Source organism: Rhodamnia argentea, chromosome 1 (genome assembly GCF_020921035.1).
Source record: "Rhodamnia argentea isolate NSW1041297 chromosome 1, ASM2092103v1, whole genome shotgun sequence".
Taxonomy (NCBI): Eukaryota; Viridiplantae; Streptophyta; class Magnoliopsida; order Myrtales; family Myrtaceae; genus Rhodamnia; species Rhodamnia argentea.
Window position 1 is genome coordinate 3,603,658 of NC_063150.1, and position 107,986 is coordinate 3,711,643.

At 43.3% G+C, this 107,986-nt stretch overlaps 4 protein-coding genes and 6 pseudogenes across 4 annotated transcripts; all 10 read left to right on the top strand.

The window, feature by feature from the left end:
* The first annotated feature begins 1,228 nt into the window (after positions 1–1,228).
* On the top strand, positions 1,229–5,082 carry LOC125316366 (annotated as a pseudogene).
* Positions 5,083–15,254: 10,172 nt separating this feature from the next.
* Positions 15,255–18,746, top strand: LOC125316371 (annotated as a pseudogene).
* Positions 18,747–25,083: 6,337 nt separating this feature from the next.
* On the top strand, positions 25,084–26,102 carry LOC125313836 (calglandulin-like). Its single transcript, XM_048274606.1, has 3 exons — positions 25,084–25,203; positions 25,585–25,641; positions 25,965–26,102. The coding sequence occupies exons 1-3, from the start codon at positions 25,084–25,086 to the stop codon at positions 26,100–26,102; spliced, it is 315 nt and encodes a 104-aa protein (XP_048130563.1).
* A 16,656-nt stretch (positions 26,103–42,758) lies between these two features.
* LOC115734036 (putative calcium-transporting ATPase 13, plasma membrane-type) lies at positions 42,759–77,116 on the top strand. The gene is made up of 3 exons (XM_048284567.1): positions 42,759–43,578; positions 44,044–46,375; positions 77,033–77,116. Exons 1-2 carry the CDS (start codon positions 42,781–42,783, stop codon positions 46,345–46,347), a joined length of 3,102 nt encoding a protein of 1,033 aa, XP_048140524.1. The 5' UTR covers positions 42,759–42,780; the 3' UTR covers positions 46,348–46,375; positions 77,033–77,116.
* Positions 56,908–77,104, top strand: LOC125316370 (annotated as a pseudogene).
* On the top strand, positions 64,739–68,154 carry LOC115733398 (putative calcium-transporting ATPase 13, plasma membrane-type). The gene is made up of 2 exons (XM_030664051.2): positions 64,739–65,636; positions 65,781–68,154. Exons 1-2 carry the CDS (start codon positions 64,842–64,844, stop codon positions 68,082–68,084), a joined length of 3,099 nt encoding a protein of 1,032 aa, XP_030519911.2. The 5' UTR covers positions 64,739–64,841; the 3' UTR covers positions 68,085–68,154.
* On the top strand, positions 72,685–77,016 carry LOC115728559 (annotated as a pseudogene).
* A 518-nt stretch (positions 77,117–77,634) lies between the features above and the next one.
* On the top strand, positions 77,635–79,504 carry LOC115728560 (annotated as a pseudogene).
* Positions 79,505–87,880: 8,376 nt separating this feature from the next.
* On the top strand, positions 87,881–91,305 carry LOC125316369 (putative calcium-transporting ATPase 13, plasma membrane-type). The gene is made up of 2 exons (XM_048284557.1): positions 87,881–88,474; positions 88,921–91,305. The coding sequence occupies exons 1-2, from the start codon at positions 87,881–87,883 to the stop codon at positions 91,204–91,206; spliced, it is 2,880 nt and encodes a 959-aa protein (XP_048140514.1). The 3' UTR covers positions 91,207–91,305.
* Positions 91,306–94,983: 3,678 nt separating this feature from the next.
* On the top strand, positions 94,984–103,390 carry LOC115731541 (annotated as a pseudogene).
* The last annotated feature ends 4,596 nt before the right edge of the window (positions 103,391–107,986 follow it).

Here is a 107,986-nt window from a genome sequence, read left to right on the forward strand (position 1 = left end):
CTAGCACGCTACAATGCTTTGAGGCCCCATTTTATAAGGATGTGCCCTCTCTTTCTCTATTTGCCGACCGATGTGGTACTACCATCGGTGCCAACTTGGCGTTCTTCCTCGACAAGTTGAGGTACGCTTGATGCACGCCGCATATTTAGAAGAGGTGGGGTCGAACAGCGGCCACATTTTGACATTGTGGTTGCGGCTCTGACAATGGACCGCAGCATTTTTCTGCCCGGGAGCTGCTCAATCGACTAGGGGTGCAGGGTTCGGGGTTTAGCGTGGAGAAGGACACCCGATGAGATGAATCCCACTCTATTCTTTCTCTCTTGTGTTGCATTTTGGTGGCCGAAACAAGAGGGTGTCAGAATTATTATGTAAATTCATTTTAGGACTTATTATTATTATTTATTTATTTGTGCAATCATAAAAATAAATAATTTAATATGTATATATAAAAATAAAATTTAATATACAAAGTGTCCCAATGTGCAATGTCATCCTTGACTTTTAATTTATTCAATGCGATCTCTAAATTTTTGATACGTGTTCGATTTGCTCTGGATTAAGGACAATATTAAGTATTTTTATATAATTATTAAATTAAATTAAATACGTTTTAAAATTCAGGAACACATTAAATAAATTAATAATTTAGAATAGATAAGATAGAGACAGGTATATAGCGCCACGTGTGGTGTTGACCCTGGGGGAAAACCATTAAATACGGGCCAGTACGTGATTACCTGACCTAGACACACCTTCGAGGAAATTCACGGGGAACTACTAGAAGCCCTCCAACGTGATTACCTGACCTCGACACAAAAGGATTGTCAGTCGTCAACACTACTAGCGATTTGTTGACGACACTTCTAGCGATCAATGGAGCGTGAAATATTCTTTAATATAATCCATTTGTGTCGTCGTCAACACTACTAGCGATCGACCACCATCAATGATGGCCCTTGGACAAGTCTGGGCGAGGGCCGTAGTCACCGGCCATCCCCCACCCTCGCCTGCCCTTCTCAATGATGGTTGAGGGCGGCGGCGGCGACGAGAGCTTTTCTCTCTTTCTCTATCGCTCTCTCTTTTTAATTGATTTATCTATCGTAATTTATCTTATTTTTTTTAAATATAATTCGTATTAAAAATAAATTTAAGTCAAAACGGAGGCAAAGTCGGTTGATCTCACGTTATAAAATGCATGCAGTTTGTCTCCCGACATATATTGCAAAACCAAGCATCAGAGCTTTTCTCCCTGTCTTTTGCTATTTGCATTGTGCCACCCTTACCTCGTTCGAGGATCACGAGCCCCCTGCGTCTCTCTTTCGAGCGATGACGAGCATTCTCCGTGGCGACTTCGTTCGCTACGAGGTCTCTCTCGACTTGCCTGCTGTGCGCAAGTTCGCCAAGCAATGGCGCTTGGCCTTCGCCACCATCTATTCCTACCGAGCCATCACTACGTCCGCAAAGAAAACAAGGAAATTCCCTAGAAAATCCCCTTCCTACACTTCGATTTCGATCCCCGATCTGGCTCGAGCGCTCGCTCTGATCATCCAGGCTCCCTCTTCCACATTGATCAGTCACGGCTCACCAAGCTAGTCAACGACAAGGACCTTGGCCACCTCCGGGAATTCGACGGGGTCGGGAAAGTCGCCTCCACACTCGAAACTGATGTCTCGGCCGGGATAAGGGGCGACCCCGACGACGTCTCTCGCAGGCAAGATGCTTTTGGCGTCAACTCATACAAGAAGCTGCCCACCAAGGGCTTCTTCCACTCGTGTTCGAGGCTTTCAAGGACCTCATGATCATGATTCATCTTGTTTGCGCCGGGCTTTCGCTCGGTTTTGGGATCAAGGAGAATGGGGTCAAGGAAGGCTAGTATGATGGCGGGAGCATATTCGCCGCGGTGTTCCTCGTGATCACCGTGTCGGCCGTGAACAATTACCGCCGTAACCGGCAGTTCGAAAAATTGTCTAGGGTGAGCGCTAACATTCTCATCGATGTGATAAGGAAGGGTCAGTCGGCAGCGGGTTTCCATGTTCGAGATCGTCGTCGGAGATGTCGTTTGTTTGAAGATCGGCGATCAAGTTCCGGCAGACGGACTGTTCTCGGACGGGCATTCCTTGGGGTATGGATGACAATTTGTACTGGTTCGACGCATTAGATTTTTTTTTTTTTTATCAGAACGCATTAGATTAGATATGCATATTAACTCACGTTGGTTCCCTCCAGAAATATGTGTATAAATATGAGCAAAGTTTGAATAATTAGCCCAAAAACTCGTAGAAGAGCATCATATTCTGCCTGATGCCCGGCAATTTTTCATTTGGATAGTCTTGATTCTATGACAAAAGGGGAAAAGTAATGGTGTTGATATTCTAGTCATAGTAGAACAAACTCTGTCGAAAAAAAAAAAAATCTACTGGAAAAGGTTAGGTAAAAACATAATCCATTTGTTCTTGTTTCGTGATTGTTCATGTTTCGTTTTTCTTTGCTTCAAGTTAAGACCAGAATGCTTCGTATTGTGTAATCCTAGCGTCCCTAAACCATGTGCGACGTTTGTGTTGTCAATTTAGGTTGATGAATCGAGCATGACCGGGGGGGAGTGATCACGTAGAAGTGAACCGCAATGAGAATCCATTCCTGTTCTCTGGAACAAAGGTCGCTGATGGGTATGCTCAGATGCTGGTTACCTCTGTCGGCATGAACACGACGTGGGGCGAGATGATGAGCACTATCAGCCGCGACAACAGCGAGCAGACCCCTTTACAGGCTCGGCTCAACAAGCTCACCTCGTCCATTGGCAAAGTCGGCTTGGCAGTCGCTTTCCTTGTTCTCGTGGTCCTGCTGATTCGCTATTCACGGGAAACACACAGGACGAGAACGGGAACCGGGAATATGTTGCAGGCCAAACCACGGGTGGTGATATCATGAATTCCGTGGTGGGCATCATCATGGTGGTCGAAATTCCTTTAGGCTTGCCGCTCGCGGTAATCCTCACTCTTGCATATTCGATGAAGAGGATGATAGCGGATCAGGCCATGGTGAGGAAGCTTTCGGCCTGCGAGACAATGGGGTCGGCCACCACTATTTGCACCGACAAGACTGGCAGTCTCACAATGAACCAGATGAAGGTGACGAAGTTCTGGGTCGGCCAAGACTCCCAGGCAGAAAACGCCTACTCCTCTGCCTCCAAGTATGTCCTGGATTTGATTCAGGATGGGGTCGCTTTGAACACCACGGGCAGCGTCTATAGGCCGTCTTGGGGATGTGAGTATGAGTTCTCGGGTAGTCCGACCGAGAAAGCAATTCTATCCTGGGCGGTTTCACAACTGACCGTGGACATGGAGGAGACCAAGAAGGGCTGTGAAGTCATCCGAGTCGAAGCCTTCAACTCGCAGAAGAAGAGAAGCGGTGTCCTAACAAAGAAGAGCGTGGACGACACATTCCATGTGCACTGGAAAGGAGCGGCAGAGATGGTCTTGGCCATGTGTTCAAGCTTTTATGACGGGTCGGGGATAGAGAAAGATTTGGATGGAGATGAAAGGATGAGATTCGAGCAGATTATCCAGGGGATGGCGGCGAGCAGCCTCAGGTGCATCGCTTTTGCTCATAAACAAGTCTCCGAGGAAGCAATCAAAGAAAGAAAAGACGGGAAGAAGATCCAAGACGACAGCCTGACATTACTGGGACTGGTCGGCATTAAGGACCCGTGCCGTCCCGGCGTGAAGAGTGCCGTCCAAGCTTGTCAGGACGCGGGAGTGAACATCAAGATGATAACGGGAGACAACATCTTCACCGCTAAGGCCATTGCTGCAGAATGCGGGCTTCTCAGGCCCGGGGATGATGCCTTCAATAGAGCCGTCGTGGAAGGAGCTGAGTTCCGCAATTACACGCCCGAGGAGAGGCTTCGAAGAGTCGAGAAAATCCAGGTCATGGCGAGATCCTCGCCTTTCGATAAGCTTCTCATGGTTCAATGCCTGAAGCAGAAAGGTCATATGGTTGCCGTCACTGGGGACGGCACGAACGACGCACCGGTCCTCAAGGAAGCCGACATTGGGCTCTCGATGGGCATCCAAGGCACTGAGGTTGCCAAGGAGAGCTCCGACATTGTCATCCTCGACGACAACTTCGCCTCTGTGGTGACGATGCTGCGGTGGGGTCGATGCATCTACAATAACATCCAGAAGTTCATCCAATTCCAGCTCACTGTGAATGTTGCGGCCCTTGTCATCAACTTCGTGGTGGCAGTCTCCTCCGGCGATGTCCCCCTGACAGCAGTCCAGCTCTTATGGGTGAACCTGATCATGGACACGCTCGGCGCCCTCGCCTTGGCCACGGAGCGACCCACCAGGGAGCTCATGGAGAAGCCCCCCCGTGGGCTGGACCGAACCACTCATTACCAACATCATGTGGAGGAACCTTGTGGCCCAAGCAACATACCAAATGGCCGTCCTCCCTCACTCTACAGTTCAAGGGCGAATCGATCTTCGGCGTGGACGAGGCGGTGAACAGGATGCTGATATTCAATGCGTTCGTCCTGTGCCAGGTCTTCAACGAGTTCAACGCAAGGAAGCTGGAGAAGAAGAACGTGTTTGAGGGCGTACACAAGAACAAGCTGTTCCTCGGGATCATCTTCGCGACGGTGGTCCTCCAGGTGGTGATGGTCGAGTTCCTGAAGCGGTTCGCCAACACGGAGCGGCTGAGCTGGGGACAATGGGGGCGTGCGTCGGGATCGCGGCCATGTCTTGGCCTATCGGTTGGGTGGTCAAGTGCATTCCGGTCCCTGATACACCAATCTTCAGCTACTTGGGATTGAAAAGCAAGAAGCTCTGGAGGAAAATTGTGCGCGGAGAACATTAGCAACACTAATTAGTTCTAACTCGATTCTTTTCATCCTGTGAGGAATGTGTAATCTATCGATTGGTCTTTTGAGTTTTGGCACGGGTCAAAAGATCGAGCTCGGCTTATCTGGGCTCGGCAAATTGAATGGCTCGACGCCAAAGCCCGAAACTATTATTTTAGAAATTTTCATTTGTACATTTCATACTTTAGATTTTTTTTGTAAAATAAACGTTTCACCTAATATATTGTTGAATCCTTAGCCCCGCCAATGTCCAAGTAAAGCATGCAAGTTCAGACATGAGCATGAAGAAACCGACGAATTCCATAGCACGAGTGGCCTTCATAGAGCCAAGGATGCGAAGGACAAAATCATGAGAAAAATTGCGTGAAGAACAAAGTGACTGAATCGAAATTAATCGCGTGCGTAGACTATGTCAAGGCAAGGAATAAATTCATAACACCGTCAATCATAAATTTCTAATTAACTCAATTCAAGTCGGGCATTATTCTCACGAATTTGGAACGCAAACATCGACAGCATCGAACATCTAGTTTACTAACAGAGCGGTCGAATGACACGAAAAGTGAGTTTAGGTGACCTAAATTTTTGGTCTAAACTTTGTTTTTTTTTTTTTTCGGTCATCGTGGACTACCATTGTATTGCAAAACTTAGGTAATCCGAGTGTATTTCTTTGTATGCATTTTGAGGACATCGGAACTTTTCTAGGGATTGTTTGCCACCCCGGACTTAAATAACACGAGTTACATGTCAAAAAGAGGTTTAGAAAGGGATTGATTGAGACTGAAATCTAGGACGTAGATTTTAAATGGTGTTGGAAACCTCAAAAAGACTTTTCGGTCTCAAAGAGACTCTTCGTAACCCAAGTTCATCTTGATACTTGAAATCTAGGGGGTTGTTACCTAAGAAATTATGTCTATTTATTGTTGCTAGTCTTTCAAGATAGCTTTGAATGTTATGAATCTAGACGTGTCTATTCGTATGTCTAGAGTAGACGTAGAGTCATATCTTAAGCTTATAAATAGATGTGCATTGTAATCATTTTGAGTATGAGTGAATAAACTTTATTTCCAAATTTCCTTCTTTAAACCTTTCGGTATCGGAGTGTTGCGCCTCGAGATCCAACATTTGGTATCGAGCTAGTTTGGCCAGCTTTAGCTGAGTTTGGCTAAGTTTTGTAAAATCTATCTCGAGTGAGATGGCTTCCGTGAGTGGTGCCGGGATGGTCCAACCTCAAATCCCAAGGTTCGATGGGAAGAATTTTGAGCATTGGAAAATTCAGATGGAGGTGCTATTCGGGTTTCGAGAGCCGACCGAGATTATAGAAGAAGGATTCGTGGAGCCGAAGCGCCACAGATTTGAGAGCGGAGGAGCAAGAGGACGCTAAAAGAAAATTGTAAGAAAGATCGTAAGGCTCTCTTTTACATCTTTCAAGCAATAGATTCGTCAATCTTTGAAAAAGTGGAGAATTCGAAGATGGCAAAAGAAGCTTGGGACACTCTCACCAACATATACAAAGGCGTTGAGAAGGTCCGAAGGTTCGACTTCAAACTCTTCGTCGACAATTCGAGCTCCTTCGATGGAAAAGTCGGAGTCCATTTCGACTATTTCTCACGGACATTGGCTCTTGTCAATCAAATGAAGGCCAATGGTGAGACTATTGTTGATCAACAGATTGTTGAAAAGATACTTCGAACTCTAACTTTGCAGTTCGAATATATTGTGACTTCCATCGAAGAGTCACGTGATCTCTCCATCTTGTCTCGTCGATGAGTTGGTGGGCTCTCTACAAATGCACGAGCAGCAACTCAAGGAGAAATCCAAGACGGTGGAGGAAGCTTTGCAAAGCCAGGCTTGGTGTTGCCCGGTGAAAAGAAGAATCTTTCTAATCAAAGGAGAGATTCAAAGCGCACGAGAAGTATGCTGGACAACGAAAAGATAAGTCCCTTATTCAGTGTTTTAATTGTAAAAATATGGGCACTATAAATCTGAATGTCGAAGTAGGAAGATTGGTGGTCAAAAAGTTTCATGCAAATGTAGCAAGATCTGTCGATAGACATGTTGATGTTGATGGTGATGGTGAGCAAGATAATGCTCTTTTATTCACGTGTAATTCTACGGTGGAGAACCGGAAGAATGTTTGGTACTTAGACACCGGATGCAGCAATCACATGTGTGGCGCGAAGGAATTGTTCTCGAAATTCGATGACACCTTTCGTTCGGAGGTGAGGTTCGGAAATAATACCAGGAGTTCCTATCATGGGAAAGGGGACAATTAAAATCAAGGCAAAAGATGAGTCGGTTCAAAGCATTTCCGACGTCCATTATGGTCCCAGTCTTCGAGAAAATCTCCTAAGCATGGGACGGTTGTTCGAGCGAGGGTATCACATGACCATTAATGATGAACTTTGCACGGTTCATAATGGCAAAGGAGGGCTGATTGCAAAGGTAAAAATGGCTCGAAATCGACTTTTTACTTTGTATATTAATTATGCTACGTCATGCTTTAGTGCCTCAAAGTGCAAGATTCGACATGGCTTTGGCACAAGCGGTTCGGACATGTGAATTTTGACAGCTTGAAGTCGTTGTCTCAAAAGAAGATGGTACGTGGACTACCCGAAATTTCTTCTCCGAAGAAGATATGTGAACCATGTGTTATTGGGAAGAAGTGCAGAGAAAGCTTCCCTTCGGGAAAATCATGGAGAGCTTCAAGGCCGTTGGAGCTAGTGCACTCCGACCTCGTGGACCGCTCGGTGAGTCGTCGAATTAGGGGTACAGGTATTTTGTTACCTTCATCGATGACTTTAGTCGAAAAACATGGGTTTATTTCTTGAAGCAAAAATCAGATACCATCGATGCTTTTAAGGAGTTCAAAACCTATGTAGAAAAACAAAGTGGGCACAAAATTCAAATTCTTCGAACCGATCGTGGCTGAGAATACTTGATTGGAGATGGTTTCTTCAAGCAATGCGGCATTAAGCATCAATTAACAGCACGGTATACTCCTCAACGTAACGGAGTAGCGGAAAGAAAAAACCGCATTATTGTCGATATGGTACGTACCATGCTCCATTCCAAAAATTTGCCTAAACATTTTTGGGTGGAGGCGGTTGCCTGTGGTATTTATTTGTTGAATCGATGTCCTACTAAAGGTCTTGAGTTCAAGACTCCGGAGGAGGTGTGGAGTGGTCGAATCCCTTGAGTTCAACATCTTCAAGTGTTTGGGTGTATTGCTTATGCCCATGTTCCAAATGAGCTTCGCAAGAAGCTTGATGAGAAGAGTGAGAAGTACATCTTTCTCGGTTACGATAATGAGATAAAGGGTTATCGGTTGTATAATCCTATAACGAAGAATGTGGTTATCGATCGAGATGTCACTTTCGATGAGGAAGCTGAATGGACGTGGAACACGGAAGAAAAGAGGCAGTTTCACTTTGTCGTCGATGAGGAGGAGTCGGTTCAACCCAATTCAGATAGTCAATCGAACCAACGAATGGGTTTGATGCAGCCTAATTCGACAGCCAGAGACTCAATCGAATTCCGCTCGAAAATTCTGTTGACAATCTTGTCGAAAATATTGTCGAAACATCCTCACGTCCACGGTGAGAACGAGTATTACCCGCTCGTTTGAGGGATTGCACTTTGTCGAAAGATGATGATCCCCCTCGATGAAGAAATTATCAATTTTGCTCTCTTTGCAGATTGTGATCCGACACACTTTAAGGAGGCTTCCCAAGATGATGGTTGGGTTATTGCTATGGATGATGAGATACATGCGATCGAGAAGAATGATACGTGGGAACTCACGTCTCTTCCAAAAGGCAAGAAGTCCATCGGCGTGAAATGGGTCTATAAGACCAAGTATAAGCCTAATGGTGATGTTGATCGGTTGAAGGCTCGCCTTGTTGTCAAGGGTTATAAATAGAAACCCGGGATTGACTATTTTGAGGTATTTGCTCCGGTTGCAAGAATGGATACTATTAACATGATTTTTGCCTTGGCTGCTCAAAGGCGTTGGAAAATCCACCAAATGGATGTCAAGTCCGCGTTTCTCAATAGCGTACTTGAAGAAGAGGTGTATGTGGATCAACCAGAGGGCTATGTCAAGAAAGGACAAGAGGGCTTAGTCTATAAATTGAAGAAAGCTCTTTACGGCCTCAAACAAGCACCACGAGCCTGGTATACCGAATTGATTCTTATTTCATGCATCATGGCTTTATTCTGTCCATATGAGCATACCTTATATGTCAAGGTTGGCTTGACTAGTAAGTTGCTCATTGTTTGCTTATATGTCGATGATCTCATATTTACTGGAGATTGTCAAGAGATGATTTGTAACTCCGGAAGGCCATGACTCGTGAGTTCGAGATGGCGATACATGGGTCTCATGTATTATTTTCTTGGCCTTGAAGTCACACAATCGGAGGATGGTATCTTTGTTTGTTAACAAAAGTATGCCAAGGATATTCTTGAGCGTTTCAAGATGGCTACTTGTAAACCAATTAGCACTCCAATGGAGGAAAGATTGAAGTTGACAAAGACGGAAGTGGTTCCGAAGTTGATCCCACTTATTTCAAGAGGTTAGTTGGGAGTCTACGATATTTGACTTCTACTCGGCCGATCTTGTTTATAGTGTTGGGATGGTAAGCAGATTTATGGAGACTCCTAGACAATCACACTTGCAAGCGGCAAAAAGGATTCTTCGATACATTAAAGGTACTATGGATGATGGTATATTCTACAATTCTTCTAATGATTTTCAGCTTGTGGGATATACGCACGGTGATTGGGGAGGCGATATTGGAGAAAGGAAAAGTACTTCCGGTTATGTTTTCTCTTTAGGAAATGGAATTTTTTCTTGGTCCTCAAAGAAGCAACAGGTGGTTGCTTTGTCCAAAGGCAGAAGCAGAATACATAGCAGCGGGTTATTATGTAACTCAAGCAGTCCGGCTACGTTCGATGCTCGCTGAGCTACGTCATAGCAGGAGCATGCGACGGTGATTAATTGTGATAATAAGTCAGTCATAGCCCTTGCAAAGAATCCGGTCTTTCATGGAAGAAGCAAGCACATCGATATAAAGTATCACTTCATTTGAGATCTAGTGAAATCCGAGGAGATTGTGCTACGTATTGCAAGTCGGAAGACCAAGTGGCTGACATGTTCACGAAGCCGTTGAAGACAGACTCCTTCCTTAAATTCAAGAGGATGATAGGCATGGTCAAGATGAGCTTGGTTTAAGGGAGGTTGTTGGAAACCTCAAAAGACTTTTCGGATCTCAAGGAGACTCTTCGTAACCCAAGTTCATCTTGATACTTGAAATCTAGGGAGTTGTTACCTAGGAAATTATGTCTATTTATTATTACTAGTCTTTCAAGATAGCTTTGAATGTTATGAATCTAGACGTGTCTGTTCGTGTGTCTAGAGTAGACGTAGAGTCATATCTTAAGCTTATAAATAGATGTGCATTGTAATCATTTTGAGTATGAGTGAATAAACTTTATTTTCAAATTTCCTTTTTTTAAACCTTTCGATATCGTAGTGCTACGCCTCCGAGATCCAACAAATGGAATGAAGTTTCAACAAGGAAAGAATCGTATCCTACAATTCCAAAGCAAAGAGTTGCGATTTTAAATGGGATGAAGTTTCCTAAGAAGTCTCTTCATTAAAATAAAATAAAAAAAATGCCCATAGGGCATGTTCTTTTCATTTAAGCTCTATTTTGTTTGTATTATTTAAATCACTCATTTTCGCGAAACAAACGGAGCTTTAGGTGCCTCCTTATATGTCGCATCAACAGCCATACTAGACTTCCCTCGACTAGCTTCCCTCGACTAGCAGGTCCCCCAATCAATCTTCTTTGAAGCCATATATTCTCGATTATCTTGATGATCTCTCCATTATCCACGACCCAAATAATTGAGGGCTGTATTGCTTCAAGCCTCGTAAGCAAAGCTCTACGGCCCTCAAGATGGGCAAGTGCCTTTTCCTGCATGCCAGAAGTCGTAACGACGATTATCTGCCAAGCTTGCTTTCCCAGAATGACTTTATCAAAGTCACCAAACCTCTAAACACCAACCCGCAAATGTGCCTTTTTTTTTTTTTTTTTTGGTTCTGTATTTCAACACATTGGATTTCAGAACATCTATGTTCATTAGTGTAAAGAGGATATTAGGCTTATGTTGCTCTTCCGTACTAATTCGGTTACCGTGATGAGATATTTAGATGGGAATTAGTTAGTACAGGAGGTCGATTTGCCATCGACTCATGTCTAAATGAAATACGATCGAGTACGAGTCATTCATCTCTTTAACCCAAGCTAACGTAGAATTTTGAACAGCTTGCATTTCTAGTGGAAAGAATACGTTATGTGTTTAGCAACATAAAAAAAATTTGAATCTGAGTAATACACAAATCACTCGATTCAAACTGAACATCTCACCCAACATTTCTTGTGCTCCAAAATCGGGGAAAATTGATTAAAAAGTGTTAAATCTATTATATCGCGGTCGATTCAGCTTCTAAATTGTTTAATTTGGTCGATTTAGTCCAAAATTTTTTACGATTTATCAATATAGTTCTTCAAACTAATTTTGACAGTCTTGATGATTTTTACAATTTTTTTTCAAATTTTCTGAAATTTATATTGTTTTCCTTTTCTTGTCTTTTTCTTTTTTCCTATTTTCCTCCATGACTTGCCAAGCCTAGGTGATGGCCGACGGCGGTAGCCTCCGACTAGGGGGTGAGCATGGGCCGGGTGGGCCGGGTCCAAACCTAGACCCCGAAACCGACCTCGTTATAACCGGTTCCCGGTTTTTAGAACCGAGAACCGACCCCGTTTGTCTTGGAACCTATTTTGGAACCGACCGTTTTGCGGTCCGGTTTGTGGTCTACCCGAGAACCTGTTTTCCTTTTTTTTTTCATCAAAATAATATGAGCATTGATGAAATGAGCAAAAAAAATTATAATACACCAAAAGCAACAATCCAAAAAATAATAATAAATAATAGTATGATTCACAAAAAGCAACAAACCTTGATATAAAAAATAAAAGTTGCAATCCATCAAAAGCAACAATGATCCTCCGTAACGCTGAATTAACATAATGCAAATCTTTCTATCACACTTCAATTTTCGTTATACCCATTAAAAAAGAACTGAAATTGTAAGATTCAAATAACATGCTAAAAGACACAACATTTAACGCACATGAACCAACACTAGAAAAACTCAAACACCACGAGCATAAAACCAAAATCATAGTTATTTGGATACTACATTATGGTGTCTTTTTTTTTTTAAGTAACTAAAAACCGTTTCTAAAACCGGTCCGGGTGGGTCTTCACCTAGAACCGGAAACCGAACCGGTTTCAACCGGTTCCCAAAAATTGGAACGTAAAACCCGGACCGGTTTGGGCAAAAACCGATTCCCGACCTTTTTTTTGGTGGGCCGATCCGGTTCCGGTAAACCCGGTCCGGTTGCTCACCCCTACTCGACCTCGCCCATGGCCAATGACCTCCAAGAACCAAAGTCGAGGTCCCGGTGATTGGCAAGGGAAATATAAAAATAGAAAAAAAAAAAAAAAAAAAAGGAAGGAAAGAAAATAAATGGAAGAAACTAAAAGAAAAAAAAAAATCAGCAAATTTAAAAAAAATGCAAAAATCGCCCACATCCAACTTAGGTTGTGCCATGTACGACGAGTAGCAAAGGGAAATAGAAAAAATAAATAAAATAAAAAATAAATGAAAGAAAAAATAGAAAAAGGAAAAAGAAAGGAAAGAATATAAATGAAAAAACTAAAAAAGGAAAAAACCAGAAAATTTAAAAGAATTGCAGAAATCTAGGTCCTGCAATGTACAATGACTGAGGGAAATAGAAAAAGGATAGAAAATAACTGGAAAAAACTAAATAAATCAAAAAATTTGAAAGAATTACAAAAATTGCCCACGTCAACATAGATCATACCACGTAAGATGACCAACAGAGTAAAATAAAAATAAAATAAAAAATAAAAGAGAGAAAGAAAATAAATGGAAATGAAGAAAAAAAGAAAAAGAATCGCAAAATTTACAAAAATTGCAAAATTCACCTATGTCGCCTTGAGCCGTGCCACGTTGGACAACAAGATCCAAATCAGTAATTTCCGACCGCAATGGATCGGAAGAACTACATTGGTATACCGTCAAACGGTTTATAACTAAATTAGTCAAATTGAGAATTTATGGTTGAACTGACGACGTACAATAGGTCTAGGATTTTTTTGATAATTAACTTCTCCAAAATGTGACAGAAAAAGTACAGATATATGGAGCATTTTTGTACGAAATTCTCTTGGACCCTGACTCCCAATGCAAGTGAGCTCAACTCAGACTAGATAGCATGCAGTACGCCGGCTCCGTTTGTGCTTCTGATCAACTTCCAAGGAGATCGACGAACATGTAATAGTCGAGGTGCACTTGACATGGTGAGCTCGATTTTGTTGGGAAATTAGTTGCCTCGAAGCCTATTCAAACGGCCATGAGCAGGTATAGTGTTGAGATTTGAGCGTACGAAACAGAAAGATGTCAATAGACAAGCGGCTCTGCTGGTGAATAGACTGGGGATGTGGACGCAAGTATATGCAGGATTCGACTTCCGCGCTCTGCAAAGAAGCATAGCAAAGTTAGAGATACGAAAAAAAAGCACACACAAAAAAGAAAAAGATAGAAAAAAAACCAAAAAGACAACAAAAAAAGAAGGAATTTTCTTTGGAACAAAAAGAAGAAGAAGAAGATTTGCCAGAACAAAATCACGGCGATGGAATTCGAAAGATAAAAACAATTAAAGCAAGTTTTCGCATAAAACAATAAATTAAGATGATAGTTAAATCCTGTTTATGCTGGATTGACAAAAGGTGTCTCAAGGCATGTAACTTTTTTCAAATTGTCGTTTTCGATGTAACTTTAGACATGTCTATAAATTCTTACATGCACTATATAAACGTGTCTCGGAAGCAAAAGCAAAAGGGCAAAAATCACCAGCTATTTTGTATATAAATAGGCATTACTAATTAATGCTCCGTTTATTAGAAAATACTTTCATAAACATGATTACTTTGGGGGTGTGGGCGTGGGCGTGGGCGTGTGGTTTCTTCTACACGGTTTGCGGCAATTACCCCGACAATCATCGAGGCATCCGAAGCCGGACATTGTCTTGTCACCAAAACAAATACTTTGTCTATGGAGTCTGATAATGAGTGTGTAATATGGAACTATTAGTCCAAGCTTCCATTTCTAGTGGTATCCATAACTCGAGACTTTTATTTTTCGTTAATGTTTTATAATCTTTGTGTGCATAAATATGAGATATGATCGGTGAATTGTAGCAAGAAATGATGGTCATTAGAAGTGATAATTCATTGCATGGTTCAATTAAGAATACATGTATAACCTAGGTATGCATGGAAAGTTCTAAGTTCTAAAAAATGAGTAGCCGCTTTCAACGAATATGTTTTAGAAATTTGTATAGACCTTAGAATCGCTCACTCCTATGACGTATCTCTAAGTGAGCACGTCAATTCAAGTGCTGGACCGCTGGTTATAAAAGCAAGCATTTCATAATCTAATTAGGGAATAGGGGGATTTACTTTCGCATCTTTAGTAATTACAAAACGAATTTCAACTGTTGGCATGAAGTGTTCATACTAGAAGCTATCAAAAAAGTATTGTCCCCTATTTTAAAGATTCCTTTTGGTACCACCATTTTGCATGGATAGGTTGAATCGACGTAAAGAGAGCGTGTGCGTTGGGAATGGAGAAAAGAATTCCAGGAGGGAATGTCCGAAGTTTTTTTTTTCCCCCGTAATGTCCAAAGTTGAATGGGAGTTAATTAGGTACAACAACAAACTTGAGATGTCGCGAATCATTTCGGCAAAGATGGGTCCCTCCAGCGTGCCGTTGGTTGAAAAAGTGGGAGTAGAATCTCTGAGCGCTTCCCATAAGAAACTATTCTTCGGACCTCAATCCCAGTCATTTTAAAGCTTGGTCTCGTATCGAATAAGTATATACTTGTGTATGTACGTCTCTGCTCTTCTCTATAATGGTTGTATAATCGTGCTCAGTTTGCATTGGAAGTAAGTTAATGGATGCACAAGGAAAAGGACCGACGGAAGAAAGTTATAAGACAAAACATCGTGTTGGAGACGTCTAATCTCGGGTAAACTTCTAGGAAATGTCGCGCCTGAGTCCACTCGGATAAGGGGTTCGGTTGATCTCACGTTATAAAATGCATGCAGTTTGACTCCCGACATATATTGCAAAACCAAGCATCAGAGCTTTTCTCCTCGTCTTTTGCTATTTGCATTGTGCCACCCTTACCTCGTTCGAGGATCACGAGCCCCTGCGTCTCTCTTTCGAGCGATGACGAGCATTCTCCGTGGCGGCTTCATTCGCCACGAGGTCGCCCTCGACTTGCCCGCTGAGCGCAAGTTCGCCAAGCAATGGCGCTTGGCTCGGAGCGCTCGCTCTGATCATCCGGGCTCCCTCTTCCACATTGATCAGTCACGGCTCACCAAGCTGGTCAACGACAAGGACCTCGGCCACCTCCGGGAATTCGGCGGGGTCGGGAAAGTCGCCTCCACACTCGAAACCGATGTCTCGGCGGGGATAAGGGGCGACCCCGACGATGTCTCTCGCAGCAAGATGCTTTTTTGGCGTCAACTCATACAAGAAGCCGCCCGCCAAGGGCTTCTTCCATTTCGTGTTCGAGGCTTTCAAGGACCTCATGATCATGATTCATCTTGTTTGCGCCGGGCTTTCGCTCGGTTTCGGGATCAAGGAGAACGGGGTCAAGGAAGGCTGGTATGATGGCGGGAGCATATTCGCCGCGGTGTTCCTCGTGATCGCCGTGTCGGCCGTGAGCAATTACCGCCATAACCGGCAGTTCGAAAAATTGTCTCGGGTGTGCGCTAACATTCTCATCGATGTGATAAGGAAGGGTCGTCGGCAGCGGGTTTCCATGTTCGATATCGTCGTCGGAGATGTCGTTTGTTTGAAGATCGGCGATCAAGTTCCGGCAGACGGACTGTTCCTGGGCGGGCATTCCTTGCGAGTATGGACGACAATTTGTACTGGTTCGACGCATTAGATTTTTTTTTCTTTTGTCAGAACGCATTAGATTAGATATGCATATTAACTCACGTTGGTTCCCTCCAGAAATATGTGTATAAATATGAGCAAAGTTTGAATAATTAGCCCAAAAACTCGTAGAAGAGCATCATATTCTGCCTGATGCCCGGCAATTTTTCATTTGGATAGTCTTGATTCTATGACAAAAGGGGAAAAGTAATGGTGTTGATATTCTAGTCATAGTAGAACAAACTCTGTCGAAAAAAAAAAAAAATTTCTACTGGAAAAGGTTAGGTTAAAACATAATCCATTTGTTCTTGTTTCGTGTTTGTTCATGTTTCGTTTTTCTTTGCTTCAAGTTAAGGCCAGAATGCTTCGTATTGTGTAATCCTAGCGTCCCTAAACCATGTGCGACGTTTGTGTTGTCAATTTAGGTAGATGAATCGAGCATGACCGGGGAGAGTGATCACGTAGAAGTGAACCGCAATGAGAATCCATTCCTGTTCTCTGGAACAAAGGTCGCTGATGGGTATGCTCAGATGCTGGTTACCTCTGTCGGCATGAACACGACGTGGGGCGAGATGATGAGCACTATCAGCCGCGACAACAGCGAGCAGACCCCTTTACAGGCTCGGCTCAACAAGCTCACCTCGTCCATTGGCAAAGTCGGCTTGGCGGTCGCTTTCCTTGTCCTCGTGGTCCTGCTGATTCGCTATTTCACGGGAAACACACAGGACGAGAACGGGAACCGGGAATATGTTGCAGGCCAAACCACTGGCGATGATATCATGAATTCCGTGGTGGGCATCATCATGGTGGTGGAAACTCCTGTAGGCTTGCCGCTCGCGGTAATCCTCACTCTTGCATATTCGATGAAGAGGATGATGGCGGATCAGGCCATGGTGAGGAAGCTTTCGGCCTGCGAGACAATGGGGTCGGCCACTACTATTTGCACCGACAAGACTGGCAGTCTCACAATGAACCAGATGAAGGTGACGAAGTTCTGGGTCGGCCAAGACACCCTGGCAGAAAACGCCTACTCCTCTGCCTCCAAGTATGTCCTGGATTTGATTCAGGATGGGGTTGCTTTGAACACCACGGGCAGCGTCTATAGGCCATCTTCGAGATCTGAGTATGAGTTCTCGGGTAGTCCCACCGAGAAAGCAATTCTATCCTGGGCAGTCTCGCAATTGACCATGGACATGGAGGAGACCAAGAAGGGCTGTGAAGTCATCCGAGTCGAACCCTTCAACTCGCAGAAGAAGAGAAGCGGTGTCCTAACAAAGAAGAGCGTGGACGACACGGTCCACGTGCACTGGAAAGGAGCGGCAGAGATGGTCTTGGCCATGTGTTCAAGCTTCTATGACGGGTCGGGGATAGAGAAAGATTTGGACGGAGATGAAAGGATGAGGTTCGAGCAGATTATTGAGGGGGATGGCAGCGAGCAGCCTTAGGTGCATCGCTTTTGCTCATAAACAAGTCTCCGAGGAATCAACCAAAGAAAGAGAAGGGAAGAAGATCCAAGAGGACAGCCTGACATTACTAGGACTTGTTGGTATTAAGGACCCGTGCCGCCCTGGTGTGAAGAGCGCAGTCCAGGCCTGTCAGGATGCGGGAGTGAACATCAAGATGATAACGGGAGACAACATCTTCACCGCTAAGGCCATTGCCGCAGAATGCGGGATTCTCAGGCCCGGGGACGATGCCTCCAATGGAGCCATCGTGGAAGGAGCTGAGTTCCGCAGCTACACGCCTGAGGAGAGGCTTGAGAGAGTCGAGACAATCCAGGTCATGGCGAGATCCTCGCCTTTCGATAAGCTTCTCATGGTTCAGTGCCTGAAGCAAAAAGGCCATGCGGTCGCCGTCACTGGGGATGGCAGCAACGATGCACCGGCCCTCAAGGAAGCCGACATCGGGCTCTCGATGGGCATCCAAGGCACTGAGGTCGCCAAAGAGAGCTCCGACATTGTCATCCTCGACGACAACTTCGCCTCTGTGGTGACGGTGCTGCGGTGGGGTCGATGTGTCTACACTAACATCCAGAAGTTCATCCAGTTTCAACTCACGGTGAACATCGCAGCCCTTGTGATCAACTTCGTGGCTGCAGTCTCCTCCGGTGACGTCCCCCTAACGGCGGTCCAGCTCTTATGGGTGAACCTGATCATGGACACGCTCGGCGCCCTCGCCCTAGCCACTGAGAGGCCGACCAGGGAGCTCATGGAGAAGTCCCCCGTGGGCCGGACCGAGCCACTCATAACTAACGTCATGTGGCGGAATGTTGCAGCGCAAGCAACGTATCAAATGGCGGTCCTCCTCACTCTACAATTCAAGGGCGAATCGATCTTCGGGGTCGACGAGGCAGTGAAGCAGACACTGATATTCAACGCGTTCGTCCTGTGCCAGGTCTTCAATGAGTTCAACGCGAGGAAGCTCGAGAAGAAGAACGTGTTCGAGGGCATTCACAAGAACAAGCTGTTCCTCGGGATCATCTTAGTGACGGTGGTCCTCCAGGTGGTGATGGTGGAGTTCCTGAAGCGGTTTGCCGACGCTGAGCGGTTGAGCTGGGGCCAGTGGGGCGCGTGCATCGGGATCGCCGCCGCGTATTGGCCTATCGCTTGGGTCGTCAAGTGCCTTCCGGTCCCCGATACACCAATCTTTAGCTACGTCGGATTCAAAAGCAAGAAGCTCGTGGGGAAAATCGTGCGCAGAGAACAGTAGCAACAGTAATTGGCCCTAACTCAATGCTTTTCATTGTAAAGGTGTATTGAATTCGAAACTGATGTTTTTCTTTACCCAGAATCTCCTTATCTTGTAATCGATCGATGTAATTGGTTCAATTCAAAGAAAGCATTCATTGAGAAGAGAGAACCGATCCACTCACAACCAACATTATGAGGAGAAAATCTGGTAACTCAGGCATCGTACCAGGTAACAGTCATTTTGATAGCGCAGTTCAAGAATGAACAACATCCCCGCTCGAATCGACAGGTCGAGGACGCATCAATCTTCTCCACTCGCATCTTGTGTTGAGTTCTACAACCTAATACGAGGAAGGTTGAAGGGATCAATGTAGTGAAAGGAAATGATTACATGTAGACCAATAGGGTCGGATCATACATGGTCCAACCCAAATTGATTGATTAAACCGTTTACGACTCGTTTATGCAAAGTGTAATTTTTTTAACCCATACCTAATCCGACTCATATTACTAAAACACTTTTATATTTGATCCAATCTAAAAATACTTATAAAAATATTACTAAATCATTCCGGACAAGTTTTATCATTTATATAATTTAAAAAAAAATCCGTTTTATTTTTTTTCACAATTTGGAAAAAATAATATGACTTTTCTATTTTTATTTTTTCGATTATTTCTTCTAAGACCGGCGAGAGCGGCCCTCGCCGGCTTCATAGGGAAAAAAAGTAAAAGAAAATGTACATACCTCTTAAATGGGTTGTCAACTATGAAGCACCGACGCGCCAAACCCCCCGGCGTGTCGGTGTCGGACACGTGTCGGACACCGACACGCGGTCAACGCGTGTCGAAGATCCGACATCCGGTCAACGCCAGCGACATGCCGGGGACACGCGAGTCGGCGAGGAGAGAGGGCGGGGAAAAGCAGATCCGAAGGGCAGAGAACGGTAGGGGAGGGGGAAGAAGAGCGTCTCGGGCCATGAGAGAGATGAGGGAGGAAGCCGGCGACGCGCGGCCAGTGCCTGAGCAGGGAACGGCCTTCGTGTGCGCCGGAGCAGAGAGAGCGAACGAGCCGTAGGACAGAGGGAGAGAGCGCCGGAGGAGAGACGAGCAGCAAAAATCATAGTGGTCGACGTCGGGCTTGGTTTAGCGGGACAGAGAGGAGTGACACAGAGGAAGGGCTGTGAGATTTTTTAAGGAAGTAAAGAGACAGAGGGGTGGGGGGATATTTTCTCGCAGAGAGGAGAGAGAGGAAAAGTGTGAGATGTTTTCGGTGATGTTTTCAAAAAGTAAAGAGAGAGAAGAGGGGGAGACAGAGAAGAGAGGGAGAGAGAGAGAGGGAGAGAGGGAGGAGGAGAGAGGGGAGGCGCGTGTCAGAGGTTTTTTCAAAAGTAAAGAGAGGAGGGGAGAAAACGTGAGAGAGGAGGGAAAGCGGGTAGACCGCATATTACAGGATTTTTTTATTGTTTATTTATTTTCTAGGCTGATTGAGATCAAATGACGAGAGTGTTCATGGCATAAGCTTTGTTTTTATTATAAGAACTATTTTTGTAAATTTTTCATTTTATAAAAAATTATAGAAATAATAATATATCATACATATATAAAAATATATTTAATATACAACGTATCTCCAACGTGTCGAAAATCTCTATTTTTTAGAAATGACGTGTCGTATCGTGTCGTGTCACGTGTCCCGTATCGGTGTCGGTGCTACTTAGCCTATAACTTCTTACATGATTTATATAAACGCGTCTCGGAAGCAAAAGCAAAAGGAAAAAAATCACCAGCTATTTTTATATAAATAGTCATTACTAATTAATGCTCCGTTTGTTTCGCTAAAAAAAATATTATTTAGAAAATACTTTCATAAACACGATTGCTTGTATCGCCTCAAATAATTAGTAAATTAAGAATGTTCTAATCATCGACGACGATTTGTGTCCAACAACTGTCATGGACGATGAAAATATTTCTCGGCCATTCCTTTGATAGGCGATTGTAAACTAATGATTTTAGGAAAACATTAATTTTTCGCGAAACAAATAGAGCCGAAAAAATCCCTAAGTGTTAGGATGATAGCAGAATGCCGGTACTTGAAGATCACCAAAAGGGAGCCTGAGGCTGTCGAAATATATCAAATCGGATGCATTTTTGCTCGAAAGTTTAAGCCGACGTGTCACGAGCCAAATACAATGTATCATTAGTGGCACACCCGGGGGAGGGGGCGCGTCGTGTCGGTGTCCATGCTGTGGAATTTAAGAAAACGCGTCCGACAGCCAATGCGAGTCACGCTCACGCATGACCCACCGACCTTTGCCTCGTTTATTTCCTTTGCGCGTATGGCCTCCCACAAAATGTTGGTTCCTTCCTCCTACTTACATGAACAGTAAAAGCCTGAGAGGGATACCAAAAAAAAAAAAAAAAAAATGGGAATTTCGTCTCGAAAATAAGGCTCCACTTTTTTCGCGAAAAATAAATTGTTCGAAAAATATTATCGGGAAAATGCTCGTTTGTATCGCTTGAAATAATTAGTCAATTTAATTTTTTTTATTATCAATAACAATTCATTTCTAAGCATCTTCTTGGAGTGATGAAATAATTTCCGTTAATTAATTTTCGTAAGCGATGCGAGCGATCGATTTTAAGAAAATATTTTTCGAATCATTTATTTTTTGCGAAACAAACGGAGCCTAAATACCTTGCGAGGATGAATTCTGCTTTTCTAATGTCAGAAAATTAGAAGTTCAAATATTTGGAAGCTTATAAAAAAAAATCTCATTTAGATTCATAATGAATTACAAATTCATTAAATTTTGAAAGCTAGAATGATTTTTTTTTTTTTTGTTGGGAAATTTAAAGGGGCTTATTTTCATTTTTTTTTTTTTCGGGTCTCTCGTGGTCAAGAGCCACTTGCCACCAAACCAATGTCCTTGCCAAGTTGCCGATGGGTAAATGCCATTGGGGTCACTTTCTTTTTTCTCTCTCTTTTTTATGTTTTAGTCATTTTTGCTTCATCTCTTTTTTTTTTTTTAGGCCCCCACAGCCCCACTTGTGTTTTTTGCTCAAATCTTAATGTGATTTTGGTCAATTCCATGGGCAAGGCAAATTTTTTAATGTACATATTAAGGGTGCGCAGTGGGGCCGATTCAACAGTTCGGTCCAAGTTCGGTTCTAAGGAGAACCGTTCTGCAAACATGGAACCAACCTAGGACCGCTTCAATTCCGAGTTCCATGTCTACAACTGCCGGTTCCATAAGGGAGCCGACTCAAACTGGTTCAACCTCATATCATAGTCGGAGGCGATTTCGACATTACTTGGTATGAAATCAAATCTGAAACCCTGTTCCATGTTTTCTCATGATAAAGAGATGATCCCCATGACAATGCGAAAAGGGAAAAATGACAAAGTAGAAGAGAGAGAGAAAAAAAGGCCTTTTGTTTTCGACTGGTTGCCCACTCTCCTTGGTGGGGATGTGAACGCTGTTAGGTTTTCCCAGCACGACGAATTCCATCACCACATTCAAGTCAGACACAAGTCATAGCTTTTGAAGATTGTTACTCCACTACGTGCGAAAGGCCCAAACCTCTTTTACACGCATTGTCGAGGTTCCGCTTTTTTACTCCATGTGTTCATAATTATGCCCACCATATCTTTGCTGATATCTTTCCAAGAAGATAAATATTTCTCATAGATTTTCTCTTTCCCTTTTCGACTCAGCCCACCTAGATTGAAAAATTCTCAAATTCGCAAAGTACCCCACAAATATGATTTTTGTCAATCAAAGGAAGATGCAGAATATTTTAGAGGGACGATATCTTGAGCATTCATAGATGCGTGCACCATCATAGAGCTCGTTATGACAAGCAAACTCTTTTTCCTTTCGTGAATGACAACCTAAAGTAATCCGAGATTATTGAAGTCAACAAATCTCTGTGGTAGTATTTGTGAATTCCTTTGTGAGATTAGGAGAGTATTTCATGAGGAATTGTAAAAGCTAAAAACACTGTGTTTGTTATTATGCATAATTGAGGATTTAAAAATACTAAGAGTTTTTAAGTGACTTGAGTGTGGTGCTAATCTCGGTTGTATTGCTTAATTTATAACGAAATTATATGCTGCTCTCCATGTGGACGTATGTTACACCGATCGAAATATGCAAACTGTGTGCTCGATTTATCTCTTTGTTCTGTTTGTTTTATTATTCGATCTTTAGTTTTCCTCAACAATTAGTATCGAGCTAGGCTTGCTCGAATTGAAGCAAATCGGCAATGAAGACCACTATAGGTAAATACGTTCTCTCGTAATGTCACGTTTAACTTCTTGAAAAAGAAGACCACTATAGGACTAATGTATGCCTCGTCGAACGAGAAGTCCTCTACGATCAACAAAGTCTATTTGACGCGATGTCTATTTCACTTAAAGATAAATGAAGGTGCGTTGTCCCGAGCATATCAATGAATTTAATGTGATAGTTAGTCAATTGAGTTCGTTGGGATCAACTTTGATGATGAGGTCTATGTTTTGATTTTGTTATCCCCATTACCTAATAGTTGGAGTAATAGTGTTATCCTCTTTGTGAGTAATTCTTCTTGGTCAAGAAGCTTGACATTTGATGAGATTAGTGATTTGATTTTAAGTAAATATATTAATTGGAAAGAATCCGGTGAACCCGTCACTCGCTAATTTAATAGGTGAAGGTAGAGAATAGCACTCGTGTCGTAAGAATAGTGCCAACTTGAATAAGTCAATCTAGGACTAATGATGTGGTCTGTTTGAGCAAGAGGGCAATGATTTCCCTAAGCTGAAGAACGAGAATGATAAGGGAATCACTAGCAAGACTACTAGTGATATTGTTGCAATTGTTGATGTTGTCCCGAATGATAGTGATTATATCGTGTCCGTCACTAAGGATTCATCGTTTGATGGATGTCTTATGGATTTTTGTTGTTCATTGCACGCTATACCAAATAGAAACCGATTTACTACCTATCTATGCATGGATAGTGGCAAAGTGCGGTTGGAAAAAACAATGATTCCCATGGTGTGAGTGTTTACAATGTTAGAATGAAAATATATGATGGGATTATGAGGACATTGACTAGAGTGAGGCATGTCCCATAATTGAAGAAGAACTTAATTTCCTTGAATGCCTTATATTCAACTAGGTGTCAATATATTTTAGAAGGTGGAGTTTTGAAGGTCATTTGAGGTGCTATAGTAATAATGAGAGGAATCAAGCATAATGGCCTATATGAGCTTCCAAGAAAGACAATGACAGATTTTGCTATGGAGACGTCAAATGCATATGTTTGATAGTCTGAATTGTGGCATATGCGTTTGGAGGTACATTGGTGAGGGAATCTTGAAGATTCTAAGTGAAAGGAAGCTGTCATAGGCTTATGTGGATGAGAAATTGAATATATGCATGTGTTGTGACTTAGAACAACGATAGAAATTACAGTTTGGTACGACTATCAAAGAAACTACAAAGATTGCAAAGTTGATTCACTCGAATGCGCATGCCGTCGTGATATCCCCGTAGGAAGAATGTCGAATTTATGCTAATAGTTCTTGACGATTATTCGAGGAAAACTTGGGTGTTTTTATCAAGGCACAAATTTGATGTTGTTGTCGGGATCATGTAGTTGAAAGCTTTGATCAAAACGGAAACTGGTAAGACAATTAAGCATATGCGGACTTACAGCATCATGGAATTCTTTTCGGAGCTAATAGATGGTTTATGCACGAAGGAAGGCATAGTGAGAAGTTGTACTAGTGTCAATGAATCACAATATATTGTAGAGTTGAGAAGAGAACACTATTAGAGATTACCCATAAAATGCTCTTTAGTACCGGTACAATTAGTAAATTCTGCTGAATAGATCTCCATCGATTGCAATGAGATGTTAAACTCCCGAAGAAGTGTGGTCAAGTAAGTTGTCGCTTATTCGGTTCTTAAAATATTTTTGTTGTCTATGTTATGTTTGAGTGAGCAATGGCAAGCTCCATGGAAGGACAAAAAGTGCATATTCCTAAATTATACGCTATGCACAAGGTGAACATGACTATCAATTGTGGTACATGGTATTAGATTTGCATGATATTAGTAAAGAAGTTGCATTTGACAAGTCTCGAGTACTTTTGGATAAGCATGATTATGCCAGTTTTTTTATGAATCTGCACCATTACACATGAGCTTCTGATTTTTGGACAGTCCTAAACTCCGTGAGATGAACTTCGAGGCAATGTCTTGAGAAGGTGAACATTGGTCAGAGTCATTCAACGGCAAATCCCAAAAACCCTTTTGGCTAAAGAACATGTAGACACACCTTCATGTCCAAGGACTAATACGCATGGACTTCGTCTTCATCCTTAGAGCTTTAAGGACATTGTCCAACTTCGATCCATAGTGAATGCGATGGATCTTGCAAAAGTTTTGCTTAAAGAAAAGAAACCCTCGTGCAAGCAACGCAGCGTGCTCACTGGGGGTCGGGTCGGGTCGAAGTTGAGAGCAGAAAAGTCATACCGTGGAAACAAAGTACACGACTCCGAATACCCTCTCTCGCTCGTTTTGAATGCTCTCAAGCCTCAACTTCCTGTTTTGTCCCTGAACATCTGACCCTAACAGCTGTCATTTTGCTTAGTCTAATCGTGCTTTCTTTTCACACCAGCAAGCCAGAAGACAGTAAAGCGAAACGACAGGAAAAGGGGAGACTTGGTTTTATGTTTCTGCATCTTCCACGAAAGTCCATGTCTATCTAGAGAAGCATGACTGGTCATGGTCTGAGACGGCTACAGAGAGAGACAGAGACAGAGACAGAGCATTTGATTTGATTCTTCTCTGCAAAGGCCATGACCATAAGAACCCAAAAGTTTAGTCATAACTTTAATTTGACTGTCTTTAGGTTATTTTATGCAGAAACTTAATGCCCCCCAACCCCCAACTTCACAATCTTGGAAGTCTACATTGAGGAGGGTATGGGAAGCAAAACCGAAAACGGGTTCGGGAATTATCTCGAAAACGAAAGACCGAAAATAATGGAAGAAAAAGGAAGTAAAGTTGATCAAAAAGTTTGGGAACCTTGTATGCGGACATGTTAATTGCAAGCAGCTTCCATTTCTCCTTTTTGTTAACTTTAGGGAGAGGTCCATGCACAAACCCCACATCAATTTCCTTTCCCCTTTGTCCCAGTGCAATGAACATACATCGTACGGAAAAAATTATACCAAATAAAGTAGTGCTCTGACTTTAGTTGACATTGGAATTGTTAAATTATGAGCTTGGGTTTTGTTGTGCAGCTTCGGCATGTAATGATAAATCTTGGGGAGAAGCTGACGGAGGAGGAGGTGCAGCAGATGATAAGAGAGGCCGACTTGGACGGTGATGGTCAAGTCAACTACGATGAATTTGTCAAGATGATGATGACCATTGGATGAACAGGAAAAGCTGCTTCTTCTGGTCAACGTGGTTGAGCGAGAGAAGATTGGGAAAAGCTCAGATCTCATTCATATTCATTCGTTTGATTATTCCTTTGCCCTATCGCAATGCCTCCAAGAAAAAAGAACTTGTCCTTACCGTTTCCTGTACTTTGATTTAGCTAATTCATCATTTGGATTTGCAGCTTCTTCCTTTTTCTTCTCTCTTTTTCCTTAGGCCATTGAATTGTTGACTTTTCCTTGCCCCAAAAATTGGACCCCAGTTCGTGTCCTTAGATCTTCTTGTCCCTAGGAGATTGGATACTTTGTGACTCGGGATAATTAGTGCGCCTTGAGACTAGCATCATGTCCCTGCTTTGCGTTTTGTGCGATTTTTCGTAAGTAGAACATGCCGCTATTCGTGAAATTTCGTGTGGAAATTTCATAACTCACATCTCCGATGCTATTACAATTACAAGATACGTTGCCTTTTTTTTTTTCCTTATCTCGTTCATTTTAATATAGGTTTCTAATCCTGCATGTTGAGACACCTTATCGACGCTTACGGATGCTTTCTGTGATGCTATTTTAACCTCGTTGACATAATCAAATTACACAGATAGAAAACGCTCGACTAAAATAGTAGAGAACTTGTAGTAACATGTATTCTTTTTTTAGGTTTCAATTTCGTTCCATTCCCTGAAATTTTTTTTGATCGAGGCTGATCTAAAAAAATGACATATTAAGTAACGTGACGCATCACAATCACATCATTTAACACTCTAGACAGCAGTTAAAAAATCTTGGCATTCCTAATACGATTTTTTATACCTAACGCCCTATACACCAGATAAAGTACATAGAAGAGGCTTGATGGGCCTCTTCGAACTTCATAAACAGTCCAAAATGGTTCCTTGAATGAGCTCATAAGTCTTACGAAATGAGGCCCAACGTACTAGTTTCACTGGGCAAGCCTTGTCCGCTGCTCCTATCTGATTTTGATCACCAATGATCCAAGCTTGTCCTAGTCCAGTTGACACAGAATCCTACCATGTTGGAGTGAGCAAGACGGACTGATCGGATTAGATCGAATCTGCCGACTGATCCGGTTCCCGGTTCCATAAAATTGAAATAAGTGATTTCAGTTGGGATCTTTGTTTCAGGGGAAATCGGACTGCTTGGATCGAATCGATTATTTTTTTTATCTCTTAAATGCTCACCTAATTTTAATTAATATATTAAAATCGTTACTTACCCTTATTAATAATTCATCGGTTTTATTAAACAGGCCGTGAACCGGTTCTTTTGGTCCAGTTCTCGGTTCTTGGGTGGGATCGGACCTAACCGGAAACCGATCACCCCTACTATCATGTGACCAGTTGGGGTCCCAAGAGAAGGTGGTTTGCAGATCATGGATATTGAGGACATTCAGCAACCTTGGATTGGAAAGCAACAAGCTCATGAGCAAAATTGTGCAGCAGAGGACAGCAGGAACGCTAATGGGGTTGTCACTCATTTCATTTCTTTTTGAATTGGTGTTTGATGCTGTCAATTGTTTGAACTCGAAGAACAAGGTAATGAAAAGGAAACGTTCATTGAAACAGCAACACTTTGAATGACAATTTTTTCTAATTTTGTTTCTCCCTTCTTCTTTATGGTGCATATGGTGTTATTCACACTGTTGGGATACATGGGACATGTAAGCTATCCCAACCCCTTATCCAATTTGATAACTGCCTTATTTTCAAACGTGAAAATGGATTACTTCTTTTTGTCTATTTTTAGTTTTGTCGTTCATTCATTCTACAGAAAACTTGAGAACAATAAACCACAAAGAAAAAAAGACGACGATGCGAAGTTCTGCCATTCTCCCGAATGACGAATCATTAGATGTACTTTCTCGCTGCATCGGCGACTCTTAATTTGTGAAACAAAATGTACGCTCCATTAGTTGCGTGACGTCCACTTCTGATGAGTGTTACAAGTTGATTTTGGGCAAATTATTTCGCAATTCATGCTAGTACAAATTTAGGGAATGGTTCCATTCACACACTTTCTATCATTTCCATAATTTTTTTGGGTTGAAAGAAAAATTTTCATTCCACTTGAAAGAAAATACATAACTTTCAAGATAAAGATGAAAATTAAACAAAGCATGTAAATCTGAAAGATAATTCAACTTGGTAGACTCTGTAGAGACTCACTTGTCACAACCCTTTTCTCCAGGTTCCGTTGTGGGGGAACACTCTTCGGAGGCTAATGGATTATCGATCGGGCCTTCAACCTCGGGATGAGGAGTCTTTGGGCTTTTCTCAGCGTGGGCCCTCACAGGCTCATACCAAATCGCAGCAAGAGTAAAGTTCTTTTTGGGTTCTTTGACGATAAGAGTCGATCGAGTTCGACCTTGGTGTGATCGGGGTGACATGTGCAATGTGTGCATGCATTTAGAGTCGCCACCAGTCTTTCTTGAAAGGTAGATCGGGAACCTCACTAAGCGATTGGGAGAGATCGCTCGGTTCTACGGAACTAGAGATTTTTGGTTCGGAGACTTGGTTACGTCGGTGTCATTATCAACGCCCTTTCGGTACCTAACGCGAGTAATTATCGTAACTAAGATTTCATGCGGGCGCAATTTCGGGTGAGGTAAGTTCGGATAGGGGTTTTCATGCAAATCGAAAGACTAATCTTATCAATCACAATCAATGTATTAAATGCGCAATTAAGTACACAAATAAATCACATTAATGAAAATTAAGGCTTCCCTAATATAGCCCTACCTAAAGGCTTAGAGAATGGGTAATTAGGGTCCATAGGTGATTTGGGAGAGATTTGTGAACGATTTGCCAAAAGGGAAAAATCATCATTTTTGAAAAGATTGGGAATCAAAACACCCAAATTAGGTCTTGGCCAGTTGATTGTGGCCATTTCTTATTTTTTGGGATTTCCTTGAATTTTTTTCAGTTTTTTGGATTTTTTATGAATTTTTTTTATATTTTTAATGATTTTTCTGACATTTTTTTAATTAATTATTCGAATTTTTTAATTATTAAAATAATTTTCCAGACTGGATCAACCTGGTCTACGCCTCTCGGGTGCCCGACCCTGACCATAAGGATCCAAACCGGCCTGAAACAGCGAAGTTTTGATTTTTTAGAGCATTTTTCTAATTATCAGAAAAACCCCCCATCGGATGCTCCAGGATGTGCCACGTGACTTCCCCTAGTGCGTCCGATCTTGACTTGATAATTTGGTTAAAAAGACCAATCCGATGGTCCTCGGCGTGCCACTGGGCACAACCTTGACCGTCGAATCCCCCTTTTGTTAAAAATCAATTTTTATTTTGAAAATCTACTTTTATTATTTTTTTTTTTAAAGAGAGACGGGCCCACCTGCCGTCGTGGCTGCCTACGTGTCACGCCATGTGGCGCCGCGTCGGCGCTGATCGGTCAACCCCTCACAAGGGAGATGACTGGCGCCGGCATTCCTTGCCGGAATTTTGACTCCATTCGAACCCACAGATCCGCCACATCAACACACAATCAATTTCTAGTGAAAAAGAGGCCTGGAACCTGACCAAAGAGCCGACCATAGAACCGGTTCCGGCGAGGGTTTTTTGTGAAATTTTTTTCGATCAAACATCGTTCCAATCATTCAAATAGGATTCAAGGATGGTAAGGGGACTTAACTGGGCTTGTTTAGAGCTCGACGACCGCTGGTGACGCCAGCACAAGCTCTCGGTCTCGGCCGAGACTGATGGTGGTCGTTCCACCATTGTCAAAAGGGTTCAATGCAAAAATGAATACCACAGGATACTTAGAGTTGGTTCTGAGAAGGACATAGGACTAAAGCAATGCGAACAGGAGCCAAGAACGACACGGCCGAGAGTTAAAATAGGTGAAGTGATCCGGTAAGCATTTAATCGAACAGTCGGCATATGTTCATAAAGATGGTGTTCAAGCTGAGAATCGAGGCTTTACGAGCCGCGCCAGTGCGAACAGACACTCAAACATGCATATAGGGACTGGAACTAAGGTTGACACACATTTGGCTTGGCTCCGTTTGATAAGAAAATCAAACAGAGCCAAGCTCAACGTGGTGCTGGTGTGACAAAAACAGGGGATGTAGTGTGGGGGGCGAGAACCGACCTGTTCGGCGATGTCAGCGGCGAAGGGGGCTCGGATGGCGGTGTGTCGAACACCCAGCAGCTTCAGGATATTCGTCTGGACGTCGACTTTGCTTGAATCACTCCTCTCGCAGCTCACCCTCTCCCTCGGCCGTGGATGCTCTGTTTTTGCCAAGCGGAGCTCCGGCCAAGTCCTCCTCTCTCTCGGCTCAGTGTGTGTTTTTCTCTGCGTCTGCGAGTGAAAAAGTTCTCCCTGAGTATCTCTCTCTCTCTGAAGAATGACCACCCCCTCTCCAGCGAGCACGCTCCCTCTCGTGCTACCTTCGGCCACCCCTCTCTCTCTCTCTCTCTCTCTCTCTCCTGTCGTACCAGCCCGACATTCTCCCCAATGGCCGTCCTTTTTTCACAAAATCGAGGTGCCAGCTGCCCCATACGATCAACAGTTGTACAAAACGACGAAAGGGAGATTCATCGGAATGGTGTCGTAGAGTGTGAGCTGAGGAAACCGCTGAGGAAACGTGCGACAATGCAGCCTCGGTGCTGCTAGTGCAGACCCGGATCGTTCGGGGTCGGGTTGGGTCCGACCCGGCTAATCCGGCTTCGAGAAATTAGCCAAATCGGGACCCAATTTGACCACTTTTCATGACATTGGGGTCAAAATTGGGTTTCCCAGTATGTTTTTCATATAAAATGGGTATTTTCGTGAATTTATAGCTGGGAATTTGATGAAAACCCCGAATTTGATGTAAGATCCGGAAATGAATTTTCGATAATTCGAAGCTCAAATGACCAAATCAATTCAAATTGAGGCCACCATTGGATTCAAAATGATGAAAAATATAGTATGGAGGTGTTTGATATTCATGGGTGTGCCCGTATAAAATTTAATTTCAAGATTTGTGAAACCGGGGACTAAATTGTAAAGAATTTGTGCAATTAAGACCTTTTGATTAAAATTGAAGAAATTGGAGGGAAAATTGACCCAATTGCACTTTAAGGCTCTAGATACCAATGTCATAGCCTATGAAAAGTGAAAATTAGAAATTAAAAGACTCAGAAAGGAATTTTTATGCTCAATTCGGGTTTACGTTTGTGAAGGAACATAGTGACCCAAGTCGAATTTTTGAAATTTAAGGTGACCAAAGCGAAGAGGAAATTAAAAAGAATATTTAATATTTTTCCATATTTTCTGACCACGAATGGTATTTTTTATGATTTTTTGGGTATTTTTATAATTAAATAAATTTGAGAAACTATTAAAAATTACAAATTTTTATTTTTGTTCAAAATTGGTTCCTAAAGCTAGGCCAAGGCTTCCAAGGTTGATTTTGCAAATTTTACAAATTTTTAGCTATTTTTAAACAATTTTTTAAAATAAAAGATAAACTAAAAATCAGATGTCAATATCACTCAATCCGCTCAATTCACAAAAACGGATCTATCATAACATAAAAGCACATGCGGCAGCCGATCACCGAATCTCGCCTCAAGCTCCTGCCAAAATTTCTTTCTCCAATAACTACGGCTTTGCCAAAAGGTGGTGCGTGCCTAGGTTCGATTTTCCTAGCATCATCAACGGATAGAGACAATAACAACACCAACATGTTGAAAAAGTATAGAAAACGCCTTGTAAATTCCAAATCTATTTCTAGATTGGAATAAAAGAGCACCTAAATCTAAAAGTAACTCTAGATCAAGAGAGAATACCCGAAAAAAAGATACCAATTGATAACAAAATTACTTTTAGATAAGCCGATCACTGAAACAATAAATGAGCCGTACATGACTATAAGAAGCAAGCACCGAAGCCAGAGCAAGCGAGTAGAACCGGAGTAGCAGTTTGTTTTTTTAGGGTCTCGCGTTTCAAACTTTTGAGCTTACCGGACAAAACCTTCCATGTGGAGAAAGTCGACGTGGTCGTCTGTCCGCAAAATTAACGAAGGAGACTTAAAAACAGAAATGATATAGTATAGGGTGAATGGAAAATAGAGACGGAGAGGGGAGGCAGGGAAAAATGTCCGTGCAGGAGGAGGCCCCGGCCGGCGCTCTTTGGGCGGAGAGAAACCCTGGGGGGGGAGAGAGGAGTTATGGTTACCGGCCTAAAGCTCAAAGGAGATAAATTATTTAAAGTGTGAGGTAACTAAATCTTGAAAGGGCGCATTTAGATTAATTCGAGAGTTAATTCCAATCTTCATGGTCAGAGGTTCGAATCTTCACGAATACCTCTAGGCTACTAGACCCATGCTAGGTACAAGTAGAACCCCCCGGTTCAAAGCTTAGAAACGATACCCTACCAAGACTAGAGTAGTTATCAAGTTAAAAGAAAATGAGTATCGAGCCGATTTACTCCGGAACCGAACCAACCGGGCTGCATCTAATTGTTTTCCGGATTGAACTTGCCCCAAGACTCACCCTTAGATTCGAGTCCCAATCGCGATAAGCCAATGCTAAGCACATGATGGAGTTGTGAAGTTTGATAGAGGAAAGTATTGCCAAGCCTGAAGTCCAAATAGGTCATGGATCCAACTCCACGGTAAGTAGTGGAGGGCACGGAGGGCGGCACCCCGGCCTGTAAAATGGAGGTTCGGGGGCTACACTTTCGAGGTGGCTAATTTTTGTCATTAGTTTCAATTCTTTGGACTTCTGTTATATATTTGGGCAATCTCTCTTATAATTGTAACTCGATTCTTATATATATAGGAGTGTAGGAGACACACAATTATCAACTTTAACAATGGGAAAAAGAGTCCTGTCATTGCTGCATCTTTTGTCAAATTCTTAAAGGATCAAGATCAGATGCGTTGCCCAAGCAATTTTATAGAAACATCTTTGATATGGTGTCTTAACCGTCATCCATAATTAGTTTCAACGTGATTTGTGGTCGGCTAGCAAAGAGTCTAGGGAGGGTTGTGACTAATAGGATTTGTTGCCTGACCTTAAAAATCAATCTTGGTTTGTACATTTTCAAATAAAACGATTAATATCACAACAAATGTCAAGTCGATACACCGATGTCACGTTTTTGTTAAATTAATGTCTGGAGTTTGACCCGAGTATGAGATTCGACCCGATTGAAAGACGTAAACTGACCCGTATTAAACGAAGCGTAGAAGAAAGAATCCTAATTGGACTTTGACTTGGCTGCCTTTTCTTTTCCCGCACTTGGACAAAAGCGTTGGACGGCGCTTCTTGGTTCAACCGTACGAATAGCTCTTACTTTTGGCTTGAACAACACGTGATTTATGCCATGAGTTTTGCATTTTTTTTTCATTATCGAGAGTGACTTTTCCATTCAATAAATAAAGTTGACGAATTTCTAAATATAAAACATTCCAGAGAGGTTGGGAAGGTTTACGTTCAATTGAGTTGTTTGTTTCTACACTTTGGGCTTAAGTGTAATCTAGATGTAGGAAACATTCAAACGTATGAGTGATTGTAACTCTATGATTCTTTGATTACAAGTAAATCATTGGTCTTTTTTTTACCATATGGATCATTGGTCTTTTATTATTATTATTATTTCTCGTTTATTTCTCTAGTGATTTCGCATTAACTTAATTATAAAAAGAGTTATGTCTTGTTTCTTTATTGTGGGAATTTCAATAGAAATTGATCTCCTAAAGCAACGTGGTTTTGAGAAAACCGGACACGAAGAAAATGAACAAAAATTGAGAATTTTTCTAATTTTGCCCAAATAATACTCTCGCATTTCAGACATATGCTGAAATCCCTTATTTTGCCTCACTTTTGTAGTAAGATTTCGGTAGATGTGTCAAGGGTGTGTCAACTTGAAATTTTTTATGATAGAAAATTAATTCGAAATAAAAGCGGCACAAACATGTCAACGTAAAATTCTTTAGGATATTAACCTAAATACAAAAGGTTACCTTGTGATATGTCCCCGAAAGGAGCATAACAATGCAAGAAGGAGAATTACGTTAATGTAGACTCATGAAAATTTGAGATAGCTTTTGGAAAGAGAGACGAACATTCGAGCTTAGCTAAAGGTGGGCACGCGTGCACGTCGGCCTAAAGTTATTCTTGTTCTCTCCGTTTCGATTTTCTCCCAAAACTTTTTATTCCTTTCTTTTTATGCAAATTCCTGAACTTTTTATTCGCAATGCTAAAAGTTTTACCTTACTCATTAAGAGATAATGACAATTGATTCCACTCATCATAAAAAAAGAAATTACCACAAAAATCCGAAATCTATTGCAGAGAAAAGTACCAAAAAAGTCATAAATATTTTGCATTAATATCAATTCAGTCTTAAACCATTTTGCATTTGTACCACTTGAGTTCGTTCGGTCAATTATGACTGGAAATGGCTGACATGGATGCTAGCCGTGCCATGTTGGACGGGTGGTGTCGACGTGAACTCTTTATATATATATATTATAATAACATTTTGAATTTTTTATAATTTCTGTTGTCATGCCCCGATCCTCGGGTACGCAATATCCCTATCAAAACGCCTCAAGTGATTAAGGACGACGTCCTAGGTATGTCACAACCCACTCATTTTATCTTTTTAATAAGCGCATGCGGAACATACAACTTCCAAACGATAATTCAAATAACAAGGATATGAAAGCGGGACAGTCAACAACAATAGTCAACTTAGCAAAAGACTATTTCATTTCCATTAGCAAATAATCTTTAACCCTACAGAGCTAAACATATATAACCCCATACTTCGAGGCAGCTCCCCAAGACTAGCAAAAAAATAGGTGGGTCGGGTCATATATACTACAAAAGTGGGGTCATGTCACCCTCGTCCACACATCTCCCAAAAAAGGTCTCCACGACCGTAGTAGCTCATAAAAATACTCGGGCGTAGGCGCGAATAGTCTCGACACTTCAATTCGACGGCTCGATTGTCCTAACTTGATTTCTCTGACCAACACTAACGGATTTCCAAATCCCTTCTCAAATCCAATAAAATCGCGTCCAATGATTGTCCCTTAAACCTCAAAAATCCAATTTTATTCACCAAATCGAAATTCGTGGCTAAAATCCATAGAATTTATTTTTCTTACAGACTTCGAAATTTCGGAATGTCACATTTGTGGTTTTCTTCTTTTTTTTCCTTTCTTTTCTTTTGTTTTTTTGAAGGCTGCAGACCAACCCTCGTCAACCCCGGGCAAGGGTGTCGCGGCCCTCGCCAAGTCCGGACGTCGGCGTCAAGCCAACATTGGCCGGTCAAATGAATTGAATCGGCATAAACGTAAAAAGTTTAGGATTAAACTGGCATCATTGTAATAAGTTTAGGATTTTTTTTGGTAAGTTTTTCCAAATATTTTCATGCTCTCCTCAATGTCGTACCATTTTGAAAGATAGTAATAGTATGCATATCTTTCAACTCTTAATGTTCTCATTGAACAATAAATATGTTTCTGTATGAAAGGGGAAAAACGTCGAAAGTACGTGTGGAAAGAAAAATTAAAAGAAAATGTGCGTTGGCCTCTATCCAAATCCAGATCAGATTAGTCAACCACGCAACTCCTGTGTGAAGTATATAATGCTCTTTATGCGAAAAGCAATTGTTGTGATATATAAAGCGCGAAAACTAATCAGGATTTTATAAATTAAGTCAATGTGAAAGACCCGGAAAATTTTACGAGAAATGATAAAGGACATAAAAAATTACGTGATTCGGTTCGAATATTGGTACCTATGTTCACGGAGAGAGTCAAGAAGAACATTCCACTATAATTAGAGAATTAGAGTTATAATCGCTCAATACACTCGTGTTTTTCGCATGTAAATTATACCCAAACTTAAAATAATTACAAATAAAATAACTCAATTGGATATAATAAAACTCACTGTACAAATCTCCGCGTTCAAGCCAAAACAAATCGCAGACGTACAGCCGAAAGTCAGAACGTCATGTACGTTCTTTTCTCGTTTCCTTCGTGCGGCTGTTCTCCGCAAGTTTTCGGCATTTTCTGGTGCGGCTTGCGGTCTTGTTCGGCGTGTCGGGGAAGAAGACCAGCAGCACAAAAGGCTTCTTTATTTTATTTCCCATATCTTCATCATGGGCCCCACAAACTTCCTTGTTTACACAAAAAAAAAAAAACAAAACAAAAGATTTGCACGATCAGCTCCAAATTTGACCGGGCATATGGAGATATAATAAAGGATAAGCGTGCCCCTTTTTCGTCCTATAGCGCCATTATCAGAGCAGAAGAAATTGTTACCCGATGCACGCCGCACGTGGATTTTGAACAAATCGATATACATCCATAAATGATTTAAACTCGAGGCATAATTTAACAGCACTTATCAATACTATTGGTGCAGTCTTCGATGCCTATCTTCTTCGAAATGACTTGATCTATCCCTTTTTAATTGTTTTTGATGATCTTAATGTCAATATGTGTTCTAATGATTCATGATAATCCATGTTTCACCTCATGTTCTTGTGATACGTGGCATCTATACCATTAGCCAATATCCTCTTGATATACGATAACTGGACCCGTCAAACGGATGGATTGGGTCGGATCGAAAATGATCTGACCCAAATAGATCCATTTAATATATTTTGACCTATTTTCATGCAATACAAATCTAGTGAGCTATACATGATTCAACTTGTACCTAATCCATATCTAACCCGATCCATATTCAAAAAATACTTTCATATTTAACTCAATCTTGGAAAACTCATGCCCAAACCGAGGTGAGAGTGCGGAGTGACTGAGCAAGAGATTGAATGAGGGTAAGAAAGAATAAAAAGAGATTCATACGGGTGGATTTGATCTAAGTAAGTTGTAAACTCGTTTATGATCCATTTACAATTCATTTTACATTATTATTATATTTAAACTTATTTATCACATATTATTAATCCATCCGATAACTCAACCCATTATATATAAATTTATGAAACGGGTCATAAACCCGTTTAGATACGTCTAATGACGGCCTACAAATTCTTCCGTGGCAATATACTATTCGTTAACCGTCTTAATAATCTCATCATGCGTGCCATCTTAGTTCATTGATTCCTTGACCTTTGGGGGATAGATCTTGCCCCCGAGAGCTCCGATAGCTTAGGGTGCACATGATAACACTTCTAGAAACGGATTTCTGCTTCAAAAGTGCTTTTGGAGTATAAATCTGTTTGGAAATGTAACTTCTGAAGTAGAAATCCGTTTGGTAAAAAATTTTACTTTTGAAAGAAATTTCCACATTTGAAGTGAATTTCTACTTTTGAAGTTGTTTTTCTTCCAATTTGAAAAGTTAAAAAAAATAACTTCTCCAACTTAATAAGTACTTCTCGCCTTACTCTCTTTTTATTACGCCATCACCCCCTTTTCAATTATACCCACATCTGTCAACCTTCGCCACCGGGGATTGTTGCCGACCGCCGCCTATCGCCGACCTCCACCCCCCACCGCCGCCCACGACCAACTCCAACCATCACCTGCCCTGCCCATTGTAGACCTTCGCCGACGGCAACCCGTCGACCATCCTCGGTAGCTAACCACTGCCGACCTCCGCAACCGTCGTCCATTGCCACCACCAACCGCCGACCACCGCCCACCGCCAACCTTCGCTAGCCACGATTGCCGCCAACGGCCGATCTTTCTTGACCGTGACCGTCGCCAACCATTGACCATTGTGCTAGCCGCCGCAACCGAGTCGTCGTCTCTAGCCTCGCGGAGTAAAAATTATTTTAATAATACAAATTATTTTTAAAGAAATTTAAAAAGTTAAAAAATGAAGTAAAAATTTTTCGACCACCGATAATAATTTTTCATAGAATATTTTGTGTTAATAATATTTCAGAAGTATAAATTTTCAACCTTTATTAAACGAATTTCTTTAATCAAACATAACTTTTGGAGTAGAAGAAGAAACATCGCCTTCTAGCCAAAAGTTGATTTCTGAAGCAGAAGTGTTACCATGCGCGCCCTTAGTTACTACCAGCATATACGGCTTATCCTCCCGCAATTTAATGAAATCCAAAACGGGTCATGTGTCATTTGTGCATTCAAATTTGCTACAATCTCGGCCTCTTCCTCTAAGTACTATCTAATTTTATATTGTTTCATAAAACTTGATAATTTGTGCTAAATGTGGCGAAATAGGTCAAGAACACATATCTCAACCCACATTTAAGAGTGTGGATTATAAATAGATTGCTTAATAACTTAATGGATCTTAAATGAGTTTTTAAATGGGTTACCTTACTATCTTAAGTTAGTCATAAAAAGCTTTTCCGATTTTTTGATTTCTTTAAATCCGAAATATTTTAGCAATATATGGAAGTGTTTTGGTAATATGGGTCGAGTATGAATCGAAAAATTTGCATTACGATAACCGGGACATAAATGGGTTAATGAGTCGATATGGATCGGATCATTTATGACCCGACCCAATTCACCCATTTAACAAGTCTAGTTTGTGCGAAATTACGTAGAAACTGTTTTATTAATAAAATCGCGGTAGGCATCGGAACATCTGTGAAACCCGATCGCAGAAGCCCGTTAGCAGCTGCCACCTCAACTTTGCTGCAAATCCTATGACGACAAAGATAAGCAAGAACTCAATTCGCGTATCGCCGCATCAGGAAACGCAAAGAATCAAAAGCGAAACAACGGTGCGGGCCGCGTTAAGGCAAAAGGAAGTCAGCTTAATCCCTTTGCGGAAATGGCGTCAACCTTGTAGTTCAGCTCGGCGTGTTACAAAAAGAGATGCTTGGGGTATTGTCTCCCAACAATCAGGAGCTTTTCGTTTACTCTTGCTCTTTGCATTGCGCGAGAACCTGTCCCGTAATCGGATCACAAGCCCGTGCGTCACTTTCAAGCGATGACGAGCATCCTCCGCGGCGACTACGTCCGGCGACTTGCCCGCCAAGTATGATCACATTCAAAGTTACTTTCCACATTAAGCCAAAGACCCCTACACGCGTTAGGAATGTTGATTTGCGTGTATTTCCAGTGTTTCTGCTCTGCATGGCGACAACGCTTGCACAAACGGGAAATCCTTCTCCAAATTCGGACTATGACACCAAAAAGAAATCTGAATTTCCATGACATATATTTTGGCGTCCACAAATGATAATTTATCTCGCATAGAATTTTGTTCGCGAGCTTAAACTTGAGACATAATCTCAACATTTATTTATCCATTGGAGAACAAAATTAAAAACTAAGGCTCCGTTTATTTCTCGAAAAATGTAACATTACTGAAAAATGTTGTCCATGAAATTATTTTTCAAGAAAATGAAAATATTTTTCATTGTCTTGATGTAACCTGAAAATGAACTGATTTTTTTTTTCCCATCATTTGGTAGCGAAAATCTAGTTATCGTAAATAGACATACATTATTCGGGTGTTAGTAACTTGCATATAGGTAGTCAAGGAACCAGGTATAGGCGCCAAGGTCCCGGGTCCTGGCCTTGATGGACCCCGACCCAAGAGCCAAGGATCCGGGCCTAACCTCAATGGGCCCGAGCACTGGAGATTGGGGCACGGGCTCCGAGATCTCAAATGATCCGGACACAAGTGTCGGGGACCAGGCTCAAGCATCGAGGTCCTGGTCCCAACCTCGAGGAGCCGGGTGAGAGCGCTAGGGTCTCGAGCCCGGCCTTGATTGCCCTAGGCGGGTGCCGACGTCCCGGACCCAGCCTTGATGGATCATTCAAGCCCAAGCACTAGGGATGAGGACACGGGCTTGGGCACCGGGGTCATGGTCCTAGCCTTGATGAACCCCGTCCAAGGTGCGGGCTCTCGGACTTGGACACTGTGGATCCGATCCCCACCTCAATGGGACTCGAGTCTGCGTATTAGAAATCTTGGCACGAGCACTAGGGTCTCGAGCCAGGCCTTTGTGGACCCATGCTCCAGAGCAGGGGAGTTGGGCAGCATTATCATAGTCCTAGGCTTAGCCAAGGGCGCTAGTGTCCCGAACCCAACCTCCTATGTACCCAGGCCCAAAGCACCGAGGTTCCGAGCTTAGGCTTGGCCTGAATGGATCCCGACGGACCCAGCCCTTGCTCAAGGCTGCTATCAAGGGCCCATGAATAAATGTTTGGGGTTCTTGTGCCCAAAGTAAAGTTTCCGGTCCAAGCGCCAATATCTAGTACAATATAATTGGTGCAACACAATCCTCAATCTGCGATACCTGTCTGATTAAAATGACTTGATCTATCCCTTTAAATTCTTTTTAATGATCTTAGACACCGCTTATTTCGCAAAAAAATGAGATTTTTGAAAAATATTTTTCGAAGAGTCATTTCAGTGTTTGACTAAGACTTGAAAATGAATTGAATTTTTTTTGTTGTCGTCATTTAGTAAGGAGAATCTCATTTGATTTTCTACGTTGTCGTTTGGTTAGAAATTGTTGACTGAATTCTACATGGCATAGCCGGTGTCAATGTGGACAATTTTTGAAAATTTAAATAAATTTCGAATTTTAAAATATTTTTTAATCTTTTTTCTTTATTTTCTTCTTTTGCCGATTGCTGGTCGACGACCGACCATAGATGGGGGATGAGACTGAGCTCGATTGGGCTTGCTTGTAGCCTTTGTCGTGTCTGTTGACTAGTTGAGAAAGAAAGAAAAAGAAAAATAATTTAAAAAAAGGGAGATCACAGAGTGCATGGAAGAAACAGAGGGGAAAATGATTTCCTCTTTTTAAAAAGATGAAATAATTTTCTCCATGTTTGAAAGTATTTTTTCAATTGGTGAAACAAATTTTCATCAACTAATTTATTTTGTGTGAACCAAAGGCCGAAAAATTCAATTTTTTTTTCCTAAAACAAACGAACCCTGCGTTTGGTTGGGGGAAAATTTCATGAAAAAGGAAAATGTTTTCCAGATAAATTGTTAGTTTTCCTATGTTTGGTGATATGTGACCGAAATTATTTTCTAGTATTTGGATCTCATTTAAAAATCGATTTCAATCTCATGACTTTATCTCATATAAAAAGAAATTTAAAAAATGTTAAATTATTTTTTATTCTTATTTTTTCATTTTGTTTCTTTCTTTTTCCTTTTTCTTTCTTTTCTTTTTCTCTTTCTTTCTCCCTCCACCGTGAACCGCCAGCAGAGGCTACGGGCGAGCTCGGGCCAGCCCACATCTGTGGCCGGTCGCCAGCCTTCGCTGGCTCAGTGATCGACAGAGGAATAAAATATAGAGAATTTAGAAAATAAGATATAAAACACAAAATGCAAAAAAAAAAAAAAGGATATTTAAAAAATCCGTAAGAACAAGTGGGTCCGTAACGTTCATACGCGGCGCTGAGCCTCTCGCGTCTCCATTCTCTTTATCTTTTTGACTTTTCTTGGGCTCCACGTCAAAAGCTTGGAAGTTGGAACGAACTCAAAACGCGTAGAAAATATTACAAACAGACCTGGTATAGCTGACGTGGTCCCCATCTCCACTCACCGTGCGACATGTGTCAAATGGGGCCCACCAAAAAAAGGAAAAATCTCTCTCCTCACGACCTTCCCTTTCTCTCTCTCTCTGTAGCTCAACCAGATTGATGAAGATGGTGGTGGCCGCCCAACCATGGACGACAGGCGCACCGCTCGGGACGAGCGATTCACGGCTCATAGATGACCATCGTCGGCGTCGTTTAGCCAGATCCGATCGGCCCGGGCAGAGTCCCTTCTTCACTGCTCAAGTGCTCGATAAAGTTGAGGGTGACAATGAGGGGAAGGGACGAGGGGTCTCAAGCTTGCAGGTGCCATGCCTCTCAAACTCGAGCTTTGGGTTCGCCGGCCAAGGGCGAGGCAGCTGCGAGCTCAACATCTGGCAGCCATGGCCGCGAAACGGCAAGGCTGCCTCGGCCATGGATGCTCAAGCTTGACTCGCGGCCATGATCATTCGAGCTCGAACTCTGAGTTCACGGCCGGGGACAGAGAAGATGTCGGTGATGCCGATTTGACGAGCTCAAGTCCACAGCTCGCTGCCGCTATGGCCACGGAGCTCGAGCTTTTGAGCTCCACCGGCCGCGAGCCTCAGGCTCGAGCTCTGCAGCCAGGGACAGAGAAGACGTCGGCAAACGAAGGGATAGGATCCGGCGGCGAGCCCGTTGCCGAAGACTCCGACTATGCTCTTCGCCAGGGCCCGTAATGGCAGTGATTGGGCTCGAGGTCGGAGAAGGGAAAAGGAAGCAGGCGGAGGAGGGAGAGGGTGGGAGGTCAGAGAGGTCAGGCGAAGGAGAGAGATGGAGCAAAGACACAGAGGAGAGAGAGTCTCTTTTTTCTAAAAGGTGGGCCCACGTGACACGTGTCGCATGATGAATGGAGCTGGGTACGCGGGCTTTTCCCACTTTCGCGGCAACCCGTCAGCACCAGCCGCGCGCCCGCCGACTTTCGTTTTTCGTCGTGATCAAGAAAGGAACCGGATAGAACCGGATCCCCTGACATTGCCAAGCAATGTTATGGCAAAGGAAAAGTCGGTTGATCCCACGTTATAAAATGCATGGGGTTTGTCTCCGAACATATATTGCAAAACCAAGCATCAGAGCTTTTCTCTGTCTTTTGCTATTTGCATTGTGCCACCCTTACCCCGTTGGAGGATCACGAGCCCCTGCATCTCTCTTTCGAGCGATGACAAGCATTCTCCGTGGCGACTTCGTTCGCTATGAGGTCTCCCTCGACTTGCCCGCTGTGCGCAAGTTCGCCAAGCAATGGCGCTTAGCCTTCGCCACCATCTATTCCTACCGAGCCATCACTATGTCCGCAAAGAAAACCAGGAAATTCCCTAGGAAATGCCCTTCCTACACTTCGATTTCGATTCCCGATCGGGCTTGGAGAGCTCGCTCTGATCATCCAGGCTCCTTCTTCCATATTGATCAGTCACAGCTCACCAAACTGGTCAAGGACAAGGACCTCGGCCACCTCCGTGAATTCGGCGGGGTCGGGAAAGTCGCCTCCACACTCGAAACTGATGTCTTAGCCCGGATAAGGGGCGACCCGGACGACGTCTCTCGCAGGCAAGATGCTTTCGGCGTCAACTCATACAAGAAGCCGCCCGCCAAGGGCTTCTTCCACTTCGTGTTCGAGGCTTTCAAGGACCTCACGATCATGATTCTTCTTGTTTGCGCCGGGCTTTCGCTCGGTTTTGGGATTAAGGAGAACGGGGTCAAGGAAGGCTGGTACGATGGCGGGAGCATATTCGTCGCGGTGTTCCTCGTGATCGCCGTGTCGGCCGTGAACAATTACCGCGAGAACCGGCAGTTCGAAAAATTGTCTCGGGTGAGCGGTAACATTCTCATCGATGTGATAAGGATGGGTCGTCGGCAGCGGGTTTCCATGTTCGAGGTCGTCGTCGGAGATGTCATTTGTTTGAAGATCGGCGATCAAGTTCCGGCAGACGGACTGTTCTCGAACGGGCATTCCTTGCGGGCATGGACGACAATTTGTACTGGTTTGACGCATTAGATTTTTTTTTGTTTTTTATCGGAACGCATTAGATTAGATATGCATATTATTATATTAACTCATGTTGGTTCCCTCCAGAAATGTGTGTATAAACATGAGCACAGTTTGAATAATTAGTCCAAAAACTTGTAGATGAGCATCATATTCTGCTTCATGCCTGGCAATTTGCCATTTTGATAGTCTCGATTCTATGACAAAAGAGGAAAAGTAATGTTGTTGATATTCTAGTCATAGTAGAACAAACTCTGTTGAAAAAAAAAAAAAATTTCTACTGGAAAAAGTTAGGTTAAAACATAATCCATTTGTTCTTGTTTCGTATTAATTTGTTCATGTTTCGTTTTTCTTTGCTTCAAGTTAAGACCAGAATGCTTCGTATTGTGTAATCCTAGCGTCACTAAACCATGTGCGACGTTTGTGTTGTCAATTTAGGTTGATGAATCGAGCATGACCGGGGAGAGTGATCACGTAGAAGTGAACGGAGATGAGAATCCATTCCTGTTCTCTGGAACGAAGGTCGCTGATGGGTATGCTCAGATGCTGGTTACCTCTGTCGGCATGAACACGACGTGGGGCGAGATGATGAGCACTATCAGCCGCGACAACAGCGAGCAGACCCCTTTACAGGCTCGGCTCAACAAGCTCACCTCATCCATTGGCAAAGTCGGCTTGGCGGTTGCTTTCCTGGTTCTCGTGGTCCTGCTGATTCGCTATTTCACGGGAAACACACAGGATGAGAACGGGAATCGGGAATATGTTGCAGGCCAAACCACGGGTGATGATATCATGAATTCCGTGGTGGGCATCATTGCAGCTGCAGTGACAATCGTGGTGGTCGCAATTCCTGAAGGCTTGCCGCTCGCGGTAACCCTCACTCTTGCATATTCGATGAAGAGGATGATGGCGGATCAGGCCATGGTGAGGAAGCTTTCGGCCTGCGAGACAATGGGGTCGGCCACCACTATTTGCACCGACAAGACTGGCACTCTCACAATGAACCAGATGAAGGTGACGAAGTTCTGGGTCGGCCAAGACTCCCTGGCAGAAAAAGCCTACTCCTCTGCCTCCAAGTACGTCCTGGATTTGATTCAGGATGGGGTCGCTTTGAACACCACGGGCAGTGTCTATAGGCCGTCTTCGGGATCTGAGTATGAGTTCTCAGGTAGTCCCACCGAGAAAGCAATTCTATCCTGGGCGGTTTCGCAATTGACCATGGACATGGAGGAGATCAAGAAGGGCTGCGAAGTCATCCGAGTCGAAGCCTTCAACTCGCAGAAGAAGAGAAGCGGTGTCCTAACAAAGAAGAGCGTGGACGACACATTCCATGTGCACAGGAAAGGAGCGGCAGAGATGGTCTTGGCCATGTGTTCAAGCTTCTATGACGGGTCAGGGATAGAGAAAGATTTGGACGGAGATGAAAGGATGAGATTCGAGCAGATTATCCAGGGGATGGCGGCCAGCAGCCTCAGGTGCATCGCTTTTGCTCATAAACAAGTCTCCGAGGAAGCAATCAAAGAAAGAGAAGATGGGAAGAAGATCCAAGAGGACAGCCTGACATTACTGGGACTTGTCGGCATTAAGGACCCGTGCCGTCCCGGCGTGAAGAGTGCTGTCCAAGCTTGTCAGGATGCGGGAGTGAACATCAAGATGATAACGGGAGACAACATCTTCACTGCTAAGGCCATTGCTGCAGAATGCGGGATTCTCAGGCCCGGGGACGATGCTTTCAATGGAGCCGTCGTGGAAGGAGCTGAGTTCCGCAATTACACGCCTGAGGAGAGGCTTCGAAGAGTTGAGAAAATCCAGGTCATGGCGAGATCCTCGCCTTTCGATAAGCTCCTCATGGTTCAATGCCTGAAGCAGAAAGGTCACGTGGTTGCCGTCACAGGGGATGGCACGAACGATGCACCGGCCCTCAAGGAAGCCGATATTGGGCTGTCGATGGGCATCCAAGGCACTGAGGTCGCCAAAGAGAGCTCCGACATTGTCATCCTCGACGACAACTTCACCTCTGTGGTGACGGTGCTGCGGTGGGGTCGATGCGTCTACAATAACATCCAGAAGTTCATCCAATTCCAGCTCACTGTGAATGTTGCGGCCCTTGTCATCAACTTCGTGGCGGCAGTCTCCTCCGGCGATGTCCCCCTGACAGCAGTCCAGCTCTTATGGGTGAACCTGATCATGGACACGCTAGGCGCCCTTGCCCTGGCCACGGAGCGGCCCACGCGGGAGCTCATGGAGAAGCCCCCCGTGGGCCGGACCAAGCCGCTCATAACCAACATCATGTGGAGGAACCTTGTGGCCCAAGCAACATACCAAATGGCCGTCCTCCTCACTCTACAGTTCAAGGGGGAATCGATCTTCGGCGTGGACGAGGCGGTGAAGAGGACGCTGATATTCAACGCGTTTGTCCTGTGCCAGGTCTTCAACGAGTTCAACGCAAGGAAGCTGGAGAAGAAGAACGTGTTTGAGGGCGTACACAAGAACAAGCTGTTCCTCGGGATCATCTTCGCGACGGTGGTCCTCCAGGTGGTGATGGTCGAGTTCCTGAAGCGGTTCGCCAACACGGAGCGGCTGAGCTGGGGACAATGGGGGGCGTGCGTGGGGATCGCGGCCATGGCTTGGCCTATCGGTTGGGTGGTCAAGTGCATTCCGGTCCCTGATACTCCAATCCTCAGCTACTTGGGATTGAAAAGCAGGAAGCTCTGGAGGAAAATTGTGCGCGGAGAACAGTAGCAACACTAATTAGTTCTAACTCGATTCTTTTCATCCTGTAAGTAATGTGTAATCTATCGATTGGTCTTTTGAGTTTTGGCACGGGTCAAAAGATCGAGCTCGGCTTATCTGGGCTCGGCAAATTGAATGGCTCGACGCCAAAGCCCGAAACTATTATTTTAGAAATTTTCATTTGTACATTTCATGCTTCAGATTTTTTTTGTAAAATAAACGTTTAACCTAATATATTGTTGAATCCTTAGCCCCGCCAATGTCCAAGTAAAGCATGCAAGTTCAGACATGAGCATGAAGACACCGAAGAATTCCATAGCACGATTGGCCTTCATATAGCCAAGAATGCGAAGTACAAAATCATGAGAAAAATTGCCTGAAGAACAAAGTGACTGGATCGAAATGAATCGCGTCCGTAGACTATGTCAAGGCAAGGAACAAATTCATAACGCCCGTCAATCACATGTCTAATTAACTCAATTCAAGTGGGGCATTATTCTCTGAATTTGGAACGCAGACATCGACAACATCGAACATCTAGTTTACTAACAGAGCGGTCGAATGACACGAAAAGTGAGTTTAGGTGACCTAAATTTTTTGGTCTAAACCTTTTTGTTTTTTTTTAGTCATCATGGACTACCATTTTTCTGCAAAACTTAAGTAATCCGAGTGTATTTCTTTGTATGCATTTTGAGGACATCTGGAACTTTGCTGGGAACTGTTTGCCACCCGGACTTAAATAACACGAGTTGCATGTCAAAAAAGAGGTTTAGAAAGGGATTGACCGAGACTTAAATCTAGGACGTATGATTTTAAATGGGATGAAGTTTCATCAAGGAAAGAATTGTATCCTACAATTCCAAAGCAAAGGGTTGCGATTTTCGATCAATCCTCAACTTTGTTGAGGAGAAAGATTTACGGGGATATACACAGGCTTTCTAAAAATTCTACTTCGAAATAGGAAACCTCCAAACGAGAAGCATAATTGAAACTCTCTGAGATTACCTTCCTCCGTAGAATGACGGAGTCACTGCCCTTTGTTAGCTACACATTTTCATTGGAAGAGAGATGGACCAGTGTTTTGCTCTGCGTAGGTCCCGGCAACACTCTTAGACTAATATTAAAGAGAGCAAATTTGTGGCTGGCCTCCGGCCGTCAGTCAGGCTAGTGACACCCTTCTTATAAGGTTCACTTAGTGAAGCCACAAATAGGCTACGTGTATGAATTTGATTTAATTCCTTAAACACAAAAAAAAAAAAAATGACGTATATTACAAAGTGTTTTATTTTGACACATTTTGTTAAATCAGTTTTCGCGTGTATATATATATTAGAAATCCTTAAATTTGTTCGTTTTGTTATGTGAGTCGACATTTATCGTAAAACAATAGTGAATTTTCGTTATTGCAAACTCTTTTAGTAGTTATTGTAATGGTTATACATAAGTTACTTTATTGAATATGTGAGTTTCCATTAGTCGATTAATATATTATAATTTTACTTTTTGGATACCTTTGGTTCAATAGATGTCCGGGGTTATTTTCGCATTTTAACCATTTACTACAGTTTTTTACTTTGATTCAGTTCTTTTGATTGCCTTTTACTACATCTCGCTTCACTCGCCCACTCCTCTTTTTGTGATTCCATCTCTTTAGGAGGAAAAATATGTTCTCCTAGCCTAGGGCATTCATTTCTCCGCGCCTCTTTCCATTGCATTTTCTAGTAAGTCCCTGGAATTTCCGGAACACTTTCTTGATACTGAAACCCAAACGAAGAACACTACCCTTGTCTGTTCCATCGTAGCTGCAATAGCTCCTACACGGCTATGTTAATACGGCCGTGCTTACCTCCTCCGTTATCTCCGTCAGATTCTTTGATTGGCACATTATGAATATGAACGTCACTAACAAATAAACCTAACAAGAGATATATGCGAATTTTCTATGTATATAATCTACCAATCAAATACTTGAAAATAAGAATCGAGGAAAATACGGCACTAACGCCTGTCGGGACCGAGGTATAAATACAGGATTCCTTTTTGTTAAAAAGAATGACGATGACGAGACAATGTCCGGCTTCGGATGCCTCGATGATGTCGGGGTAATTGCCGCAAACCGTGTAGAAGAAACCACACGCCCACGCCGACGGATAATATTATCTTTTTGACTTCTCGTTGATTCCGCGTCACAAGCCCCCACCGTGGGATCTCGAATCCGGGTTTCCCACTTTCGGGTCTTCGTTTCGGGGAAACCCGTTAGCAGCTACCGCCCCACCTGCCCTCGTCCCTCCATGTCACGGTAACCGTCGTAGCAACTCACGACGTAGGAAACCTCCAAACTTTCCCATGACGTTCCCTTAATGAAGCCACAAAAATAGGCAAATCAGATATAAATTTGATCTGATTCCTTGAGGGGAAAATCCTCCTCTCCCGAGTAGCACTAACATGACACGTCATTTCTCAAAAATAGAGAATTTCGACACCTTATATATTATGTGTATATTTTTATATATACATGATAAAATCATCATATATATATAAAAATATCAGCGATGAATTTCTTCTTCTTTTTATTATTATTATTTTTCTTCTTCTGTTAATGATTCACGATTAGGTTTTTGTTGGATTGGCTGGGTATATTAATCTTATGGTGGCTGAGTATATGACTTAAATGTATAATTTTTTTATAAGTTTACATTTTGACACCTAAATTATTAAAAATGCTTTAAATTGATCACGTAAGTGTCAAAATGGTGTGTCGGGATGCTGAACTCACATATCGCTGAAATGTCGGGAGCACCGACCACGTGTTCATCGCATGTACGAGAACATCGGACATGACACGCTGGCCCCCGGAGAATGTCGGTGTTTCCTAGCTCCTGTGTATAGGAGCTTCAGCTTTGGAGAATTTAGATGACAGGTCCATGAAGATGTACGAACAGTGGGTCATAAGGTCGGGCATCCCAGATTTCTCGTGTAAAAGCTGATAACCAAAGGGCCCGTAATTTCTCTTTAGTTTCCATCAGAATCAACTCTTTTTGACACCTCCTGATCGATATAAATATGAAAATCGCTAGCAGATAAACTTAGCAAGAAATAGACGATGGGAGCTGTATGATCGAACAATCAAGGAAGGAGCGAGGAAAAGTGTCCTCACCGTCTGTCCAGGACCAAAGAATAAACATAGGATTCCTTCAATCGAAAGAACATTAATGACGATTTCCGATTTAGAAGATGTCGGAGCAACAACTGCAAACCGTCTGTGAAACAACACACGGCCACGGCTTTTGACTTCCTCTTCGCTCCATATGAACTTAAATCGGGGCTTTTCCACTTGCGGGGCAACCCCGTTCGTTGGCCGCATTTTCTTTTCCCGCACTTGGACAAAAGCGTTGGAGGGCGCTCCTTGGTTCAACCGTACGAATAGCCCTTACTTTTGGCTTGAACACCCCTGATTTATGCCATGAGTTTTACATTTTTTTCCATTATCGATAGTAACTTTTCCATTCAACAAATAAAGTCGGAGAATTTCTAAATATAAAACATTGCAGAGAGGTGGGGAAGGTTTACGTTCAATTGAGTTGTTTGTTTCTACACTTTGGGCTTAAGTGTAATCTAAATGTAGGAAACACTCAAACGTATGAGTGATTGTAACTCTATGATTCTTTGATTACAAGTAAATCATCGGTCTTTTTCTTTTTTTATTGTTTCTCGTTTATTTCTCTAGTGATTTCGCATTAACTTAATTGTAAAAAAGAGTTATGCATTCTTTCTTTATTGTGGGAATTTCAATAGAAATTGATCTCCTAAAACAACGTCGTTTTGAGAAAACTAGACAATAAGAAAACGAACAGAAATTGAGAATTTTCCTAATTTTGCCCAAGTAACACTCGCATTTCAGACATATGCTGAAATCCCTTATTTTGCCCCAATTTTGCAGTAAGATTTTGGTAGATGTGTCAAGGGTGTGTCAAATTAAAATTTTTTATGATAGAAAATTAATTCGAAATAAAAGTGGCACAAACATATCAACGTAAAATTCTTTAGGACATTAACCTAAATACAAAAGGGTACCTTGTGATATGTCCCGAAAGGAGCATAACAATGCAAGAAGGAGAATTACGTTAATGTAGACTCACGAAAATTCGAGATAGCTTTTGGAAAGAGAGACGAACATTCGAGCTTAGCTAAAGGTGGGCACGAGTGCACGCCAACCTAAAGTTATTCTTGTTCTCTCCGTTTTGGTTTTCCCTGAAAACTTTTTATTCCTTTCTTTTTATGCAAATTCCTGAAATTTTTATTCACAATGCTAAAAGTTTTACTTTACTCATTAAGAGATAACGGCAATTGATTCCGCTCATCATAAAAAAAAAATTACCACAAAAATCCTAAATCTATTGCAAGGAAAAGTACCAAAAAAGTCATAAATATTTTCCATTAATATCAATTCAGTCCTAAACCTTTTTGCATTTGTACCACTTGAGTTCATTCGGTCAATTATGACCGGAAATGGCTGACATGGATGTTGGCCGTGCCATGTTGGACGGGTGGTGCCAACGTGAACTTTTTTTTTATATATTTTTTAATAACATTTTGAATTTTTTATAATTTATGTTGTCACGCCCCGATCCTCGAGTACGCAATATCCCTACCAAAACCCCTCAATTAATTAAGGACAACGTCCTAGGCATATCATCCACCTACTCATTTTATCTTTTTAATAAGCGTGTGCGGAACATACAACTTCCAAACGATAATTCAAATAACAGGGATATGAAAGCGGGATAGTCAACAACAATAGTCAACTTAGCAAAAGACTATTTTATTTCCATTAGCAGATAATCTTTAATCCTACGGAGCTAAACATATATAACCCCATACTTCGAGGCGGCTCTCCAAAACTAGCAAAAAGATAGGTGGGTCGGGTCATATATACTACAAAAGTGGGGTCACGTCACCCTCGTCCACACATCTCCCAAAAAAGGTCTCCACAACTGTAGTAGCTCATAAAAAATACTCGGGTGTAGGTGCGAATGGTCTCGACACTTTAGTTCAACGGCTCGACTATCCCGACTTAATTTCTCTAACCGACACTAACGGATTTCCAAATCCCTTCTCAAATCCAATAAAATCGCGTCCAATGATTGTCCCTTAAATCTCAAAAATCCAATTTTATTCACCAAATCGAAATTCGTGGCTAAAATCCATAGAATTTATTTTTCTTACGGACTTCGAAATTTCGGGATGTCACATATGTGGTTTTCTTCCTTTTTTTTTCTTTTTTTTTTTTGAAGTCCACAAGCCAACCCTCGTCGACCTTGGGCAAGGGTGTTGTGGCCCTCACCGGGTCTGGACATTAGCACCAAGCCAACATCGGCCGGTCAAATAAACTGAATCGGCATTAATGTAAAAAGTTTAAAGTTTAAAGCGGCATAATTATAATAAGTTTATGATTTTTTTTATAATTTTTTTAAATATTTTCAGGCTCTCCTCAATGTCGTACCATTTTGAAAGATAGTAATAGTATGCATATATTTCAACTCTTAATGTTCTCATTGAACGATAAATATGTTTCTGTATGAAAGGGGAAAAACGTCGAAAGTACGTGTGGAAAGAAAAATTCAAGAAAATGTGCGTTGGCCTCTATCCAAATCCAGAGCAGATTAGTCAACCACGCAACTCCTGTGTGAAGTATATAATGCTCTTTATGCAAAAAAACAGTCATTGTGATATATAACGCGCGGAAACTAATCAGGATTTTATAAATTTAATCGATGCAAAAGGCCTAGAAAATTTATGAGAAACGATAAAAGATATCGGAGATTACGTGATTTGGTTCGAATATCGATACCTACATTCACAAAAGAGCCAGAAAGAACAAATCATTATAATTGGAGAATCAAAATTATAATCGTTCAATACGTTCGTGTTTTTTACATCTAGATTATACTCAAATTCAAAATATTTATAAATAAAATAACTCAATTGGATATAATAAAACTTACTGTACAAATCGCGTTGTTCAAGCCCAAACAAATCGCAGACGTACAGCTGAAAGTCAGAACGTCATGTACGTTCTTTTCTCGTTTCCTTCGTGCGGCTGTTCTCCGCAGAGTTTTCGGCTTTTTCTCGTGCGGCTTGCGGTCTTGTTCGGCGTGTCGGGGAAGAAGACCAGCAGCGCAAAACGCTTCTTTATTTTCTTTCCCATATCTACATCGTGGGCCCCACAAACTTCCTATTTTCACAACAAAAAGCCCGTGCATATGGAGATATAATAAAAGATAAGTGTGTCCCCTTTTCCGTCCTATAGTGCCATTATCAGAGCAGGAGAAATTGTTCCCCAGTGCACGCCGTACGTGGATTTTGAACAAATCCATATACATCCACAAGTGATTTAAACTCGAGCCATCATTTAACGGCAGTTATCAATACTATTGGTGTAGTCTTCCATGCCTATCTTCTTCGAAATGACTTGATCTGTCCCTTTTTAATTGTTTTTAATGATCTTAATGTCAATATGTGTTCTTGTGATTCATGATAATCCATATTTCACCTCATGTTCTCGTGATACGTGGCATCTATACCATTAGCCAATATCCTCTTGATATATGATAACCGGACCCCTCAAACGGATGGATTGGGTCGGATCGAAAATGACCCGACCCAAATAGATCCATTTAATATATTTTGATCTATTTTCATGCAATACAAATCTAGTGAGCCATACATGATCCAACTTGTACCTAATCCATATCAAACCCGATCCATATTAAAAAAATGCTTGCATATTTAACTCAATCTTGGAAAACTCATGTCCAAATTGAGGTGAGAGTGCGGAATGACCGAGCAAGAGATCGAATGAGGGCAAGAAAGAATAAAAAGAGAGTCATACGGGTGGATTTGATCTAAGTAAGTTGTAAACTCGTTTATGACGCATTTACCATTCATTTTACATTATTATTATAGTTAAACTTATTTATCGCATATTATTAATCCATCTGATAACTCAACCCATTATATATAAATTTATGAAATGGGTCATAAACCCGTTTAGATACATCTAACGACGGCCTACAAATTCTTCCGTGGCAATATACTATTCGTTAACCGTCTTAATAATCTCGTCATGTGTACCATCTTAGTTCATTGATTCCTTGACCTTTAGGGGATAGATCTTGCCCCCAAGAGCTCTGATAGCTTAGCGTGTGCATGATAACACTTCTAAAAATGGATTTCTGCTTCGGAAGTGCTTTTGGAGCAGAAATCTGTTTGGAAATGTAACTTCTGAAGTAGAAATCCATTTGGTAAAAAATTTTACTTTTGAAAGAAATTTCCACATTTGAAGTGAATTTCCACTTTTGAAGTTGTTTTTCTCCCAATTTGAAAAGTTAAAAAAAATAACTTATCCAACTTAATAAGTACTTCTCGCCTCACTCTCTTTTTATTACGCCCTTACCCTCTTTTCAATTATACCCACATTCGTCAACTTCCGCCACCGTGAACTGTCGCCGACCGCCGCCCATCGCCGACCTCCACCCGTCGCCGCCGCCCATGACCAACGCCAACCATCGCTTGCCCCGCCCACTGTAAACCTTCGCCGGCCGCAACTCATCGACCATCCTCGGTAGCCAACCACCGCCGTCCATTGCCACCACCAACCGCCGACCATTGCCCATTGCCAACCTTCGCTAGCCGCGATTGCCGCTAACGGCCGATCTTTGCCGATCGCGACCATCGCCAACCATTGACCACTGCGCCGGCCGCCGCAGCTGAGTCGTCGTCTCTAGCCTCACGAAGTAAAAATTATTTTAATAATACAAATTATTTTTAAAGAAATTTAAAAAGTTAAAAAATGAAGTAAAAATTTTTCGGCCACCGATAATAATTTTTCATAGAATGTTTTGTGTTAATAATATTTCAGAAGTATAAATTTTCAACCTTTATTAAATGAATTTCTCTAATCAAAAATAACTTTTGGAGTAGAAGTAGAAACATCAGCTTTCGGCCAAAAGTTGATTTCTGAAGTAGAAGTGTTACCATGCGCGCCCTTAGTTACTACCAGCATATACGGCTCATCCTCCTTCAATTTAATGAAATCCAAAACGGGTCATGTGTCATTTGCGCATTCAAATTTGCTACAATCTCGGCCTCTCCCTCTAAGTACTATCTAATTTTATATTGTTTCATAAAACTTGATAATTTGTGCTAAATGTGGCAAAATAGGTCAAGAACACAGATCTCAACCCACATTTAAGAGTGTGGATTATAAATAGATTGCTTAGCAACTTAATGGATCTTAAATGAGTTTTAAATGGGTTACCTTACTATCTTAAGTTAGTCATAAAAAGCTTTTCTGATTTTTTGATTTCTTTAAATCCGAAATATTTCAGGAATATATGGAAGTGTTTTGGTAATATGGGTCGAGTATGAATCGAAAAATTTGCATTACGATAACCGGGACATAAATGGGTTAATGAGTCGATATGGATCGGATCATTTATGACCCGATCCAATTCATCCGTTTAACAAGTCTAATTTGTGTGAAATTACGCAGAAACTGTTTTATTAATAAATGCCATAGGATCGAAACATTTGTGCAAAATTGCCGACATCTTGGACCCAACCTTGATGGATCGTTGAAGCCCAAGCACCGGGGATGAGGACACGAGCTCGGGCACCGAGGTCATGGTCCTAGCCTTGATGAAACCCGTCCAAGGCGCAGGCTCTCAGGCTTGGACATTGTAGACCCGATCCCCACCTCAATGGGACTCGAGTATGGGTGTTAGAAATCTCAGCACGAGCACTAGGGTCTCGAGCCCAACCTCTGTGGACCCATGCTCGAGCGCGTGGGAGTCGGGCAGCATTATTGGAGTCCTAGGCTTAGCCAAGGGTGCTAGTGTCCCGAGCCCAACCTCCTATGTGCCCAGGCCCAAAGCACCGAAGTTCCGAGCCTAGGCTTGGCCCGAATGGATCCCGACGGACCCGACCCTTGCTCAAGGCTGCTATCAAGGGCTCATGAATAAATGTTTGGGTTCTTGTGCCAAAGTAGATTTTCTGGTCCAAGCGCCAATATTTAGTACAATATAATTGGTGCAGCAAGATCCTCAATCTTCGATACCTGTCTGATTAAAATGACTTGATCTATCCCTTTAAATTCTTTTTAATGATCTTACACACCGCTTATTTCGCAAAAAATATGAAATTTTTGAAAAATATTTTTCCAAAAGTCATTTCAATGTTTGACTTAAACCTGAAAATGAATTGAATTTTTTTTTTTGTCGTCGCCTGGTAAGGAAAATCTCACCTGATTTTCTGCGTTGTCGTTTGGTTAGAAATTGTTGATTGAATTCTACGTGGCATAGATAGTGCAAATGTGGACAATTTTTGAAAATTTAAATAAATTTCAAATTTTAAAATAATTTTTTTATCTTTTTTCTTTATTTTCTTCCTCTCGCGGTTGCTGGTCGACGACCGGCCAGAGACGGGGGACGAGACCAAGCTCGACCGGGCTTCCCCGTAGCCTTCGTCGTGTCTCGTTGACTAGTTGAGGAAGAAAGAAAAAGAAAAATAATTTAAAAAAAACGGAGATCAAAGAGTGCATGGAAAAAATAGAGGGGAAAATGATTTCCTCTTTTTAAAAAGATTAAATAATTTTCTCCATGTTTGAAAGTATTTTTTCAATTGGCGAAACAAATTTTCATTGACTAATTTATTTTGCATGAACCAAACGCCGAAAAATTCAAAATTTTTTCCTAAAAATCGTTTTCTAGGAAACAAACGACCCCGCGTTTGGTTGGGCGAAAATTTCATGAAAAAGGAAAATGTTTTCTAGGAAAATTTTTAGTTTTCCTATGTTTGGTGATATGTGGCCGAAATCGTTTTCTAGTGTTTGGATCTCATTTAAAAACTGATTTCAATCTTATGACTTTATCTCATAAAAAAAGAAAATTCAAAATGTTAATTTATTGTTTATTCTTATTTTTTTCATTTTATTTCTTTCTTTTTCCTTTTTCTTTCTTTTCTTTTTCTCTTTCTTTCTCCTTCCACCGGGAAGTGCCAGCATCGGCTACGGGCGAGCTCTGGCCAGCCCACATTCGTGGCCGGTCGCCAGCCTTCACCGGCTCAGTGACCCATACAGGAATAAAATATAGAGAATTTAGAAAATAAGAAATAAAACACAAAATAGAAAAAAAATAGGATATTAAAAAAAATCCATAAGAGCAAGTGACTTCGTTCCGATTGTGGGTCCAAAGGAGAAGAAACAACGCGGCACTGAGCCCCTCGCGTCTCCGTTCTCTTTATCCGTTTGACTTTCCGTGGGCTCCACGTCGCAAGCTTGGAAGGAACCCAAAACGCGGGGCTTTTCCCACTTTCGTGGAAGCCCGTCAGCAGCTGCCACGTGCCCGCCCACTTTGGGGTCTCGTTGTGATGAAGAAAACGCGAAGGTAAATAAAAAAGCAATAAAACGGCGCGGGCCGCGTTACGGCAAGGGAAAAGTCCGTTGATCCCACGTTATAAAAAGCATGCGGCTTGTCTCCCGACATATATTGCAAAACCAACTTAACCAAGCATCAGAGCTTTTCTCTCTGTCTTTTGCTATTTGCATTGTGCCACCCTTACCTCGTTGGAGGATCACGAGCCCCTGCGTCTCTCTTTCGAGCGATGACGAGCATTCTCCGTGGCGACTTCGTTCGCTACGAGGTCTCTCTCGACTTGCCCGCTGTGCGAAAGTTCGCCAAGCAATGGCACTTGGCCTTCGCCACCATCTATTCCTACCGAGCCATCACTACGTCCGCAAAGAAAACCAAGAAATTCCCTAAGAAATGCCCTTCCTACACTTTGATTTCGATCCCTGATCAGGCTCGGAGCGCTTGCTTTGATCATCCAGGCTTCTTCTTCCAGATTGATCAGTCACAGCTCACCAAGCTGGTCAAGGACAAGGACGTCGGCCACCTCCAGGAATTCGGCGGGGTCGGGAAAGTTGCCTCCACACTCGAAACTGATGTCTCGACCGGGATAAGGGGCGACCCGGACGACGTCTCTCGCAGGCAAGATGCTTTCGGCGTCAACTCATACAAGAGGCCGCCCGCCAAGGGCTTCTTCCACTTCGTGTTCGAGGCTTTCAAGGACCTCACGATCATGATTCTTCTTGTTTGCGCCGGGCTTTCGCTTGGTTTTGGGATTAAGGAGAACGGGGTTAAGGAAGGCTAGTATGATGGCGGGAGCATATTCGTCGCGGTGTTCCTCGTGATCGCCGTGTCGGCCGTGAGCAATTACCGACGGAACCGGCAGTTCGAAAAATTGTCACGGGTGAGCGGTAACATTCTCATCGATGTGATAAGGAAGGGTCGTCGGCAGCGGGTTTCCATGTTCGAGATCGTCGTCGGAGATGTCGTTTGTTTGAAGATCGGCGATCAAGTTCCGGCAGACGGACTGTTCTCGGACGGGCATTCCTTGCGTGTATGGACGACAATTTGTACTGATTTGACGCATTAGATTTTTTTTTTTTATCAGAACGCATTAGATAGATATGCATATTATTATATTAACTCATGTTGGTTCCCTCCAGAAATATGTGTACAAACATGAGCTCAGTTTGAATAATTAGTCCAAAAACTTGTAGAAGAGCATCATATTCTGCTTCATGCCTGGCAATTTGTCATTTTGATAGTCTTGATTCTATGACAAAAGAGGAAAAGTAATGGTGTCGATATTCTAGTCATAGTAGAACAAATTCTGTTGAAAAAAAAAAAAATTCTACTGGAAAAAGTTAGGTTAAAACATAATCCATTTGCTCTTGTTTCGTATTTGTTCATGTTTCGTTTTCCTTTGCTTCAAGTTAAGACCAGAACACTTCGTATTGTGTAATCCTAGCGTCACGAAACCATGTGCGACGTTTGTGTTGTCAATTTAGGTTGATGAATCGAGCATGACCGGGGAGAGTGATCACGTAGAAGTGAACCGCAATGAGAATCCATTCCTGTTCTCTGGAACGAAGGTCGCCGATGGGTATGCTCAGATGCTGGTTACCTCTGTCGGCATGAACACGACGTGGGGCGAGATGATGAGCACGATCAGCCGCGACAACAGCGAGCAGACCCCTTTACAGGCTCGGCTCAACAAGCTCACCTCGTCCATTGGCAAAGTCGGCTTGGCGGTTGCTTTCCTTGTTCTCGTGGTCCTGCTGATTCGCTATTTCACGGGAAACACACAGGACGAGAACGGGAACCGGGAATATGTCACAGGCCAAACCACGGGTGATGATATCATGAATTCCGTGGTGGGCATCATTGCAGCTGCAGTGACAATCGTGGTGGTCGCAATTCCTGAAGGCTTGCCGCTTGCGGTAACCCTCACTCTTGCATATTCAATGAAGAGGATGATGGCGGATCACGCCACGGTGAGGAAGCTTTCGGCCTGCGAGACGATGGGGTCGGCCACCACTATTTGCACCGACAAGACTGGCACTCTCACAATGAACCAGATGAAGGTGACGAAGTTCTGGGTCGGCCAAGACTCCCTGGCAGAAAACGCCTACTCCTCTGCCTCCAAGTATGTTCTGGATTTGATTCAGGATGGGGTCGCTTTGAACACCACGGGCAGCGTTTACAGGCCATCTTCGGGATCTGAGTATGAGTTCTCGGGTAGTCCCACTGAGAAAGCAATTCTATCCTGGGCGGTTTCGCAATTGACCATGGACATGGAGGAGATCAAGAAGGGCTGCGAAGTCATCCGAGTCGAAGCCTTCAACTCGCAGAAGAAGAGAAGCGGTATCCTAACAAAAAAGAGCGTGGACAACACATTCCATGTGCACTGGAAAGGAGCGGCAGAGATGGTCTTGGCCATGTGTTCAAGCTTCTATGACGGGTCGGGGATAGAGAAAGATTTGGACGGAGATGAAAGGATGAGATTCGAGCAGATTATCCAGGGGATGGCGGCCAGCAGCCTCAGGTGCATCGCTTTTGCTCATAAACAAGTCTCCGAGGAAGCAATCAAAGAAAGTGAAGATGGGAAGAAGATCCAAGAGGACAGGCTGACATTACTGGGACTTGTCGGCATTAAGGACCCGTGCCGTCCCGGCGTGAAGAGTGCTGTCCAAGCTTGTCAGGACGCGGGAGTGAACATCAAGATGATAACGGGAGACAACATCTTCACCGCTAAGGCCATTGCTGCAGAATGCGGGATTCTCAGGCCCGGGGGCGATGCTTTCAATGGAGCCGTCGTGGAAGGAGCTGAGTTCCGCAATTACACGCCTGAGGAGAGGCTTCGAAGAGTTGAGAAAATCCAGGTCATGGCGAGATCCTCGCCTTTCGATAAGCTCCTCATGGTTCAATGCCTGAAGCAGAAAGGTCACGTGGTTGCCGTCACTGGGGATGGCACGAACGATGCACCGGCCCTCAAGGAAGCCGACATCGGGCTCTCGATGGGCATCCAAGGCACTGAGGTCGCCAAAGAGAGCTCCGACATTGTCATCCTCGACGACAACTTTGCCTCTGTGGTGACGGTGCTGCGGTGGGGTCGATGCGTCTACAATAACATCCAGAAGTTCATCCAATTCCAGCTCACTGTGAATGTTGCGGCCCTTGTCATCAACTTCGTGGCAGCAGTCTCCTCCGGCGATGTCCCCCTGACAGCAGTCCAGCTCTTATGGGTGAACCTGATCATGGACACGCTCGGCGCCCTCGCCCTGGCCACGGAGAAGCCTACCAAAGAGCTCATGGAGAAACCCCCCGTGGGCCGGACCGAGCCGCTCATAACCAACATCATGTGGAGGAACCTTGTGGCCCAAGCAACATACCAAATGGCCATCCTCCTAACTCTACAGTTCAAGGGCGAATCAATCTTCGGTGTGGACGAGGCGGTGAAGAGGACACTGATATTCAACGCGTTCGTCCTGTGCCAGGTCTTCAACGAGTTCAACGCAAGGAAGCTGGAGAAGAAGAACGTGTTTGAGGGCGTACACAAGAACAAGCTGTTCCTCGGGATCATCTTCGCAACGGTGGTCCTCCAGGTGGTGATGGTCGAGTTCCTGAAGCGGTTCGCCAACACGGAGAGGCTGAGCTGGGGACAATGGGGGGCGTGCGTCGGGATCGCGGCCATGTCTTGGCCTATCGGTTGGGTGGTCAAGTGCATTCCGGTCCCTGATACTCCAATCTTCAGCTACTTGGGATTGAAAAGCAGGAAGCTCTGGAGGAAAATTGTGCGCGGAGAACAGTAGCAACACTAATTAGTTCTAACCCGATTCTTTTCATCCTGTAAGGAATGTGTAATCTATCGATTGGTCTTTTGAGTTTTGGCACGGGTCAAAAGATCGAGCTCGGCTTGTCTGGGCTCGGCAAATTGAATGGCTCGACGCCACAGCCCGAAACTATTATTTTTGAAATTTTCATTTGTACATTTCATACTTCAGATTTTTTTTGTAAAATAAACGTTTAACCTAATATATTGTTGAATCCTTAGCCCCGCCATTGTCCAAGTAAAGCATTCAAGTTCAGACATGAGCATGAAGACACCGACGAATTCCATAGCACGAGTGGCCTTCATATAGCCAAGGATATTGTGAAGTACAAAATCATGACAAAAATTGCGTGAAGAACAAAGTGACTGAATCGAAATGAATCGCGTGCGTAGACTATGTCAAGGTCAAGGCAAGGAACAAATTCATAACACCCGTCAATCACATGTCTAATTAACTCAATTCAAGTCGGGCATTATTCTCTGAATTTGGAATGCAAACATCGACAACATCGAACATCTAGTTTACTAACGGAGCGGTCGAATGACACGAAAAGTGAGTTTAGGTGACCTAAATTTTTTGGTTTAAACCTTTTTTTTTTTTTTTTTGGGTCATCGTGGACTACCATTTTACTGCAAAACTTAAGTAATCCGTGTGTATATCTTTGTACGCATTTTGAGGACATCTGGAACTTTGCTGGGGAATTTTTGCCACCCGGACTTAAATAACACGAGTTGCATGTCAAAAAAGAGGTTTAGAAAGGGATTGACCGAGACTTAAATCTAGGACGTAGATTTTAAATGGGATGAAGTTTCAACAAGGAAAGAATTGTATCCTACAATTCCAAAGCAAAGAGTTGCGATTTTCGATCAATCGTCAACTCTGTTGAGGAGAAAGATTTACGGGGATATACACAGGCTTTCTAAAAATTCTACTTCGAAATAGGAAACCTCCAAACGAGAAGCACAATTGAAACTCTCTGAGATTACCTTCCTCCGTAGAATGACGGAGTCACTGCCCTTTGTCAGCTACACATTTTCATTGGAAGAGAGATGGACCTGTGTTTTGCTCTGTGTAGGTCCCGGCAACACTCTTAGACTTATATTAAAGAGAGAGCAAATTTGTGGCTGGCCTCCGGCCGTCAGTCAGGCTAGTGACACCCTTCTTATAAGGTTCGCTTAGTGAAGCGACAAATAGGCTACATGTATGAATTTGATTTAATTCCTTGAGGGAAAAGAAAGCATTTACTTTATGAAAATTGGTTTCATAAACACACAAAAAGAGGACATATATTAGAAAGTGTTCTACTTTGATACATTTTGTTAAATCAGTTTCCATAAATATACATATTAAGAATCCTTAAATTTGTTCGTTTTGTTATGTCAGTCAACATTTATCGTAAAACAATAGCGAATTTTCATTATTGCAAACTTTTTTAGTAGTTATTGCAATGGTTATACATAAGTTACTTTATTGAATATGTGAGTTTCCGTTAGTCGATCAATATATTAAAGTTTAACTTTTTGGATATCTTTGTTTCAATAGATGTCCGGGCTTATTTTCGCATTTTAACCATTTACTACACTTTTTTACTTTGATTCAGTTCTTTTGATTGCCTCTTACTACATCTCGCATCGCTCGCCCACTCCTCTTTTATGATCCCACCTCTTTAGTAGCAAAAAAATATGTTCCCCTAGCCTAGGCCATTCATGTCTTCGCGCCTCTTTCCATTGCATTTTCTAGTAAGTCCCTGGAATTTCCGGAACACTTTCTCGATGCCGAAACCCAAACGAACAACACCACCCTCATCTGTTCCATCGTAGCTGCAACAGCTCCTACACGGCTATTTTAATACGGCCGTGCTTACCTCCTCTGTTATCTCCGTCGAATTCTTTGATTGGCGCATTACGAATATGAACGTCACAAACAAATAAACTTAACAAGAGATATATGCGAGTTTTCTATGTATATAATCTACCAATCAAATACGTGAAAATAAGAATCGAGGAAAAAAATACGACACTAACGCCTATCGGGACCGAAGTATAAATACAGGATTCCTTTTTGTTAAAAAGAATGACGATGACGAGACAATGTCCGGCTTCGGATGCCTCGACTAGAAAATATTGGGTACAGAAGTGGGAAATCCGACGCGGTCCAGATCACTATTCAGTTGGTGACAAGTGGTGCAAAAGGGTCCCACCATAAACAAGAAAAAGAAAAAGAAAAAGTAAAGTTCTCTCCTCTCTCTCCACTGTCTCTCTCTCCCGTTGCATCTCGACCGGAAAATCAAGAAGACAGTCGGCTCTCATGGCTACGGAGCTCGAGCTCCACAGCCATGGCGGATGCGACTTTTGCGGCCGGGACGCCGACTGACGAGCTCATGCCACCATGGGCGAGGAGCTCGAGCGCACAGTTCGTGGCCGCCATGGGCACGGAGCTCGAGCTCGAGCTCCACAGCCATGGCGGCCGGGAGCCTTAGGCTCGAGCTTCGCGGTAAGACTTCGGCGAACGAAGGGACAGAATCCATCATCGTCAAGTCAGTTGCCGAAGACTTCGAGGGCGCTCTTCGACGCGGTCCGTAGCGGCTGTGGCTCGGCTCGATGTCGTAAAAGGGCAAAGAGATTAGCCGGAGGAAAGAGTGGGTAGGAGGTCGGAGAGGTCAGGCGAAAGACAGAGACAGAGAGAGCAGAGAGAAAATTTTCCCTTTTTCCTGAGTGGTGGACCCCTATTCGACATGTGTCGTAAATTGAATGGTGAGTGGAGCCACGTAAGCTTTACAAGGTCTGTATCTGTATCTATTATTTTCTTCGCCTCGATGATGTCGGGGTAATTGCCGCAAACCGTGTCGAAGAAACCACACGCCCCCGCCGACGGACAATATTATCTTTTTGACTTCTCGTTGACTCCGCGTCTCAAGCACCCCCCGTGGGATCTCGAATCCGGGTTTCCCACTTTCGGGTCTTCGTTTCGGGGAAACCCGTTAGCAGCTACCGCCCCCACCTGCCCTCGTCCCTCCATGTCGCCGTAACCGTCGTAGCAACTCACGACGTAGGAAACCTCCAAACTTTCCCATGACGTTCCCTTAATGAAGCCACAAAAATAGGCAAATCAGATATAAATTTGATTTGATTCCTTGAGGGGAAAATCCTCCTCTCCTGAGTAGCACTGACATGATACGTTATTTCAAAAAAATAGAGAATTTCAACCCTTTATATATTATATGTATATTTTTATATGTACATGATAAAATCGTCATGTGTATATAAAAATATCAACGGTGAATTTCTTCTTCTTTTTATTATTATTATTTTTCTTCTTCCGTTAAGGATTCACGATTAGGTTTTTGTTGAATTGGTGGGTATATTAATCTTATGGTGGATGAGTATATGACTTAAATGTATAATTTTTTTATAAGTTTACATTCTAACACCTAAATTATTAAAAATGCTTTCAATTGATCGCGTAAGTGTCAAAATGATGTGTCGGGATGCTGGACTCACGTATCGCTGGAATGTCCGGAGCACCGATCACGTGTTTATCGCATGTGCGAGAACATCGGACATGACACGCTGGCCCCCGGAGAATGTCGGTGTTTTCTAGCTCCTGTGTATAGGAGCTTCAGCTTTGGAGAATTTAGATGACAGGTCCATGAAGATGTACGAACAGTGGGTCATAAGGTCGGGCATCCCAGATTTCTCGTGTAAAAGCTGATAACCAAAGGGCCCGTAATTTCTCTTTAGTTTCCATCAGAATCAACTCTTTTTGACACCTCCTGATCGATATAAATATGAAAATCGCTAGCAGATAAACTTAGCAAGAAATAGACGATGGGAGCTGTATGATCGAACAATCAAGGAAGGATCGAGGAAAAGTGTCCTCACCGTCCGTCCAGACCAAAGTATAAACATAGGATTCCTTCAATCAAAAGAACGATTAATGACGATTTCCGATTTAGAAGATGTCGGAGCAACAACTGCAAACCGTCTGTGAAACAACACACGGCCACGGCTTTTGACTTTCTCTTCGCTCCATATGAACTCAAACCGCGCCTTTTCCACTTGCGGGGCAACCCCGTTCGTTTCTTAATGCCTTAAACAAATGGAGATCAGTATCACCCTCTTGTTATTATTTAAGTACATGCAAATCCGCTCCATGATCACCATTCCACAAATTCGAACGTTTGCACCTTTCGCGGCTAACGCCATTCGCATTGTGCTGCCCTGTCTCGTCACAGGATCACGACCCTGCGTGTCTCTTCCGAGCGATGACGAGCATTCTCAGCGGCCGCTACGTCTGCCATGAGGTCTCTCTCGGCTTGCTTGCTGTGCGAAAGTTCGCCAAGCAATGGCGTATGGCCTTCGCCACCATCTATTGCTCCCGAGCCATCAGTACCTCCGCAAAGAAAACCAAGAAACTCCCTAGGAGATTTCCTTCCTTCGCTTTGATTTCGATCCCTGATCTGGCTCAGAGCGCTCACTCTGATCAACCCAGCTCCTTCAGGATTGATCAGTCACAGCTTACTAAGCTGGTCAAGGACAAGGACCTCGGCCACCTCCAGGAATTCGGCGGGGTCGACCAAGTAGCCTCAGCCCTTGAGACTGATGCCTCGGCAGGGATAAGCGGTGACCCGGACGACGTCTCTCGCAGGCGAAATGCATTTGGCGTCAACTCATACAAGAAGCCGCCTGCCAAGGGCTTCTTCCACTTCATGTTCGAGGCTTTCAGGGACCTCACAATCATGATCCTCCTTGTCTGCGCTGGGCTTTCGCTTGGGTTCGGGATCAAGGAGAATGGGGTCAAGGAAGGCTGGTACGACGGCGGGAGCATATTCGTTGCTGTGTTCCTCGTGATCGCAGTGTCGGCCGGGAGCAATTACCGGCAGAACCGGCAATTTGAAAAATTGTCTCAGGTGAGCAGTAACATTCTCATCGATGTGATAAGGAAGGGTCGACCGCAGCAGGTTTGCATTTTCGACATCGTCGTTGGAGATGTCGTTTGTTTGAAGATTGGTGATCAAGTTCCAGCGGACGGGCTGTTCCTCCAGGGGCACTCCCTGCAGGTATGGACTGCAATTTTTACTGGTTTGACCGCATTTGTTCTTGTTTTACTATTTACTCAGATTTCAGTTTCTTGACGGGTACGCATGGTATCGTGACATCCTAGCGTCACTAAATCAATAGCAACTTTTGTATTGTCAATTTAGGTAGATGAATCAAGCATGACCGGGGAGAGTGATCACGTAGAGGTGAACAGCACTCCGAATCCATTCCTGTTCTCTGGAACAAAGGTTGCTGATGGGTATGCTCAGATGCTCGTTACATCGGTTGGTATGAACACGACATGGGGCGAGATGATGAGCTCCATCAGCCGTGACAACGGCGAACAAACCCCTTTGCAGGCTCGGCTCAACAAGCTCACCTCGTCGATTGGCAAAGTCGGCTTGGCGGTCGCTTTCCTGGTTCTCGTGGTCCTGCTGACTCGCTATTTCACAGGAAACACACAGGACGAGAACGGGAACCGGGAGTTCGTTGGGGGCCAAACCACGGGTGACGATATTATGAACTCTGTGGTGGGCATCATCGCAGCTGCCGTGACAATTGTGGTGGTCGCGATTCCTGAAGGATTGCCGCTCGCAGTAACCCTCACCCTTGCTTACTCGATGAAGAGGATGATGGCGGATCAAGCGATGGTGAGGAAGCTGTCAGCCTGCGAGACGATGGGGTCGGCCACCACTATTTGCACTGACAAGACCGGCACTCTGACAATGAACCAGATGAAGGTGACGAAATTCTGGTTCGGCAAAGACTCCGTGGCAGAAAACGCATACTCCTCTGCCTCCAAGCATGTCCTGGATTTTATTCAGGACGGGGTCGCTTTGAACACCATGGGCAGCGTCTATAAGCCGTCTTTGGGATCGGAATACGAGTTCTCCGGTAGTCCCACCGAGAAAGCGATTCTTTCATGGGCCGTTTCACAATTAAGCATGGACATGGACGGGATAAAGAAGAGCTGTGAAGTCATCCAAGTTGAAGCCTTCAACTCGCAGAAGAAGAGAAGCGGTGTCCTAATAAAGAAGACCGCGGACAACACGGTCCACGTGCACTGGAAAGGAGCGGCGGAGATGGTCTTGGCGATGTGCTCGAGCTTCTACGATGGGTTGGGCACAGAGAAAGATTTGGACAAAGATGAAAGGACGAGATTTGAGCAGATTATTGAGGGGATGGCGGCGAGCAGCCTCAGGTGCATCGCTTTTGCTCATAAACAAGTCTCCGAGGAATCAACCAAAGAAAGAGAAGATGGGAAGAAGATCCAAGAGGACAGCCTGACATTACTAGGACTTGTCGGTATTAAGGACCCGTGCCGCCCTGGTGTGAAGAGCGCAGTCCAAGCTTGTCAGGACGCGGGAGTGAACATCAAGATGATAACGGGAGACAACATCTTCACCGCTAAGGCCATTGCCGCAGAATGCGGGATTCTCCGGCCCGGGGACGATGCCTTCAATGGAGCCATCGTGGAAGGAGCTGAGTTCCGCAGCTACACGCCTGAGGAGAGGCTTCAGAGAGTCGAGAAAATCCAGGTCATGGCGAGATCCTCGCCTTTCGATAAGCTTCTCATGGTTCAGTGCCTGAAGCAAAAAGGCCATGTGGTCGCCGTCACTGGGGATGGCACCAACGATGCACCGGCCCTCAAGGAAGCCGACATCGGGCTCTCGATGGGCATCCAAGGCACTGAGGTCGCCAAAGAGAGCTCCGACATTGTCATCCTCGACGACAACTTCGCCTCTGTGGTGACGGTGCTGCGGTGGGGTCGATGTGTCTACACTAACATCCAGAAGTTCATCCAGTTTCAACTCACGGTGAACATCGCGGCCCTTGTGATCAACTTCGTGGCTGCAGTCTCCTCCGGTGACGTCCCCCTAACGGCGGTCCAGCTCTTATGGGTGAACCTGATCATGGACACGCTCGGCGCCCTCGCCCTGGCCACTGAGCGGCCGACCAGGGAGCTCATGGAGAAGTCCCCCGTGGGCCGGACCGAGCCACTCATAACTAACGTCATGTGGCGGAACCTTGCAGCACAAGCAACGTATCAAATGGTCGTCCTCCTCACTCTACAATTCGAGGGTGAATCGATCTTCGGGGTTGACGAGGCGGTGAAGCAGACACTGATGTTCAACGCGTTCGTCCTGTGCCAGGTCTTCAATGAGTTCAACGCGAGGAAGCTCGAGAAGAAGAACGTGTTCGAGGGCATTCACAAGAACAAGCTGTTCCTCGGGATCATCTTAGTGACAGTGGTCCTCCAGGTGGTGATGGTGGAGTTCCTGAAGCGGTTTGCCAACACTGAGCGGTTGAGCTGGGGCCAGTGGGGCGCGTGCATCGGGATCGCCGCCGCGTCTTGGCCTATCGCTTGGGTCGTCAAGTGCCTCCCGGTCCCTGATACACCAATCTTTAGCTACGTTGGATTCCAAAGCAAGAAGCTCGTGAGGAAAATCGTGCGCAGAGAACAGTAGCAACACTAATTGGCCCTAACTCAATGCTTTTCATTGTAAAGGTATATTGAATTCGTAATTGATGTTTTTCTTTACCCAGAATCTCCTTACCTTGTAATCGATCGATGTAATTTGTTCAATTAAAAGAAAGCATTCATTGAAAAGAGAGAGCTGATCCACTCATAACCAACATTATGAGGAGAAAATCTGGTAGCTCGGGCATCGTACCAGATAACAGTCATTTTGATAGTGCAGTTCAAGGATGAACAACATTCCCGCACGAATCGACAGGTCGAGAACGCATCAATCTTCTCCACTCACATCTTGTGTCGAGTTCTACAACCTAATACGAGGAAGCTTGAACGGGTCAATGTAGTGAAAGGGAATGATTACATGTAGACCTGTAGGGTCGGATCATACATGATCCAATCCAAATTGATTGATTAAACCGTTTACGACTCGTTTATGCAAAGTGCAATTTTTTTTACCAATACCCGATCTGACTTATATTACTAAAACACTTTTATACTTGATCCAATTTAAAATACTTATAAAAATATTACTAAATCATTGTGGACAAGTTTTATAATTTATATAATTTTAAAAAAAATCCATTTTTTTTTTCACAATTTGGAAAAAAAATATGATTTTTTTATTTTTATTTCTTTTAAAAAATCTTTTAAAAGAAGGCGGCCCTCGCCGAATTCATAGGGAAAAAAAAAGTAAAAGAAAATGTACGGACCTCTTAAACGGGTTGTCAAAGGTAGATGTGGCTAAATGGACCCCGGGGCCCTGAATCGGCCTCGTTGACCGGACCCACGGTTCGCCCGGCCTGAACCGGCCCGATTATCGACGGGTTGCGGCGAGCAGTTCCAACCCTTTTTTAAAAAAAGAAAAGAAGGGGGGGAAGAGCCCAACGGCTCTTTCCCCCCAAGGGCCCCAACGGCTCTTGTGCCATTGCTTGCTTCGACAAAAAAAAAAATAATTTTTTTTAAAGTTAAATAACCCTCCCTTTCTCTATAAATACCTATCCTTCCCCTTTCATTTTTCTCACAAATTCTCTCAATAATTCTCTTAAATTCTCTCAATCCCGCCTCAATTATCTCAAAAAGGGCAAATGAAAGCAGAAATCCTGGAAAGGACAAGATGGCGATGGGAGATTCCGAATATCCTATTCCCGAATATGATCCTTATGAGTATACATATTGAGAAACGACGACGATAATATCAACGTTGTTCCCATTCCGAATGTCGAGCACGTCCCAACACAAGAAAGTTTTCATCCTCCTACCGGTGTCGAAGAAACGTTGATGTCAAATGAGTCGGAATGGAAGGGCCGAGAGAGTACATCCGACTTGTGGCTGCACTTCGACAAGGTATATGATGAAAGCGAAAGTAAGTATAATATAAATTGTAAATATTGTTTGCAAACATACAAATTTACCAAAGGAGACAGCTACGGAACATTCCGTTGGCATCGGACGAAAAAACATCCGACGCAAGCGGGGATCGACACTAGGCAACAACAAATTTTCAGGTACGCCAATCCTAATACTCATCCTTTATTCCGTTATACTAATGCACTTTATAAACAAACATTAGCTGAATATGTTGCCCTTAATCATGATCCATTTACTACTGGTGAAAATTTTAATTTGAAATATTTGATAAATATTGTATTGGTTCCGCAAGCACCAACTATTCCGAAAAATACTCTTAAACCCGAACTTTTGCATCTTTATAAAAAATAAAAAAAAAATCTTTAGCAAATTTTTTTGTGGAATTTAATGGACGTGTGCATTTAGGTAGCGATATTTGGAATGATCCTTGGCAAATTCATTCTTATATGGGTGTCACGTGTCATTGGATAGATGACGATTGGACCATTCAAAAAAGACTTATTGCATTTCGAGTTTTTGATGAAAATCATTCGGCTCATAATATTTATAGAATAATTAAGCAAGTTTTAGAAGAATATAATTTGATAAATAAAGTATTTTCAATTGGTTTTGATAATGCCGGCATAAATACCTCTTCTATTCCCGAGTTAGAAAATATTTGCAAACCCTCTTTTGGCGAACAATTTTTTCACATTAGATGTGATTGCCATGTTTTAAATTTATGTGTACAAGATGGTTTATGAACTCTTGAAACTTCTCTCACCCCAATAAAGGGTGCAATTAAATTTTTATGGAGTTGTGCCCATTTTATGAAAGCATGAGGAAAATTTTCTAAACAACATGGGAGAAGGGAAAAAATGTTTCCAAAAAATATTCCGACTAGTTGGAATTCTACCTACGAATTGCTTCGTCAAACTTTTGATTACAAAGATTTATTATGTATGTTTATTTCGCAAAATATTCCCGAAATTACTTTACTTCCGCAACATTGAGACGCTTGCAAAATTTTTTTAGATTTTTTGAAAATTTTTAATGATGCCACTAATACTTTATCTGGTATTTGTTATCCTACTACGTATTTATTTTTAATAGAGTGTATTAATATTGGTGGTGTTTTTAGTGAATATGAAAAAGATACTGAATTAGCTCGGACTATTTTAGTAATGCGAGAAAAATGGTTGCATTATTATTTCAAAATTCCTCTTGTCTATTTAGTTGGTATTATTTTTTATCCACGTATTAAATTAGATGGTTTACTAGATTATCCGAACGTGTATTATTATGATTGTTTACATTTGGAAGATGCAATAGATATTTCAAATATACAAGGAGAGGTTAAAGAATATATAGTAGTATTATATGGAGAATTTTGTAGTAGATATGATTTAAGTGATTGTGGATCTTTACATTCTATTGTCTCACGAAGCGAAGCTGGTAGTTCACTTAGTAAAGGGTACAATATGCTCAAAAGTAGACAAAAAAATAAAAATAAAAAGGGGCAACATGTAGTATTTCTGAATTAGAAAAATATTTAACCACTCAATTTGAGTTTCGTGATATCGAACACAAGACTGATTTCCAAATCCTGGAGTGGTGGAAGAGTCACTCAATCGATTACCCAATTCTCGCCCTCATCGCTCGCCGGATATTAGCAACCTATTCTTCAACAGTTGCAATTGAACAAGCATTTAGTGCTGGAGGATTAGTTTTGGACTCTCGCCGTTCAAAATTAAGTCAGGAGTCCGTGGAAGCTCAAACTTATGTCGACGATTGGACGAAGGCTAGATTTCGACATCAAGAGATGGATTAAGAATACGAATTTTTTAGTGAGGATTGTGGAGATACCACCGGCACGGGTACCACAATGGGTAGCGACGATTGACGACAAGGTAAGTTGGGATTATCAAAGATAAAAGAACTACATGGGCTTTGATTCTTCTATCCCCAAGAAGATATGTAGACGCTTAATGATAATTCATTAAGTTTAAGGCCATGTCCCCCCTTTCTTTTTTTTCCCCAAATTTTATTACAATATACAATTTGATTATAATTTATAATTTATTATGTTTATTTTATTATTTATTATTTTAAAAATTAAATTTAAAAAACGGAATGGGAACCAATCTAGGAACCGGCTTGGAACCGAAACCGCCGGTTCATGAACCAGAGGCGGCGGTTCCTTAGAACCGGCCACGTCTAGTCAAAGGAGATGCCCAGACGAGTACTGAGTAGTACCCTCTGGTTGTTCTTTCCCTTTAGATCTTGTGCAGATACTGCTATTGATCAGATCTCAAACAACTGAAACTTTCCATGACTTGAGTTGAGTTCCGTACTGCAGGAAACTAGTCGAGGTTACACTGCATAATCCGCTGTAATAGCAACCGAATTAGAGCTCATTTCAAATGATGGGATCACCGTTGCAACTCAGTTTCGCCGTGATTGAACTAAAGCATCACAAAATTCCGTAGACCCTTCTTGATATCCGGTTAATTTTAGAAAAAGAATGTCCTAATTATTGCACTAACATATCTACTTAAGTAGGCTGATATTGCAATATATGAACAGGCGAATCAAAGAAGATGATACGTGACTTGATTTATTAATTAACGAAATCATAAGAAATTCTATCAGACCTTCACATAGAAGTCGTATATAAAGAATATATAGTATTCCCATCAATTAATAAGATGAGAGTCGCGTAAAATAAATAATTTTGAAAAATATTTTCTTAAAATCAATCGCATGTATCTCTTGAAAAGAAAATTAACCGATGGAAAATAATTTCACTAACATCAACAATTTATGTATAAATATTTTCATGGACGGCGAAATATTTTTCAGTTATTCATTTTATTAAGCGATATAAGCGATCATATTTAGAAAAATAATTTTTCGCGAAACAAATTGCGACTAAATTTTCTATTGGTGTCTTGTTTGAGATGACTTTTTAGTTCACATCCCTCGCCCCTCGCGTCGGGGACTTCATTTTCGAGGAAACAAACGAAACCGCGTACACAAAGTCAGCCCGAGCTCGCCCATGTCTATCTATAAATAAGCGGTTGGGGGATGCGTCCGTGTGTATATACGTCTCAAACATCTTCCGACCAATTCGAAAACTGCTATTTTCGCTGCTTCCGGCCAAACATCAGAGCTTTTTTCTCGTCCTTGCTGCAACCGCTACATCGTTGGAGGATCACGAGCCCGTGTGTCTCTTCCCAGGGATGACGACCGTTCTCGGTGCCGGTGGCGACTCCGTCAGTTACGAGGTCTCTCTCGACTTGCCTCCTATGCCCAGGTTCGCCAAGCAATGGCGCTTGGCCTTCACCACCATATATTCCTCCTGAGCCATCACTACCTTCCCAAAGAAAACCAAGAAAATCCCTAGAAAATCCCTTTCCTGCACTTCGATCTCAATCCCCAATCAGGCTCAAGAGCGCTCGCTCCTATCGATCCGGCTCTTTTAGCATTGATCTGTCGCCACTCACCAGGCTGGTCAAGGACAAGGACCTCGGCCACCTCGGAGAACTCTACAGCGTTGACGGAGTGGCCTCAGCCCTTGAAACTGATGTGTCTGCCGGGATTAGCGGCGATCCGGACAACATCCATCGCAGGCAAAACGCGTTTGGCACCAACACATACTAGCCGACTGCCAAGGGCTTCTTCCGCTTTGTGCTCAAGGCTTTCAAGGACCTCACACTCATGATTCTGCTTGTTTGTGCCGGGCTTTCGTCCGGGTTGGTCAAGGATAATGGGTTCAAGGAAGGCTAATGCGATGGCGGGAGCCCATTCGTTGTTGTGCTTCTCGTGATCACGGTGGCGTCGGTAAGCAATTACCGGTAGAACCGAGAGTTTGATAAATTGTCTCGGGCGTGCGCAAATATTCTCATCAATGTGACAAGGAAGAATTGTCGGCAGCAAGTTTCCATATTTGGGATCGTCATCGGAGAGGTTGTTTGTTTGAAGATCAACGATTAATGACGCAGCATTCAATAAAGATCGCAAGTAAATCCTTGCTAAAAGGAGAGAAATCTCGAAAATTCTGTGAATATTATTGATGATGATTTTCAAAAAACGTGATAAACACCTCTTATAGGGCGTTATCCTAACCCTAGTCGAATTAGGAATCGAAATATCAAAAAACGGAAAATTACAAAAGTATCATTGATATAAAATTAAGCCCGAAAAATACTAAAAAAAATAGGAAAACCCATCTAGACATTCCCGAACCGCCAAAATTTATTGTTAGTCACAGCCAAAGGTGGTGAATATTGATCGGGATGTCATTTCGCTTCAGCCTACCGAATTTGAGCTCAATCCTACGTCGTCGACCCAATCCGCCGATTCTAGCCGCAACACCGTTTCGCCTTCCGATTAGATTTTTATTGATTCAATCGATCCAGGAACACGCTACTAATGACATCCGCATCAATTAAGTTATGGCAGACATGCTGTTTCTTGAAGGGCATAGCTTGCATGTATGGACGACGATTTGTACCGGTTTGACCGCATTAGGTTTGTATATTAACTCACTCATGTTGGTTTCCTCCCGAAGTATATAGTATTAGCATTACCAAGCTCGAACCCAGGTTGATTAGTCAAGTAATTAGTTCAAGGAAAGGTATAAAACATGCGATATTCTACTATTAGATGTGTCAAACATGTAGGTCGGGTCAAATATGATTCGGCTCATATCAACCTATTTAATCCGTTTTAATTTATTTTCATGCAATACAAAACTAACGACCCATATTCGACCCGACCTCTACCCAATTTATACCCATCATCTACCACATTCTATATTTAACTAAATCATGAAATATTTACGTCTTATAATTTTTAAATTTTATTTTTTAAAAAATATATTTTTCAAAAAATAATTTTTCATTATTAAAAATATATTATTTATTTTTTAAAATTTTTAATTTTTAATTTTTAAATTTTCTATTTTCTTTTCCCTTTTCTCTGCGGCGGTTTGTCAATTTCAAAATCTTAATTCTACAACAAGGTAAAAGTACTGGTTTTGATTCGCAGCCCTAGTCATAGAAGAACTAACTTTGTTAAATTTTTGCTGGAATAGTATGGTTAAAACAATAAAACCTAATCCATTAGTTCTCGTGTCGTGTTAACATTTATTCAGGTTTCTTTTTCTTTGCTTCAAGTTAAGACCAGAACGCATCGCATCGTCTCATCCTAGTGTCCCCAAATCATGTGCGACGTTGCATTGTCAATTTAGGTTGACGAATCGAGCATGACCGGGGAGAGTGATCGCCTTGAAGTGAAGAGCAATCAGAATCCATTCCTGTTCTCCGGCACAAAGGTTGCCTGATGGGTATGCTCAGATGCTGGTTACATCGGTCGTGATGAACAGGACTTGGGGCGAGATGACGAGCTCGATCGGCCACAACAGCAATGAGCAGATCCCTTTGCAGGCTCGGCTCAACAAGCTCACCTTGTCAATTGGCAAAGTCGGCTTGGCGGTAAATTTCCTGGTTCTTGTGGTCGTGCTGATTTGCTACTTCACCGGAAACACCTAGGACATGAACGGGGAACCGGGGATCCGTTCCAGGCCAAATGATGGGCGACAATATCGTAAACTCTGCGCTGGACATCATCGCAGCTGCAGTGACAATCATGGTGGTCGCGATTCCCGAAGGCTTGCCGCTGGCGGTGACACTCACTCTCGCTTATTCGAGGAATAGGATGATGGCGGGTTAGGCGATGGTGAGGAAGCTGTCGGCCTGCAAGACAGTGGGGTCGGCCACCACTATTTGCACTGACAGGACCGGCACTCTCACAATGAACCAGGAGAAGGTGACAAAATTCTGGGTCGGCAAAGACTCCGTGGCAGAAAACGCATACTCCTCTGCCTCCAAGTATGTCTGGGATTTTAATCAGGAGGGGTTCACTTTGAACAACACGGGCAGCGTCTATGAGCCGTCTTCAGGATCGAAGTACGAATTCTCCAGTAGTCCCACCGAGAAAGCGATTCATTCCTGGGTGGTTTCAAGCTCACCTGTGCACATGGAGGAGATAAAGAAGAGCTGTGAAGTCATCCAAGTCAAAGCCTTCAACTCACAGAAGAAGAGAGGCGGTGTCCTAACAAAGAAGAGCGCTGACAACGCGGTCCATTTGCACTGGAAAGGAGCGGCAGAGATGGTCTTGGCGATGTGCTCGAGGTTCTACGATGGGTCAGGGATAGTGAAAGATTTGGACAAATATGAAAGGATGAAGTTAGAGCAGATTATCCAGGGGATGGCTGAAAGCAGCCTCAGGTGCATTACTTTCGCTCATAAACAAGTCCCCGAGGAAGCAATCAAAGAAAAAGAAGACGGGAAGAAGATCCAAGAGGACGGCCTGACATTACTAGGACTCATCGGTATCAAGGACCTGTGCCGTTCTGGCGTGAAGAGTGCGGTCCAAACTTGTCAGGACGCTGGAGCGAACGTCAAGATGATAACTGGAGACAACATCTTCACCGCTAAGGCCATCACCATGGAGTGCGGGATTCTCAGGCCTGGTGACTATGCCTTAAACGGAGCCATCGCGGAAGGAGCGAAGTTCCGCAGCTACACATCTGAGGAGAGGCTTAATCCAGGTCATGGCGAGATCCTCGCCTTCTGATAAGCTCCTCATGGTTCAGTGCCTGAAGCAGAATGGCCACGTGGTTGCCATCACAGGAGATGGCACAAACGATGCACCAGCCCTCAAGGAAGCAGACATAGGCCTTTCGATGGGCATCCACGGCACCGAGGTAGCCAAAGAGAGCTCGTATATCTTAATCCTCGACGACAACTTCGACTCCGTGGTGACCGTGCTGCGATGGGGTTGATGCGTCTACAATAACATCTAGAAGTTCATCCAGTTCCATCTCACGCTGAACATCGCGGCCTTCATGATCAACTTTGCGGCTGCAGTCTCCTCCGGCGACATCCACTTGACGGCCGTCCAGCTTTTATGGGTGAACCTGATCCTGGACACGCTTGGTGCCCTCGCCATGGCCACGGAGTGGCCCACCAGGGAACTCATGGAGAAGCCCCCCACGGGCCGGACCGAGCCGCTCATAACCAACGTCATGTGGAGGAACCTTGTGGCACAAGCAACATACCAAATGGCCATCCTCCTCACTCTACAATTCAAAGGAGAATCGATCTTCAGCATGGACAAGGCAGCGAAGCAGACACTATATTCAATGCGTTCATCCTGTGCCAGGTCTTCAACCAGTTCAACACGAGGAAGCTCGAGAAGAAGAACGTGTTTGAAGGCATACACAAGAACAAGACCTTCATGGGGATCATCTTGGTGACGATGGTCCTCCAGTGATGATGGTCGAGTTCCTGAAGCGGTAGACCGTCACGGAACGGTTGAGCTGGGGACAATGGGGTGCATGTGCCAGGATCGCGGCCGCATCTTGGCCTCTCGATTGGGTCGTCAAGTGCATTCCGCCCCCTAACACACCAATCTTCAGCTCTTTGGGATTGAATAGAAAGAAGCTCGAGAGAAAAATTTTGCACAGAGAACAGTCAAATTGGTTTAGGGACACTAATTGGGTTTAACCCAAATTCTTCTCATTTTCATTGTACAGGTATATTGAATTTGTTCTTGATGCAGTGTGATTTTTTTTTTTTTTTTTTGCTTTCTTTTACCCAGAAAAATGTAAATAATTGTGTATCAATCCATCTAAATATTTCAATTCAAAGATAGCATTCCTTAATACAGGAACACCATGATTGGATAGATTTTTGTTATCTTATAATGGGGCAGGGTAGGCTCTAATTGGCATCATTGCATGTGGATTTCAAATTTGAGCTCCCGCAATTGGTCGACTCAACTTGACAATTCGAATCAAGATTACAATCTTCAGTAGGAAAGTCCAACAGGAGGTAGGAAATTTATACTACATTCTGACACATCTGCTGTTTGTTCGCAGACGATTCAGTATTTTTCCTAGAGGGGACCATCAAAGAGTGTCAAAATGTAGCAGAGATTCTGAATAGATATTGCTTCCCTTCAGGCCAGGCCATTAACTTAAACAAATCCGGGCTGTACTTCAGTAAAAATTGTGCCCACAGACTCCGCCAGAATATGCTAGCTGAATTGCTTGTTCCAGAAATAGAAAAAAACTGAGAAGTAGTTCGGAATTCCTTCGGATTGGGGAGAATGGTAAAAAGCAGATGCTTGCTTGGATATCAGCTAGAGTGAACACGAAGCTAGAAGGATGGAAGGAAAAACTGATCTCAAGAGCAGGAAAAGAGAATCTCATTAAAGCAGGTCGTGCAGGCTCTCCCATAATACCTCATGTCAGTTCTTAAAATTCCAGTTTCTATCGGTCGGAGTATTGAAAAGAGAATTGCAAAGTTCTGGTGGAATACTAGTGAACAGAAATCTGGAGTACACTGATAAAAGTGGGAGCTGCTCAAGACTAGAAAAGAAAACGGAGGATTGGGCTTTCGTGACCTTATCGCCTTTAACAAAGCGATGTTGGGAAAAAAAGCGTGGCGTCTAGCGCAAAATCCTTCCTCATTGCTGTTAAAAGGTCTTTACTTTCCACATTCGTCGGTGGGAAAGGGGAATCGTCCATCGCGGGGTTGGCAAGGCATCCTCATGGGAGGGATGCAATTCTTCCATCAGTAAGGTGGGCAGTCGGGAATGGGGAAAAGATTAGCATTCGAGAGACGAGACCAAGTGGCTGCCCCGGGGAGCAAACTGGGAGGAACAGACGAAGGTCTCTGAGCTAATTTTCAGTGATATTCCAACTTGGAATGAACAAATTATTAAGAACATGTTCGATGAAAGCGCGGCTAATGAAATCGTCGCGATTCCATTGGGTTCAAAAGAGAAAGAGGACAGATTAGTCTGGACGAACACCAGAACAGGGGAGTACACTCTTAAAAGTGGATAAGACGGAATTAGAGAGACCGGGGAACAAGTAGCTCGGCCATAGCCTCAACTTTGCATCAATTCTCTCGTGCTTTCTGGCATAAGATCCGGAAGGCTGATACAAGCCAAACAAAGAGAAGAAGTGAGGAGAAGATCCAGGAAGACGGCCTGACATTACTAGGAGTTAACGGTATTAAGGACCCATGTCATCCCGACGGGAAGAGCGCCGTCCAAGCTTGTCAGGAGGCGGGAGGGAACACCAAGATGATAACGGGACACAACATCTTCACTGCGAAGGCCATTGTCACGGAGTGTGGGATTCTCAAGCCCGGGGACGATGCCCCCAACGAAGCCATCCTGGAAGGAGCTGAGATCCGCAATTACACGCCTGAGGAGAGGCCCCAGAGAATTGAGAAAATCCAGGTCATGGCGAGATCCCCACCTTTCGATAAGCTCCTCATGGTTCAATGCCTGAAGCAGAAAGGCCACGTGGTGGTCGCTATCACAGGGGACGGCACGAAAGATGCACCGGCCCTCCAGGAAGCCGACATTGGGGGTCTCGATGGGCATCCGAAGGCACCGAGGTCGCCAAAGAGAGCTCGGACATCATCATCCTCAGAGTCTCAGACCACAACTTTGCCTCCGTGGCAACCATGTTGCAGTTGGGTCGATGCGTCTACGGTAACATACAGAAGTTCATCCAGTTCCAGCTCCCAGTGAACGTCCGGCCCTGTTGATCAACTTCGTGGCTGCAGTCTTCTCCGGTGACGTCCCTTTGATGGCAGTCCAGCTCTTATGGGTGAACCTGATCATGCTTGGCGCCTTCACCCTGCCCACACAGCGGCCCACGACGGAGCTCATGGAGAAGCCCCCTGGGGGCCGCACGGAGCCGCTCATAACCACCGTTATGTGGACGAATCTGGTGGGACAAGCAATTTACCAAGTGGCCGTTCTCCTCACTCTACAATTCAATGGCGAAACGGTCTTCGGCGTGGCCGTGGTGGTGAAGCACGCACTGATATTCAACGCGTCCGTCCTGTGCCAGGTCTTCAACGAATTCAACGCGCACGGAAGCTTGAGAAGAAGAACGTGTTCAAGGGCACTTACAAGAGCCTCGGGATCATCTTGGTGACCGTGGTCCCTCCAGGTGGAAATTCACGATAAAAATGTGAAGCACATAAAGACCGGATCGGTGGGAATTACGCACATAGATCATGTCGAGTCAAGGAACAAATTCATGATGAGGATCGGCCCATGTCTAATTAATTCAATTCAAGTTGGGCCTTTCGACCGAAAGAAAAAATTCAAGTCGGGTCTCATTCTCGGAATTTTGAATGCGGACATGACGAGAACAAACGTAGAGTTCATAAAATTGAAAACGGTCCAATGAATATGTAAAAAAATGAGAAGACGTCACAATAAGTGAAAAAGGGTAATATCGCTACTTTGAGTATAGCAAGTAAAGTTATAGTAAAAAAGGATTTGCAAAATAAAAAAAGATCAATTGGTTAATTAGAAGAAAATCAGAAGAGAGAAGGGAGGGGGGGATGCACGTACGCATGTCTCCATCCCAAAAGTTGCATGAAAAGACGCACGAGCACCGGTAAAAAAGGCAAATGTTAAAAAGATCAAAGGATAACACTACGTTTGGGAATGGCTTTCCCAAGGGGCTTTGGCCCAAAGCCTCTTGGATTAAAATGTAGGTATTTGGTAAACGTTTTTTAAAATATCCTTAGTGAAAAGTAGCTTTCAAAAGGATGAAAGCCTAAGGCTCCCTCTAGGCTATCTGAGGCATTCTAGCATTCTCGGCATGCTGCCAAGAATGCACAGTATCTTTTTTATCTTTTCTTAATTGTCCTCAATATTTATTGTAATTCCAAAATTAGCCCTTAGATAGGAAAAAAAAAAAAATCCACGAAGCTGCATTGTTTCACGATCTCTTCCCAGAGGACCATAGCATAGACAAAGACACACCCGTAAACCCTAGATCTGGATTCTCGGTTCTTTCCTTTCGCGTGATTACCTTCGACGATGATGGCTCAGTAAAGGTCCATCTCCATCCACTCCTTCTCCCGATCCACCGCGTTGGCCCTCGCGATCATCGTTTCAACGCAATAGCACGGTGAGTTCATCTTCTCTCACGTCACCGCTGCTTCCCTTTAGCGTTCAATGTAGATTCCTTCAATTTCCTGGTGCAATCGGTGAAATACTTCACTTTTAGGCCTTTATTAGTTTCGTTTTTGCCTGGATTTTCTTTGGAATCCCGAAGCTCGCCTCTCGAGCTTGAATCTCGCGTGCTCGTGTCTTACGTGGTGCGGATGCATAGTGTATTTTGTGGCTAGTTGGCATTTATGCCGATATTGCTTAGGTATGTGAGCTGAGATGAATTATTTGTTCAAGTTGGCCATTCACATCGACCGATTTAGCAGGTTGGGTAAATCTACCAACCTTGGAATTTTCCGTTTTGCTTTGACTAGTCAATCAACAAGCAATGTATGTGGCTCTATATGCTGTAACACCAAGAATTGGGTGTTCATCTGCAGTTAAAGATGATAAGATGGCTCGGCCATTTGAAGGAGTCTCCCATATCGGTTGATGATATTCGCGGTCCCCGTAGAATGCAGCAGTTTGAGAAAAGAGAAAGTTTCAAACCTTTAGTCATGCTATTATTTCCTGCTTTTGGCTTTTTCTTGGGTCATGGATCATATGATAGATACACTTAAATTTTTGTACGGACAAAGAAGTTACCTTGAATTTTTTCACTTCCAGATATCCAGGAAAGGTAAACAATAAAGAACAAGAAAAAGTAAACAATAAACTCGCTATCAAGGACAGAGTCTACAGTGCTTAGTGGCGTCGCAGGGTTTATTGACACCAATTATGCAGATTACTCAAAGCATGGTTATTCATTGAACCAAATCAATTTCCATGTGTACAAGATGTACTAAACATGATAAGATGAAGTTCTCAAATTGTGCGATGCAAATGTATGGTGGCCGATTGCTCACGATGGACACCGACTAATTTTCTTCCTATTCTGCTTTTTATCCTTTTGTGCCATTGCTGTCATGTTAATGGGGTTGCTATATAGCTTATGCAATGCTGATGCAATGAAACATAGCACTCATGCAATGAACAATTTCCTCGGTGCTTCGGACTATGTTGAGTTTTCTTAATTCAATTTAGTAGGCTTACATTCAGGCTTCCAATATAAGGCTTGTTTTTCTGTCACTTTGAGGTTTTTGGACAACTTTGTGTTGGTCAGTTGCTGGTCACTTGTTAATTTGGTGGTAATTTGCTGGGCGAATGATTTTTTCTAGACAACCTTTGGGGAAATGAATGGTCCGGTCTGGTCTAACGTCAAAAGAATGGTTATGCTCACTTGATTAGTTTGTCAAGTTAATGTAGGCTTGTGGTCGTGCTCTGACAAGTTAATAATGTAGGCTTGCTATGGTCAAAATAACTTGTCTTGTCGATTATTTGGGTGAAAATGAGGAACAGATGTGGCCCACTTATAATCACGGGAAAGTCGAGATAGCTTGTGTTCTTGTTTCAAGAGATTGCATCTTATTGAGCGTGCCACTGTTTTAAGTTGGAAAGATTAAACTATCTTGGAATGTCTTGGTTTTTTTTTATTATTATTGTCAAATGACTTGTGAATGTCTTGCTATCTCTTACTAGATCCTCTTGTTTGCACTAGGATGGTACCGACAGTTTTATCTTTTCAATACTAGAGGATGTCAAGTTCATCAAAGGAAAAGGCATGTTGGACCGCCGAAGATGTGGGTCTCTGGTCTTGATAGCTTCCACGAATTTGTCGCCGTTTGTCTTCGCCGGTTGTGGGTTCTTGCGATAGAGAGACAGAGCGATGGAGGAAGTTTTCTTTGAAGATGTGAAAGTTTTGATCTTTTTTCTATAGACATGGTTATGTCCTTTGGTGTATGGGGGAAAGTTCATTTGTTAATATGTTGGGAGTTAATTTCATCTGTCAATGAATGTAATCTTAATGGAGCCATGCTTTTTTTTTTTTAATCAAGTTCTTGTTTCTATTCCTAAACTTCTTTGCATGGAAAAGAGTTGAGTGTGAGGAGGCAAATCCGATGGCAAGAAATTACACTTTACCATGGGTATTCTTTTTTTTGGTCAAAAGTATGGATATTCAGTTGACCATAATTTATGGGTTGAATTAATAGTTAAGGAAGTTTGTAATATTAAACTTATTTCTATCCTTGTGATTCATGTGATCGTATTCATTATAATGATCTTTTGATATCATTACATGCAAAGAGTCATATTTTGACTTTTGTAACTTATAAATTTGTTAATATGTATCTTTTAAGTTACTCTCAACGTGAAAATATAAAAGTTGCTGTCATTATTTTTTTCCTAATTTTAAACGAATTGAAGTTGAAAAAATTAAATTGGCATGCCAAAGGACTTTTTAAATGTAAGTTTATCAAACAACATTTTTCCTAAAGTTATATTTCAATGCACTTTTTAATTTCAGTTTATCAAACAGTATTTGCATTTCATCAAATCTCTTTAGCACAAAGGTATTTGTATTTTTCCAAAGGATTTCCCCAAAAATCTTTTCAAACGCAGCCAACGTCGATCTTACACAACCGCATTTTGGCTCGTTGCTCCCTCACAAAACAAAAAACCAACTTTTGTCATCTCCAATGATAATCTAAAGCACGAAAGCGAAACCCCACCTTCAACATTGCACTTTTGACGACAATGAAGTGTCCGAATTTGCCACTCAGACAGGTTCGGGAAGATTCCTATTTGAAAGTTTAGGGATCGAATGACAATTATTTAATCTCTAAAATTAACTTTTGATCAAAAATAAATTATTTTTTGGATAAATTTCTGAGTAGATAAATACGTTTTATAACGGCACAAAAATTTTGTTCTTGAAATAAAAATTCATTCGACAATAATATAAAATTTCAAGGTTGCCCGTGTACGGAGGACCAGCTCATGTGGACCGGTGGACCAACGACCGACCGATGACGGGGACGCGAGAGAGAGGGAGTGAACGATGAGTAGAGTTTTTATTTCTCATTTCTGTTCTAAAAACAGAAAAACTAAAAATTTTAACTTCTCGTTTATGTTGCAAACCTATTTCTGGAACATATTTTTCTTCCGGAAATAGAAAATTGAAATTGCGTTACCAAATAGATTTCTGTTTTAAACATATTCCATAAACAGGTCTAGAATTGAAACAGAGAAACATAATGGTTATCATGCGCCCTTAGGTCTTTGGGTTGCTTTTGTTTCGTGAAAATTTCATGATTTAAAAAGTATTTTTCGATAAATGATGACCTGTGTTGGTTATAAAATTGATTAAAAGAAAAATATTTTTTTTTCATTCATGAAACTATTTCGGCATAAATTGTCATGGATGATGAAAATTAGGGATGATCGATTTCTGGTCCGGTCCGGTTTCCCTCAAGAATCGAGAACTAAACCGGTGATCTCCGGAAGCAACCAAGTTGGATCTAATTATTTTCCGGATTGAACTTGCCCCAAGACTCAACCCTAGATTCGAATCCCAATCGCGATAAAGCCAATGCCAAGCACGTGATGGAGTTGTGAAATTTGATGGAGGAAAGTACTCCTAAAGCTGAAGTCCAAATAGCTCACGGATCCAACTCCACGGTAAGTAGTGGAAGGCCCGGGGGGCGGCACCCCGGCCTGTAAAATAGGTGACTATTCTTTTTGACTCATTTTCATGCAATACAAATCTAGTGAGACATACACGACTCGACTCGTATCCAAACGAACCTTGCGTTTGGTTGGGGGAAAATCTCATAAAAAAGGAAAATGCTTTCCATGAAAATTGTTAATTTTTCTATATTTAGTGATATGTGATCGAAATCATTTTTTAGTATTTCTTTTCGTTTTTACTTTCTTTTTCTTTCTCTTTCTCCCTTCACCATGATAGGCCAGCAGCGGCTACTAGGGGAGCCCGAGCTCGCTGGCCCACGTCTGTGGCCGGTCACCAGCCTTTGCTAGCTCAATGACCGACGGAGGAATAAAATATAGAAAATAAGATATAAAACACAAAATGCAAAAAAATAAAATAAGATATTAAAAAATTCGTGGTTTGACTTTCTAGAAGGTGTAGTAGCGAGTGGTGGTGGGAGGGAAGGGGGTCATTATCTAGAGTGTGAAACATCCTTAAAAGTCGTCGGGACCGATCAACTCAGACTGTTTACCCGCCAAAACTGGAGTCTCAGCTCCTTCTTTTCCAGTGTTGGACAAGAAAGACAAGATGCACTTTGTTTGGACCGGCCTCAGGACCGGGCTGAACTTGCCGTGCGCGCGATCGAGCCTCTGAAGAAAAAGTTAGCCAGCTGTTATGTACTTTTCTTCTCTTTCTTTTCGGCCTTTGGAATCGGGAACGTATCGCAAAACAAGGGGCCCCGTTTTGATCATATGGGAAATCCTCAAATTATCCTGTTGCTTTCCCGTAGGCCGGGGAAAAAAAATTGCTACGCAACTCGTTTCGCGACCGTGCGAGAACGTCACGATCGGACTCGTCATGTTACTGAGTCACCAGCTCCTGCGGCTTTATCTTGACTATGAAGCCTGGTATTCACGAGTCGGCTAGAGATGAAGTTGAGTTACTCGCCCTAGGAGAATGCCAGAGAAATAATGATCCATTTATTAGGGGAGTACGGCATCCATAATTATTAACTGCTCGACCTCACATTAATTTTCCGATATGGAAATTCTCCAACACAACCCACACGTACATCTCAACAAAGCAAGATTGAGTTATTCGTCATCCAATTTAACATCAAAGGAACTATTATTTCATTTCTCTTCCAATCTCTCGATTTCTTCTTCTTCTCCTTTTTGGGCTATTTACTTGTGGGTGAACTTAAATCATGAAGACAAGGATCCATTCAAGAACATTCGAAAAGTAGCTAAACATTTTGAATCATTGGTTGGGATCCGTCGTCAATGCAAGAAGGAAGAGAAAACCGAGAGGGACCTGGCGGGGGTAGAAGATAAGATAAAGCGGCGTTAAAAGGACCGTCCAAATGCCGTTTGTCCCCGTCATCTACTCCCCCGACGCGACCCGACGCGCTACTCGCTAGTCGCTACTACTCACCTTCAAGAAAGACAATCCTCGATAAGAGACCAAAATGGAAAGTCAGTCCTTCTAGAAGGGCTCGACACTACCCACCAATATCTCCCACGACATCCACACGTGTTCGTGGGGTAGTCTGAATGATTGAAGTTTTATATGGAAATTAATTATACAAAATGGGTTAATTAAGTTAATGCATTATCTTTTTATATATATATATATATATATATATATATATTCGATTTATAATGGAGACAATAGATTCCTTTTTCTTGGCCCCTTTTTCTTGATTTTTCTAATACAATAAAACAACGTCTAACACCCCAGATCGCGGCGTCGGTCAAACCACTATTTGTTTGTTTAATATAAATAATATTTTACAGAAACTATAGGATGAAAAATGTTCAACATGACTTATTATAATCATACATCTCATTTCGAGACGTCGAAACTCATATATGATATTATCAGGCAAACACAATCGTAACACACGATAAGTTTATAAAATTTCATAATTCGAAATGTGCATAGTCCTCCGAATTAATCGGCTCGGGATGCATCCGCGATTGAACTCATTAGCGGTGTTGGCACCTAAAACAATCCAAGAAAGCTCGTGGCAAGCAAGTGAGGGGGCGATAATCGGCTACGGGAAGGAACATCGAAGCAAGGTACGTGCCGATCAAAAAGGTGCCACGTGTCGGGGTAAATTCTCGCGCCACTTCCTTCCGGAACAAGAAAAGCGCGCGGAGGAGGACCACATCGAGGCGGTTGCTAAAAGATTGGCGGTAATCCCCACGAGGTAAAAAGAAAAAGGCGCGAAGACTAGGAAACCGTCATCCACGTGGCTTATGGAAAAGGGCAAAGCGTGGGGCAAAAGGAAGAAACCGCTCGGCGGTTACCGGAGAGCCCGCCTATAAATACCTCACAGTAGCAAAAACAGACATACACACACAACAAACTCAAAACACTTGCATTTTCAACTAGCTCTTAGCCTTTAGCCTAGCCTAGCTATAGTTTTTCAGATTTCCGTCGTCGATTCAATTCCGGCGAGTCTCATATCCAGAGTTAGGTGTCATCGATTAAATTCCGACGTCCGCTCACTAGGTTCAGCACCGTCGATTAAATTCCGGTGTTGCACCCTTCATCCATCCCGTCCAGCACCGTCGATTCAATTCCGGTATTGTGTCCTATTAATCCCCGTCCAGTGCTGTTGATTAAATTTCAGCATTGTGTCCTACATCATTTCCCCGATCCTGTCGATTTAATTCCAGAATCGTGTCGAAATTTGTTACATACTTCTGCTATTGCACGTATTGGGTTGTCGAAGTTGTTGAAAGACCGTAACGTGCCTTTTGTGCCAATCTATTGCATTTGACATTCTTTGTCCAAAACCGACCTAGAACTCCTTTTCGGAAAACGAACGGATTAAGTTCGATAAAAGATTCTCGCATTAGCAACCCTTTTTGGGCTATAGTCATTTTTGGGCCCGGAACCCATAACCAAAAAAGCTCGGTCGAAGGATTTAGACGCGCAACAAGCGGCAACCGGTGAACTTAACGTCGAATGAAACGAATAAAAACGATGTTAATAATCGAAGTTATTAGATGAATTCGGGACGCAGGCCACGCACGTGCTTTGACTACGTGGCCCCGAGCCCAAGAATTTATCGTCGCGACCTATCGTTTTTGCGTGGTTTCAACATTCATTTGTGAAACCGTACAAAATGTTGGCTATTTGCATCGTCCCAGGGAGAAGAAACAAGGCGGCACTGAGCCCCTCGCGTCCCCATTCTCTTTATCCGTTTGACTTTCCGTGGGCTCCACGTCACAAGCTTGGAGCGAACCCAAAACGCGAACGGGGAACGCAGCACTCGAGCTCTGCAGCCAGGGACAGAGAAGACATCGGCAAACGAATGGATAGGATCCGGCGGCGAGCCCGTTGCCGAAGACTCCGACTATGCTCTTCGCCGGGGCTGGTAATGGCAGTGATTGGGCTCGAGGTCGGAGAAGGGAAAAGGAAGCAGGCGGAGGAGAGAGAGGGTGGGAGGTCGGAGAGGTCAGGCGAAGGAGAGAGAGTTTCTGTTTTTTTAAAAGGTGGGCCCACGCAACACGTGTCGCATGTGAATGGACTGGGCATTGCTGATGTGGCTCCTCGACGGTACACAATATTTTCTCGGTCAGCGGCAGCCACGTGGCCGCCCACTTTCGAGTCTGGTCGTGGTCAAGGAAACGCGAAGGTAAACAAAAAAACAATAAAACGGCGCGGGCCTCGTTACCGCGAAGGAAAAGTCGGTTGATCCCACGTTATAAAATGCATGGGGTTTGTCTCTGGACAGCAAAACCAAGCATCAGATCTTTTCTCTCTGTCTTTTGCTATTTGCATTGTGCCACCCTTACTCCGTTGGAGGATCACGAGCCCCTGCGTCTCTCTTTCGAGCGATGACGAGCATTCTCCGTGGCGACTCCTCCTTCCACATTGATGAGTCACAGCTCACCAAGCTGGTCAAGGACAAGGACCTCGGCCACCTCCAGGAATTCGGCGGGGTCATGAAAGTGGCCTCCGCACTCGAAACTGATGTCTCGGCTGGGATAAGGGGCGACCCCGACGACATCTCTCGCAGGCAAGATGCTTTTGGCGTCAACTCATACAAGAAGCCGCCCGCCAAGGGCTTCTTCCACTTCATGTTTGAGGCTTTCAAGGACCTCATGATCATGATTCATCTTGTTTGCGCCGGGCTTTCACTCGGTTTCGGGATCAAGGAGAACGGGGTCAAGGAAGGCTGGTATGATGGCGGGAGCATATTCGTCGCAGTGTTCCTCGTGATCACCGTCTCGGCCGTGAGCAATTACTGCCGGAACCGGCAGTTCGAAAAATTGTCTCGGGTGAGTAGTAACATTCTCATCGATGTGATAAGGAAGGGTCATCGACAGCGGGTTTCCATGTTCGAGATCCTCGTCGGAGATGTCGTTTGTTTGAAGATCGGCGATCAAGTTCCGGCAGATGGACTGTTCGTGGACGGGCATTCCTTGCAGGTATGGATGACAACTTGTACTGGTTTGACGCATTAGATTTTTTTTTTTTTTTATCAGAACACGTTAGATTAGATATGCATATTAACTCAAGTTGGTTCCCTCCAGAAATATGTGTATAAATGTGAGCACAGTTTGAATAATTAGTCCAAAAACTTGTAGATGAGCATCATATTCTGCTTGATGCCTGGCAATTTGTCATTTTGATAGTCTTGATTCTATGACAAAGAGGAAAAGTAATGGTGTTGATATTCTAGTCATAGTAGAACAAATTCTGTTGAAAAAAAAAATTCTACTCGAAAAAGTTAGGTTAAAACATAATCCATTTGTTCTTGCTTCGTACTTGTTCATGTTTCGTTTTCCTTTGCTTCAAGTTAAGACCAGAACGCTTCGTATTGTGTAATCCTAGCGTCACGAAACCATGTGCGACGTTTGTGTTGTCAATTTAGGTTGATGAATCGAGCATAACCGGGGAGAGTGATCACGTAGAAGTGAACCGCAATGAGAATCCATTCCTGTTCTCTGGAACAAAAGTCGCTGATGGGTATGCTCAGATGCTGGTTACCTCCGTCGGCATGAACACGACGTGGGGCGAGATGATGAGCACCATCAGCCGCGACGACAGCGAGCAGACCCCTTTACAGGCTCGGCTCAACAAGCTCACCTCGTCCATTGGCAAAGTCGGCTTGGCGGTCGCTTTCCTTGTTCTCGTGGTCCTGCTGATTCGCTATTTCACGGGAAACACACAGGACGAGAACGGGAACCGGGAATATGTTGCAGGCCAAACCACAGGTGATGATATCATGAATTCCGTGGTGGGCATCATCATGGTGGTGGAAATTCCTGTAGGCTTGCCGCTCGCGGTAATCCTCACTCTTGCATATTCGATGAAGAGGATGATGGCGGATCAGGCCATGGTGAGGAAGCTTTCGGCCTGCGAGACAATGGGGTCGGCCACTACTATTTGCACCGACAAGACTGGCAGTCTCACAATGAACCAGATGAAGGTGACGAAGTTCTGGGTCGGCCAAGACTCCCTGGCAGAAAACGCCTACTCCTCTGCCTCCAAGTATGTCCTGGATTTGACTCAGGATGGGGTTGCTTTGAACACCACGGGCAGCGTCTATAGGCCATCTTCGGGATCTGAGTATGAGTTCTCGGGTAGTCCCACCGAGAAAGCAATTCTATCCTGGGCAGTTTCGCAATTGACCATGGACATGGAGGAGACCAAGAAGGGCTGTGAAGTCATCCGAGTCGAACCCTTCAACTCGCAGAAGAAGAGAAGCGGTGTCCTAACAAAGAAGAGCGTGGACGACACGGTCCACGTGCACTGGAAAGGAGCGGCAGAGATGGTCTTGGCCATGTGTTCAAGCTTCTATGACGGGTCGGGGATAGAGAAAGATTTGGACAAAGATGAAAGGATGAGGTTCGAGCAGATTATTGAGGGGATGGCAGCGAGCAGCCTTAGGTGCATCGCTTTTGCTCATAAACAAGTCTCCGAGGAATCAACCAAAGAAAGAGAAGAAGGGAAGAAGATCCAAGAGGACAGCCTGACATTACTAGGACTTGTTGGTATTAAGGACCCGTGCCGCCCTGGTGTGAAGAGCGCAGTCCAGGCTTGTCAGGACGCGGGAGTGAACATCAAGATGATAACGGGAGACAACATCTTCACCGCTAAGGCCATTGCCGCAGAATGCGGGATTCTCAGGCCCGGGGACGATGCCTCCAATGGAGCCATCGTGGAAGGAGCTGAGTTCCGCAGCTACACGCCTGAGGAGAGGCTTGAGAGAGTCGAGACAATCCAGGTCATGGCGAGATCCTCGCCTTTCGATAAGCTTCTCATGGTTCAGTGCCTGAAGCAAAAAGGCCATGTGGTCGCCGTCACTGGGGATGGCACCAACGATGCACCGGCCCTCAAGGAAGCCGACATCGGGCTCTCGATGGGCATCCAAGGCACTGAGGTCGCCAAAGAGAGCTCCGACATTGTCATCCTCGACGACAACTTCGCCTCTGTGGTGACGGTGCTGCGGTGGGGTCGATGTGTCTACACTAACATCCAGAAGTTCATCCAGTTTCAACTCACGGTGAACATCGCAGCCCTTGTGATCAACTTCGTGGCTACAGTCTCCTCCAGTGACGTCCCCCTAACGGCGGTCCAGCTCTTATGGGTGAACCTGATCATGGACGCGCTCGGCGCCCTCGCCCTAGCCACTGAGAGGCCGACCAGGGAGCTCATGGAGAAGTTCCCCGTGGGCCGGACCGAGCCACTCATAACTAACGTCATGTGGCGGAATGTTGCAGCGCAAGCAACGTATCAAATGGCCGTCCTCCTCGCTCTACAATTCAAGGGCGAATCGATCTTCGGGGTCGACGAGGCAGTGAAGCAGACACTGATATTCAACGCGTTCGTCCTGTGCCAGGTCTTCAATGAGTTCAACGCGAGGAAGCTCGAGAAGAAGAACGTGTTCGAGGGCATTCACAAGAACAAGCTGTTCCTCGGGATCATCTTAGTGACGGTGGTCCTCCAGGTGGTGATGGTGGAGTTCCTGAAGCGGTTTGCCGACACTGAGCGGTTGAGCTGGGGCCAGTGGGGCGTGTGCATCGGGATCGCCGCCGCGTCTTGGCCTATCGCTTGGGTCGTCAAGTGCCTCCCGGTCCCTGATACACCAATCTTTAGCTACGTCGGATTCAAAAGCAAGAAGCTCGTGGGGAAAATCGTGCGCAGAGAACAGTAGCAACAGTAATTGGCCCTAACTCGATGCTTTTCATTGTAAAGGTGTATTGAATTCGTAATTGATGTTTTTCTTTACCCAGAATCTCCTTACCTTGTAATCGATCGATGTAATTTGTTCAATTCAAAGAAAGCATTCATTGAGAAGAGAGAACCGATCCACTCACAACCAACATTATGAGGAGAAAATCTGGTAACTCAGGCATCGTACCATGTAACAGTCATTTCGATAGTGCAGTTCAAGAATGAACAACATCCCCGCTCGAATCGACAGGTCGAGGACGCATCAATCTTCTCCACTCGCATCTTGTGTCAAGTTCTACAACCTAATACAAGGAAGGTTGAAAAGATCAATGTAGTGAAAGGGAATGATTACATGTAGACCGGTAGGGTCGGATCATACATGGTCCAACCCAAATTGATTGATTAAATCATTTACGACTCGTTTATGCAAAGTGCAATTTTTTTGACTCATACCTGATCCGACTCATATTACTAAAACACTTTTATATTTGATCCAATCTAAAAATACTTATAAAAATATTACTAAATCATTCTGGACAAGTTTTATAATTTATATAATTTTAAAAAAATCCGTTTTATTTTTTTCACGATTTGGAAAAAAAATGACTTTTCTATTTTTATTTTTTCGATTTTTTCTTCTAAGACCGGTGAGGGTGGCCCTTGCCGGCTTCATAGGGAAAAAAAAGTAAAAGAAAATGCACATACCTCTTAAATGGGTTGTCAAAGGCGATAACCAGATGAGTAGTGCCCTCTGGTTGTTCCTTCCCTTTAGATCTTGTGCATATACTGCTATAATCCGCTGTAATAGCTACTGAATTGGAGCTCATTTCAAATGATAGGATCAACGTTGCAGCTCAGTTTCGCCGCGATCAGAGCGAGTCCTGATAGTATGAAACATTTAGCATTAGTGATTGACAATGGGAACCTACCAGGGCATTAGCCGACGGCCAGCCACTGGCTGCTCTCGCCGAGCCCGGCGAACAATCCTAACGATCCCCGCCAAGCTCCTGAGAGAGACACAGATAGAGAGAGAGAGAGAGTGAGAGATCGAGGGGTGCCGAACTATAGCGACTGAGATAGCAAGGAAACGAAAGGACGACAAAATTTAAAGCTGAAACAACGGCATAAGAACAGAAAATCATAGGAGCATTCAAACTGACGCTCTCTATATACAATTCGATGTTGGGATGATCCCTCGTAGGAAAGTAACGTATGTAAATTACACACATAATAATAATAATAATAATAATAATAATAATAATAATAAGTGCACTTAAAGTTCTAAAACTTATCTGCAGTCGAGTCCTAAAACTTATAATAAGTGCAAATCAATTCTAAAACTTGTCCAATGGGTACAACTAAGTCCTTCCGTTAACTCCATCTTACTTTTTTTTTTTTTCCTTTTTTGCGTGAAAAAAAGGTGAGTTTCATTCATTCGACCAAACTCCGAAGTGCTGCCATATTAGCAATAACGAGACTGAAAACATAGTTATCCCAAAAGAGTTGGGGACTTAGGGCACGCATGATAATGCTTTTAAAGTAGAAATCTATTTGGTAATTCAATTTAATTAGACCTGCAAGAACAGTTGGCTATGAACGCATTCTTATGCTGGGCAAGGTAGCCATTGCACTCCATAAATAGATAGCCGGAAGGCTCATGGGCCCTCGTCAACATATGATAAGCAAGAGAAAACCGATAGGCTATCAGTTTGCAAGACCACGAGAGATCAGGTTGTACTTCCAGTTTCTGTTCCCCCCTCAATGTCGACAGCGCTCGATTCACGGCTAAGGTGTCGCGCTCAAGGACAGATGAAGCTTGCTCCTTCACCGCGAAGCCTGTGATGACTCCACTTGGCTAACGAAAAATGTTGACGTGATTTCCATTTTATTATTTTCTTTCTTCTACATGGTGCTGACATGGCTAAAACTTGAAAGATAAAGCTAAAACGGCATCGTTTCGGTTCAAATATTATCCTTTTATCTAAATATTATTTAGGAGTGTGCCACCGACGTCGTAAAACTTGTTACGAAAGTGGAATTGAGGATTGCAAGGCCCTCGCTACCGCCCCATCATCGTTGTGGAGGACTTGATTGCACTAATCTAATAAATTTCAGGACTCGATTGCGGTTTTTGCAAGTTTTAGAACTGTCGCAAACATCCAATTGCACATATCCCTATTACTCAAATTAGATTACAAGATAAACGCCTCAGCCACTGGTGGGAAATCTGTGATGGTGAAGATTTTCTTCTTCCGATGGTCTCTGCTCTCCCTCTTCAGGCCCACCCGCGCGATCCCTCAGTAAGCACAAGACTTCTAGAAGTTTTCGTGAGCATACCTTCGAGCTTCCAAAACCTTCGAGAGTTTTCTAGAAGTTTCCGGACCTGCTATACGCGTTCACACTTGGTCAACGCTCCCGCACGCGCACATTTCGTGTTCCCGTCGCCCCCCTCGGACGTCCGCCACAACCAGAGAGAAAAAAGATGAAAAATCACATTTGATTTAGTTTATTTTTTAAGACTATTCAAATATTTTTATAGATATATCATATATATAATGGAACTCGAACAACGTTGTTTTAGCCTTGTCATTTATGTTTTAGCAATGTCGGTGTCACATAAGAGAGAGAAAATGATAAACAGATATAAAAAAAAAAATAAACAAGTCTGCATTTTCTGTTAGCCAAATTGGATGTAGTTAACGAAACGACTTGATTGCACAAATTTTATAAGTTTTAGGACGTGATTGTACTTTTAGTAAGTTTGAGGAACTCAATTGCTTACAAGTTTTAGAACTTTCAGTATATTTATCTTGTTTTTATTTATTTATTTTGTATCAGGATGACCTCCATGGACATTTCTTAAACGAGAAAGATCGAACGCGTTTATAACTTGAGCACTATAATCTCTTGGACTTAACGGCTCCTAATTGTTATGTTGAGATAATTATCTATCACCTACTAGAGAAAATAAATTAATCTTATCTCCTATATAAAAACCCTTAGTGGGAAAAAAAGTTGGCCAATTGTGATTGAACTAAATCATCACAAAATTCCGTAGACCCTACTTGATATCCTCTTAATTTTAGAAAAAGAATGTCCTAATTATTGCACTAACATATCTACTTAAGTAGGATAATATTGCAATATATGAACAGGCAAATCAAAGAAGATGATACGTGACTTGATTTATTAATTAACGAAATCATAAGAATTCTATCGGACCTTCACGTAGAAGTGGTACATAAAGAATATATAGTTTTCCCATCAATTAATAAGGTGAGAGTCGTGTAAAATAAACAAATTTGAAAAATATTTTCTGAAAATCAATCGTTTGTATCTCTTGAAAAAAGAAAATTAACCGATGGAAAATAATTTCACTATCATCAACAATTTATGTATAAATATTTTCATGGACGGCGAAATATTTTCTAGTTATTCATTCTATTAAGCGATATAAGCAATCATATTTAGAAAAATAATTTTTCGCGAAATAAATTGTGACTAAATTTTCTATTGGTGTCTTGTTTGAGATGACTTTTTAGTTCACATCCCTCGCGTCGGGGACTTCGTTTTCGAGGAAGCAAAGGAAACCGCGTACACAAAGTCAGTCCGAGCTCGCCCATGTCTATCTATAAATAAGTGGATGGGGGATGCGTCCATGTGTATATTCGTCTCAAACATCAGAGCTTTTTCTCTTGTCCTTGCCGCGACCGCTACCTCGTTGGAGGATCACGAGCCCGTGTGTCTCTTCCCAGGGATGACGACCGTTCTCGGTGCTGGTGGTGACTCCGTCAGTTACGAGGTCTCTCTTGACTTGCCCGCTATGCCCAAGCTCGCCTAGCAATGGCGCTTGGCCTTCGCCACCATACATTCCTCCCGAGCCATCACTACCTCCCCAAAGAAGACCAAGAAATTCCCTAGAAAATCCCTTTCCTACACGTCGATCTCAATCCCCAATCAGGCTCAAGAGCGCTCGCTCCGATCGATCCGGCTCTTTTAGCATTGATCTGTCGCCGCTCACCAAGCTGGTCAAGGACAAGGACCTCGGCCACCTCGGAGAACTCGACAGCGTTGACAGAGTGGCCTCGGCCCTCGAAACCGATGTGTCTGCCGGGATTAGCGGCGATCCCGGACGACATCCATCGCAGGCGAAACGTGTTTGGCACCATCGCATACTAGCCGACTGCCAAGGGCATCTTCCGCTTTGTGCTCGAGGCTTTCAAGGACCTCACACTCATGATTCTTCTTGTTTGTGCCGGGCGATCGTCCGGGTTGGTCAAGGATAATGGGTTCAAGGAAGGTTGGTGCAACGACGGGAGCCCATTCATTGCTGTGCTTCTCGTGATCACGGTGGTGTCTGAAGCAATTACCGGTAGAACCGGGAGTATGATAAATTGTCTCGGGTGCGCGCAAATATTCTCATCAATGTGACAAGGAAGAATCGTCGGCAACAAGTTTCCATATTTGGGATCGTCGTCGGAGAGGTTGTTTGTTTGAAGATCAGCGATTAAGTTCCAGCAGACGGGCTATTATTTGAAGGGCACAGCTTGCGGGTATGGACGACAATTTGTACTGGTTTGACCGCATTAGGTTTGTATATTAACTCACTCATGTTGGTTTCCTCCCGAAGTATATAGTATTAGCATTACCAAGCTCGAACCCGGGTTGATTAGTCAAGTAATTAGTTCAATGAAAGGTATAAAGCGTGCGATATTCTGCTATTAGATGTGTCAAACGAGTGGATCGGGTCAAATATGATTCGGCTCATATCAACCTATTTAATCCGTTTTGACTTATTTTCATGCAATACAAAGCTAAGGACCCATATTCGACCCGACCTATACCCAATCTATACTCGTCCCGACCCGTATTCTATATTTATCTAAATCATGAAATATTTACGTTTTATAATTTGTTAAGAAAATTTTATTTTTTAAAATTTATTTTCTAAAAAATATATTTTTAATAGCAAAAAATAATTTTTCATTATTAAAAATATATTATTTATTTTTATAATTTATAATTTTTAAATTTTCTATTTTCTTTTCCCTTTTCTCTACGGCCGGAGACGGCGGTGATTTGTCATTTTCCAAATCTTAATTCTACAACAAGGTAAAAGTACTGGTTTTGATTCGCAGCCCTAGTCATAGAAGAACAAACTTTGTTAAATTTTGGGAAAATGCCAAAAAAAGGGCTCCAACTACACTTATTTTCTCAATTAAGGGCCCGAATGCAATTTGTTTTAAAAAGGGGCCTGAAGTGCCTTCTTTTGATTCAAACAAGGACCTGAATGGGACACTTTCGTCTTTTTACATTTTGACATTTTTTTTCCTTTTTTTTCTTCTCTTTTTTCCTTTCCTCTTTCCCTTGCACCGGCGCACGGATGGCTCAGCCCCCGCACCTCTTTCAGCCGCGACTTCCCCGACGACAACCCCTCGCCCAAGCCGATTGCCCGCCCACCTCATCCCGCGGCGGATCCGCGGGTTCCCCCCGAGGGGGAGACTTCGAGTTCTACCTCAAAGATCTAGTCGCTATGCTCCCGACCGACGAGCTCTTCTCCGACAGGAAAATCGTCCCGCTCCGGCTCTCCGCCGTGAAGCTGCCGCCGGAAGCGCCCTATGCGGCAAGCCTCCGGTCGCCAGAGAACAACTCCGAGCGTAGCCGGAGGATCAAGATGAACTCCAGCCGCCGGGAGGAGCTCCTCTGCCTCAAGAAGCTGTACCGGAATCAAACCCTAAGCGTGCCGAGTCCAGTCAAAAGAACACCCAATCTACGTCCAACTCGGTGATGCATTTTCTCCACCGCAGCTCCAAATCTACCTCCGATGCCTCAAATCCGAGCCTCCCGCTGCTCGTAGAATCCTCTGACGGCGAGTCCGTCTCCATCTCTTTGTGTCACTCGCTGTCCTCTTCGTGTCACTTGTTGTCCTCTTCGTCTTCCTCCAATCACGAGCTCGAGGACCTCTACCGCCTCTCGCTAGATTCCGACAAGCCTAACCCTAACTCACTCCACAAGAACGGTAATACCATGGCAGCGATGAATGTCCCCGGGATGAGACTCGTGAAGCCGAGACCGGACAATCCGAAGGTGTCGACGGATCACCATCCAGCGGCGGGCGGGGTGGAGAGGAGCCCGATGCGGAGATCCACGGAGGAGCCATCGGGGGGCTTGATGAACAGAGGAGTGACGGCGAACAGCCCGAGGCTGAACACGTCGGGGAAGGTGGTGTTTCACAGTGCGGAGAGGAGCTCGAGCAGCCTGAGCGATTACGGTGGGCCCGGATTCAAGTATAGAGGCATGGAGAGGTCGTATTCAGCGGGTGTTAGGGTCAATCCGGTCCTCAATGTCCCAATCGGTTCGATTAAGGCGGGCTCCGTGTTCGGGTTGGGTCAGTTGTTTTCATCCTTCTCCTCCTCGTCTTCTTCGTCGTCGTCTTATTCGCATCAGAAGAGAGAGGGTAACAATGGGAAAGGATCTTCGGGTGGAAGAAACCAGCAGAGTAACGGCAAGAACCGGAGCGAGTGGAGTCGGTGAAATCTCTCTCTATCCATCTCTCTATCCACCGGCGACGAGGAAGAGAACAAAAGAAAACAAGAAAGAAAATGGAAAAAAAGTAAAGGTAAAAAGGAAAACAACCACAAAATGTAAAAAGACGAAACTCTCCCCATTCAGGCTCTCATTTGAACTAAAAAAGGCACTTTGGGCCCTTTTTTTAGACAAGTTACGCTTTGGGCCTTTATTTGAAAAAATAAGTATATTTGGAGCCCTTTTTTGGCATTTTCCCTTAAATTTTTACCGGAAAATTATGGTTTAAACAATAAAACCTAATCCATTAGTTCTCGTGTTAACATTTATTCAGGTTTCTTTTTCTTTGCTTCAAGTTAGACCAGAACGCATCGTATCGTCTCATCCTAGTGTCCCCAAATCATGTGCGACGTTGCATTGTCAATTTAGGTTGACGAATCCAGCATGACCGGGGAGAGTGATCGCCTTGAAGTAAAGAGCAATCAGAATCCATTCCTGTTCTCCGGCACAAAGGTTGCCTGATGGGTATGCTCAGATGCTGGTTACATTGGTCGTGATGAGCAGGACTTGGGGCGAGATGACATGCTCGATCAGCCGCTACAGCAATGAGCAGAGCCCTTCACAGGCTTGGCTCAACAAGCTCACCTCGTCCATTGGCAAAATCCGCTTGGCCGTAAATTCCCTGGTTCTTGTGGTCGTGCTGATTCGCTGCTTCACTGGAAACACCCAGGACATGAACAGGAACTGAGGATCCGTTCCAGGCCACACGATGGGCGACCATATCATAAACCCCGTGCTGGACATCATCTCAACTGCAGTGACAATCATGGTGGTCGCGATTCCTGAAGGCTTGCCGCTTGCGGTGACACTCACTCTCGCTTATTCGAGGAATAGGATGATGGTGGGTAAGGCGATGGTGAGGAAGCTGTCGGCCTGTGCGACAATGGGGTCGGCCACCACTATTTGCACTGACAAGACCGGCACTCTCACAATGAACCAGATGAAGGTGACAAAATTCTGGGTCGGCAAAGACTCCGTGGCAGAAAATGCATACTCCTCTGCCTCCAACTATGTCCCGGATTTTATACAGGAGGGGGTCGCTTTGAACCCCACGGTCAGCGTCTATGAGTCATCTTCAGGATCGAAGTACGAATTCTCCAGTAGTCCCACCGAGAAAGCGGTTCATTCCTGGGTGGTTTCACACTCACCTGTGGACATGGAGGAGACAAAGAAGAGCTGTGAAGTCATCCAAGTCAAAGCCTTCAACTCACAGAAGAAGAGAAGCGGTGTCCTAATAAAGAAGAGCGCCGACAACGCGGTCCATGTGCACTGGAAAGGAGCGGCAGAGATGGTCTTGGCGATGTGCTCGAGGTTCTACGATGGGTCAGGGATAGAGAAAGATTTGGACAAAGATGAAAGGATGAAGTTAGAGCAGATTATCCAGGGGATGGCGGAAAGCAGCCTCATGTGCACTGCTTTCGCTCATAAACAAGTCCCCGAGGAAGCAATCAAAGAAAGAGAAGACGGGAAGAAGATCCAAGAGGATGGCCTGACATTACTAGGACTCGTCGGTATCAAGGACCTGTGCCGTTCTGGCGTGAAGAGTGCGGTCCAAACTTGTCAGGACGCTGGAGTGAACGTCAAGATGATAACTGGAGACGACATCTTCACCGCTAAGGCCATCGCCATGGAGTGCGGGATTCTCAGACCTGGTGACGATGCCTTAAACGGAGCCATCGTAGAAGGAGCGAAGTTCCGCAGCTACACATCTGAGGAGAGGCTTAATCCAGGTCATGGCGAGATCCTCGCCTTCTGATAAGCTCCTCATGGTTTAGTGCCTTAAGCAGAATGGCCACGTGGTTGCCGTCACAGGAGATGGCACAAACGATGCACCAGCCCTCAAGGAAGCAGACATAGGGCTTTCGATGGGCATCCACGGCACCGAGGTAGCCAGAGAGAGCTCATATATCTTAATCCTCGACGACAACTTCGACTCCGTGGTGACGGTGCTGCGGTGAGGTTGATGCGTCTACAATAACATCTAGAAGTTCATCCAGTTCCATCTTACGCTGAACATCGCGGCCTTCATGATCAACTTTGCTGCTGCAGTCTCCTCCGGCGACATCCACCTGATGGCCGTCCAGCTTTTATGGGTGAACCTGATCCTGGACATGCTCGGTGCCCTCGCCATGGCCACGGAGTGGCCCACCAGGGAACTCATGGAGAAGCCCCCCATGGGCCGGACTGAGCCACTCATAACCAACGTCATGTGGAGGAACCTTGTGGCACAAGCAACATACCAAATGGCCATCCTCCTCACTCTACAATTCAAAGGAGAATCGATCTTCAGCATGGACAAGGCAGCGAAGCAGACACTATATTCAATGCGTTCGTCCTGTGCCAGGTCTTCAACCAGTTCGACACGAGGAAGCTCGAGAAGAAGAACGTGTTCAAAGGCATACACAAGAACAAGACCTTCATGGGGATCATCTTGGTGACGATGGTCCTCCAGTGATGATGGTCGAGTTCCTGAAGCGGTAGACCGTCACGGAACGGTTGAGCTGGGGACAATGGGGTGCATGTGCCAGGATCGCGGCCGCATCTTGGCCTCTCAATTGGGTCGTCAAGTGCATTCCGCCCCCTAACACACCAATCTTCAGCTCTTTGGCATTGAATAGAAAGAAGCTCGAGAGAAAAATTTTGCACAGAGAACAGTCAAATTGGTTTAGGGACACTAATTGGGTTTAACCCAAATTCTTCTCATTTTCATTGTACAGGTATATTGAATTTGTTCTTGATGCAGTGTGATTTTTTTTCTTTCTTTTACCCAGAAAAATGTAAAGAATTGTGTATCAATCCATCTAAATATTTCAATTCAAAGATAGCATTCCTTAATACAGGAACACCATGATTGGATAGATTTTTGTTATCTTATAATGGGGCAGGGTAGGCTCTAATTGGCATTATTGCATGTGGATTTCAAATTTGAGCTCCCGCAATTGGTCGACTCAACTTGACAATTCGAATCAAGATTACAATCTTCAGTAGGAAAGTCCAACAGGAGGTAGGAAATTTATACTACATTCTGACACAGCTGCTGTTTGTTTGCAGACGATTCAGTATTTTTCCTAGAGGGGACCATCAAAGAGTGTCAAAATGTAGCAGAGATTCTGAATAGATATTGCTTCCCTTCAGTCCAGGCCATTAACTTAAACAAATCTGGGCTGTACTTCAGTAAAAATTGTGCCCACAGACTCCGCCAGAATATGCTAGTTGAATTGCGTGTTCCAGAAATAGAAAAAAACTGAGAAGTAGTTCGGAATTCCTTCGGATTGGGGAGAATGGTAAAAAGCAGATGCTAGCTTGGATATCAGCTAGAGTGAACACGAAGCTAGAAGGATGGAAGGCAAAACTGATCTCAAGAGCAGGAAAAGAGATTCTCACTAAAGCAGGTCGTGCAGGCTCTCTCCCATAATACCTCATGTCAGTTTTTAAAATTCCAGTTTCTATCGGTCGGAGTATTGAAAAGAGAATTGCAAAGTTCTGGTGGAATACTAGTGAACAGAAATCTGGAGTACACTGATAAAAGTGGGAGCTGCTCAAGACTAGAAAAGAAAACGGAGGATTGGGCTTTCGTGACCTGATCGCCTTTAACAAAGCGATGTTGGGAAAACAAGCGTGGCGTCTAGCGCAAAATCCTTCCTCATTGCTGTTAAAAGGTCTTTACTTTCCACATTCGTCGGCGGGAAAGGGGAATCGTTCATCGCGGGGTTGGCAAAGCATCCTCATGGGAGAGATGAAATTCTTCCATCAGTAAGGTGGCAGTCGGGAACGGGGAAAAGATTAGCATTCGAGAGACGAGACCAAGTGGCTGGCCCGGGGAGCAAACTGGGAGGAACAGACGAAGGTCTCTGAGCTAATTTTCAGTGATATTCCAACTTGGAATGAACAAATTATTAAGAACATGTTCGATGAAAGTGCGGCTAATGAAATCGTCGCGATTCCATTGGGTTCAAAAGAGAAATACGACAGATTAGTCTGGACGAACACCAGAACAGGGGAGTACACTCTTAAAAGTGGATAAGACGGAATTAGAGAGACCGGGGAACAAGTAGCTCGGCCATAGCCTCAACTTCGCATCAATTCTCTCGTGCTTTCTGGCATAAGATCCGGAAGGCTGATACAAGCCAAACAAAGAGAAGAAGTGAGGAGAAGATCCAGGAAGACGGCCTGACATTTCTAGGAGTTAACGGTATTAAGGACCCATGTCATCCCGATGGGAAGAGCGCCGTCCAAGCTTGTCAGGAGGCGGGAGGGAACACCAAGATGATAACGGGACACAACATCTTCACTGTGAAGGCCATTGTCACGGAGTGTGGGATTCTCAAGCCCGGGGACGATGCCTCCAACGAAGCCATCCTGGAAGGAGCTGAGATCCGCAATTACACGCCTGAGGAGAGGCCCCAGAGAGTTGAGAAAATCCAGGTCATGGCGAGATCCCCACCTTTCGATAAGCTCCTCGTGGTTCAATGCCTGAAGCAGAAAGGCCACGTGGTGGTCGCTATCACAGGGGACGGCACGAAAGATGCACCGGCCCTCCAGGAAGCCGACATTAGGGGTCTCGATGGGCATCCAAAGGCACCGAGGTCGCCAAAGAGAGCTCGGACATCATCATCCTCAGAGTCTCAGACCACAACTTTGCCTCCGTGGCAACCATGTTGCAGTGGGGTCGATGCGTCTACGGTAACATACAGAAGTTCATCCAGTTCCAGCTCCCAGTGAACGTCCGGCCCTGTTGATCAACTTCGTGGCTGCAGTCTTCTCCGGTGACGTCCCTTTGATGGTGGTCCAGCTCTTATGGGTGAACCTGATCATGCTTGGCGCCTTCACCCTGTCCACACAGCGGCCCCCGAGGGAGCTCATGGAGAAGCCCCCTGGGGGCCGCACGGAGCCGCTCATTACCACCGTTATGTGGACGAATCTGGTGGGACAAGCAATTTACCAAGTGGCCGTCCTCCTCACTCTACATTCAATGGCGAAACGGTCCTCGGCGTGGCCATGGTGGTGAAGCATGCACTGATATTCAACGCGTCCGTCCTGTGCCATGTCTTCAACAAATTCAACGCGCGCGAAAGCTTGAGAAGAAGAGCGTGTTCAAGGGCACTTACAAGAGCCTCGGGATCATCTTGGTGACCCTGGTCCGCCAGGTGGTGATGGTCGAGTTCCTGAAGCAGTTCGCCGTGGTGGAGCGGTTGAGCTGGGGACAATGGGGGGCATGCGTCGGGATCACGGCCGCATCTTGGCCTATCGGTTGGGTCGTCAAGCGCATTCCGGTCCCTAATACACCAATCTTCAGCTCATTGGGATTGAAAAGCAAGAAGCCCGCGAGGAAAATTGTCCACATTGGGGGTTAGGAACGGTAATTGGGTTTTAACTCAAATTCTTCTCATTGTACAGAGGAATTTTGAAATTTCTCTTGATGCAGTGGGTCGAATTTGAGCGCCCGCAATGGGTAGTAAATCGGGCGGGCGGGTCATGCCCAATGGGTTTTTCGGCAACGGGTCAGTAGAATAAGTTTGGCTCATCTGGGCTCGGTATGTCGGCCCGGCCTTGTAAAAGAAATTGACTCAAATCCAAATTGAAGCGCTTCCAAGCGGAAGCCCAAAACTTCTTCTTTCCATAAGCCTACGAGCATTAACAGTTTTGCTTCTTATTATGCTGGGAAATAAGAGGATTGGCTTCAACTATAAGCAAAATCATGTCGAGGCAAGGAACAATTTCATGACCCGAATAGCCCATAATGTGAAGAGGAAATTCACGATAAAAATGTGAAGCACATAAAGACCGGATCAGTGTGAATTACGCACATAGACCATGTCGCGTATCGGTTTTATTTCTAATTAATTCAATTCAAGTTAGGTCTTTCGACCAAAGAAAAAAATGCCCAAATCGGGTCTCGTTCTCGGAATTTTGAATGCTGACATGACAAATGTATAGTTCATAAAATTGAAAACGGACCGACGAAGATGCCAAAGTAAGACATAATGACAAGCGAAAAAGGGTAATATTGCTACTCTTCGAGAATAGCAAGTAAACTTATAGTAAAAAAAGATTTGCAAAAAAAGAAAGGTGTTCAATTAGTTAATTAGGAGAAAATCAGGAGGGAGTAGGGAGGGAGGGGGGGGGCATACACGTACGCATGTCTCCATCCCAAAAGTTGCATGAAAAGACGCACGAGCACCAGTCAAAAAAGGCTAAAAAGATCAAAGGATAACGCCGATCTTACACGACCGCATTTTGGCTCGTTGCTCCCTAACAAAACAAAAAACCAACTTTTGTCATCTCCAATGATAATCTAAAGCACGAAAGCGAAACCCCACCTTCAACATTGCACTTTTGACGACAATGAAGTATCCGAATTGGCCACTCTGACCGGCTCGGGAAGATTCCTATTTGAAAGTTTAGAGCTCGAATGACGATTATTTAATCTCTAAAATTAACTTTTGGCCAAAAATAAATTAGTTTTTGGATAAATTTCTGAGAAGATAAACGCGTTTGATAACGGCACAAAATTTTGTTCTCGAAACAGAAATTCATTTGATAATAATATAAAATTTCTGGGTTGTCGGTGGACGGAGGACCGGCTCATGTGGACTAGCGGACGGCGGATCGACGACCGGCGATAGAGACGCGAGAGAGAGGGAGCGAGCGAGCGATGAGGAGAGTTCTTGTTTCTCATTTCTGTTTCAAAAACAAAAAAACTAAAAATTTTGACTTCTCATTTATGTTGCAAACCTATTTTTGGAACATATTTTTGTTCTAGAAATAGGAAACTGAAATCGCGTTACCAAATAGATTTCTGTTTCAAACACATCCCGTAAAACATTTCTGGAATTGAAATAGAGAAACATAATGGTTATAGTGCGCCCTTAACCCCCCTGGGGGTGTTTTTGTTTCATAAAAATTTCATGATTTAAAAAGCATTTTTCGATAAATGATGACATGTGTTGCTTATAAAAATGATTAAAAGAAAAATATTTTTCTTCATTCATGAAACTATTTAGGCACAAATTATCATGGATGATGAAAATAGCTTCCAATGATTAATTATTTTAAAGAATGTGGCCATTTACTTTTGGGATAAAATATTTTAAAATTATTTCTTTTCGAAACAAATGGATTTTTGTATTTTTTATTTTTTATTTTTCACTTGACCACGAAATTTTTTTTTCGTTTCTAAACGTCGTGTCGTTTTCATTTATCCCCCCACCACAACCCACACACTGGCAAAACCCCATGAAAGCTGGCCATCATGAACGCGAGATATCATGGTCAAAAGAAAGTTTCTTTATTTTTTCAAAGCCGAATAGCCAGTTCTCGTGAAAGGTACAACTCGGCCCAAGTCTCGCACTGTACGGACGGATATGGAAACGAAGAGGGAGTGGACATATCAGGCGTAACATGAGGCCTAGGTGTGTTCGGTGGTAATATGGGCCCCGCGAAGTCCGACTCGATCGGGTCGAGTAGGTTGTCGGGTATTTTCAGACTTTCGCGAGGCGATGGGAAAATTATCCAAAAAGTCCTGAACTTATTGCATTTTTGCCAATTCGGTCAGAAACCTTTCAATTTTGTCGATTTAGTGCTAAATGGTTTCACTGTCTTGCCAATTAAGTCAATTCGGCCTATTTTGACTGGAAATCACTAATGCAGACATGATCCATCTTATGCGGTATGACCAGCATTGAAGTGGATAATTTTTAATAGTATTTTATTTTATTTTTTTGAATTTTTATTTTATATTTATTCTCCTTTTTTGCTTTATTTTTTCCTGCATTTTATGACTAGCGGGCGAGGGTCATCAGCGACCCTCGCCAACCACAAAGGCCTCGGACAAGGCCATTGCGCCCTTGCCCACGATCGACGAGGCTTCTAAGCACTCGCCTAGGGCCTTCATGGCCTCGAGGGTCGAGTGACCCTCGTCGGATTAGAAAGAAAAAAAGTACAAAGATAAAAAGGAAAATCAAAATATAATAATACATAATTTAAAAAATATTAAATATCATTAGAAATTACTCACATTATCGCCGGCCATGCCACATCGATTTCGGTCAAAATTGATCAGATGGACTCAATTGTCAAAATTAAAAGGTTCATGATTGAATCGGCAAAAAGTGCAATAAACTTACGATTTTTTGGATAATTTTCTCACATGACCGACACTCTCGTATCGATAGGAGATTGTCGAAATGATAAGACATAGAGAATACGAGAATCTACCGGCTCAGAATCGACACGGAATTACTATCGCATGCCAACGGGTTATCGGATATCCCATGCAATTTTGATATGATAAATGAGCCAGAGACCCCACAAAAATTTTTCTTTTCTTCATTTTATAATTGATTTTGTGCCATTTTTTTTTTTTTTTTGTCTTTTGGTCTTTGATTTTGTGATTAAAGAAATAGATTTTGGGAGGGGACTTGAGATTTTGCAGAGATGCGTGGGGGCAGATCGCTTGGGCCCCCTCAAGCAAACACTCATTAGCCCATGGACTTTGATGTGATGAAGTGGCCACAAAAAAATACTACTAGAAAACAAAACACCTTCTTCTTTTTTCCCCCCTTTTTTCCAATTTTTCATTTTTTTTAAAATCTCCTGTAGTGAAATCCAGCATTTTAAATATTTTTTTTGGGGGACAGGAATGTCCTTTTGTGCCTTTTTGGCAGGTAAAAAAAATATTAATATGCCAAAAAAAAAAAAAGAGAGAAAGTACATGAAAACAAAGGAAAGCTTATGATTAAAGGGAAGATGTGAAAGTACTTTGTGCTTTAAAAAGAGTTACTGACCGGTCTATGCTTTGGGGTGGCCTTTTGATGCCAGCCTCTCTGTTCATTTTTCTTGCTCAAAGCCGGAGACGACGGTCGAAATGACAAAAATGCCCTTTCGCCCCGGGCGCTAGGCGACGAAATTGCCCAAAGTGGTTTTGTCCAATTCGGGAAAATGATGGGAAAAAAAAATATGATGATGAGCCACAAAGATGGTGGTGGTGATATGCAATCAGCGCATAATAATTCAAAGCTGTGGGTGCAATGATGAATGAACGAGACATTAACCCACTTTGCCCCTCTCCATCTCTCTTGACTATGGCTTTGTGGAGGAGTGGAGCAATAGCAATGATTTGCCCTAATTTTTACCATTGCAATTTGGAAGTCCTTGTTGTAATGAGTACAACCTTTTGGAAAACTTACTGTGGGAGAGCACTTGGGACTGTCCTCTTTTTGGCCCTCCATCTAATCTTACAGCACAAGATCTAATCAATTTCTAACGCATGCAATCTTGGTGTACTTCCACGAAGAAAATTCACGGCCGAACACTTGTCGAACGAAGCTTCAACAAGGCACATGTTTGATCATCTCACTGGCGAAATTCATTATCGTTTCTCTATAAGGCTCATACAGGCTATTGTGCATATTTACTTTCGGTATTATTGAGGTACCCATGAACAACCTTCAGAGCCCTATCTTCTGAAGTACACCAAACACCCAGCTAAATCTAGGTAATTCAGGAAATCAGATTCTTCTTCAATTCGGGATGTATTTCACTCTAGTCATTGTTCTTACGATACCACTATGCATTTTGATTCTAACATCACAAACATCTTTAACATCACACTTAACGTTGCTCCCCACTGCACTTTACCATTATCTAGGCATTGATAAGAAGTAAATCGGTTTCTATTTAGTGTAGCATGAAATGAACAATCAGAATCCATAATTTATCTCCCAAATAATGAATTGTCAGTAATAGATAAGAAATAATCAGCGTTATATGTACTATTATCAATTATTTCAGGAAGTGTCAAGTCCTAAACCTATTACATTAGTGCCATTAAGTCCTAACCTTTTTGTGCCAATTGTCCTAAACCTTTATTGGTGCCATTAGTCCTAAACCTTTTTTAGTGATTCTCCTAAACCTTTTGTATTGGTGATTGTCCTAACCTTTTATTAGTGCATTCTAAGCTTTTATAATAGTGCCATTTAGTCCTAAAATTTTGTATTTATGCCATTGTAATTGCCAATTTTAATTAAATCCGCATGGACATATTATTCTACGTGGCCGGTTGCCTACGTGATTTTAAAATATTTTTGATATTTTAAATAATTTTTAAAATTTTTTGAAAAAACCAAAAAATGCTTAAAAATTATTTAAAATATTAAAAATTTAGCCGTCCATGT

Bases quoted from the DNA above. Each gene is read 5' to 3' on its own strand.
- LOC125316369 (XM_048284557.1), top strand. From the start codon at position 87,881: ATGACGAGCATTCTCCGTGGCGACTCCTCCTTCCACATTGATGAGTCA. The intron at 88,475-88,920 runs GTATGGATGACA...TTGTCAATTTAG, and splicing joins TGGACGGGCATTCCTTGCAG to GTTGATGAATCGAGCATAAC.
- LOC125313836 (XM_048274606.1), top strand. From the start codon at position 25,084: ATGGATCTTGCAAAAGTTTTGCTTAAAGAAAAGAAACCCTCGTGCAAG. The intron at 25,204-25,584 runs GTACACGACTCC...TATTTTATGCAG, and splicing joins AGTCATACCGTGGAAACAAA to AAACTTAATGCCCCCCAACC. The intron at 25,642-25,964 runs GTATGGGAAGCA...TTTGTTGTGCAG, and splicing joins GGAAGTCTACATTGAGGAGG to CTTCGGCATGTAATGATAAA.
- LOC115734036 (XM_048284567.1), top strand. From the start codon at position 42,781: ATGACAAGCATTCTCCGTGGCGACTTCGTTCGCTATGAGGTCTCCCTC. The intron at 43,579-44,043 runs GCATGGACGACA...TTGTCAATTTAG, and splicing joins CGAACGGGCATTCCTTGCGG to GTTGATGAATCGAGCATGAC.
- LOC115733398 (XM_030664051.2), top strand. From the start codon at position 64,842: ATGACGAGCATTCTCAGCGGCCGCTACGTCTGCCATGAGGTCTCTCTC. The intron at 65,637-65,780 runs GTATGGACTGCA...TTGTCAATTTAG, and splicing joins TCCAGGGGCACTCCCTGCAG to GTAGATGAATCAAGCATGAC.